General features: G+C 41.3%; 2 protein-coding genes, 1 long non-coding RNA gene and 1 pseudogene across 3 annotated transcripts; 1 reads left to right on the forward strand and 3 right to left on the reverse strand.

The window, feature by feature from the left end:
- Window positions 1-24,055: 24,055 nt before the first annotated feature.
- Window positions 24,056-67,800, reverse strand: LOC105007524. Its single transcript, XM_034291213.1, has 22 exons — window positions 67,736-67,800; window positions 47,227-47,757; window positions 45,787-45,865; window positions 45,226-45,495; window positions 42,120-42,389; window positions 41,751-42,020; window positions 41,247-41,516; window positions 40,878-41,147; window positions 40,325-40,594; window positions 39,956-40,225; window positions 39,452-39,721; window positions 39,083-39,352; window positions 38,531-38,800; window positions 38,162-38,431; window positions 37,658-37,927; window positions 37,289-37,558; window positions 36,737-37,006; window positions 36,368-36,637; window positions 35,903-36,133; window positions 35,428-35,634; window positions 32,975-33,244; window positions 24,056-31,555 (listed from the first exon to the last, which is right to left on the reverse strand). The coding sequence occupies exons 2-22, from the start codon at window positions 47,698-47,700 to the stop codon at window positions 26,853-26,855; spliced, it is 10,014 nt and encodes a 3,337-aa protein (XP_034147104.1). The 5' UTR covers window positions 47,701-47,757; window positions 67,736-67,800; the 3' UTR covers window positions 24,056-26,852.
- A 2,001-nt stretch (window positions 67,801-69,801) lies between these two features.
- LOC109615138 lies at window positions 69,802-70,657 on the reverse strand (annotated as a pseudogene).
- A 2,687-nt stretch (window positions 70,658-73,344) lies between these two features.
- Window positions 73,345-73,608, reverse strand: LOC109615139. Its single transcript, XR_003778083.1, has 3 exons — window positions 73,584-73,608; window positions 73,412-73,460; window positions 73,345-73,362 (listed from the first exon to the last, which is right to left on the reverse strand). It is a non-coding gene; the product is annotated as an uncharacterized LOC109615139 (long non-coding RNA).
- A 15,326-nt stretch (window positions 73,609-88,934) lies between these two features.
- On the forward strand, window positions 88,935-136,464 carry LOC105007519 (interferon-induced very large GTPase 1-like). The gene is made up of 11 exons (XM_034291212.1): window positions 88,935-89,065; window positions 90,310-90,374; window positions 91,675-91,767; window positions 91,861-91,950; window positions 92,164-92,461; window positions 92,587-92,635; window positions 92,759-93,025; window positions 93,117-93,383; window positions 93,671-93,940; window positions 130,770-131,039; window positions 131,447-136,464. Exons 3-11 carry the CDS (start codon window positions 91,688-91,690, stop codon window positions 134,788-134,790), a joined length of 4,935 nt encoding a protein of 1,644 aa, XP_034147103.1. The 5' UTR covers window positions 88,935-89,065; window positions 90,310-90,374; window positions 91,675-91,687; the 3' UTR covers window positions 134,791-136,464.
- Window positions 136,465-144,179: the final 7,715 nt, after the last annotated feature.

Consider the following 144,179-nt stretch of genomic DNA (forward strand, 5'->3'; position numbering starts at 1 on the left):
ATAAAAATAATTGTGTATAATTATAAAACAATAATATACATAACACTGTAAGAGTACTGTAAACTAGCACCAATATAGGTAATAGTATTGAATATTATAGATATGGCAAGTATGGCAGTAATATACATAACAGTGTAAACTAACCAATTTTAGAAAGAGTAAAAGTAGTTCTCATTACTAGGGATGCATTGATACCAATATGGGGTATCGGGCCAATACTGTGCTCATGTAGATTTTCCAAACCATACACCGATACCACATCGTGGCAACATTACGTGAAACTCGATGATTGTACTGCCTCTGGTGGCCAGCAGGAGGCATTAGAATACACTGTGGAACTCAGATTGGTAGAGTGGGGGAAGATGGAGATGTCCACAAGATGGAGATATTTTTAAATCAACGACAATGATGCACTTGAAGCAGAATGCTAAACTTTCAAGAGGAGGAAAGGAAAAACACTAATTTAAGACAAGCAATTTGATCTCAAGACACAATACAGCGTGTTCAAGAAGTATGCTAATGCTAGCAGCGCAAGACCGCAACAACAGCTAACTTTGCAACAAATACTGGAGAAGTAAAAAAAAATTTCCAGAGACAGCCTGTGGGCATAAAAAATAACAGACGCTCTTGCCTAGTTCATTGCACTTCATGACCAGCCATTGTTGTTTGTTGATAATCTGGGATTTTTTCCCCTCCTCGCACACCAGCCAAGCTATAACAGGTGCATTTGATGATGTTTCCCACCTGGGGCATTTAGAAAACTTCTGTCCAGGTAATGCTCAGGGACAACGCAACAAAATAGGCTGAAGGCCTGGATGATGCTGGATGATGCTCCCTAGCCTGCACTGTGCCGCTCGCATCATCCAGCTAGTTGTTCCTTAGGGCCTTATGGCACAGAGAAGTGGTTCTGATAAGGTGCAGGTCTGTAGCTGGAACAGGATGTTCTACAACAATACAACTTGCTGTTTTGGTGGCAGAATGATTCCCTACACTATTTTATTCTCCCTACACTATTCTATACTTCCTATACTACTCTATTCTTCCTACACTTTTCTATTCTCCCTACATTATTATATTCTCCCTACACTACTCTATTCTCCCTACACTATTCTATTCTTCCTACACTATTCTATTCCCCCTACACTATTCTATTCTCCAAACACTATTCTATTCTTCCTACACTATTCTATTCTCCCTACACTCTTATATTCTCCCTACACTACTCTATTCTCCCTGCACTATTCTATTCCTTCTACACTATTCTATTCTCCCTACACTATTCTATTCTTCCTACACTATTCTATTCTTCCTACACTATTATATTCTCCCTACACTATTATATTCTCCCTACACTACTCTATTCTCCCTACACTATTCTATTCTCCCTACACTATTTTATTCTCCCTACATTATTCTATTCTCCCTACACTATTATATGCTATGTGGTGGTCATTTTAGTACATAACTTATTGATTGATGAATCCTACAATGTATACTTCTAGTTAAGTATAGAGTTTAATGGCGAACTACTGAGTCCTTGTGTTTGGACAAGTAAGAGGAATGCTAGATGTGTAGATAGTGTCATTAATGTGGGAAAGGGGATCTGGTCTTTGTTTATTTGTTTGTGACACACATCTGAATGATATCAGTGGATCATTGGGTCCTGTAACCATTTGTTAACCTGTTTAAATGATCAGTGTATCTGTTCTTTGTCTTGAGGGTATGTGGCCCTTCTCAGTTGAAAAGGCTTTTTACCACGCCCCTTTAGCCCCTTGGGGGACAGAGGGGTAATTTGCCTACTTGGTTTAACACTTAGGAAGGGAACATGTATTGTTGACATAAGACAGCTGTGCTGAATCTGGCCACACCCATTTATTGTATAACTACTGATGATTCCAAAAGGTTTCTATTCGATGGAATTCCAATCAAAGCTCCCAACAATATTCTATTCTCCCTACAATATTCTATGTTCCCTACAATATTCTATATTCCCTACAATATTCTATGTTCCCTACAATATTCTATTCTCCCTACAATATTCTATGTTCCCTACAATATTCAAAGTTCCCTACAATATTCTATGCTCCCAACAATATTCTATGTTCCCTACAATATTCTATGTTCCCTACAATATTCTATGCTCCCTACAATATTCTATATTCCCTACAATATTCTATGTTCCCTAAAATATTCTATGCTCTATAGGCATATAATGAACATTTTCTGATTTCTAAAATTCAGCTCCTTTAACCTCCTAACACCTGAGCTTTGATAATGTATGCATTTTTTATTTCTCTTAGCTATTTGGGATTAGTAGGACCTAATAAGTATAATATCTAAGCATTGTCTTTGAACAGGAAGTACTTTTTGAAACATAATTATGATGACATTGGGTTTATTTTACTACAAAGTCACCAATGTGTAACGAATTAGAAAACTGTTCATTTCAACTGTTTTCATCAAAACAGAACATGTACAAATGTTCAAACAGTGTGAGTGAGTGTATGTGTGTGTTTGTGCACTCAGTGTGTGTGTATTTCAATGCCTTAATATGGTGACAAATAAGGGCACAACTGCTAATGACATATTCAGTCAAAGTGTTTTATTTAGACAGCTCTGGGAAAAAATGAAGAGACCACTGCACCTTTTTCTATCCTTTCCAAAAAAGTCGCAAAGGAAAGTGTTGAGTGAGGAAGAGTTCAAGTGTGAAGTGTTCAATTTGCAGTGGTCTCTTAATTTTAACCCTTCTGTTCCTCAATCAAAACCTTCCTTTTTGACACGGAAAGAAAAAGGTGCAGTGGTCTCTTAAATTGTTTCCGGAGCTGTATACTGTACATCATAGTGTATACTGCATTTGTCAGTAGCAGAGAGGTATTCACAGATCAAATAGTAATGCATGTTACATGCAGCAGCACAGCAGAATAAAGTACATGGTGCAGGAAGACTAAAACATAGTGTTCTTATATGTGAACACAAGGTCTCAGGAAGATAAGTACTGCCACATTGTACCATGTTGTGTGTCATGGTTAAATATTTCTGCTATTTCTGCTATCTCAATGCACTAAAACCTGAACTACAAAAATATATTAAGGTTATCACTGCAACTATATCAAAACATATTTCCCTCCTTCTTTTCCAGACTTTTCCTCTGCCACATTTCTGCTGCCAGACTTCAGAAAAGCCTGTCCATCCTTTGGTGGTGAATCAGGATTATAGGGATGGACATGACTATGGCTTCCCATATGGGGCAATACTAATAATACTAATATTAATTATAATACTAATCTGTTCTGTTTATATACTAATGAAGAGACCTGATGAGGCCTGGTGGCCAGGTGGGATTAAAGGGAAAGAGAGGCCTAAAGAGGAGGTGTTCCCCGATGGGGTTGAAGTGACAGAGGGCTGTAATGAGGAGGTGTTCCCGGATGTGGTTAAAGTGATAGAGTGGCCCAATAAGGAGGTGTCCCAGGATGGAGTTAAAGTGACAGAGGGCTCTAATGAGGAGGTGTTCCCGGATGGGGTTGAAGTGACAGAGGGCTCTAATGAGGAGGTGTTCCCGGATGGGGTTGAAGTGACAGAGGGCTCTAATGAGGAGGTGTTCCCAGATGGGGTTGAAGTGACAGAGAGCTCTAATGAGGAGGTGTTCCTGGATGGGGTTAAAGTGACAGAGGGCTCTAATGAGGAGGTGTTCCTGGATGGGGTTAAAGTGACAGAGGGCTCTAATGAGGAGGTGTTCCTGGATGGGGTTTCCTCTTTTGTGATGCTTTGCCAGGCCTTTACTGCAGCTGCAGTCTTCAGTTGTTGTTTGTTTGTGGGTCTTTCTGCCTTACATTTTTGTCTTCAGCAAGTGAAATGCATGCTCGATCTGGTTAAGATCAGGTTATTGACTCGGCCATTGCAGAATATTCCACTTCTTTGCCTTAAAAACTCCAGGGTTACTTTCGCAGTATGTTTTGGGTCATTGTCCATCTGTAAAGTGAAGTGCCATCCAGTCAATTTGGCTGAATTTGTCTGAATCTGAACAGACAGTATTTCCCTATAAACCTCAAAATTAATCTGGCTGCTTCTGTCTTGTGTCACATCATCAATAAACACTTGTGACCCAGTGCCATTGTGAGCCATGCATGACCATGCCATCACACTGCCTCCATCGTGTTTTACAGATGATGTGGCATGCTTCGGATCATGAGCCGTTCCAAGCCTTCTCCATACTTTTTTATTCCCATCATTCTGGTAAAGGTTGATTTTAGTTTCATCTGTCCAATGAATGATGTTCCAGAATTGGGTTTTTAAATGTTTTTTGGCAGAGTTTAATCTGGCCATTCTATTCTAGATGTTTATGAATGGTTTGCACCTTGTGGTGAACCTTCCGTATTTGTTTTCTCGTAGTCTTCTATTCATGGTAGACTTGGATAATGATATGCCTACCTCCTGGAGAGTGTTCTTCACTTGGCTGGATGTTGTAAAGGGGTTTTTCTTTACCATGGAAAGGATCCTATGATCATCCACCACTGTTGTCTTCTGTGGACATGTTGCAGAGCTCACCAGTGCATTCTTGTTTTCTCAGAATGTTCCAAAGTGTTGATTTGGCCACTCCTATTGTTCCTGCTATCTCTCTGATGGATATATAATTTTTTTGCAGCCTATGATGGCCTGTTTCACTTGCATGGAGAGCTCCTTTGACCACATGTTGTGGGTTCACAGCAACAGCTTCCAAATGTGAATGCCACACCTGGAGTAAATTCCAGACCTTTTACCTGCTTAATTAATGAAGAATTAACGAAGAAATAGCCCACACCTGTCCATTAAACATCTTTTGAGTCAATTGTCCAATTATTTTTGGTTCCTTGAAAAAGAGGTGGCTACATATTAAAGAGCTGTAATTCCTAAACCCTTCCTCCAATTTGGATGTGAATAAACTCAAGTTAAAGCTGAGAGACTGCACTTTAAGCCCATATTCATTATTTAACTGTAACTTGAATATATTTTGGCAAACTGCCAAAATAACAAAACTGTCCAATTTTTTCTGGACCTAACTGTACATGGCCATGGGCCAAAACGCACATTCTCAGATTGGTCCTTCTCCGACTTGTCCTGGCTTAAGCAATACTTTAACTTTTCGTTATACTTCATTTCATTAATCATCACTATAATTTGCTTAATTAAAGTAATTACATATTCCACAACAAAAAAATATTTTTTTGCATTTAACATTTTATTTACATTTTATTTTATTGGGAAGAAAGTGAAGACCTTAAACAAAGTGCCAGAGATGAACTGAAACAACATAAAGAGTCTACAAGCCAGGGTACCATGACACATTTAGCTTACTTCTTTTATAATAACATATACAGAATGTGTGTTTGCATGTGTGTGCACATTTATGTATTTATCATGTATTTTCTCTTAGTGGTTCCTCCTCCAGACCATCTGACTGTTGTCTCAGTGGACACCACATCAGCTACTGTCAACTGGAGACATCCACCAGAATTGGACCAAACCCATCATTATTCCCAGATCTCCTACCACTGTCATTTCCAGGCAGGTACTATTTTATTAATGATGACTATTGTTGGTTTGATAATAACTATTGCTTTTCTTTTTTATTAATAATGCTGATTATTGTTGTTGGTGTTGGAGCTGAATTTTGCCAGTTCAACATATGTTTCTCTGTATTTTCTCTTATTGTTTCCTTATGCAGCATATCCCAAAATGTTACCATGGTGTCTGAAAAGGGTCTTGAATATTCCTGTATCATAAATGCTGAAACCCACTGAAAATAAAGTTTTCCTATTACCTGACCAAGGTCCTCTAGGTCCAACTACAGTACACCCTGCAGGTCCAATCCCATCCTGATATGATGATGTCACAGCCATGGCTGGAAATCAGAATGTTCAAAGCCCCAAATCCAGAGCATTCTTTTTGTAGTGAGTATAAACTACACATTTGTCATTAAGAAATTGAAATCAGGAGCAGATTACTAAGTTATGTTTACTATAGGTCTGCTAAATTCTGTGACTTGCAAAGAGAAAGAATGTGTAATGATGTATGGTGTTGCGGGAGCAAGGAACCAGGTGCAGGCAGGGGTAGTCGGTGTTGACTCTGTAATTATACAAACAAAGGTAACACCGAGCACAAAAACAACGAAAGAAAAGGGCTGACTAAAGCGTTTGTATGTGACGGGAACTGAGGGTGCACGGAACGGTGGTGCTGCTGCTCACCGTACCGTGACAGAATGCATGAGATTCTTTAAGAAAAATAGTCTTCATTTCTTGGTAAAACTCACACTACAGCTTTTGACTGATTTTAAAGCAAAGCTACATTTAAAAACATTGGTTCATGACATAACTCGTAAGAGAATGTTCTCTAAACTTTTTGGATAGTATTTTGTTTGCTGGAACGCTAACTGAAGTTGTAAACCTGTGACCAGAAGCGTCGCTAGGATCACAATACATTCGGGGCTTAGCCCCCGCCCACCGCTCTGTCCGGGACAGAAAGTACCGGTTTTGAATGTACACGCTGATAATTTTGATGTACACGCTAGCGGCCAACACATCTACTTATAATGCGTGATTGGAATTATAGATTAATTATAAATGAATAGATGGACTAGTTTTATTTTTATTAATTTGAGATCTGGGGCTCTTCATAAAAGATCCAGGGCTATAGTCCCGGACGCCCAGGCCTAAGGACGCCACTGCCTGTGACAGTCACCTGAACAGCAGGTACCTAAAGGTCCTGTCACATCCAATCTAATGAGGGGAAAACATACCTTCGACACCAACGCCACCTCCTGGATACTAACAAAAAACACCACACACAAACATCCAGCAGAAACCTTTAAAACACAACTTCCTCAATTGACTGAAACCATAAGAGCCACAGGTTAGCCGAAACACAAGGTCGAACCAAAAGACTTGTGAGGAGACCGAAGCAACAATAGACAGGAAAAAATACAAGAAAGTACATGTTAATGAAAGCTGACATGTTTATCATAGGCCCATCCTGAATTGATTACCTAAGTTGTTGTTTACAGAGACCATGTGAAGAAGATGATGTAAGAGTTGTTAAAATTACTGTGAAAAGTACATAATTTGTAGACACATCTTTTATTTTTGCAAACTAGATGTATATTTCCCATCCAAGAAGTTGGATCAAGAATGTGAAATAAAGACCAAAACATTCTATTTGTGATACTTACATTTCCTTTAATTAGACACACAGTGACAGTGAAGTGGAAGTATAACAGGTAAGTTATTCTCTGTGGAAGTTGTAGATCATGGACCTTCATGTGCCAGTCACTGATAGGACGACGTCAAGGTGTCCAGGATCACCTCAAGATTATTTCCCCTCTGAGAAGTGGCCACACATGGAATACACAAACACTTCTGTTTAGCAAACTGAGGAATCTTTTCAGTACGTAATGCAAAAGTTAAGCAACACTGTGAGTGAAACTCAAAGCCTATGTTCTCATTGCTGTGTTTGACAATTGACAGCTGAATGATACATGCACACTGTTATTGGTTCATTAATTGCTGTGCAATTGTTAAGAGCATGGTCACAATATGAACATTTGTGATTGGTGTTGTAGGTCATAATTGGCACTCCTATCGATATTAGTCCGTGTGAATTATATCTTTTGAGCTGGCACACATTGAGAGGTCTGGAAACTGTCAACATCTCCCCTTTGTCAAGTGACTAATGAACATTATATCTGAGAATGCCAACATATACACTGTTGGGTTCCTACTGAGAACTGAAAAAGAACCCACTCCCTTTAACCAGGTATAACAATACTGACACGTATTGTCTTAAGATATTGAGTAACCTGACTGTTCACTGTTCATTCTGGACACTATTGTATCAATATGGTTTTTGTATGCAATTCAGTGGCTTGACTATATTTCAACAAAAGTGTGAAATGACACATTATTTTCCTACACTGAGAAATTATCTTGCTACTCCATATAGATCCCCCAATATATATAAATAAACTGTAAATTGTAGAATAATTGAATATGGTCAGATTTATATATTTTTGGGCTCCAATTGTTTATTTGTTTTATACTTTTATTCCAGAGTAAATTAAGACATTAAACTTTGTGAATTTCAAAGCCGTGTACATACTTTCAAAACATAGGTGTACCGTTGTGCTCATAAGTTGGATACTCTGGTAGAAATTTTATAAATGTGACTGATCCTGCAAAAACAACTGTCCTCTATTCAAGGAGAGTGATCATATGAAGCCATTTGTTATCACATAGTTGTTTGGCTCCTAACAGAAATCACCCAAATGGCCCTGATCAAAAGTTTACAATATTTGGCCTTATTTCAGACACACAAGGTGACACACACAGGTGATAATAGCAATTAAAGGTGAATTTCCCACACCTGTGGCTTTTTAAATTGCAATTAGTGTCCATGTATAAATAGTCAATGAGTTTGTTAGCTCTCATGTGGATGCACTGAGCAGGCTAGATACTGAGCCATGGGGAGCAGAAATAAACTGTCAAAAGACCTGTGTAACAAGGTAATGGAACTTTATAAAGATTGAAAAATATATAAAAAGATATCCAAAGCCTTGCAAATGCCAGTCAGTACTGTTCAATCACTTAAGAAGTGGAACATTTGGGGATCTCTTGATACCAAGCCAAGGTCAGGTGGACCAAGAAAGATTTCATCCAAAACTGCCAGAAGAATTGTTCGGGATACAGAGAAAAACCCACAGGTAACCTCAGGAGAAATACTGGCTACTCTGGAAATAGACGGTGTGGTTGTTTCAAGGAGCACAATATGATGATACTTGAACAAAAATGAGTGATGAGAACAAAATAGAGCTTTATGGCCACAACCATAAGCGCTATGTTTGGAGAGGGGTCAACAAGCCCTATGATGAACAGAATACTGTGAAGCATGGTGGTGGCTCACTGATGTTTTTTTTGGGGGGGGGGGTGAGCTCTAAAGGCACGGGGAATCTTGTGAAAATTGATAGCAAGATGAATGCATGTTATCAGAAAATACTGGCAAAGAATTTGCATTCTTCTGCACAGAAGCTGCACATGGGATGCTCTTGGACTTTTAGCACGACAATGACCCTAAGCACAAGGCCAAGTTGACCCTCCAGTGGTTACAGCAGAAAAAGACGAGTGGGCAGCTATACCACCTGCAAGACCTCAGGGCCTCATAGACAATTAAGACTGCATGCTGTCATTGATGCTAAAGGGGCCAATACACAGTATTAAGAACTAAGGGTATGCAGACTTTTGAACAGGGGTTATTTAATTTTTGCCCGGACCGTGTCAGGATCCCAGAGAGAAAGAACCCAAACGCAGACCGAACTCAGGACAAGGGCAGTTTATTCTAGCAGAGACACAGGGGAGTAGGCGTGAGGAAGGCATGGGTAGAAATGTGGCCTCTGTGACGGAGGTTCTGGATCCGGGGAAGGAGGTGCAGGTGCGTTTCCCGGTGGCGAGAGGGAAGGATGTGGCAGTTGTGTTGTTGGGGAGGTGACAGGGGGTGTTGTTGGGTAGGTGACAGGGGGTGTTTTTGGAAAGGTGACAGGGGGTGTTGTTGGGGAGGTGACAGGGAGTGTTGTTGGGGAGGTGACAGGGGGTGTTGTTGGGGAGGTGACAGGGGGTGTTTTTGGGGAGGTGACAGGGGGTGTTGTTGGGGAGGTGACAGGGGGTGTTGTTGGGGAGGTGACAGGGGGTGTTGTTGGGGAGGTGACAGGGGGTGTTGTTGGGGAGGTGACAGGGGGTGTTGTTGGGGTGGTGACAGGGGGTGTTGTTGGAGAGGTGACAGGGGGTGTTTTTGGGGAGGTGACAGGGGGTGTTGTTGGGGAGGTGACTCACGGAAAAAACACACACCTCACGGAGGAGGGGTCATGACAAAGCGGAGCAGGCCTAGAAGAGCAAATGTCTTTTACTGACTGAGTGAGTGCATTGACTGACTGACCCTTGTTAAATAGCATAGCGGTTAGTGACGTGGACAACGGAACAGCAGTCAAAACACATTATGCCTTTTAGGATTTGTTCAGGACAGACTTCACTGGCTGCAACATTCAGTTGCTACGTTATAGGAAGCCTGAAATAAAACAGTTCTGGTGGATATTAGGATTTGTTCAGGATAGACAAAAACTTGCTGGCTACACGATTCTCTCGTCTATTCACTTGACGAATGAGTCAGTTATCTTCACCTATATTGATGGTTATTGTATTTATGTCATTCACAAATGGCTAATAAACGGTCAGTGGCAAAAGCAATACAGTTCATAGATGCTATTTGCGGTGGAGGCAAACTTAATAAGAAACGTTAGTCAGTTTAACACAATGCTTAATGGTGTTTAGCGAAATATTACTGGCTTACAAGCTTTTAAAACGGCCAGTGGCAAAGGTCATACAGTTCATAGATGCTTTTGGTAGTGGAGGTAAACTTAATAGGAAACGTTACTCTGTTCACAATGCTTAAGGGTGTCTAGCAACATATTCACTTTCGAAGTACAGGTGCTGGTCATATAATTAGAATATCATCAAAAAGTTGATTTATTTCAGTAATTCCATTCAAAAAGTGAAACTTGGATATTATATTAATTCATAACACACATACTGATATATTTCAAATGTTTATTTCATTTAATTGTGATGATTAAAACTGACAACTAATGAAAATCCCAAATTCAGTATCTCCGAAAATTTGAATATTACTTAAGACCAATACAAAAAAAAGGATTTTTAGAAATGTTGGCCAACTGAAAAGTATGAACATGAAAAGTATGAGCTCCTTTTGCCTGAATTACTGCAGCAATGCGGCGTGGCATGGAGTCGATCAATCTGTGGCACTGCTCAGGTGTAATGAGAGCCCAGGTTGCTCTGATAGTGGCCTTCAGCTCTTCTGCATTGTTGGGTCTGGCGTATCGCATCTTCCTCTTCACAATACCCCATAGGTTTTCTATATGGTTTAGGTAAGGCGAGTTTGCTGGCCAATTAAGAACAGGGATACCATGGTCCTTATACCAGGTACTGGTAGATTTGGCACTGTGTGCAGGTGCCAAGTCCTGTTGGAAAATAAAATCTGCATCTCCAAAAAGTTGGTCAGCAGCAGGAAGCATGAAGTGCTCTAAAACTTCCTGGTAGACGGCTGCGTTGACCTTGGACCTCAGAAAACACTGTGGACCAACACCAGCAGATGACATGGCACCCCAAACCATCACTGACTGTGGAAACATTACACTGGACTTCAAGCAACATGGATTCTGTGCCTCTCCTCTCTTCATCCAGACTCTGGGACCTTGATTTCCAAAGGAAATGCAAAATGTACTTTCATCAGAGAACATAACTTTGGACCACTCAGCAGCAGTCCAGTCCTTTTTGTCTTTAGCTCAGGCGAGACGCTTCTGACGCTGTGTCTTGTTCAAGAGTGGCTTGACACAAGGAATGCGACAGCTGAAACCCATGTCTTGCATACGTCTGTGCATGGTGGTTCTTGAAGCACTGTCTCCAGCTGCAGTCCACTCTTTGTGAATCTCCCCCACATTTTTGAATGGGTTTTGTTTCACAATCCTCTCCAGGGTACGGTTATCCCTATTGCTTGTATACTTTTTTCTACCACATCTTTTCCTTCCCTTCGCCTCTCTATTAATGTGCTTGGACACTGAGCTCTGTGAAGAGCCAGCCTCTTTAGCAATGACGTTTTGTGTCTTGCCCTCCTTGTGCAAGGTGTCAATGGTCGTCTTTTGGACAGCTGTCAAGTAAGCAGTCTTCCCCATGATTGTGTAGCCTACAGAACTAGACTGAGAGACCATTTAAAGGCCTTTGCAAGTGTTTTGAGTTAATTAGCTGATTAGAGTGTGGGACCAGGTGTCTTCAGTGTTGAACCTTTTCACAATATTCAAATTTTCTGAGATACTGAATTTGGGGTTTTCATTAGTTGTCAGTTATAATCATCAAAATTAAACGAAATAAACACTTGAAATATATCTGTCTGTGTGGAATGAATTCATACATTATACAAGTTTCACTTTTTGAATGGAATTACTGAAATAAATCAACTTTTTGATGATATTCTAATTATATGACCAGCACCTGTATAGCTGCGTGGCAAAGTGATTAAAGACGCAGCCTCTCACGTGGGACATTCGCGTTTGATTCCAGTGAGGGCAACAACGATCATCTCTTTTAATTGCGGGCCGCTGAACTAGGCTTGCCTGGTTTCTTGCCATAGCGGAAATCCCGGGGGGGGCAGGGGGGCATGACCCCCCCCCCCATCCTGGGGAAAACTTTGATTTGTGCCCCCAATATACAAAGGTAAACATAACAACGTAATTTCAATAAAAGTAATAAGATGCAATGAAAGCACTTGTGCTTATTATAGACACTTAATAGCGCGTTTAAGTTTAAAAACATGGCAACACACCTGCCATTTTCTTCACAGTGGTTCGATCCATTGCTATCAATACTATCAAACCTTATGTCACTGTTTTTCTGTATTAATAGATTTTGCGACATTCCCTAAAGGGAATTGGGAAACAATGCAAGGATTGCACTTTCTATTTAGAACATCATTTTCTTCCTGTCTGATTGGGAATAATAATAATCTATACCAGACAGCAGGGTCGATTTGATGACAATTTGATGACATTGTAGGCAGACATGGGTTTTAAAAAAAGAAATAATTATTTTTCATGGAAATACAACACAACATCACATACAACATGTATATTATCAGGGGTGTAGAATTGGGGGGGGGAGGTCATGACCCCCCAATATTACAGACATGCCAGTGTGACTCCCCTGGAAAAGAATGAAAATGCTGGGATCCATTGACCCTGACCCCCAATCAACAATACAAACCTACACCATTTTATACTATTAATCTACTGTACTAAGCAGTGTTCAGTCATAGATAGGCAATGATATATGGAATTACGAGTTGCATTGAACACTGCTTAATCCTGAACATTACGGATAAATGTTTCAACATTACAGCCTCTGAAAAGAACACTGTAAAACAATTGAGTGAAAGAGAAAGGGATAAAAAAAATCACAAGGACCAAAAATAAATAACAAAGTATAGAAAAATAATAAAAAAATATAATACAGTGGGTTTTCTATTACAAAATGAAACGAGGATTTAGCAAGTGAAAGCCTTAAGTGAATATTTACACTGCAATTTTCAGAATTGTTTAAGAGTGTTCCAAGAACTGCCACCTTAACGTGGTGGAGGGGTTTGAGTACCCGAGTGACCCTAGGAGCTATGTTGTCTGGGGCTATATGCCCCTGGTAGGGTCTCCCAAGGCAAACAGGTCTTAGGCGACGGGTCAGACTAAGAGCGGTTCAAAACCCCCTTAATGAAGAATACAATTTTGAGTACCGTGACGTCGCCCGGTATGGCGCAGCCGGGGCCCCACCCTGGAGCCAGGCCCGGGGTTGGGGCTCGTATGCGAGCGCCTGGTGGCCGGGCCTTTCCCCATGGGGCCCGGCCGGGCTCAGCCCGAAGGAGCGACGTGGGGCCGCCTTCCCGTGGGCTCACCACCCACAGGAGGGACCATAAGGGGCCGGTGCGGAGAGGATCGGGCGGCAGTTGAAGGCGGGGGCCTCGACAACACGATCCCTGGACACGGAAACTAGCTCTAGGGACGTGGAATGTCACCTCGCTGGCGGGGAAGGAGCCTGAGATCGTGCGTGAGGTTGAGAGGTTCCGACAAGAGGTAGTGGGGATCACCTCTACGCACGGCTTGGGCTCTGGGACCACACTCCTTGAGAGAGGATGGACTCTTCACCACTCTGGAGTTGCCCATGGTGAAAGGCAGCGGGCTGGTGTGGGTTTGCTTATAGCCCCCCTGCTCTGTCGCCATGTGCTGGAGTTTACCCCGGTGACTGAGAGGGTCTCTCACTGTTGTTTGTGCCTACGGGCCGAACGGCAGTGCAGAGTACCCGACCTTCTTGGAGTCCCTGGGAGGGGTGCTGGAAAGTGCTCCAACTGGGGACTCTATTGTTCTACTGGGGGACTTCAACGCCCACGTGGGCAACGACAGTGACACCTGGAGGGGCGTGATTGGGAGGAACGGCCCCCCTGATCTGAACCCGAGTGGTGTTCAGTTATTGGACTTCTGTGCTAGTCACAGTTTGTCCATAACGAACACCATGTTCAAGCATAAGGGTGTCCATCAGTGCACGTGGCACCAGGACACCCTAGGCCGCAGGTCGATGATCGACTTTGTTGTCGTCTCATCTGACCTGCGGCCGTATGTCTTGGACACTCGGGTGAAGAGAGGGGCGGAGCTGTCAACTGATCACCACCTGGTGGTGAGTTGGATCCGATGGCAGGGGAGGAAGCTGGACAGACTCGGCAGGCCCAAGCGTACTGTAAGGATCTGCTGGGAACGTCTGGCCGAGTCTCCTGTCAGAGAGATCTTTAACTCCCACCTCCGGCAGAGCTTCGACTGGATCCCGAGGGAGGTTGGAGATATTGAGTCCGAGTGGACCATGTTCTCCACCGCCATTGTCGAAGCGGCCGCTTGGAGCTGTGGCCGTAAGGTCTCCGGTGCCTGTCGAGGCGGCAATCCCCGAACCCGGTGGTGGTCACCGGAAGTAAGGGATGCCGTCAAGCTGAAGAAGGAGTCCTACCAGGCCTGGTTGGCTTGTAGGACTCCTGAGGCAGCTGAAGGGTACCGACAGGCCAAGCGGGCTGCAGCCCGGGTGGTTGTGGAGGCAAAAACTCGGGCCTGGGAGGAGTTCGGTGAGGCCATGGAGAAGGACTATCGGCTGGCCTCGAAGAGATTCTGGCAAACCATCCGGCGCCTCAGGAGAGGGAAACAGTGCCCTACCAACGCTGTTTACAGTAGAGGTGGGCAGCTGTTGACCTCAACTGAGGATGTCGTCGGGCGGTGGAAGGAGTACTTCGAGGATCTCCTCAATCCCGCTGACACGTCTTCCATTGAGGAAGCAGAGGATGAGGGCTCAGAGGTGGACTCGTCCATCACCCGGGCTGAAGTCACAGAGGTGGTCAAGAAACTCCTCGGTGGCAAGGCACCGGGGGTGGATGAGATCCGCCCTGAGTACCTCAAGTCTCTGGATGTTGTGGGGCTGTCTTGGTTGACACGCCTGTGCAACATTGCGTGGCGGTCGGGGACAGTGCCTCTGGGATGGCAGACCGGGGTGGTGGTCCCTCTTTTTAAGAAGGGGGACCGGAGGGTGTGTTCCAACTATAGGGGGATCACACTTCTCAGCCTCCCCGGGAAAGTCTATGCCAGGGTTCTGGAGAGGAGAATACGGCCGATAGTAGAACCTCGGATTCAGGAGGAACAGTGTGGTTTTCGTCCGGGCCGTGGAACACTGGACCAGCTCTATACCCCCTACGGGGTGTTGGAGGGTTCATGGGAGTTTGCCCAACCAATCCACATGTGTTTTGTGGATTTGGAGAAGGCATTTGACTGTGTCCCTCGCAGCATCTTGTGGAGGGTGCTTGGGGAATATGGGGTCCTGGGTCCTTGCTAAGGGCTGTCAGGTCCCTGTACAACCGAAGCAGGAGCTTGGTCCGCATTGCCGGCAGTAAGTCAGACTTGTTCCCAGTGCATGTTGGACTCCGGCAGGGCTGCCCTTTGTCACCGGTTCTGTTCGTAATTTTTATGGACAGAATTTCTAGGCGCAGCCAGGGGCCGGAGGGTGTCAGGTTTGGGGACCACACGATTTCGTCTCTGCTCTTTGCAGATGATGTTGTCGTGTTGGCCCCTTCTAACCAGGACCTTCAGCATGCACTGGGACGGTTTGCAGCCGAGTGTGAAGCGGTGGGGATGAAAATCAGTACCTCCAAATCCGAGGCCATGGTCCTCTGTCAGAAAAGGGTGGCTTGCCCACTTCAGGTTGGTGGAGAGTGCCTGCCTCAAGTGGAGGAGTTTAAGTATCTAGGGGTCTTGTTCACGAGTGAGGGAAGGATGGAACGGGAGATTGACAGACGGATCGGTGCAGCTTCTGCAGTAATGCAGTCGATGTATCGGTCTGTCGTGGTGAAGAAAGAGCTGAGCCGCAAGGCGAAGCTCTCGATTTACCAGTCAATCTACGTTCCTACTCTCACCTATGGTCATGAGCTTTGGGTCATGACCGAAAGGACAAGATCCCGGATACAGGCGGCCGAAATGAGCTTTCTCCGCAGGGTGGCCGGGCGATCCCTTAGAGATAGGGTGAGAAGCTCGGTCACCCGGGAGGAGCTCAGAGTAGAGCCGCTGCTCCTCCACATCGAGAGGGGTCAGCTGAGGTGGCTTGGGCATCTTTTTCGGATGCCTCCGGAACGCCTTCCTGGGAAGGTGTTCCGGTCCCGTCCCACCGGGAGGAGACCCTGGGGAAGACCTAGGACACGCTGGAGGGACTATGTCTCCCGGCTGGCCTGGGAACGCCTCTGTGTCCCCCCGGAAGAGCTAGAGGAAGTGTCTGGGGAGAGGGAAGTCTGGGCATCCCTGCTTAGACTGCTGCCCCCGCGACCCGGCCCCGGATAAGCGGAAGAAGATGGAGATGGATGGGTTTAAGAGTGATGAGGTAAAAATAGCTTTTTTGTTTGTTAATTATGCCAATGACTTTGATAAAGATTGTAGTTAAGTAAATGTATATAACGTTTGGCCTAGATTTAGTCACTCAAGCTTTGTGGATGTGGTATTTACCCATCAGACAAAGAAGATAAAGAGTTTTATCAGTAAAGGTACAACCGGAACTACCAGAAAGACATAAAATCATCTACCTTGAGACATCTATTAATTTCTTATAGCAGGAAAAGGTGAGCAGAGCTACTTCATTCCATAGGTTGTAGGAGTAGTAACAATCGTAGAATAAATGTGTCAGTACGTTGTGTAATTATGTTCCTGCGACGTGTTGAGGAGGTAAGGAAGTTTACCAATTGTGTGGTTATGGGGTGGCCTTTTCCGTTGACATGTGCCCGTCCGCCTTGGTGGGCATGTCAGTCACTACAAAGGAACAGAAGGGTTAACATTAAGAAACCACTGCAAATTGAAAGCTTGTAAGAGCTATTTTTAGGTTAGAGTTGGGATAAGGTTAGGATAAGTTTACAGTTAGGTTAAGATTTTAGTTTAAGGTTTAGACATTCTGAACTGTTGCCTCAGGTGCAGCACAGGTTCAAATCCATCTCTGTCTTTCACCATTTACCTGGCCTACAGAAATATCTATATTTCAAATTAAATGCAATTGTTATTGAAGCTATCTCCAACCAGACCAATAGTCCAAGTAATGTAAAGCCAGTAAGAACTTGGCAATCTCTGATCGCTGGTTGGGGCGACCAAAGACGACCAAACCAGATATACCAAAATACTGCTCCCTTTCTTTTAAATCCTTTATTTTTCAGGAAAAGCTGGGTGATTTGTCGGACTACATGAACAAGTTGGATAAACTGTGTTTTCTAACTTTTACCTCAGACTACAGAACTGTCTAAAGTATTTAAAGCCAGGGTCACGACCCAAAGTGGGGTCGCAGGCGCATTCCATGTGCATCGTGGAAAGGTAAATTTTTTCAAACTCAAGTGAAACATTTCAAGCCTTTTTGGTTTCAATCTTGATGATTATGGCTTACAGCTATTGGAAATCAAAAATCCAGTATCTCAAAATATTAGAATAAAAAATTTACAATACAGAAATGTTTCGATATGAGAACAGCTTTTATGGAGTCATATTAAGCTCAAATGAATTGACTGTAAGAAAAGAAAAATGTAACTGAAATATTTCATATGAGGAAAATAAATTCATTTAAACGTGGTAAAAGTGTGGTGAAATCCAATCGTAAAATGTCTTTGTTCAAACAGGTTTCTTTCACGTTTGCTTCTTCTTGCGAATACAATTTATTCCCACCTTCGTTTCAGTCATATTTTCTCCCAAAAGTTTTGAGCCTCTATTGGCGTGGAGGCATTGCTTTATCTGGGCATGGAATTGTTGATATTACCTTTCCATGCAATGCTTTCCCAATGCAACCTGTGGAGAGAAGTTTAAGAATTGTATTAGCTAGGCTAAATGTGAGCATTTAAACAGAATAATAAACTGTTATTCCCAGGTGGCATTGATGTCACTGCTGCCATGGTCACAGACACAAATTTAAGGTTTAAAGGGTTCTGGTGACTGTCATGGTGCGGTGAGCAGCAGCGCCACCGTGCCATATATTCTCAAGTTCCCATATCTCACGAACACATCCCGGACTGTCACATGTTTCCAATCTTTCACACCAGGTCCCAATCTAGCTAATTTGTATGTGTATGAATGTATCCCCTCTGCTCCCCACATTGTGGCTCATTGTTCTTGTCGTGTTTGAAAAACTGTGTATTAAATTGATATTGATAGTAATTAATTAGTTAAACAAACCATCACACACACCTTGGACTGTGCACTGATAGGCCTGATGATCCATGAGTCTGCCATGTTTTTATGTACACCTGTCACCCAGGTCACACTTAACCTGGGTGGACATTATTTTGGGGTACATCAGGGCTATTCAAATCCTGTCCTGGAGTGCCAAAACACTGGTTTTTGGTTCTACCTGCTAGTTGATTGCCTTCACCTGGCGTCTCAGGTCTGATTCAGTCCCATATTATTAGTAGATTTAAAGCCAGAAGTGTTTCCGGCCCTCCAGGGGTACATAGTGCTGCTATAAGGAGAACACAATAAACTTCCATCAATATATGTGTCTGTGACACATATATCTGGAACGGGTTTGACACCTCTGGTCTAGACTATCTTCAGGATGGTGTTCTAATTTGTCTTTTATAATCATGGTATTGATGAGTATCAATACCATGATGAGTATGTGATGGTGGTCTATATTGTCTATTATAATCATGGTATTGATGTGTAGACTATCTATGTGAGGGTGGTCTATATTGTCTATTATAATCATGGTATTGATGTGTAGACTATCTATGTGATGGTGGTCTGTATTGTCTATTATAATCATGGTATTGATGTGTAGACTATCTATGTGATGGTGGTCTATATTGTCTGTTGTGATGGTAATTTCTAAAGTCCAAATAGTTCTATGAAAATGGTAGGTAAGACAGGAGAAATCAATTGCGCAATAAACAGTTTTAATATACTAGCAAGGAGAGAGTACGCAGGTTACAATGTAACAGTGAATAGTCTCTAACTCCATATAGCTCATTCAACCGTATATATCACATAGGAAAAAGGGGTGTGGTAAGATGCTGCCATCTGTCTCATGTCAACAAACACATTCCCTTTGTTCTATCACACAAGTCAAATGCTATCTTCCCCCACCTTATCCTTCCTGCCATAAGTAACTTATTCAATTCTAAGAGTTCCAACCGAACCCGAACAGACAATAGATGTCCTGATGAGTTATACAGATGAGGAGATAAAGAGTAACCATTTCATCAGCTGATACCAGTCAATGATACCCCCTTGGCAAATACCAGATCCCCCACATTCCTCTACCTATCTAAACAATGGGACTCAAGTCCTTTAATCAGTAAGAATGCATCAGGCTTCAGAAACTTCCCCAACACTGTTATTATCATGGTATTGATGTGTAGACTATCTATGTGATGGTGGTCTATTTTGTCTATTATAATCATGGTATTGATGTGTAGACTATCTATGTGATGGTGGTCTATTATAATCATGATATTGATGTGTAGACTATCTATGTGATGGTGGTCTATTCTGTCTATTAAAATCATGGTATTGATGTATAGACAATCTATGTGATGGTGGTCTACTATAATCATGATATTGATGTGTAGACTATCTATGTGATGGTGGTCTATTTTGTCTGTTAAAATCATGGTACTGATGTGTAGACTATCTATATGATGGTGGTCTATTATAATCATGATATTGATGTCTAGACTATCTATGTGATGGTGGTCTATTTTGTCTGTTATTATCATGGTACTGATGTGTAGACTATGTCAGGTCAGACACACGCTGTTGTGGAAAATTGTTCCCCTTTTTTCCCGCCAACAATCTCAAACAACTCAGGAGTTTGTGAATTTGGACTTTATTGACATCATAAAGCCGTGCTGATCTGCAGAAAGACACTTTTATATCGTATGGTTATACAATGATATTAGGTCCTCCCATTGTGATATTTTCTGGATGGATCCTTTTCAAATCTTCCATCAATGTTTCACAACCTTCTGGGACTCGCCCCCAAGCCACTATTCATCACTACATAACATATTCTCTGAAGTCAAGTGTTCTTTGATCTATGAGCTCACTCATTTTCCCAAGGCATTCAAGGACAAGCCACAGGTCATATTAATTAGACAATGAAGTGTACAGGTGACAGGTGTCATGTAGTAGGGTAATTAGTTAGATAAGGGAGTGTGAAGGACACCTGTCATGTGAAATGTTAAATAGTTAGATAAGGGAGTGTGAAGGTCATCTGTCATGTAATATGTTAAATAGTTAGATAAGGGAGTGTGAAGGTCATCTGTCATGTAATATGTTAGTTAATTAGATAAGGTAGTGTGAAGGTCATCTGTCATGTAATATGTTAATTAATTAGATAATTAGGTCTGAGTTTCATAATTAGACAGTGCTACTACCACAGTGTATCTCTAGGGGGCAGCAACATCCAGTGTTTGAAAAGTTGCTGCTATATTTACAATTGAGAGGATCATCATCCTTGAGAGAGAGAGGTGAAAATAGAGCCACAAGAACCTCCCGGTCCGGTTGGCTTTTGTAAATATGTATGTAAGTATGTATTTTGGACAAGATGATTTACTTCACTTACCAACACGCTGTAGTCTCTAGTCTTTGGACCCAGTCAGGATAGTCTAACAGAACCATTAATCCTCTAGACCCAGTCAGGATAGTCTAACAGAACCATTAAACCTCTAGACACAGTCTGGATAGTCTAACAGAACCATTAATCCTCTAGACCCAGTCAGGATAGTCTAACAGAACCATTAAACCTCTAGACCCAGTCAGGATAGTCTAACAGAACCATTAAACCTTTAGACCCAGTCAGGACAGTCTAACAGAACCATTAAACCTCTAGACCCAGTCAGGATAGTCTAACAGAACCATTAAACCTCTAGACCCAGTCAGGATAGTCTAACAGAACCATTAAACCTTTAGACCCAGTCAGGACAGTCTAACAGAACCATTAAACCTCTAGACCCAGTCAGGATAGTCTAACAGAACCATTAAACCTCTTGACCCAGTCAGAATAGTCTAACAGAACCATTAAACCTCTTGACCCAGTCAGAATAGTCTAATAGATGGTCTTTCTGACCTGTTACGTAACATAATAGCGTCTTCTCTTTCAATAATCTTTTACAAATGTTTTACTGGGGCTGTCTGTTTCTTATATGTCCACAAAAGCTGTGTTTTCAAATGGTGTCAGTGTCAAGACACTCTTTATCTCTGTCACGCTTGTTCATCTTCCTCACATGTTCTTCATCACGTGTTCTTCATCACCTGAACAACAGTAGAGTGTGATATTCTGATGACATGGTGATACAGGAGTGTTCATGTTTCTAGTTGACTAGTTAACAAACATTCCTCCGTTTTTCTACTGTTGTAGAGGCCCTGTTATTTCCTATGGTGGTCTACATCGTCAGAGCTCTGAACTGAGACAGAAATGAGCCACTCACAATAGTCCTAGTTTCTGCTCTATTTAGGAGTATTTTACAGAAACAAGCTACAGGCAGTTCCAGGGCATCTATGTCTAAGACGTTTCTCTCTGTTTTTGTCAGATTACAAGCATCTCACTCTCATCCTTCATTTACAGCAAAATAACAGCAAGTTTGAGACATTACAGTGTCAGATTGACATCTGGTTAAAGGGGAGTGCAGTCGAGCCCAGTGTGAATGAATCATTCTGCTTTCTATTCTCATAAACAACAATGATAACTTTTCTGTTAATAAATATCAATCCCACAAAATTGAACTTTCATCTACACGACATGAATAGAGCCCTCAGTTTGCTAAACAGAAGTGTGTCCACCTCCAAGAGTGGAAAGAACTTGAGGTGATCCTGGATGACACCCTGACGTTCTCTACCTGTGACTCACACCTGAAGGTCCATGATCTATAACCTCCACAGAGAATAACTTAACTATTATACTCCCACTTCACTGTCACTCTCTGTCTTATTACAGGAAATATAGTTCACACAAATATAATGTTCACTTCTTTATTTCATTTTTGATCCAACTCCTTGTCTGTGAAATTCACAGCTTGTAAACTTTCATGAACATGTTCTTTCCTTGTCTTTTGCACATTACTTTGGTGTACATGTCTTTTGTCTGACCTGTGTTATGAAACCGTGTTTCAGGTTCAAGATCACTAGTCAGAGGTTATAAGGCTCAATGAAACACTGGAAACTGCCAACTGGTCTTGAAGAACCCAATGAAACACTGGAGATAGCCAACTGGTCTTAAAGAACCCAATGAAACACTGGAAACAGCCAACTGGTCTTAAAGAACCCAAAGAAACACTGGAAACAGCCAACTGGTCTTAAAGAACCCAATGAAAAACTGGAGACAGCCAACTGGTCTTAAAGAACCCAATGAAAAACTGGAGACAGCCAACTGGTCTTAAAGAACCCAATGAAACACTGGAAACAGACAACTGGTCTTAAAGAGCCCAATGAAACACTGGAGACAGCCAACTGGTCTTAAAGAACCCAATGAAACACTGGAGACAGCCAACTGGTCTTAAAGAACCCAATGAAACACTGGAAACAGACAACTGGTCTTAAAGAGCCCAATGAAACACTGGAGACAGCCAACTGGTCTTAAAGAACCCAATGAAACACTGGAGACAGCCAACTGGTCTTAAAGAACCCAATGAAACACTGGAGACAGCCAACTGGTCTTAAAGAACCCAATGAAACACTGGAGACAGCCAACTGGTCTTAAAGAACCCAATGAAACACTGGAAACAGCCAACTGGTCTTAAAGAACCCAAAGAAACACTGGAGACAGCCAACTGGTCTTAAAGAACCCAATGAAAAACTGGAGACAGCCAACTGGTCTTAAAGAACCCAATGAAACACTGGAAACAGACAACTGGTCTTAAAGAGCACAATGAAACACTGGAGACAGCCATACCATACCATACCATACCATACCATCTTCTTCCGCTTATCCGGGGCCGGGTCGCGGGGGCAGCAGTCTAAGCAGGGATGCCCAGACTTCCCTCTCCCCAGACACTTCCTCTAGCTCTTCCGGGGGGACACCGAGGCGTTCCCAGGCCAGCCGGGAGACATAGTCCCTCCAGCGAGTCCTAGGTCTTCCCCGGGGTCTCCTCCCGGTGGGACGGGACCGGAACACCTTCCCAGGAAGGCGTTCCGGAGGCATCCGAAAAAGATGCCCAAGCCACCTCAGCTGACCCCTCTCGATGTGGAGGAGCAGCGGCTCTACTCTGAGCTCCTCCCGGGTGACCGAGCTTCTCACCCTATCTCTAAGGGATCGCCCGGCCACCCTGCGGAGAAAGCTCATTTCGGCCGCCTGTATCCGGGATCTTGTCCTTTCGGTCATGACCCAAAGCTCATGACCATAGGTGAGAGTAGGAACGTAGATTGACTGGTAAATCGAGAGCTTCGCCTTGCGGCTCAGCTCTTTCTTCACCACGACAGACCGATACATCGACTGCATTACTGCAGAAGCTGCACCGATCCGTCTGTCAATCTCCCGTTCCATCCTTCCCTCACTCGTGAACAAGACCCCTAGATACTTAAACTCCTCCACTTGAGGCAGGCACTCTCCACCAACCTGAAGTGGGCAAGCCACCCTTTTCCGACAGAGGACCATGGCCTCGGATTTGGAGGTACTGATTTTCATCCCCACCGCTTCACACTCGGCTGCAAACCGTCCCAGTGCATGCTGAAGGTCCTGGTTAGAAGGGGCTACACGACAACATCATCTGCAAAAAGCAGCCAACTGGTCTTAAAGAACCCAATGAAACACTGGAGACAGCCAACTGGTCTTAAAGAACCCAATGAAACACTGGAGACAGCCAACTGGTCTTAAAGAACCCAATGAAACACTGGAAACAGACAACTGGTCTTAAAGAGCCCAATGAAACACTGGAGACAGCCAACTGGTCTTAAACGTTTAATCGGGGAGCTCTGATACATTTGGAAAAACACATACATTTTATACCTGTCAGTAGACAACCCTTAATACTTCCTCGTCCCACCCTGTCCTATTTCTCTTCCTTCCTATTGGTTACACATGTGCTAAGACTGTTTTAATGTGACACCTGGGGTTGCCCTTTGACCTTTATCTTCTCTGCAACATACATGGAAAACAGGAAACACGTGAATGAAACAAGAACAATTATATGCAATATTTATCATCCTAAACCCCAACTCTATTATTCTAGACAGTTCATCAGACAGTTAATCTGGTCATTTCTGCTCTTAGTAAAGTTTTTGCTTAAAGCCTGCGAATAATTGTAAACAACATCAGCATTTAGTAAATGTCAGTTCTTACACAAACCTTTATCCATGAGTGACATTAATTAAGGTCCTCACAAAGGTTAATCAAAGATAATACATGTAAGCACAATTCTCTAGTTAATATTGATAAATACATACGATATTACAAATTTACCTAAACGTTGTGTTTGAAAGGTTTCTGTCTCCACCTGCAGGATATTTGTGTGTGGTGTTTTTCTGTAGTTTCCAGGAGGTGGCGATGGTTTCTTAGATATGTTTGTCCCTCACTAGTTTGGATGTTGTTAGGTTACAGGGATAATACGGACACATAAGATAAGAGCAAACTGTACTCTTTAAAAACACCATGCGACAATCCTTAGTCAACTAATATCTCACGTGATTGCACAAACTGTGCATACATAACAGATGTGACAGGACCTTTCAGTACCTGCAGTTTAGATGACTGCCACAGATTTCCAGTATCCCAGCAAACAAAATACTATCCAAACATTTGTTCTAGATTCTGCCACAGTTTTATCAAAATGACATTGACAACATTCAGCTTCTGAAGACCTTAAAGCCATTAGCTCAGTCATAGCAAGACCAGTTTTTTTTAAATAAAAATGTAAATGTTTTAACTGTAATACATTTTGATGACTTATTTTAGATAGCTAAGTTGGTTGTGAATGTGTGATGCACCAAACTTGCAGAGTAATTCTAGTAGAGGTCAATGGTTCTCTTAACCTCCATCTCAAGCCCAGCAATGGCTGTGAAATTGTAGTTTGAGGTTGTGATTGGACCTAGAGACCTACAGACTGTACTATAGTTGGACCTGCAGACTGTACTATAGTTGGACCTGCAATCTGTACTAGAGTTGGACCTACAGACTGTACTATAGTTGGACCTACGGGCTGTATTATAGTTGGACCTGCAGACTGTACTATAGTGGGACCTACAGACTGTACTATAGTTGGACTTGCAGACTGTACTATAGCTGAACCAAGAGACTGTACTATAGTTGGACCTACAGACTGTACTATAGTTGGACCAAAAGACTACTATAGTTGGACCTACAGACTGTAATATAGTTGGACCTGCAGACTGTACTATAGTTGGACCAAAAGACTACTATAGTTGGACCTACAGACTGTAATATAGTTGGACCTGCAGACTGTACTATAGTTGGACCTACATACTGTAATATAGTTGGACCTACAGACTGTACTATAGTTGGACCTGCAGACTGTACTATAGTTTGACCTAAAGACTGTACTGTAGTTGGACCTACAGACTGTACTGTAGTTGGACCTACAGACTGTACTATAGTTGGAACTGCAGACTGTACTATAGTTGAACCTACAGACTGTAATGTAGTTGGACCTGGAGGACTTTGTTAAGGGAATAGGGAAAATTACTTTTGTGAAGACATTTATTTTGGGTGAGTTTCAGCGTTTATGATACAGATAAGAAGGTTCAACACCCTTGTCAAACATCACATTACAATGTAGAAATGTAAAAAGGAAACAATAACACAATAAACTAATGGAAATGATTGGTCGAAAAGGGGAAATTATATTTTGTCATCACCAACAACAATCATCAGTATTAATCAGGATTCTAAATGAAAACAAAAAGAATCATAATTATCATCATTAGATTATTTTCATCATCATTAATACAAACATAAATAACAGTCATCAAATTTGCAATGAAGGTTATGACCAAATCCCTATTTGAAGTTTGGTTTAAAAAGCAATTTAATCATCAGTTAGAACCTAATAACTGATATAGGCACCATCACACCAACTCATTTAACACCTAAAACAAAGAAAAAATATATCAATGAAAAACTATTTGCCTGAATAACGGCATTATAGCTTCCATCAAAGAAATTAGTCCATGAAAGTTACATACAAATGAAACCAAATCTGAGTTAAAATATTCCATGCTGTCCACAAACCATTCAGTCCAACAGTCCACTAAACCAGGCAATCCACTAAAATAAACCATGCAGTCCCCCCTATATAATAATTGCTGAAGTCATTTACTGTGGGATAGATGGTAAAGTAAATTGGACTTTCAATATAATAAGTATATATTTGTTTTAATAATATCAGAGTGGCTCCTCATTAGTGGCCTCTGTAATGTATGTTGGTTAATCTGTTGTTGTTGGTGTTCATATTTCCATGTTTCACGGCTTAATTATTTTAATCACCTCTTTGCTGTAAAAATTACAATCACCCACAAATCTACACATAATGAATCCACTTTTGTAACTGACTATTGGTGATGCAGTTGTCAATTCCCTAATTGCATAAAATATTTACAGAACGGTTTGATTATTTTTAAACAGTTTTCTAGGCAACGTGCGCATACTTTCATTCTGTGATAAATCATGAATCTTGAACGGTCAATTGCATGTAGTTAACTAGTCTACTTCCCATAGCCTTGATGTACACTAATCTCTAATGTTGAATGACATTTTCAAGCTTTTCATTGCATCCTCAAGCGTTAAAGCCTTCCAATCAGTAGGAATAACTGCAGGATGTGCATTTGTCTCTTTAGCTATTCTCTCATTGAATGTTGCCATCACATATTTCCAGTAGTCTGAAGCCTCCACGCTGGAATCTCCAGTTATGATCCAGTCTGGGTAATATTTCTGGTAGTCTTTGTAGGGGTGAGGTTGGTCTTTAGTCAGGGTGTTGCTAAATGTTCCATTACTAATTACAGAGGAGGAACATATTCTAGTCACTAACACTTGTGTGTCTTTATTCCTCCAACCACTAACACCTTGTGGACGGTGAATGGAGGTGAAGTGTTTTGAATGTTCCTTTCCTCCTGCTTCACATGGTGCTTTACAGAAGGGACAAACCTCCCCACAACCAAACAGACTGGTGAACATCTTGTCCTGAGGCTTGAATGGGAGAGACCTGAGATGCTTTTCGATGTCCATCTCATGGTCATATTTGTCAGCCAGTGACTGCTTCATTTCTCCCACAAACACTGTGAGATTGTCAGCGAACTGTTCTGTATTTTTAGAGCAGTTCAGAGTCATGATGGAATCCAGAACATCCTTGGGAATGACAAGCTTGTCTCCAAGGTCAACACAAAGGTGCTGAATAAACATCTTGATATCATTAAAAATGTTAGTTGTATTTCTGACTTTTTCTATTGCATCAGTAATTAATTTGACTATGTCTTTAAGATGTTTATTCTTCAGTCTTTCTAGTCCATTCTCCTTTGACAGTTGATTGACAATGTGTTCAAATAGCCAATCCTTTACAAACTGTTCATACTTTCTAATGTACCCCTCATATTTCTCATATTCTCCATCAGTCAGCAGCTGTTTTAAAATGGAGAATTGGAAAGCCCCTCTTGTGTTATAATCCTCTGATCCTTTACCAGTCTTCATTTCATCCACCACATCAGGACCAATCATTTTGGTCACATAGTCCAGTACAGCTGGTTGTAAACACAGCTTGGTGAAATCCTCAGCTTTCTTTTGGCATTGGTCTCGCTCATGAAACAAGTCTATGAAGTCATTAAGATACTTGCTCTTAGACTTTTCAAGGCACTTCCTTGGATCATTGACTGTAATGAAATGATCATGCATGTTCTGGAACTCTCTGACTGCAATGCCACAGATGTGTAACTTCAGTGAAACCTCACATTCCTCACTAACTTTACGTTTATTGGGTTGTAACAAAGTATCATCAATGCTTTTAAGCAGTTCCTTAATGTAAGTATCATGGTAATCTGATTTGTTTCCCACAATCTGGGTTATCGATTTCTGACACTGTGCTATGATGACATCACATAAGTCCTGCAGTTTTTTCCTGTAATAGTGCGGATCCCTGTGTTTGGTTAAACCTTTAGCTTTATCACACCAATCCAGTGATTTCACCTCAAAGGGATTTTTCCCACAATTTGCCAGACTGTTTCCAACCAACATACTTTTGACATAGCTCCCTCTTGTGGATAGATTTCCACCTAACACAAGGAAGGCCTCTTGAGCAACATTTTTTATTGGGAGTCCTCTGAAGTTGATTTCAGATAGAGTTTCCTTCCACATAATTTCAAACTCTTCTCTGAGGTTCTGATCTGATAAATCAGATTTCTTCTGTCTGCAAATTAGCAGCAAATCCAGAACTTTTTTTTCTAATGTACTGGCATGGGAGCTCTTTATTTCCTCCACTTTGGTCATCCCCTCTTTGATTTCAACAGCTGCATGTAGAGTGTCCTTCAGTTTGTTTTCTGTCTCTCGTCTCAGTGTTTTTGCACTGGCCACAAAGTCCTCCCTGTATTTTTCAACCAGACTGACATGACCCTCTTGGTTTTCAAAGTACTTCGCTAAATTGTCTTGGATTTTCTTTTCCTCCAATGATAGCTTCTCGGATGCCTTGCTCAGCAAGTCCTCCAGTAAACTTTTTACTGAGTGCAATATTGTGTTTACACCTGTCATGCCAAAATTAGAAATGCTGGTTTCTGCATGCATTTTCCAGGAGTACATTTCTTTCTGAAAGGCCCATTCCCAACCATTGTACTCAGTACATAATCTAGTGTACGCATCTGCCACAAAACTGTTTCTGAAATGAAAGATGAAGTTCTCAAATTTTACAGACTCCCACAAGCTTTTTGTCCAGGTCATGAAATGTGTGATGTCATTTTTTTTGCATTTTCTAAAATCTTGCATCAAGCTCTTCTTGAAGTCATACACAGCCTCACTGTATCCAGCATTGACTGGAGCCATAGGAGGAGTTCCACGCCAGAGTCCTGGGATGTAGGTGCTGTTTGTGTCTGGATCATAATCCATCACATCAGTGAACTTGGTGATGTTCTCCTTCTTTTCCATTCTGGCTGCTGCCTGGGTCATTTCATTCAACTGTTTCAACAACTTCTTCCTGTCTCTCATGTTGTTGTCATAAGCAGAAATGTCTGACACATTCTGGTGAACAAAATGACAAATTGGCTTCTTACCCACTTCCTTCATCCTGATAAAAGCATGAACAACAATCTGGAGAACATCCTTCATCTCTGTTGAGTTCTCCATGGAGATGTTAATAATCGTGACATCACTGAGTCCTATGACCAGTGTGGCCAGTTCATTGTCATGCTCATAGCTGTCATCTAGCTGAGCTAACTCTGGTGATTTCAACCCCTCTGTGTCAATTACCATAATAAAGTCACATTTGAGCTCCTCTTTGAGATCTTTATTGATGTTTATCAATTGCATGAAGGCCCCTCTGGTACATCTTCCACTGCTGACAGCAAACTGGACCCCAAACATGGTGTTGAGGAGAGTGGACTTCCCAGTGCTTTGAACTCCTAAAACTGTGACAACACAGATCTTGCTGTTAGATTTCACAAGTATATGAAGCTGAGTTAGTACAGCTGATATCCAATTTAGTGGGATGTTTGATGCATCTCCATCCACAAGCTCAACAGGAAAACCATCCAAAAGCATCTGAGCGCACAATCTAGGTAGACGCTCCATCTGTTTTCTTTGAGGGTGGTCTTTAGGGAGAGAGCAGACAGATTCATATAACTGACCCACCTCACGTAGGAAGTGTTCTAGTCCCAGAGAACAATCAGATATTTGCCTATCCAATTCAAAAATCTCTTTTTGTTGCTTATCTAAATATGCCATTTCTTTTTTCTCAGATTCCTTTTCTTGAAGATTTTTATATTTCTCTCTCAAACCAGACAGGTTCTGTCTTGACAGATTGTCCAACTGTATCTGCATCCATTTCAGGAAATGGCATCGCTCCGGTCCTGAGCTAGACATTCCAATTAGGAAGTATGTAATTGAATCTGTCATTTCAATGCTTTGTTGCTTAGCTCTTAGTTCTTTATATTTTCTCCTCAGAGAGCATTTGTATTGTTCGATTTCTTGTTTTCCTGCTTTTTTCAATCTACACATCTCTTTCTCCAACTTTGAAAGCTCTGTCCAGATTTTCCCTTGTAAAGGTAGCTGTTCCCTCTTGAATTGTACTGTGTCTTTGATGTTGCTGGTGATTGCTTCTGCATTTTTCTTAGCATTCTGACACTCATCACACTTTTCATCAACAAGAATCCCCAACTGACAAGCTATTGTAGTCATCTCTTGCACTTTACATTTGTTGGGACTTTTTTCAGTGATGTCAAATATAGATGATTGAAGGGTTTTTACAAATTGTGCATCACTCTGCTTTTTCTTGACAATCACATTGTCTTTAGTGATATTGTAGTCTGTGATGAATTTTCTTAATGTATCTATTGAAAATAATTTTGCCTGAGAGTTTACAACCAAAAACATGTCTGCTTTTGTGTTTTTTCCCGCAAAAACCTTGACATCATCCTCTAAATCATCACTGAAAATGAATACTGCAGCTGATGTCTGACACAAAAAGGAAAACTGTATCTCAAAGGACCTGATGTCTCCTCTGAGATTGGCCACAGCCACAGGCTCTGTGAATATGTCAATGTTTCTGTTCCCACATGGAAAGTACCAGCTGATTTCAACTAGACCATCTGAGATTCTACGAGGAACATCACCACATTCCATATCACGATGAACAAAGGTGTCATGGTACTGTTCAGCATTACTTAGGAGTTTGTTCAAAATCTGAGACTTTGACAAGCTGCACTCTCCTAGCCTCACAAAAGACACCATAGGAACATCAGACACTACAATTCTCTCCTCTCTAAAGGACTTTGTGTTTGCTTGTGAAGAGGGTCTGAACTTCTTCACAATGTCCCTCAAGGCCCATAGCATCAAAGTGCTTTGCTTTGTATCACAATTAGGCAGCAGGAGAGGAACAGCAAACTGACACATGGACATTTTCTGGACCATCTCCTGCTGCAGGATACCGTATGAACACAGAAAGACAGCAGTAATCAAGTCCAATGGATGAACATTATCAGAGTCATTTTCCACATTATCAAAACTGTCTATTCCCCTGCAGGAAACATTTGTGTCAGTGGACATGCTATTGGAACTCCTAGCCTTTACATTTGCCATCATCAGTTTCTTCAGAAAGGATCCTGGAAGTGACTGAACGGTTGTAAGCGGTTCATCTGATGTAGTATTAGCATTGATCTCAAGGACCTTACTTAACATCAGTTTGTTTGGAAAATGATCTGAAAGTCCCGTCTTTGACAACAGCTCCTTGAGAAAAGATCCTGTAAAAAGAAAGCAAGATTAATATATAGGAAAGATATCCATCTACAGGGAAGATTTTGAGAAAAAAACTGCCAATATCATATTGATATCCTAGATGCATACGTGACTGGGCAGGAAACAGAGTAAACCGACTTGGCTTTTACTCTTGAGTTCTATGGAAAGCCTAAAAACTTTTATATCCTGGAACTGTCTATTCATAATTCAAAAGTAAATAGTACTTAAAGTAGTTACCAGTTACTAAAGAATCATTGTTACTCGTAATGTTTACAAGATCCTAGTAGGTCTTTTGTAGTTACTAATAGCTATTCTTATGAAACACACTTATTCTAAACAACTGCTAATGATTCAATACATTGTGCCACTGGTTAGGCAGTAATTAATGAAGCAGAGCCTAGCTGTGTCTCTTTAGAGATTGCATACATTTATAAATGTAAATCCAAGTAAATTAAAATGTAAATATAAATGTATTTTGATATGTTTAACATTTCTTTGGTTACTATAGGCTTCCATGTGTAATCTTTCCTAGTTTTGATATCTTCTAGAATAAAGAAACAGGTGCAGTTAATACAGGTAATGAGTGGAGAACAGGAGGGCTTCTTAACGAAAATCTAACAGATCTGTGAGAGCCGGAATTCTTACTGGTTGGTAGGTGATCAAATACTTATGTCATGCAATAAAATGCTAATTAATTATTTAAAAATCATAATGTGATTTTCTGGATTTTTGTTTTAGATGTGTACCTATGATAAAAATTACAGACCTCTACATGCTTTCTAAGTTGGAAAACCTGCAAAATCGGCAGTGTATCAAATACTTGTTCTCCCCACTATATATATAATTTATATTTATATAAATTCATTTTTAAAAAGTTGGTCACGTTAGCTGTGTTAGACGACATACTGTTTTAATAATGAATAAAAGTCCTTTTTTGTAGCTAGTAAGTTATCCTACATGGCAACACCAGACAGGAGCTAGTTAAAAGTGTGTCAAAGAAAGTTATTTTTATTATGATATTTGAGCAATATATTATGTGTCATTTAGCTATCTATAATGTCCCTGGGATTCATAATGCTGGTTGAATGAGCACCGATGTGGTAATAAGATGCATACAATTACTGCTTCATTGGGAGCTGTTTCACTTCGAGGCATGACCTGTTTTATTGAGGCCTAACAATACTTATGGCTAGTTCCGGGGAATCGAGGTTAAAATGTCTTGCAGTGTAGTTTTAAAACAAGTACAGAACCACCAGACTGTTAAAACCATATACAGTATACCAGAGTAAACTACAGATATCCTATGCCAGAAAGAGAGAATGAGATTCTAGAGAGATCAGTGTAAACTAAATATCTCATGAAAAAAAACCTAACTTAATAAACAATGACACCAGACATAATACCCTCGTTGTGTACTTCCTTACTTGTGGTAAAGTTTGTTGGCACCCATTCACTTAGTTGCTCATCTTCCATCACAGTCCAGACAGTGACAGAGTACTCAGTAACAGGTCTCAGATCAGAGAGAGTGATGCTGGTTGTAGATGTGGTAGTGGTGTGAGGTTCTGTCCCTGGACAGTGGTAAGAGATCTGGTAATGATGATGGGTTTGGTCCAATCCTGGTGGATGTCTCCAGTTGACAGTAGCTGATGTGGTGTCCACTGAGTCAACAGTCAGATGGTCTGGAGGAGGAACCGCTAAGAGAAAATACATGAATGTCTGTGTTACAGTAATATTAAAGGAGATCAAGAAGAATAGTAATAGAAAAGTATATAGGCCGCCTTTCAATTGTTTTTAATATCAGACAAAATGTCTTAAAACTTCACACATACATTTGGATAATAATATTGGTTGTTTAAAGTATCACATTTAGTGAATCCAGTGTCATTCATGTAGCAACCAACAGGCGTGAGCTTTAACTGGGTTGGGCGACAGGTCAGGATGTCAACGAAGAAAGCAGGGTGGAGTGATTGGGATGTACAGTAGGATGTTGGGTTTGAGCCTGAACATAAAGAGGAGAAGATCCCCTTGATGCTCCGTATCCAAAGAGGACACTGAATGTAAAGCCCAATGCAATCCAACATTTAATAGAAAGGTTGAAATAAAACTCAGAAACTGTTAAACTAATGCAATTATCTGTGTTAAAGCTGTTTAAATAAACACATATGTTGGCACAGCAATCTAAGCCACTCTTTATTAGCACCAAGGTAATCACAATAGTCTAGGTGTGAGCCTTCACTGTGATACATCTGACAAGTGGCTAGGAAGCTAACTAAATCCTTTACCCAGGGAGAACATTTATTATGTTAACGTTATTATTATAATACGACCTATTTAAAAAACTCACTCACAATGCAAACTTCAAGTTGTCTCTAATTTGCTCCCAACTTTTGGAGGTTGAACTGAATTACAGCAACACCATTTCAACTTTTCCACTTCCCCTTTCCCTTGTACTTAGCATGTAAGGTTACAGAGAATAAAACCCTCATTTATTCCATTCCGCAATCTCCTTACCGTCTACATTTACAGTTAGCAGAGGCGTTGCTCGGATCACAATACATTCGGGGCTGTGATGATAATTCCATCGATCGACACTCTTAAAGTAGTAAGAAACAGAGACAAAATTCTCTTGGCACAATTAACAGTATATTAATTATTTGCAAATAAGAGAGAAGTGTCAAACGCTTACAAACATAACCATCCGAGGAGTCTCTGCCGTAAGACATGAACAATCTGTATTTATTTCAAATGTTAGAAGGGGTGTGGTAAGTTGTTGCCCATCTGTCTTGTGTAACATTTACCCAAAGGGCGGCTGTCCCCCCACCTTTTCCTTCTCAACTCCTGAGGAGACACAATGTCTGGATAATTAACAGAGACACTAAAGGGTTATACAGATTTACGAGTAACCCTCTAATCCACCTGTGCCAGTCAAGGATGTCTCCTATTCAAACACCAGATCCCTCTTGGCATCTTTAACTAGTAACTCATTCATACATGTATAGGACGACCAAGAATACATCAGGTCAAGAATTTCCACAACAGGGCTTAAAACATTTATTTTTTTTGGGGTGAATTTGAGATCCGGGGCTATTCATAAAAGAGACGCCCAGGCCTAACGACACTACGGACGATTAGCTAAAGATGAAATGCGCTACTTTCTCTCTCAGCCCTGCACATCTGTAACACATGAACTTCAACGAGCCAGGGTGAGATGAGCTCAAATCTGAGAAACCCTCTCCAAGTTTTTACAGCAATTTGGCCGTCAACACTGCACTATCACTTCAGCATCTAGCAACAAACTAAATAAGGTGATTAACGTAGATATTACTTTTGCAGTAAGCCAACAAGCTGTATATTTTCACTAAGTTTTCTATCAAATCGCTTTAGGTTGGGGAACAGCAATGTAACGTAAGGAATATATTAGTTTAGGAGCATTAAGAGATGCTAAATTGCACCCTCTGTCATTTCTTCTAAATCTGTTCAGAGACAACTTGAGCTGCTGCATGTGAAAAACCAGCTCTCAGGAAACATTTCTCTGACTGTTGCTGTCTGCGTCTCATCTTCATTATGTATACTGCACAAGCCTTGTTTTATCCTAGTTATTTCTATAAGTAGTTATCAAAAAATATCTACTATTCACTGAGAATGCAGTGGTTGAGCATTGTTTAATTTAAAGAAATACATTAAATTGAGATCATTATAAAAAAACACAATTATCCCATTTGCTACATTTCCTACTTTTTCATACAAGTTGCTGCTGCGGAATATAGAAATGAATCTATATTATTCAGTATTCTGTAGTTTATAACTAAATTAAGTATCCATGTCACATTAAATCACTACACTGGAATACGTATGAAAAATAATGGAGATGTCTTACCAGTGCAGATGGTGATAGAGACATGTTCACTCTCTTGTCGATTGGTCGGCACAGTTGAAACACTGTCAGAAGGCAGGTCAGGGAGCCCTATTGAGGGCTCTGTTTTGGTGTCAGAGTGGAATATATTGAAGCGTTGAAGCACTTGCTTCAGAGGAGCCAGGGTCCATCTTGAAATTAATGATTTTGGCTTTTTGATTGCTGGGTTCTCTAAAATAAATGTTTAACAAAAATGAGTCTCAATTTATTTGAATTCAAGCACTTTTTGAGAGCATCCCTTTCAATTAATGGTAGGCTAACAACAGTTTAGGAAACACCGCAAATAGCTTTTAAATGAAAAGAAAAAGGTGTAGTGGTCTCTTAATTCTTTCCGGAGCTGTATGTACATAACAAAATGATCTGTCTAAAATGGCATGGAAACATTTTTATGTTTCTAAAGTTATTTGTACTTATGATAGAGATTTGCAATGTTTCTTACCATCTCCCATCACAGTGAAGACAGTGACAGAGTACCCAGTAGCAGGTCTCAGATCAGAGAGAGTGATGCTGGTTGTAGATGTGGTGGTGGTATGAGGTTCTGTCCCTGGACAGTGGTAGGAGATCTGGTAATGATGATGGGTTTGGTCCAATCCTGGTGGATGTCTCCAGTTGAGAGTAGCTGATGTGGTGTCCACTGAATCAATAGTCAGATGGACTGGAGGAGGAACCACTAAGAGAAAATACAATATTGTCAGTGCTACTGTAATAGCTTTGTTGATTGAAATCATTATAAAAGTATAGCAATATGTTATTTCTTCATTACGGTTCCCTTTATTAAACATAGGTTTTGGTAGAAGATCTGAAAACATGGGTATTAAAAACTATTCAAACCCCTGATAAAATGTTAAATAATAAAACTGGCAAATCATTTTGCAGGGCACTGTAAATCAGTGAGATGTCTTACCAGTGTAGATGGTTGTAGAGACAGGATCACTCTCTTGTCCACTGGTCAGAACAGTTGAGACACTGACAGTGTACTGAGTCCCTGGTTCCAGGTCAGAGAGAGTTCTGTAACAGTCATCAGTATCTTCTGTTGTGGGCTGTTTCCCCGGGCTACTGTAGGATATGAGGAAGTATTGAGGCGTTTGGTCCAGTCCAGAACCCTTGGTCCATCTTATGGTGAATGAGGTGGATTTCTGCTCCTCTATAGTAAAGTCACTTGGTGCTGGAACCTCTAAAACAAATTGTAAAGAAAATATGTTTTAGGAAACAATATGAGTGACCTGAATGGAAATGGCATAGAAATGTTTTTATGTCTCTAGTTAGTCCTTACTTGTGATCAAAGTCACTGGCACTGGTTGGCTTTGCACCCCATTTTCCATCACAGTGCAGACAGTGACAGAGTACTCAGTAGCAGGTCTCAGATCAGAGAGAGTGATGCTGGTTGTAGATGTGGTAGTGGTATGAGGTTCTGTCCCTGGACAGTGGTAGGAGATCTGGTAATGATGATGGGTTTGGTCCAATCCTGGCGGATGTTTCCAGTTGACAGTAGCTGATGTGGTGTCCACTGAGTCAACAGTCAGATGGTCTGGAGGAGGAACCGCTAAGAGAAAATACATGACTGTCAGTGTTACAGTAATACATGACAGGAGGATAAGTAGAATATTAGTAGAGAAGTAAAAAAAGGCCACTTGATTTTTTTGTTAAATATATTACATAATGTGTTATGTGTGCACTAAGGTTTGGTTTATCAAATTTTAGGTTTTGGTTGAAGTTCAGGAGTCATTTGATGAACAAAATATGCAGAAAGAAATACGATTAAACTATCCAAAATGGAGGGATTTTGGAGGGGATTGTACAGCAGTGTATATAAGGGATGTCTTACCAGTGTAGATGGTTGTAGAGACAGGATCACTCTCTTGTCCACTGGTCAGAACAGTTGAGACACTGACAGTGTACTGAGTCCCTGGTTCCAGGTCAGAGAGAGTTCTGTAACAGTCATCAGTATCTTCTGTTATGGGCTGTTTCCCCGGTCTACTGTAGGATATGAAGAAGTGTTGAGGGGTTTGGTCCAGTCCAGAACCCTTGGTCCATCTTGTGGTGAATGAGGTGTATTTCAGCTCCTCTATAGTAAAGTCACTTGGTGCTGGGACCTCTAAAACAAATTGTAAATAAAATATGTTTTAGGAAACAATACGAGTGACCTGCATGGAAATGGCATAGACATTTTTTTATGTCTCTAGTTAGTCCTTACTTGTGATCAAAGTCACTGGCACTGGTTGGCTTTGCACCCCATTTTCCATCACAGTGCAGACAGTGACAGAGTACTCAGTAGCAGGTCTCAGATCAGAGAGAGTGATGCTGGTTGTAGATGTGGTAGTGGTATGAGGTTCTGTCCCTGGACAGTGGTAGGAGATCTGGTAATGATGATGGGTTTGGTCCAATCCTGGTGGATGTCTCCAGTTGACAGTAGCTGATGTGGTGTCCACTGAATCAATAGTCAGATGGACTGGAGGAGGAACCACTAAGAGAAAATACAATATTGTCAGTGCTACTGTAATAGCTTTGTTGATTGAAATCATTATAAAAGTATAGCAATATGTTATTTCTTCATTACGGTTCCCTTTATTAAACATAGGTTTTGGTAGAAGATCTGAAAACATGGGTATTAAAAACTATTCAAACCCCTGATAAAATGTTAAATAATAAAACTGGCAAATAATTTTGCAGGGCACTGTAAATCAGTGAGATGTCTTACCAGTGTAGATGGTTGTAGAGACAGGATCACTCTCTTGTCCACTGGTCAGAACAGTTGAGACACTGACAGTGTACTGAGTCCCTGGTTCCAGGTCAGAGAGAGTTCTGTAACAGTCATCAGTATCTTCTGTTGTGGGCTGTTTCCCCGGGCTACTGTAGGATATGAGGAAGTATTGAGGCGTTTGGTCCAGTCCAGAACCCTTGGTCCATCTTATGGTGAATGAGGTGGATTTCTGCTCCTCTATAGTAAAGTCACTTGGTGCTGGGACCTCTAAAACAAATTGTAAATAAAATATGTTTTAGGAAACAATATGAGTGACCTGAATGGAAATGGCATAGAAATGTTTTTATGTCTCTAGTTAGTCCTTACTTGTGATCAAAGTCACTGGCACTGGTTGGCTTTGCACCCCATTTTCCATCACAGTGCAGACAGTGACAGAGTACTCAGTAGCAGGTCTCAGATCAGAGAGAGTGATGCTGGTTGTAGATGTGGTAGTGGTATGAGGTTCTGTCCCTGGACAGTGGTAGGAGATCTGGTAATGATGATGGGTTTGGTCCAATCCTGGCGGATGTTTCCAGTTGACAGTAGCTGATGTGGTGTCCACTGAGTCAACAGTCAGATGGTCTGGAGGAGGAACCGCTAAGAGAAAATACATGACTGTCAGTGTTACAGTAATACATGACAGGAGGATAAGTAGAATATTAGTAGAGAAGTAAAAAAAGGCCACTTGATTTTTTTGTTAAATATATTACATAATGTGTTATGTGTGCACTAAGGTTTGGTTTATCAAATTTTAGGTTTTGGTTGAAGTTCAGGAGTCATTTGATGAACAAAATATGCAGAAAGAAATACGATTAAACTATCCAAAATGGAGGGATTTTGGAGGGGATTGTACAGCAGTGTATATAAGGGATGTCTTACCAGTGTAGATGTTTGTAGAGACAGGATCACTCTCTTGTCCACTGGTCAGAACAGTTGAGACACTGACAGTGTACTGAGTCCCTGGTTCCAGGTCAGAGAGAGTTCTGTAACAGTCATCAGTATCTTCTGTTATGGGCTGTTTCCCCGGTCTACTGTAGGATATGAAGAAGTGTTGAGGGGTTTGGTCCAGTCCAGAACCCTTGGTCCATCTTGTGGTGAATGAGGTGTATTTCAGCTCCTCTATAGTAAAGTCACTTGGTGCTGGAACCTCTAAAACAAATTGTAAATAAAATATGTTTTAGGAAACAATACGAGTGACCTGCATGGAAATGGCATAGACATTTTTTTATGTCTCTAGTTAGTCCTTACTTGTGATCAAAGTCACTGGCACTGGTTGGCTTTGCACCCCATTTTCCATCACAGTGCAGACAGTGACAGAGTACTCAGTAGCAGGTCTCAGATCAGAGAGAGTGATGCTGGTTGTAGATGTGGTGGTGGTGTGAGGTTCTGTCCCTGGACAGTGGTAGGAGATCTGGTAATGATGATGGGTTTGGTCCAATCCTGGTGGATGTCTCCAGTTGACAGTAGCTGATGTGGTGTCCACTGAATCAATAGTCAGATGGACTGGAGGAGGAACCACTAAGAGAAAATACAATATTGTCAGTGCTACTGTAATAGCTTTGTTGATTGAAATCATTATAAAAGTATAGCAATATGTTATTTCTTCATTACGGTTCCCTTTATTAAACATAGGTTTTGGTAGAAGATCTGAAAACATGGGTATTAAAAACTATTCAAACCCCTGATAAAATGTTAAATAATAAAACTGGCAAATCATTTTGCAGGGCACTGTAAATCAGTGAGATGTCTTACCAGTGTAGATGGTTGTAGAGACAGGATCACTCTCTTGTCCACTGGTCAGAACAGTTGAGACACTGACAGTGTACTGAGTCCCTGGTTCCAGGTCAGAGAGAGTTCTGTAACAGTCATCAGTATCTTCTGTTGTGGGCTGTTTCCCCGGGCTACTGTAGGATATGAGGAAGTATTGAGGCGTTTGGTCCAGTCCAGAACCCTTGGTCCATCTTATGGTGAATGAGGTGGATTTCTGCTCCTCTATAGTAAAGTCACTTGGTGCTGGGACCTCTAAAACAAATTGTAAATAAAATATGTTTTAGGAAACAATATGAGTGACCTGAATGGAAATGGCATAGAAATGTTTTTATGTCTCTAGTTAGTCCTTACTTGTGATCAAAGTCACTGGCACTGGTTGGCTTTGCACCCCATTTTCCATCACAGTGCAGACAGTGACAGAGTACTCAGTAGCAGGTCTCAGATCAGAGAGAGTGATGCTGGTTGTAGATGTGGTAGTGGTATGAGGTTCTGTCCCTGGACAGTGGTAGGAGATCTGGTAATGATGATGGGTTTGGTCCAATCCTGGCGGATGTTTCCAGTTGACAGTAGCTGATGTGGTGTCCACTGAGTCAACAGTCAGATGGTCTGGAGGAGGAACCGCTAAGAGAAAATACATGACTGTCAGTGTTACAGTAATACATGACAGGAGGATAAGTAGAATATTAGTAGAGAAGTAAAAAAAGGCCACTTGATTTTTTTGTTAAATATATTACATAATGTGTTATGTGTGCACTAAGGTTTGGTTTATCAAATTTTAGGTTTTGGTTGAAGTTCAGGAGTCATTTGATGAACAAAATATGCAGAAAGAAATACGATTAAACTATCCAAAATGGAGGGATTTTGGATGGGGATTGTACAGCAGTGTATATAAGGGATGTCTTACCAGTGTAGATGGTTGTAGAGACAGGATCACTCTCTTGTCCACTGGTCAGAACAGTTGAGACACTGACAGTGTACTGAGTCCCTGGTTCCAGGTCAGAGAGAGTTCTGTAACAGTCATCAGTATCTTCTGTTATGGGCTGTTTCCCCGGTCTACTGTAGGATATGAAGAAGTGTTGAGGCGTTTGGTCCAGTCCAGAACCCTTGGTCCATCTTGTGGTGAATGAGGTGTATTTCAGCTCCTCTATAGTAAAGTCACTTGGTGCTGGAACCTCTAAAACAAATTGTAAATAAAATATGTTTTAGGAAACAATACGAGTGACCTGCATGGAAATGGCATAGAAATGTTTTTATGTCTCTAGTTAGTCCTTACTTGTGATCAAAGTCACTGGCACTGGTTGGCTTTGCACCCCATTTTCCATCACAGTGCAGACAGTGACAGAGTACTCAGTAGCAGGTCTCAGATCAGAGAGAGTGATGCTGGTTGTAGATGTGGTGGTGGTGTGAGGTTCTGTCCCTGGACAGTGGTAGGAGATCTGGTAATGATGATGGGTTTGGTCCAATCCTGGTGGATGTCTCCAGTTGACAGTAGCTGATGTGGTGTCCACTGAATCAATAGTCAGATGGACTGGAGGAGGAACCACTAAGAGAAAATACAATATTGTCAGTGCTACTGTAATAGCTTTGTTGATTGAAATCATTATAAAAGTATAGCAATATGTTATTTCTTCATTACGGTTCCCTTTATTAAACATAGGTTTTGGTAGAAGATCTGAAAACATGGGTATTAAAAACTATTCAAACCCCTGATAAAATGTTAAATAATAAAACTGGCAAATAATTTTGCAGGGCACTGTAAATCAGTGAGATGTCTTACCAGTGTAGATGGTTGTAGAGACAGGATCACTCTCTTGTCCACTGGTCAGAACAGTTGAGACACTGACAGTGTACTGAGTCCCTGGTTCCAGGTCAGAGAGAGTTCTGTAACAGTCATCAGTATCTTCTGTTATGGGCTGTTTCCCCGGGCTACTGTAGGATATGAGGAAGTGTTGAGGCGTTTGGTCCAGTCCAGAACCCTTGGTCCATCTTATGGTGAATGAGGTGGATTTCTGCTCCTCTATAGTAAAGTCACTTGGTGCTGGAACCTCTAAAACAAATTGTAAATAAAATATGTTTTAGGAAACAATATGAGTGACCTGAATGGAAATGGCATAGAAATGTTTTTATGTCTCTAGTTAGTCCTTACTTGTGATCAAAGTCACTGGCACTGGTTGGCTTTGCACCCCATTTTCCATCACAGTGCAGACAGTGACAGAGTACTCAGTAGCAGGTCTCAGATCAGAGAGAGTGATGCTGGTTGTAGATGTGGTAGTGGTATGAGGTTCTGTCCCTGGACAGTGGTAGGAGATCTGGTAATGATGATGGGTTTGGTCCAGTCCTGGTGGATGTCTCCAGTTGACAGTAGCTGATGTGGTGTCCACTGAGTCAACAGTCAGATGGTCTGGAGGAGGGAGCACTAAGAGAAAATACATGACTGTCAGTGCTACAGTAATACATAACAAGAGTATAGTAGTAGAAAAGTCTAGCTTGAGTTTAATATATGTTTAATTTGTAATGTAAGAAAACAAGTGTTTATACTATTTCCTTAAAATGACTAAATATTGCCCACAATAAATGTATGGGCATATAATATTGATTTTTAATTCCATTTGCCAAATAATTTAAAAAGGTTTATCTACCATGATTAACAGAAGCATATAATTCACTACATCAATTTGTACCAGCAGTTTGAAGGCTGCGCTGCTACCAACTACTGTTGGACCAAGATCAGTGTTTTCCTCTCTTTTCTCACTTGATGCTGCCATGTTGCTAATGTCATTGTCACTAGTAGACATATCAACACTATAGGGCTATTTAGGTTTCTTCAGTCCAGTGTCTGTGTTCTTTTGCCCATCTTAATCTTTTCTTTTTATTGGCCAGTCTGAGATGTGGCTTTTTCTTTGCTACTCTGCCTAGAAGGCCAGCATCCCAAAGTCGCCACTTCCCTGTTGAGACTGGTGTTTTTTGCGGGTACTATTTCATGAAGTTGCCAGTTGAGGACCTGTAAGGTGTCTGTTTCTCAGACTAGATGTATTTGTCCTCTTGCTCAGTTGTGCACTGGGGCCTCCCACTCCTCTTTCTATTCTGGTTAGAGCAAGTTTGCACTTCTCGCATGGAATAGCCTTCATTTTTCAGAATAAGAATAGACTGATGAGTTTCAGAAGAAATTACATGATGTAATATCATATGTGCCTCTGACAAAGTTTTTAGTAAAATTGTAATATTGTTAGACCTATAATGTTGATAGGTCTACTAGTGACAATGAGCAGCAACATGGCAGTGTCCCGTGAGAAAGGAGAGAAAAACACTGATGACCTTGGAAGCAGCGAGACCTTGAAATTGCAGGTACAAATTGATGTAGTGGATAATAAGCTTCCTTTAATCATGGTAGATGAAACTAGCTTAATTTACAACCTTGTTTCCAAAAATTTTGGGACTATGTGTACAATGTTAAGAAAAACAGAAACAATAATTTTTTCATATAAAAAAAAACCTGGGGGAACACCACACAACAAATTACAGTAGATTATTGATAAAAGGTCAGTAACATGATTGGATAAAGAGAGGATGAGACTTTCAGAAGATAGGGAAGGGTTCAATAAGTGCAACAATTTAAGAATAGCGTTTCTCAACGTAAAACTGCAAAGAGCTTGGGGATCTTATCATCTACGGTACATAGATGATCTTCTCTGCAATTTTCTTCACTCCGGTTACCCTTATAAATCAATAAATTAACTACAATTAGTGCTGAATTTTAACTTGAGCATAAAAAATTGGACACATTACTTCAGTATTAGTCTCTCTACACTGGCTGCCTGTTAAGGCTAGGGCTGATTTTAAGGTTTTATTTTTAGCCTGTAAAGCAATGCATGGACTTGCTCCTGCTAACCTCAATGAAATGATCCAGCCATACATACCTATACGTAACTTAAGTTCGCAAGATGCAGGCCTTCTACTGTAATTGTACCTAGAATTTCCACCGTCTCAGTCTCAAGGTTTTACACTGCTAGATTATTGTGCCGGGGGAGGAGGGTCAATTCTCCTTCTCCATTGTAAATCCTTGTAAATCCAATAAATCCGCTCTCTAAAATGTCTTTGTCTCCTGCTCCGTTTAAACTTAGGAGGACACGAGGTCTTGGCCCACACCTCCGGAGTACCAAGAGCTCGAAAGACTTGTTCTTGTCCCTGTCCCTGTCCTCCTGGTTGCTGATCAAGAAGATACCTGACAAGTCCAGCTGCCACTCCGCTGACCATTCCCTCCCCAGGTTGTCCCTGTCTTTGTCCTGGTCATGCTTCTGACCTGGATTAGGCTTTGTAGACTCTGGACAAAGCCCACATGCATTTACAAATTTACAAAAGCCAGAAGAGGACAGGTCACCCCTCTGAGCCTGGTTCCTCTCTAGGTTTCTAAATTTCAGCCCCTTATAGGGTTTTTTTCCTAGCCACTGTGCTTCAACACGGCTGGGTGTTTGTTACAAGCACTTTTTGACAACTACTAAATAAATTTGATTGATCGATTGATTGATACAAGGCCAAAAACCAAATTTTGATGGCCGTGATCTTGGGCCTTCAGGTGGCACTGCATTAAAAACAGACACAATTCTGTGGTTGACATAATTGCATGGGCTCAGATCTCACTGCATGGGAACCAGAAATGCTGCCACCTAGCCAGTCTCCAGACCTTAAACCCATAGAAAATCTGTGGAGGGAGCTGAAGGTTTGAGTTGCCAAACGTCAGCCTCGAAACCTTAATGACTTGGAGAAGATCTGCAAAGAGGAGTTGCACAAAATCCCTCCTGAGATGTGTGCAAACCTGGTGGCCAACTACATTAAACGACTGACCTCTGTGATTGCCAACAAGGGTTTTGCCACCAAGTACTAAGTCATGTTTTGCAGAGGGGTTGAATACTTATTTCACTCATTAAAATGCAAATCAATTTATAACATTTTTGATGTTGTTATTCTGTCTCTCACTGTTCAAATTAACCTACCATTAAAATTACAGACTGATCATTTCTTTATCAGTGGGTAAACGTACAAAATCAGCAGGGGATCAAATATTATTTTCCCTCACTGTACTCAATAATATATTTTAGAGCCTGACTGCTTGGCAGTTAATTATCTATTGTTCCAAAAGATATGTCATGTCTGGGAATATACTATACTCTCATGCTGAATCATCCATTATAATTATTTAATTTACATTAGACTTGTGACAACAGACCTAATACTTATTTAGGGTACATCCTTACTTGTGATGAGAGTTGTCAACACCAGTTTACTTGTTTTTCCATTGTGCCCCACAGTCCAGACAGTGACAGAGTACTCAGTAGCAGGTCTCAGATCAGAGAGAGTGATGCTGGTTGTAGATGTGGTAGTGGTATGAGGTTCTGTCCCTGGACAGCGATAGGAGATCTGGTAATGATGATGGGTTTGGTCCAATCCTGGTGGAGGTTTCCAGTTGACAGTAGCTGATGTGGTGTCCACTGAGTCAACAGTCAGATGGTCTGGAGGAGGAACCACTAAGAGAAAATACATGACCTTCAGTGCTCCAGTAATATATTACAGGAAAATAAGGAGGCTAGTAATAATATTGAAATTCATATACAGCTTAAAGACGTCCTCCAGTAATTTTGAACATTTTCCTGATGTAAAACAGTTTCCTAATCCCTTCAATTCCATGTTGAAATAATGTGTTACATAAAAATGTAAACAACATACTTTCTCTATTAGGTAAAGTGAAGAAGTAGTTTCTATAAAATCAAATGATAGTGAAAAAAAATATGTAGAATAGGTGGAATGTGTCATGATACCCCAGTTTGTAGTATGTTGTTCTCCTGAATAATCCTCTTCATCTGAATTCAGATATTCTCTGATGTTTTGTTGAATATCCTAATAAAACAGTCATAATATAAAGTCATAATATAAAACGTGAAAAAATGCAACCCAGTATTTCAGGAATTACGTAAATATGTAAATAACTTGTAAACCTTAATTACGTTCAGTATCAACATATCAGCAGTGCTTTTATGTTCAATATAAACAAATCCCAGTGCTGTTGGTCCTTTAATGACTCACAATTATGTTCAGTGTCAACATAGAAGTGCCATTTACCTACCATCGGAAACCGACCATCAAGGGCAGTTATGAACATATTAATAGTTATATAGAGGGGCTGTTTGCCAGGGCGTGGTCGGGGATGGTGGATGGGCATTTCCGCAACAGACTTTCAGTCCGATGATTGAGAGTTCGATTCCGGGGTGAGACAAGAAAGTTTTTGTTGTGGAGTTTGTTGTTTAGACAGGCAGTTTCTGTTTTTGTAACCTTACCCTTAACCTTGATCCTAACCCCAACCTCAGTACTGTGATGCCAAACCTCAACCCTAAGTTAACCTTAACCATTAACTGAAAAAGTTATTAATATTTTCAATTGATTTTGTTAAGGACCAACAAAATAAAAAATGTTAAGGAGCAACGTAATAGAGAGTCATTAAGGACCAATAGTACTGGGGTTATGATGATAGTGGACGTAATTGCATCAATTTATGAGAGGACTTTAGTTTGATTCTGACTGCCTGTTTAAAAAAGAAGGAGGCAATCTTAATCCTCAGGACTTTTGTCAACTCCCTGTAGGCAGGCCCTGGAATGGGTTTTGACTAGCTAAATTGATATTCTCATTTATAGCAACACCTTTGCAAATAATTACAGTAAAAAGAGAGGGGATCAATGAAGCAATTGGAAGCTGGGGTTGATTAGGGAGCCTTGTTGGTATGAGGGCAAGATTGGAAATCTAGGGTTAACACCCCTACTTCAACAATCAGTACCATAGGATGTTTTGTGGTCACAGAGAGTCAGGACACCCAAAAGGACTGCACCCTACACAGAATAATGTCCTCATGACTGCCCTGGGGCATTGTGATTTGATATTTAGACCAAAAGGTAGAGTGCCCCCTACTGGCCCTCCAAACCACTTCTAGCTGCATCTTGTCTCCATTCAGGTGACTGACCAGGACTGCCCCTGCTCAGCTTCAGGGGCCAGTCAGCTGTGGGATGCATACTGGGGACCCATGCTGCTGGCAAATATCTTATGAGGGAGGCTCTCACTGCCTGTAAAGGCATTGTTAAAATTCACATTCATATAGAGTTTTACGCTTAAAGGCATGTCCATGTACCTAGTTGTACCTAGTGATGGAATGAAATGAAACTTTAGCCAGCCATTTACTCATTAATTAATCATAATATGTAGTGTCTTACCTTAACAGATGTACTCTCAGTATTTTGAGTTGGTTTGGTGCCTTCTTCTCCAACTTCACCACTGTTCTTCTGCATTGGGAGTTGTATCTCTGGTATACCTTCAGGACTCTTAGTGCTGTGGAGAGGTGAATTGTCTCTTCCACTTCCTTTACCACATGTTGAACCTGGTAACCACCCCTCATCAGACCTCTCCATCTCTTTAACCCCACTTGGGGAACCCGCAACATCAGGCCTCTCCGTCACTGAGTGCCGCATCTCTGACATGCCTTCAGGACTGCTGGTGCTTTGGACAGGTAAAATGTCTTTTCCACAAGTTGTGCCTAGTGACTCCTCTTTAACCCAAGCTGGGGACCGATCATCAACATGCCTCTCTGTGGCTTTATCCTCATCTTGGGACCCCTTATCATCAAGACTGTCCATCCTTTTAAACTCGTCTGATGACCTCTCACCCCACCTGGAGGTGAATCCTGACATCAAAAGTTGGACTGGTTTCTTTGAAGTCAGGCCAGGGAGTGTTATGCTTGCAAATATCTGTAAAGAAAAAGTAAATAATACTCTTGATACCCCTGTATAGTACAGGTTTTACAACTGCATGAAGATGGCAGACATGTATGAAGGTGGCAGAAACAGAAAGGATGTCATTGATTTACAACCCTGTTTCCAAAAAAGTTGGGACGCTGTGTAAAATGGAAATAAAAAATGAATGCAGATGTTCCAATAATTTAAACCATATATTCATTAAAAAACAGTACAAAGACAACATATCAAATGTTAAAACTGAAAAATATTATAGTTCCTTGAAAAATATATGCCCACTTTGAATTTGATGCCAGCAACACATTTCAAAAAGGCTGGGGCAGGGGCAACAATAAACTGGAAGTGTTGTGTAATAAAAAAAAAAACTTGTAGAACATCTCACAACTAATTAAGTTAACTGGCAAAGAGGTCAGTAACATGATTGGGTATAAAAAGAGTGGATGTCTTTCAGAAGTAAAGATGGGGAGGGGTTCACCACTCTGTGAAAGACTGTGCAGGCAAATAGTGCAACAATTCCAGAGAAACGTTTCTCAATGTAAAATTGCAAAGAGTTTTGGCATCCCATCACCTACAGTAAAATATCATTAAAAGATTCAGAGAATCCAGAGAAATCTCTATATGCAAGGGACAAGGCCGAAAACCAATACTGGATGGCTGTGATCTCCGGGCCCTCAGACGGCACTGCATTAAAAACAGACACGATTCTGTAGTGGAAACCACTGTATGGGCTCAGGAATACTTCTAAAAACTTTTGTCTGTCAATACAGTTTGTCGCTGCATCCACAAATGCAAGTTAAAACTCTACCATGCAAAGAAGAAACCAGATATAAACAAGATCCAGAAATGCCAAACCACATTCTGCACGTATTACAACAGCAGGGCTCTGTAGTAAAAGAGTCTGAGTGCTAAACTGGTCCACCGGCAGTTCAGAATTGTCACCCATTGAAAACATTTGGTGCATTATGAATGAAAAATATGACAAAGGAGACCCCGAACTGTTGAGCAGCTAAAATCCAATACCAAGCAAGAATGGAGACTGAAGATGTTTGGCATGTCGGTAAAAACTCTCACTAACTTCTACAGGTGCACCATTAAAAGCATCCTCTCAGGCTGCATTACTGCCTGGTACCACAGCTGCTCCGCTGCAGACCGCAAGTCCCTCCAGAGGGTGGTGAAGCCTGCGGAGCGAGTCATCGGCTGCCATTTCCCTTCCGTGCAAGGCATCTACAATACACGATGCCAGAGGAAAGCATGGAACATCATCAAAGACTACAGCCACCCAGGCTATGGTCTGTTCACACTGCTGCCGTCTGGTAGATGCCATTAGAGCATCAGGACACAAACTTCCAAACTCAAAAACAGTTTTCACCCTCAGACCATGAGGCTCCTCAACCAGCAACTCTGATCCATGATCATACATACATGATCACACATGAACATTCCAGATACTCTGATGTTTTCTCAGGTACTTTCAAAGTACACTAGAATATGCTCTTTCATGTGCCACTCATAAGCATTCTACACTTATATGTATCTATACTATTCTATATTGCGCATTTTCCTTTTCCTACTCCTTCTAAATTGCTGCTAGTTTACATTATGTATATTATGTATGTATATTATTGACATACTAGCCATATCTATAATATTCAATAGTACTACCCATATTGCCGCTAGATTACAGGACTCCTTTTCAATTGCTGCTTATTTTACAGTGTTATGTATATCGCATTATCTTGTTATTTTAGTTTATTTTTGCTATATTTTGCTTTATATAATCTTCTTCATTCTTACTTCGTAGATGTCGGATGCCATGTCACAAGCATTTCATTGTGCAGGATGATGCTGTGTATTCGGTACATTTGACAAATAAACTTGAAACTTGAATGGGAAAACATTTCACTTTCAAAATTACAGCAATTGGTCTCAGTTGAGCTCCCAAACACTTACAGAGTATTGTTAAAAGAAGAGATGCAACACAGTAATAAACATGCCCCTGTCACAACTATTGCATCAAATTCAAAATGGGCATGCTTATATTTCTCCAAAAACAATAACATGTTTTAATGCACCAATACTAAATCTGCTGTTCGTGGGAGTGATTGGATTTGGTCACGTGATTATGTTCATCCTTATTGTCTTTCAATTGGTGTTAGTTGCACCATTTTGTTTTAGCAGAATCAGATGAATCAATTCATGTTGTTGTGGAAAATCTTTCCCTTTTTTTCCCACCAACATTTTCAAACAACTCAGGAGTCTGTGAATTCAAAAGTAGACTTTCTTGACGTCATAAAACCGTACTGATCTGCAGAGCAACCAATCCATGTTGGTCTGCAGAACAACCAACTTCAAAACCATAAACACACATTTATATACAGTATGGTTATACAATGACATTAGGTCCTCCCATTATGCTAATTTCTGGATGGATCCTTCTCGAATCTTCCATACATTTTTCACAACCCTCTGGGATTGGCTTCCCCAGCCACTACTCATCATGACTCAGCATATTCTCTGAAGTCAAAGGATTCCCTTATCTATGAGCTCACTCATCCTCCCAAGGCATTCAAGGAAAAGCAACAGGTCATTTGGACATCCACATTAAATAAACTGTTGTTCATTAATCACATCAGAACAGTAAGAAGAAAAACTGAGCACAGCTGTTGACTTTGACACACATAGAAATCCAAACTGTATACCTTATTCTTCATCAGTCTCTCTGAACAATTAAATGTGGAAAAACCAAAGACAATTGGACTGTTTGGGAAAATAATATGAGCCCTGGTTAAATGTTTTATTAACACCCAGTTGACATGCAAGAGATCACCTGAGACGTTCTGTCTACTCTTCATCAGGTTAAATTGAAATAACAAAATTGTATGAAAATATCCCAACAATGTAAGCAATTAAAGTATTTTGCGGTCATTTTTGCAAAAGTTGAATGCCCGGAAAATACAGAAAATCTGTAAATATCAAACTGTTTGTCCTTCAAACACATTGTATACAGTGAGGGAAGAACATATTTGATCCCCTGCTGATTTTGTACTTTGCCCACTGACAAAGAAATTTAAAGTCTAGAATTTTAATAATCGGTTTATTTGAACAGTGAGAGACAGAATAACAACAAAAAAATCCAGAAAAACACATGTCAAAAATTAAATGAATAAATTGATTTGCATTTTAATGAGTGAAATAAGTATTTGACATGAATTAGTACTTGGTGGCAAAACCCTTGTTGGCAATCACAGAGGAAAGACATTTCTTGTAGTTTCTTGTAGGCCACAAGGTTTGCATACATCTCAGGAGGGATTTTGTCCAACTCCTCTTTACAGATCTTCTGCAAGTCATTAAGGTTTCGAGGCTGACGTTTGGCAACTCGAACCTTCAGCTCCCTCCACAGATTTTCTATGGGATTAAGGTCTGGAGACTGGCTAGGCCACTCCAGGACCTTAATGTGCTTCTTCTTGAGCCACTCCTTTGATGCCTTGGCCGTGTGTTTTGGGTCATTGTCATGCTGGAATACCCATCCACGACCCATTTTCAATGCCCTGGCTGAGGGAAGGAGGTTCTCACCCAAGATTTGACGGTACATGGCCCTGTCCATCGTTCCTTTGATGGGGCGAAGTTGTCCTGTCCCCTTAGCAGAAACACACCCCTAAAGCATAATGTTTCCACCTCCATGTTTGACAGTGGGGATGGTGTTCTTGGGGTCATAAGCAGCATTCCTCCTCCTCCAAACACAGCAAGTTGAGTTGATGCCAATGCTCGATTTTGGTCTCAACTGACCACAACATTTTCACCCAGTTCACCTCTGAATCATTCAGATGTTCATTGGCAAACTTCAGACTGCCTGTATATGTGCTTTCTTGAGCAGGGGGACCTTGCGGGCGCTGCAGTATTTCAGTCCTTCACAGCGTAGTGTGTTACCAATTGTTTTCTTGGTGACTATGTTCCCAGCTGCCTTGAGATCATTGACAACATCCTCCCATGTAGTTCTGGGCTGATTCCTCACCGTTCTCATGATCATTACAACTCCAAGACCATACCGAAGGAGATTGACAGTTCTTTTGTGTTTCTTCCATTTGCGAATAATCGCACCAACTGTTGTCACCTTCTCACCAAGCTGCTTGGTGATGGTCTTGCAGCCCATTCCAGCCTTGTGTAGGTCTACAATCTTGTCCCTGACATCCTTGGACAGCTCTTTGGTCTTGACCATGGTGGAGAGTTTGGAATCTGATTGATTGATTGCTTCTGTGTACAGGTGTCTTTTATACAGGTAACAAACTGAGATTAGGAGCACTCCCTGTAAGAGTGCGCTCCTAATTTCAGCTCATTACCTGTATAAAAGACACATTGGAAGCAGAAATCTTTCTGATTGAGAGGGGATCAAATACTTATTTTACTCATTAAAATGCAAATCAATTCATAACATTTTTGACATGGGTTTTTCTGGATTATTTTGTTCTGTCTCTCGCTGTTCAAATAAACCTACCATTAAAATGATGGACTGATCATTTCTTTGAATCAAACGAAAAGGAAGAGCCAGGAGTACATTTGTTCTCACAATTACTCTCACACACACACACACACAGCCTTAGATATAGCCATATCTGTCCAGTCAACAGTGGTAGTTGTCTTGTAACATAAACAATCGCTACTACCAAATGGAGCTACAAATTCATAAGTAAGAATAAGGGGAGTCTCTGGATTACTTGGATGTGTTATAGTTTCGCTGAAATGGTGCGTGCACTAGTGATGGGATGCTTGAAGCAACGCTTCTGTACCCACCTCGAGATTTTCTAGCAAGACAGGTCGTAACAAAGCTTCAGTACCCGTTTCAGATAAAAGAAAACGCCCTGTAGACGTGGTCACTTTTGGTCTCCAGTTTGGAGACCAGTTTGAGTATATCACGAAGTTAAACGTGAAAGTGAAACACTTAATTTTCAAGAGTGGGCAAACATTGTTTGATGACTGAATAGACTCTGTGCACCAGCGTAGTGACGAACTTCCGCTTTGTCTAGAAGTCGGCATTGCAGTTTCCGGTTTACTTACTAATACTCAGTAGTAAACACCTAAGCTCACAACAAGATGAGTGATGCTGTTGTACGGGGAAAAAAAGAAATATATAATGTACGTGACTCATTTAAGTTTCAAGGTACTGTGGGTGGGTCTAAAGAGCACTTTTGTGTGCCACTTTGCTCAGCTTCAGGACATGCTGGAGTAGAGGCAATTATCTCAAAATTTATATTTTTCTATTTCGTCAAGTGGGGCATCATTTTAATCAAGAGAATGTCCTCTTTTTAATAAAATATGGCTTGTGCCATTCAATGACTTCAAACGCTAGACTAGAAATAGTTAGAAAAAGCAATTTTGTATATATTTCCACGTAAAGCAGGTTTAAGTGCAATTAATACCATATAGGACCAGATGTTTACTTCCTATGCCAGTTGTTATTTTTCAGTTTCGTTGTGAAATGAGGTTACAGTAGTAAAATAAAAGAGGAGACCTATTTTGGTGCTTTTTTGAGGCTATGGAATTTTAAGCTTAATTCAGGTTAGAAGAGACTGAACGAAGGTTTGTTTCAATTTACTTGCTATAGGGACGCGCTAGCGTTCCAGCTCAGCCAGCGTTCCAGCTCAGCCAGCGTTTTTTTGCCGTTTTTGAGGCTAGGGTGAATTTTTATGCGTTCTATTGTCCTGCCTAATACTACACTAAAAAGGAACACGTCGCTAACTAGCTTAGCCGATAGCATGCCGGCACACCACAGTAAACTACTAACCCTCGTATTTGTGCAGATAACTCGATACGTAGAGTTTGAATCCCTTGTTCCGCATGCTTGTTGGAGCAGGGGACCAGGCATCAACAATTCGATAGACATCACTAATGCTTAATTTAGGCAGGTCTTGGAGACATCTACTAAAACTGAAATTTTGGGCGCCTTAATTTTGTGATCGCCTTAAGTAAACCGGAAACTGATATGCCGACTTCTGGCTAAAGCGGAAGTTAGTCACTACGCTTCAGCACAGAGCCTATAGTGATATTGTTACTGGTGAGATTTTTGTAATGGACCCTTCTAGAAATTTTTTTTTGATCCTCGATAGAAATTAATAAGATATTGGCCTGTTACAAAAGCACTGTACTTCCCTCACTGACCAGTTACAAAAGCTGCCTGTTAAAAACACATGTAAAAGCATACACAAATGTCGTCTCTCTTCATTTCTTTATTCACTGATTAAATGTGCGCTTTTACATTCAGTGTTTACCTATTATTTTTTACTGATAAAAACAAACGTTTAGGAACACACACATTAGGTGTGAACAGGCTTTTGTATGAAAAAAACATTTTAAGCTATAGTTATATTAACTATATTGACTTTGCATTGTGAGAGATGCGACTGACATGACTCCTTGAAGTGGATGACTGAAGCTTCTGTTGAGCCAATGCAGCGTCATTGCGGTAATCATTATTTGACCTGATATTATTTCAACCAGCAGGTGTCCTCAGTGAGCGCTGTCTAGACGAGCCATCGAGAAATTAGCCTTTTGGCAAAGCTATGTGCTGGAAAGCCTCATCAATTCAACAAGGCCTCGTTTGGCCATCACTAGCATGTACACTGTCCTCTCGCTAGGGCTACAAAGAGGCACACTCATTCATTTCAAACGAGAGCCAGCGAATCAAGGCGACAGCCGGCGGAGCTACTCTCTGAGACAAAATCTCCCAGCGACAGTTGAGAGTTCAGATATGTTCAACTTTATGCTAATTTTCAGCGAGTGGGCAGTGACAGAGTTCGGTGACTACCAATGGCAGGGCAGTATGGAATATTAAACGTCAATACTCCGCGCAGTTATGTCAAAACATTTGTGGTCATATATTGAGGTTGCAAGTCTGATGCTCAAATCTGTAATTACGTTTTGCCAGCTTGGACATTTAAGTACATCCCAGCAAACAATATTACGTTGTCACGACGTAGCGAGTCGGTCCGTTTTCGTACCGGTTACGTAACTATCTGACGTTGCAGCAACAGGAAAGGTGAAGTTCCTATTTTGGTCATTTCGTCACCTGTACGTCGTGACAACGTTATGTAATTAAGGTTTCCTATTCGTCAGTTGCTGACCATTGGCAGGTTTGCAGTATTTGGTTATGCAATGCTTATCTTTGCACTAGCAAAATCTATTTGATCTAGGTACAGCTACTGTAGCTAGCCTACCTGTTACCTTCTACTCCTGGTCCTCTGCAGCATCAACCATATCATATTAACATGGTGGTTCTATTTTTAAAATAAGCCTGAGTTAACACAAGTTGGTTTTCTGCCTTATATTCCTACATTCCACAATGTTCCTGCTGATTTTTCCAAGTACATGTCAATATAATCTCCTGCTCTTTTTAAAGCACAACCCAGCAAACACGTTACGTAACCACGACCAACCGTGACGTAGTGGATTGGTCATGTCATGAGCTACACATTACTGTAAGTCAACCAATTAAGGTTAGAAATGCAAACTCAGTGCAAACTTTCAAGTGTCTACTAAAAAGTCATCTCTACAGCATGATTTATAATTAGGTGTAGCCTTGCCCGGGGGCGTGAAGGTGACCAGTAGGCTTGATACTGTCCACCCTTGCTGTCTTGCCAGGTGGGCTCTCGTCGCCACTGGGATGCCCTCCCTCCAATGCCTTTCGGGGGAAGAGTCACTGGCTTGTTGTTGACTCTCTGTTGCGCACTTGTGCAATTGGGCTGTATGCTGCTGGCAATACTCTGCCCTTATTCAGGGGGGTTGCGGTTGGTGGGTGTCCCTTTGGTTGATGCCTGTCAATGTGTGTGGATTGATTTCCTGCCTGTTGGGCCCTGTCCGGGGCCTCCCCCGGTAGGGCCACAGTGTCGCCGGACCCCCCCGTCTCAGTTCCAAGGTGTTACGCTGCTATATTATTGTGCTGGGGGATATGAGGAATGCACTTCAAACTTTTCTCAGTCTCCTCCAGTTTTATATTTTAGGAGGAGATGAGGTCCTGGTCCACACCTGCGGATTACCTGGTTTGGGGGGCCGTTGCTGTCCCTGTCCTTGTCCACCTGGTCATACTTTTGACCTAGTCTAAAATCAAATAGACTCTGGATTTAGCCCAGAGAAATGTATTAATTATTCCAATTGGACTCATAATATCTCACCCGGCACAGCCAGAAGAGGACTGGTCACCCCTCTGAGCCTGGGTCCTCTCTAGGTTTCTTCCTAAAATTCGACCTTCTTAAGGGAGTTTTTCCTAGCCACTGAAATTCAACACTACTGTTGTTTGCTCCTTGGGGTTTAAGGCCGGGGGTGTCAACTGCTGTTGTAAAAAGGGCTTTATAAATAAATTTGATTGATTGATTGAACTACGACTGTAGCTAGCTTAATTGATTGGTTGTTTTTTCCCCAGCCAGGCTGAGCTCAGTGCAGGAAGTGTTTCACTTGCTGGGACAGAAATAAATACTGAAGTCGAGTTTGAGTATTCAAGGTGTGACTAAGCACACGGTAATCATCATGTTTTTAAAGTATTTCCATTGTGTACTTTATGGCTGTAATATACACTAGGCTACCGAGTGGAACATTATTAATTTCCAGCGCAAGATCATTTTGACACAGAAAATCTGCTAAGCAGACTCGAGGAAGTACACAATTTTGTAGTCCTATTTTAACAAACGTTGAAATCCTTAATATGCATTCTCATTTCTCATTGCAGCTTTCCCTGACTGTAAGAAGAACCACAGAGCAAGCAACTGAAGTAAGTGATTGTAAACACAGATGATCAATATAATACTGCTGTAACTAGAGGCTTATGAGTACCTCATTATCAGTACCTCATTAAGTAAAATGAGGTGTGCCTGTGTTGGAATTTAACAGACACTGGAATGGAATGGCTGCTATACATGTAGAGATGCTTATTTAAGAAAAATTAGGAGTGGTCTCTTAATTTTTTCCAGAGCTCAATATTTTTTTTTTTTTTTTTTTACCGGTCTCAGTCTACATATCTTCCTTGAGACTGAGCAAAATATTAAGGGGACATTGTCTTTATGATGACAAAAGCTAAAGTTGCTCTGCAATATGTGATTTTATGAATCACATATTGGTACCACAATAACTAGAGAAAGTGAAATATTACTTGATTACACAAGCCAATTATATTAATAAGCTATCAATACATTTTGCGTACCCTAAAGCTGCATAAATAAAACACTAACAACGAATTGCATAAGCCTCTGGTTACAGCTGTATTATATTGATCATCTGTGTTTACAATCACTTCAGTTGCTTGCTCTGTGGTTCTTCTTACAGTCAGGGAAAGCTGCAATGAGAAATGAGAATGCATATTAAGGATTTCAATGTTTGTTAAAATATGACTACAAAATTGTGTACTTCCTCGAATCTGCTCAGTGTTGCCAACTTAGCGACTTTGTCGCTAGATTTAGCGACTTTCAGACCCCCTTAGCGACTTTTTTTCAAAAAAGTGACTAGCGACAAATCTAGCGTCTTTTTGTGGTGTTATTGGAGACTTGTTTTTACTCTTCTCAAGGAGCAGGGGGTGCCGCAGTGGGCCCCTTCCCCATCTGAAAGCACTCAGCCCCAGTCCTCGCACAGCAGTTCCTCCGAGCTGCAGTCAGAGCAGGAGATGTTAAGTCCTCCGCGTCCAGACTGAAAATGAATTGCGCATGCGGGAAGCCCCCGCTGGCTTTTCCCGCCCATAATGTAAAATGTAAATGTTCTTTGTCTAAAATAAATCACTGCACAAAAATAAATCACTGTCTGCATGATTCGACTCACACAGCCTCAGTCATTTTACTCACCTCACCTCGGCTAAAAAAGAAAAACAAATCCATTCATGATGCTAATGGAAATTATGCAAATTAGGCGATGACGTCATTTAGTGACTTTTAGGACAGCCAATAGCGACTTTCCTTACTGAGGAGTTGGCAGCACTGAATCTGCTTAGCAGATTTTCTGTGTCAAACTAATCTTGCGCTGGAAATTAATAATGTTTCAGTCGGTAGCCTATTGCACATTACAGCAATAAAGTACACAACGGAAATACTTTAAAAACATGATGATTACCGTGTGCTTAGTCACACCTTGAATACTCAAACTCAACTTCAGTATTTATTTCTGTCCCAGCAAGTGAAACACTTCTTGCACTGAGCTCAGCCTGGCTGGGGAAAAAACAACCAATCAATCAAGCTAGCTACAGTCGTATCTGACTGACAGTAATGTGTAGCTTGCTAACGCTAGTTAGCTCTACAGAGTTAATGTTATTCGATGATTGTGATTTTAGCTAATTTGTCAGATAGATAAAATAGATATCTGCTTTGTAAAGAAGTTAAATAAGCTTACCTGAGACTCCTTGAAATTATGACACAGTGCTCCAGAAATTATGTCGGCTTAACAAACTAAGCAGATGTTTGTTAAGTAGTCGTACAGTAGTGTTAACTAGTTGCAGTAGCTAGTTAGCCAGGTATGTTACTGTAACAGAAAACTTGCTCTACCTGCAGTTGCTAGCAAAGTATACAGTGTAGGCTACACAACTGTCACGTCCTGGCTGTGCCCCTAGCCATCTCTGCGCTGGGCTCGGGGCATAGCCAGGACAGGACAGGAGGTGGCCTTTAGCCACCTCTACTCCTTTTTTTGGTTTCCCCAATTGGAGGCAGGTGTTAGTCATTGCCTCCAATTGGGGACCCTATTTAAGTTTAGTTTGTAGGCCCCAAGGCGTGGTTCATTTTGGTTTTGTTTATCCTGTGTAAGGAATACCCACGTCACTGGTTGCTGCTTTTTGTTTTGTTGGAGTCCTGCATTCTTTATTTTGTATTAAATGGATTACCTTACCTACCTCTACTCTGCGCCTGTGTCCTCTTCATCCCACAACCGTGACAGAATGAACCACCAAAAAAGGAACCGCAGACGCACGAGGAAGACCCGCCATGGCCACAGGGACAACTCCCTGTGGTTGTGGGAGAAGCCAGAGACGCCGGAGGAGGAAGCTCGGCGTCTCTGCGCTTATTCCGGCTACGCCCCTCCGGTACACCCGTTGAGAGGGGAGTATGCCTGGAGAGGCGATTGGGGGGCTGACTCCCTCTCCCCGGACGACGAGGATGTGTATGGGAGAGTGGAGGAAGACCCCCCGGAGGCGCAAACCCGGAGGTCGCCCCAAGACTTTTTTGGGGGGGTGCTATGGGGCGTGGACCAGTGGGGTGATGTCAAGCCCCTCAGCCGGCAGGAGGAGGGGGTCGTCAAGGAGCTCCTACAGGAGATGCAGAGGACGGAGAGGACGGGCCGTAGGAGAGGAGGCCAGAGGAGGAAGCAGCAGCCCGTGCCTCCTACCAGCCACGGGTTGGATGGTACGAGTGGTCCCCTGTCCAGTCGGCGTGCCCCACTCCCTACTCCGCAGCCTACTACCACCCCGCGGCCTACCCCGCGGCCTACCCCGCGGCCTACCCCGCGGCGCCCTGCTTCCCCTGCTGCCCGGGAGCCGCAGCAAGCGCTGCCAGCGCCCCCCGCTGCCTGGGAGCCGCAGCCAGCGCCGCCAGCACCTCCCGCTGCCTGGGAGCCGCAGCCAGCGCCGCCAGCACCCCCTGCTGCTTGGGAGCCGCAGCCAGCGCCCCCCGCTGCTTGGGAGCCGCAGCCAGCGTCCGCCGCTGCCTGGGAGCCGCAGCCAGCGCCGCCAGCACCCCCCGCTGCCTGGGAGCCGCAGCCAGCGCCGCCAGCACCCCCTGCTGCTTGGGAGCCGCAGCCAGCGCCCCCCGTTGCTTGGGAGCCGCAGCCAGCGTCCCCCGCTGCCTGGGAGCCGCAGCCAGCGCTCCCCGCTGCCTGGGAGCCGCAGCCAGCGCCCCCTGCTGCTTGGGAGCCGCAGCCAGCGCCCCCCGCTGCTTGGGAGCCGCAGCCAGCGTCCCCCGCTGCCTGGGAGCCGCAGCCAGATCCGCCAGCGCCCCCTGCTGCCTGGGAGCCGCAGCCAGCGCCCCCCGCTGCCTGGGAGCCGCAGCCAGCGCCGCCAGCACTCCCCGCTGCCTGGGAGCCGCAGCCAGCGCCGCCAGCGCCCCCCGCTGCTTGGGAGCCGCAGCCAGCGCCGCCAGCACCCCCTGCTGCTTGGGAGCCGCAGCCAGCGCCCCCCGCTGCTTGGGAGCCGCAGCCAGCGTCCCCTGCTGCCTGGGAGCCGCAGCCAGCGCCCCCCGCTGCCTGGGAGCCGCAGCCAGCGCCTCCCGCTGCCCAGTGGCCGCAGCCGCCAGCTCCTCCCGCTGCCCAGTGGCCGCAGCCGCCAGCTCCTCCCGCTGCCCAGTGGCCTCAGCCGCCAGCTCCTCCCGCTGCCCAGTGGCCTCAGCCGCCAGCTCCACCCGCTGCCCAGTGGCCTCAGCCGCCAGCTCCACCCGCTGCCCAGTGGCCTCAGCCGCCAGCTCCTCCCGCTGCCCAGTGGCCTCAGTCGCCAGCTCCTCCCGCTGCCCAGTGGCCTCAGTCGCCAGCTCCACCCGCTGCCCAGTGGCCTCAGCCGCCAGCTCCACCCGCTGCCCAGTGGCCTCAGCCGCCAGCTCCTCCCGCTGCCCTGTTTTCGCCGCCGCCAGGACCCGCCGTGGACTGGCCGCCGCCCGGGCCCGCGGATGACTGGCCGCCGCCGCCCGGGCCCGCGGATGACTGGCCGCCGCCGCCCGGGACTGCGGATGACTGGCCGCCGCCGCCCGGGCCCGCGGATGACTGGCCGCCGCCGCCCGAGCCAGCGGATGACTGGCCGCCGCCGCCCGAGCCAGCGGATGACTGGCCGCCGCCGCCCGGGGCCGTGGATGACTGGCCGCCGCCGCCCGAGCCAGCGGTTGACTGGCCGCCCGAGGCCGCGGATGACTGGCCGCCGCCGCCCGAGCCCGCGGTTGACTGGCCGCCTTGTCCCGCAGCGCCTTCACCTGCCCAGGAGCCCCCGCATCGTCCCACGGCGCCCTCGCCTGTCCCGGCCTCAGCGGCGCCCTCGCCTGTCCCGGCCTCAGCGGCGCCCTCGCCTGTCCCGGCCTCAGCGGTGCCCTCGCCTGTCCCGGCTCTCCCTGTCCCTCCGCCGGCTCTCCCTGACCCTCCGCCGGCTTCCCCGTCTCCGGCTCCTTCGCCGGCTCTCCCACAGGGTTCTGACCCTCCGCCGGCTCCCCCGGCTCCTGCTCCTCCACCGGCTCCTATTCCCCCGCCGGCTACCCCGTCTCCTGCTCCTCCGCCGGCTCCTGCCCCCCTGCCGGCCGTCAACCCTCCGCCGGCTCCCCCGGCTCCTGCTCCTCCGCCGGCTGCCGACCTGCCGCCGGCTCCTATTCCTCCGCCGGCTCCCCCGTCTCCTATTCCTCTGCCGGCTCCTGTTCCTTCACCGGCTCCCCTGTCTCCTATTCCTCCGCCGGTTCCCCCGGCTCCTACTCCTCCGCCGGCTCTCCCGCCGGCTCCTGCTCCTCCGCCGGCTCCCCCGGCTCCTGCTCCTCCACCGGCTCCTATTCCCCCGCCGGCTCCCCCGTCTCCTATTCCTCTGCCTGCTCCTATTCCTCCGCCAGCTCCCCCGGCTCCTACTCCTCCGCCGGCTCTTCCGCCGGCTCCTACTCCTCCGCCGGCTCTTCCGCCGGCTCCGGACCCTCCGCCGGCTCTTCCGCCTGCTCCGGAACCATCGCCGGCCCTTCCGCCGGCTCCGGACCCTCCGCCGGCTCCCCCGGCTCTTGCTCCTCCACCGGCTCCTGCTCCTCCGCCGGCACTTACTCCTCCGCCGGCTCTTCCGCCGGCTCCTGACCCTCCACCGGTTTCCCCGTCTCCTACTCCTCCGCCGGCTCTTCCGCAGGCTCCTGACCCTCCGCCGGCTCCCCCGTCTCCTATTCCTCCGCCGGCTCCCCCGGCTCCTACTCCTCCGCCGGCTCCCCCGGCTCCTACTCCTCCGCCGGCTCTTCCGCCGGCTCCGGACCCTCCGCCGGCTTCCCCGGCTCCTGCTCCTCCGCCGGCTCCTACTCCTCCGCCGGCTCTTCCGCCGGCTCCTGACCCTCCGCCGGTTTCCCCATCTCCTGCTCCTCCGCCGGCTCTTCCGCCGGCACCGGACCCTCCGCCGCCTCCCCCGGCTCCTGCTCCTCCGCCGGCTCCTATTCCCCCGCCGGCTCCCCCGTCTCCTGCTCCTCCGCCGGCTCTTCCGCCGGCTCCTGACCCTCCGCCGGTTTCCCCGTCTCCTATTCCTCCACCGGCTCCCCCGGCTCCTGCTCCTCCGCCGGCTGTCGACCCTCTGCCGGCTCCCCCGGCTCCTGCTCCTCCGCCGGCTGTCGACCCGCCGCCGGCTCTCCTGCCGGCTCCGGTCCTTCCGCCGGCTCTCCCGTCTCCTGACCCTCTGCCTCCCTGGCCTGTCCCTGCAGCTCCGCCTCCCCGGCCTGTGCCGGCGGCTCCGGGCGCTGAGCCTCCGCCGGTCCGGGTGTGGTCGTCCCGGTCTTGCGGTCGGGAGCCCGCACCTTTGGGGGGGGGTACTGTCACGTCCTGGCTGTGCCCCTAGCCATCTCTGCGCTGGGCTCGGGGCATAGCCAGGACAGGACAGGAGGTGGCCTTTAGCCACCTCTACTCCTTTTTTTGGTTTCCCCAATTGGAGGCAGGTGTTAGTCATTGCCTCCAATTGGGGACCCTATTTAAGTTTAGTTTGTAGGCCCCAAGGCGTGGTTCATTTTGGTTTTGTTTATCCTGTGTAAGGAATACCCACGTCACTGGTTGCTGCTTTTTGTTTTGTTGGAGTCCTGCATTCTTTATTTTGTATTAAATGGATTACCTTACCTACCTCTACTCTGCGCCTGTGTCCTCTTCATCCCACAACCGTGACAACAACTAAATAAAAACATTTCTAAATTGGAGAATTGCTGGATTAGAAAAACCGAAAGTACCTGGCTGAAGTTTGAAAGGTTAACATAAATGATTACATAATTTCTAAATAGTAAAAAATTATAAATTCAAAAGAACTATGATAGCGGTTGAAACTTAAGCACTATAATAGCTTTTGGGCTAACCAGAGTAGAAGAGTTCTTGTGAAAACTCACAGACACGACTAAACCAGAATTATCTTGAACTGGAGTAAAAAACATAAATATAGTTTAACAAATCAGAAGTATATAGCCACCGCGATAATGTAATTGCTGAGGTAAACTTCTCTCGACTATTTTGGAGTTCATATACTACAGCGAAGACATGGCGGGACCCTCGAGCTTCGGCTCTTCCATGCCTGCATGTTTGCTGGGGTGCTTGCAAGCTTATCTTCGCAAGTTTGTACATTTAGTTTGTGCTTGCAAGCAATATTTGACAAGCTTGTAAAATGAAGTTTTAGCATTGTACAAACTTGCAATACTGTAACCAAACATTTGTATAAATTAAATTTGAACATCAAGCATATTTTATTTTCAGATGTATAATAAGAACCTTTATAGCGACTGTTTATACTCTAAGGCTAAAATGCACGCGCGGATCAGTCTTTGCGCGCTCTTGGAATTTTTACATGTTTACGATGTGGACAAGTTCTGTATTTCGAGGTTTGCAAGTGAAAATTAATTCCGCAAGCAAGAGAGGGGAGGGTTTTCTACTCTTGACCAATCAGTTACATTTGCATTTCCACAACCAATACCATTGGTCGGATAAGTCCATCAATCTAAAGGAAATATAATTCCAGAAGACGATTAGTTCTCCCCAATTGTGGAAAGTTTAATGCTGTACACTGCTCTTCTATGAGCTGTTACTTTCTGACTGAGTTACATAAATAAATGATTGAAAATACGTATTTATGTCATGTATTTTGCCTAATTATTTACATTGTTGTGTTTTATCTTAAAGTAGGCGTTTGCGATACTGCAAAATTTGGGTTCGATCCAGTAACAAGTAATACAGGGCAAGAATCACCTATATTAATACGAATGACGATACTTTTTATTATTGAAAGCGACTTATGTACTTTAATTTAGGGTAGAGAAGTGTTTCATGATTTATGAGGTGAATGCATCATCCATCCATCCATCATCTTCCGCTTATCTGGGGCCGGGTCGCTCCAGCGTTTCATAGGTCTTCCCCGGGGTCTCCTCCCGGTGGGACGGGACCGGAACACCTTCCCAGGAAGGCGTTCCGGAGGCATCCGAAACAGATGCCCAAGCCACCTCAGCTGACCCCTCTCGATGTGGAGGAGCAGCAGCTCTACTCTGAGCTCCTCCCGGGTGACCGAGCTTCTCACCCTATCTCTAAGGGAACGCCCGGCCACCCTGCGGAGAAAGCTCATTTCGGCCGCCTGTATTCGGGATCTTGTCCTTTCGGTCATAACCCAAAGCTCATGACCATAGGTAAGAGTAGGAACGTAGATTGACTGGTAAATCGAGAGCTTCGCCTTGCGGCTCAGCTCTTTCTTCACCACGACAGACCGATACATCGACTGCATTACTGCAGAAGCTGCACCGATCCGTCTGTCAATCTCCCGTTCCATCCTTCCCTCACTCATGAACAAGACCCCTAGATACTTAAACTCCTCCACTTGAGGAAGGCACTCTCCACCAACCTGAAGTGGGCAAGCCACCCTTTTCCAACTGAGGACCATGGCCTCGGATTTGGAGGTACTGATTCTCATCCCCACTGCTTCACACTCGGCTGCAAACTGTCCCAGTGCATGCTGAAGGTCCTGGTTAGAAGGGGCCAACACGACAACATCATCTGCAAAGAGCAGAGACGAAATTGTGTGGTCCCCAAACCTGACACCCTCCGGCCCCTGGCTGCGCCTAGAAAAAAAAAATTATGAACAGAACCGGCGACAAAGGGCAGCCCTGCCGGAGTCCAACATGCACTGGGAACAAGTCTGACTTACTGCCGGCAATGCGGACCAAGCTCCTGCATCGGTTGTACAGGGACCTGACAGCCCTTAGCAAAGGACCCAGGACCCCATATTCCCGAAGCACCCTCCACAAGATGCAGCGAGGGACACAGTCGAATGCCTTCTCCAAATCTACAAAACACATGTGGATTGGTTGGGCAAACTCCCATGAACCCTCCAACACCCCATAGAGGGTATAGAGCTGGTCTAGTGTTCCACGGCCCGGACGAAAACCACACTGTTCCTCCTGAATCCGAGGTTCTACTATCGGCCGTATTCTCCTCTCCAGAACCCTGGCATAGACTTTCCCGGGGAGGCTGAGAAGTGTGATCCCCCTATTGTTGGAACACACCCTCCGGTCCTCCTTCTTAAAAAGAGGGACCACCACCCTGGTCTGCCATCCCAGAGGCACTGTCCCCGACCGCCACGCGATGTTGCACAGGCGTGTCAACCAAGACAGCCCCACAACATCCAGAGACTTGAGGTACTCAGGGCGGATCTCATCCACCCCCGGTGCCTTGCCACCGAGGAGTTTCTTGACCACCTCTGTGACTTCAGCCCGGGTGATGGACGAGTCCACCTCTGAGCCCTCATCCTCTGCTTCCTCAATGGAAGACGTGACAGCGGGATTGAGGAGATCCTCGAAGTACTCCTTCCACCGCCCGAAGACATCCTCAGTTGAGGTCAACAGCTGCCCACCTCTACTGTAAACAGCGTTGGTAGGGCATTGTTTCCCTCTCCTGAGGTGCCGGATGGTTTGCCAGAATCTCTTCGAGGCCAGCCAATAGTCCTTCACCATGGCCTCACCGAACTCCTCCCAGGCCCGGGTTTTTGCCTCCACAACCACCCGGGCTGCAGCCCGCTTGGCCTGTCGGTACCGTCAGCTGCCTCAGGAGTCCCACAAGCCAACCAGGCCTGATAGGACTCCTTCTTCAGCTTGACGGCATCCCTTACTTCCGGTGTCCACCACCGGGTTCAGGGATTGCCGCCTCGACAGGCACCGGAGACCTTACGGCCACAGCTCAGAGCGGCCGCTTCGACAATGGCGGTGGAGAACATGGTCCACTCGGACTCAATATCTCCAGCCTCCCTCGGGATCCAGTCGAAGCTCTGCCGGAGGTGAGAGATAAAGATCTCTCTGACAGGAGACTCGGCCAGACATTCCCAGCAGACCCTTACAGTACGCTTGGGCCTGCCGAGTCTGTCCAGCTTCCTCCCCCACCATCGGATCCAACTCACCACCAGGTGGTGATCAGTTGACAGCTCCGCCCCTCTATTCACCCGAGTGTCCAAGACATGTGGCCGCAGGTCAGATGAAACGACAACAAAGTCGATCATCGACCTGCGGCCTAGGGTGTCCTGGTGCCACGTGCACTGATGGACACCCTTATGCATGAACATGGTGTTCGTTATGGACAAACTGTTACTAGCACAGAAGTCCAATAACTGAACATCACTCGGGTTCAGATCAGGGGGGCCGTTCCTCCCAATCACACCCCTCCAGGTGTCACTGTCGTTGCCCACGTGGGCGTTGAAGTCCCCCAGTAGAACGATAGAGTCCCCAGTCAGAGCACTTTCCTGAACCCCTCCCAGAGACTCCAAGAAGGTCGGATACTCTGCACTGCCATTCGGCCCATAGGCACAAACAACAGTGAGAGACCTATCCCCGACCCGTAGGCGCAGGGAAACGACCCTCTCGTTCACCGGGGTAAACTCCAACACATGGCGGCAGAGCTGGGGAGCTATAAACAAACCCACACTGTATCCGGGATCTTGTCCTTTCGGTCATGACCATAGGTGAGAGTACGAACGTAGATTTACTGAATGCATCATCAACAGGTTAAATCTGAATACATTTTTGTTAACTAAATTATATGCAATCATTGTCAGGTGAGTGGTAAAGTCATTTTGCTTCCAACTGTTAATTACTTAGTCACATGCATGTGCACAGTGCCAAAGCTACCAGTACCTGGTTTAAGGACCATGGTATCCCTGTTCTTAATTGGTCAGTTAACTCGCCTGACCTTAACCCTATAGAAAATCTATGGGGTATTGTGAAGAGGAAGATGTGATACGCCAGACCCAACAATGCAGAAGAGCTGAAGGCCACTGTCAGAGCAACATGGGCTCTCATAACACCTGAGCAGTACCACAGACTGATCGACTCCATGCCACGCCCCATTGCTGCAGTAATTCAGGCAAAAGGAGCCCCAACTACTGTACATGCTCATACTTTTCATGTTCATACTTCTCAGTTGGCCAACATTTCTAAAAATTCTTTTTTTGTATTGGTCTTATGTAATATTCAAATTTTCAGAGATACTGAATTTGGGATTTTCATTAGTTGTCAGTTTTAATCATCACAATTAAATGAAATAAACATTTGAAATATATCAGTCTGTGTGTAATGAATTTATACATTATACAAGTTTCACTTTTTGAATGGAATTACTGAAATAAATCAACTTTATGATGATATTCTAATTATAATGCCTTAAAAATTGAGAGATAATAAAAAACGTTCTATATGCCGAACAGTCTCTGGAACAAAGGTCTTGTTTTGGTTTTACTTTAGGACACCGACAAGGTATAAAGGTATGCAGTGTACGATTAGGGTAAATTAGGGTAAATAATATATTTGTTAATTCTTTTGATTATAATCTCAAATGATTTTGCAATATTTTGTGTGGAAAGTAGGGTCTAAAACTCCATATTTCATTTCCAAATTATCTTTAAAAAAATGAATCTTAAAACAATTGTATTTGTAAATTAATGCCTTACCTCGACCAGAGCATTTTAAAGATGCAGTTTACAATAACAATTTACAGGTTTTAGATAACTTTTGTGCTAAAGGTTAAGTGCATAAAAACGTTATTCCCTTATATTTTCCATTTGAAGCATGTAGCTAAATCACTTTGTATTTCTATTATATTGTAATAATCCAGAAATAAACGTTTTGCATTTTACTCTTCCCACAATTATGAATTCGTACAACATATTACAGGCTTTGTTTGAAATCAATACACAATCCAAAGGAGCAGAATCGTACATTTTGTTAGTGAAATTGGAAATATATTTAACTAACAAAAGATACTTGAACGCTAACAATATTGGTTAGATCTTGAAATAGTAACTCATGAAACTTACTTTTGCCTGCCTTTTGAATTCATGCCGTATCTCAACAAGTGGATATGTTGCTCTGTGTTCTTTCCTCTATATGAATCAGGCGATTCCTGTAAATTGTGTTTTCCGCCCCTTTCTAGTCAGATGATTTCTTGTAAAGGCAGGGGGACTTCACTTGTGAGTTTCGAATCTGTGCAGAATGGCTCGCGTGAGCAGCCAGTAACGGAAAAAGATTTGACGTTATACATACAGACAGTGACCTCGGATATTAGCGTTCTGCTAGCAGCAGGAAATTATGCCTGCAGTACTGACTCAGATTTCAGATTCTTTCTTCAAAATAATAGCCATAATTGAAATGCATGGCAATGTGCTGAATTTGTTTAAAAAAAAAATCTGACTCAATATAAACTGTCAAATCATGGGGGAAAATTGCCTAATTTGCATAGGCCAAATTCAGGTATAGCGTCTCACACATTTTATGCTTTAATGTTGTTGTTTAAATTATTTTATCTTAATCCTTTATTATTTGCTCATTGTATTTATTAGAAATCGTGTTAAAAAAATCTTTACACTTTACCTTCTTTAGAACGAATTATAGACTATGCAATATATTGACATTGGCGCTTTTATTCTGAAAAATACAATACGGTTATGACATCATCGTTAGTGCTGCTGGCAGAATACTACTAACTGGGATGCCCGTGTATACAGAGCATGACTTAAGACCTTTCTTTTGCAGACCAATGTAGAAGCAACTCTGATGACAAATGGTCCTATGCCATGCCTCAGCTCTGGCTTACAGAAGCAGTAGACGTAAACAACAATGGCAAATATTGATAACAGAATAGTGTCACTCAAATAGTGGCAAAATAAATTAAACCACACAACTACTCAAAATGTTTCAAGACCAAGGACAGTATATGCTGTCAGAGAGAAAAAAGTTGCCCTGTATTCGATGTCCAGCATGCAACAATAAAAAAATGCCCCACAACAAGAAATGTCATCATGTACCCAGTAATTCCAAAAGAGAACTTCATTACCTTTGTTTTTACCAAACAACCAGTGATCTAAAGTTGAAATTCCTATGAAACGTGTTTAGATCTATAATATTTAATGTCCTGATAACATGGCATTTAACTTCTGGGTTTGGTGCTCTAGTGTTGTCCAGAAAATTAAGATTCTGTCTTGCGACATCCAATTAAACTTGTCTAGAACATTATTATTGTGAATTGAGAACCTAGTAACCACATTCTGTTTGAGAATGCTGTAAAATGTACTTCTTTCTGACTACCTAGCAATGTAATCAGAATGTTTGTTCCCAAGCATTCATTGGCATATTTTCTTATTGCTGGTTCAAGGCAGGACTTGGTAAACTCCTGCATTTCACTCAGATTGGTCTCTCTTATGATAGAGATCCTTAAAATCGTTTTTTGTCTATTTTTGTCTTTTTTTCTTTACAGAAAATGTTTCCTGTGCTGTTCCAGGTGGGTGATTTTATTTATCATCTCATAGCCAACCCACCTTTCTATATTCTGTCTCAATTGAATGTTAATGTCATTGTCAACATCCAGTCTCTCAAGCACTTTGACTATACTGTTAACGGTCATTGACCAATTTCCAACTGCTAATCTTTCATTTTGTTTCTGTTTCCACTGCATCTCTCAAATAACTTTCCCACCTCCTGCAGCACAGTTTTAGACTGGTTTTCTAGTAGGGCAACTCTTTTGGCCATATCCTTCTTGACATCTACCACTGTCTTAAGTTTGTCCATTGCTAAGGTCTCTGTATCTCTCCTCAGGATTTTGGCACTACCAATGAAGCTCCTCATACCTTTCAACAAGGTTAATGTGATTGTCCTTGTTTTTAAAATAATCCTCCAATTTTTGTTTAATTTCACTTTCTTCCTTTTCCAACTCACAAATACCTTCCTTTTTCAGCTGGTTTATCAGGATTTGAAGGGTTGACATTTCCCCAGAACTGTGGGATACTGTGCCAAGGTTTGACAGTTTTGTTTCAGCTGCTTTCACCCAGATGTACATATGCTCCCTAGAAGTCCAATCCCATTTCTTAAATTCTACACGCAGCTTATTCTAGACATCAGCTTCAAGACAGTTATGAAAGCTGAAGTTCTCATACTTGACTGCATTCCACAAGCTTAGCGTCAATTCCAGGAAATCCATCACTGTATAGGCCTGACATTTTGCCTTCTGGAACTTGTGGATAATTTTCTTCTTCAGCTAATTCACTGCCTCACTGTACCCTGCATTGACTGCTGCCATGGGTGGATTGCCGTACAACAAGCCAGGCAGGTACCAGCTGTCCTCCTCAGGTTCATACTCCATGATGTCTGAGAATCTATTGTTGTTCTCCTTTCTCTCCATTCTGGCAGCCACCTTTGTCAACTAATTTAATTGTTCCAGCAGAAGCTTTCTGTCTGTGGAATTTTTGTCATGAGCAGCCAGATCTGCCACATTCTGATGTACAAAAAGACACAAGGGCTTCTTTCTTACTTCCAACAATCTGTAGGGTGTCCTTCATTTCTATGGCATTTTCCATGGCGATGTTGATGATTGTGATGTCACTTAATCCAACGACCATTGTGGCCAATTCATTGTCATGCTCATAACCGCCAGACAATTGAGCAAGCTCTGGGGCTTTGAGCCCCTCTGTGTCTATAACCATGATGAAGTCACAACCAAGCTGTTCTGTCAGATCCTCTTTCACTCTAAGTTGCAAGAAGGCTCCTCTAGTGCATCTCTCACTGCTGACAGCAAATTGAACCCCAAACATGGTGTTGAGTAGTATTGATTTTCCAGAGCTTTGAACCCCTAACACAGTAATCACTCTGATTCTGTTTTTGGGTTTGGTCAAATTGTCAAGTTCTTGCAACACATGTGTTATCCACTTTATTGGTATGTTGGATGCATCACCATCCATCAGCTCCATTGGAAAGCTCTCCGATATTAACTGAGCACAGATTTTTGTCAGTTCTTGGAGATCTTGGCAATTGGATTTAATTTCAAGGTGGGATTCATAGAGTTGTCCCATTTCTCCATCAGCTCTTTGGGAACAGAAAGTGTTCTGTTCCCAAAGAGCTGCTGGGGATCTTTTTTTAAAAACATGTAAGGACTTCCAAAATCATGTTTCAAATCTGAATAAGGGCTTTTTAGGCCAATGTTAGAAACATCTCCACAAAAACCATGCAAAATATGTCTGTTACCATCAGTTAGTATGTCTAATCCAGAGCTATCAGAGGAATAACCTGTGTAAATGTAACAAACTGCTGATGACGGATAATGCAAGTTCTTGTGCTGATGTTTAGACATCAATGTAGGGTATTATCTCACAAAAGGACTGACGAGTTTATCCAAGCGCTGGAGCGCGAGGCTTGAGATACCGGGGTGGTTCACTAAACAGTTATGGGAACTGAAATTCATCAAGGATGAATATTAAATGCATGTACAGACATACATTTCCCCCTGGAGACAGCCGGTTAAGACATCAATGCAAAGATTATCTCACAAAGGGACTGACGGGTTCATCCTAGCGCTGGAGTGGGAGTGTTGGTGTTGTGGTGTTGAAGTACATGCATTCCCCCAGGAGACAGGTGAGTTAGAGAATTGTAACAATCTGACTGTTTTTAACTCTATTGCTTTTTTATATTTTTCTTTTCATTGTAAAGCACATTGAATTGTGTCTATGTATTGTGCCTAACTTACTTTATCAATAAACTTGCTTGCTTGCTACTGAATTTGGCATATAGTTGCAGTAGGAGCATATTATAAAAATAATTTATAAAATGAAATAAACATTTCAGAGCAATGATGCCTGAATTATTATCCTTACTGTAATCGCTTCGAGGGAAGGAGAACCAGGAGAACGAGGCGATGCGTATTAGCTGTGTTCAATCAAAGAGACAGCGGCGAAGCTTAACAGTACTCTTACATAAAGAGAGACAATAACACACAAAGACAGGGGAAGCAGAGGGAACATATACAGGTGCTGGTCATAAAATTAGAATATCATCATAAAGTTGATTTATTTCGGTAATTCCATTCAGAAAGTGAAACTTGTATATTATATTCATTCATTACACACAGACTGATATATTTCAAATGTTATTTCTTTTAATTGTGATGCTTATAACTGACAACTAAAGAAAATCCCAAATTCATATCTCAGAAAATTTGAATATTACTTAAGACAAATACAAAAAAAAGATTTTTAGAAATGTTGGCCAACTGGAAAGTATGAACATGAAAAGTATGAGCATGTACAGCACTCAATACTTAGTTGGGGCTCCTTTTGCCTGAATTACTGCAGCAATGCGGTGTGGCATGGAGTCGATCAGTCTGTGGAACTGCTCAGGTGTTATGAGAGCCCAGGTTTCTCTGATAGTGGCCTTCAGCTCTTCTGCATTGTTGGGTCTGGCGTATCGCATCTTCCTCTTCACAATACCCCATAGATTTTCTATAGGGTTAAGGTCAGGCGAGTTTGCTGGCCAATTAAGAACAGTGATACCATGGTCCTTAAACCAGGTACTGGTAGCTTTGGCACTGTGTCCAGGTGTATATTTACAATATTATGAGGCTTACACTTTAAGTGGCATAACATTTACAATACAGACAATTAAACTGTTAATCGCAATTATTTGTTCGAGATTTAATCATCAACAAAAATGTCATAATCGTGACAGCCCTACTTACAGCTGTGGTATATGTAAACAATAAGTGGGGTGTGGTATTTGGCCAATAAACCATGGCTAAAAGCTGTTCTTATGCACAATGAATCATGCCTAAGAGCAACTCTTAGCGTTGGTTTATTGACTATATACCACACCCCCTCCTGCCTTATTGCTGACATATACCACACCCCCTCCTGCCTTATTGCTGACATATACCACACCCCCTCCTGCCTTATTGCTGACATATACCACACCCCCTCCTGCCTTATTGTTGACATATACCACACCCCTTCCTGCCTTATTGTTGACATACACCACACCCCCACCTGCCTTATTGCTTAAACATATCATGGTTACTGGTATGGAGATAATGCTTAAATAAACTCAAACTCTATTACCTGTGCATATGGTAAAAGAAACAGGTGCACTCTCTTCCCCATTGTTCAGGACAGTTACAACATCAACAGTGTACTGTGTGCCAGGTTGCAGGTTTGAGAAGGTCCGGTAACAGTCCTCTGTATTCACTGCATGGGGGTCGGTTCCTGGGCTGCTGTAGGATATGAGGAAACGCTGTGGGACTTTATCCATTCCTTCACCCTTGGTCCAGTGGAGAGTGAAGGAGGTGTATTCCACATTATCAACCTTTAAGTCTCTGGGTGGGACCACTGAAACATAAAGATATGTTGTAAAAATCAAAGTACTGAAGATACAAAGTATGCCAGTAAAACATGACTATATCCAAACTCTGTACCTGTGGTTAAAGATGCAGAAATACATCTGCTTAGTCGACCATCATCTCCCTCTGTGGCCACGGTGAACAGGTACTTCTCACCAGGTTTCAGACTGGTGATTTCAAGATGACCTCCTTTCACTCTTGAGGAGATTTTCTCCCAACCACATTCCCAGGTCACTCTGAACCTCTGTGGTCCTTCAAAATGGACCTGGATTGTCTCAGGAGGACCCACCTCTGGTTAAAAGTAATATTCATATTTAACTCTCCTACAAAATACACCTACCGTAGTCTGAGGTCAGCGTTTGGTGTTTGTTTCCTTCAAAAGTCTTACTCTGAAAACAAAGCAAGACACAATTAATCAGAGAAAAAAAGGAGGTGGATTTTGACACATAGTCCCTTCCTAATCAAGCAGATTTTTCACAACATTAAAAGAAAAGAAGACCCCTGGTAACTACCTGTCTTTCTGATTTCTTCATCTGATCATGGTATATATCATGTAGTCTGTGCTTTGTGGCTGAACAGAGACTACAGATAAACATCTGGTCTGTCCTGCAGAACACCTCCAGAGGTCAGTGATGCTCCTGACAGAGTATTATTTCATGATGACAGACATACTGAAGCTAACATCTGTTGCAAAGGTCATTCTCACTCTTTGAATTCAATAGGGGTCTCATTTGAGTTGTCACTTTTTATTGATAAAACACCAGAGGAAATAGACTCTGCCATCTCTGGATGGACCCTGCAAAAATCACAAGATAAAAATTGGCGCATTCACAAAATCATCATATGCTATGCTGACACTTCAAGATAGAACATAAATGTTTAATCTCACCCTTCATTGAAAGTAGCAGAGATTTGTCTCTCCTCATTGATGTGTAACCAGAGGATACAGACACTGCCATTTCAGAGAAGACCCTGCAAATAATACACAAATTACAAAAATGTAGTAAATAATCAAATAAAATGCAGTGTTCAGTCCATTCCACAAAGCTGCACACAAGAGCGTTAGTCAATCACCTTGGTCAAAATATGTGGAGTAAAACCAATAGAAAATAAGGCCCAATGCAATAAATGTTTACTTCCAGATAAAAAAATGTAGGAGTAACAATTAGATAATCCCCTCTAGTCCACTGTGAATTGTGAATCTGCCCAAGAAGAACAGCTGCCCACTTGTGAATCTGCCCAAATACAGCATTCATAGCATATCATGCACTGCTCGTAGTTTTGAATAAGCAAGTCACAAAACTTGTGTTATTCTCTAACTCTTTATAAACAAGTAATTTCTCGCGGGCAGTCTACGTAAACATAAATGGTAATGTCAATCAGTTATGAAACAATGGTTTACATTAGATAATGATTAGGAAACCACGCTCACAAAATAATATAATGATAACATTGTCTCCTTCAATAGTTTCAATAGTTTATTGACAAAAGTGCGACAACTTAAAAAAAAAATTGTACATATTCTGGTAAGCAGAATGTGTTATCAGGTGTAATTTCACTACAATTTGATTGTTTAAAGTGTTATATTGGGAATTGTTTACTAACAAGCTGTTGTTTAAAGATTGAATTTACCTTTTAAATTTCTAAATACACAGGATCATGCATGTTCGTCCCGCAGCCCAATAGTCATTTTTTTTATTTTGGTCTACTAAGCCCTAAGGTATGGGCATCCCTAAATTAAATGAAGATCAGACTATATATTAGGGGTAATTTATGCCGGTATGCAGGTAATTCAAAAGGGTTCACAAAACTTTCTCACAACTGTAACTTTTAATCAGGTGTGAATTGTGTGGCAATAAACAAACATCCATTTCCATTGTAGGTCTTTTAGATCTCCTGTTCTCTCCAGTAGTCCTCTGGACCCACTGCTGGGTGGACATGGACAATGTGAACTGAAAATTATTTATTTGACTTTTATTTATTACAGTCGGGCCGCTGCATAAAATGCAAATAAAACAGAATGCGGGGCTTCCGGTTTGAGCATGTAGCGAGCAGACGTGTTAGAAATGGCTCCCGAATTACTTTTTTTTTTTCTATAAAATTTTTTCGGCATAAAGTCTGCCACACCTTGAGATTATTACGTGTACATCAAGACTTAATTTTGCACAACTAAATGAGACCAAAGAAACGTGACCGAGAGCAAAAAACGACTGAGATGGACATAGATGCCACAAGCGAAGATAACATGGCTAACGTTAACGTTACACAAGCTAGCCCTAGCTCGGAGTTACCTACTGATCTTGCTAAGTTACACACGGTGCTTCTGTCCGACCTCGCACAGCAAATGGACTCCCTCCTGAAAAAAGCACTCGGCGAGGCACTGGCACCAATTTTGGCATCCCTAGAACTGGTAAAATTGTCTCTTGACTTCCACGAAGAATGTATCCATGACATGGAAGAAGGGCTAAACAGCCACAGCGACAGGATCGAGGCTATCGAAACAACAAGTGGAGGATTTGGAAATCTGCTGGTTGTCGGTATCCCGGAGCATATGGAGGGGCCGGACACAGTCAAGTTCATGACTGAATTTTTCGAGGAAGTCTTGGGCAAAGATTTCTTTCCGCACCCCCTCGTTATCTCCCGCGCGCACCGAGTGGGACCCAAGCCTACCGCTGACTCCGGCGCTAGCTCCAAACGGCCAAGGATATTCCTTGTTCTCTTCCACGCCTTCCAAAACAAACACAGCATAATAACGAGGAAATGAGAGCAGCTGTTCTTCAGGGGCCATAAGGTATTTTTCCATGAGGATGTCAGCGCGGAACTCGGCAAGAAACAAGCTGCCTTTAAAGCAGTGAAATCCCTCCTGTACAAGAAGAACGTCAGGTTTGTTCTTATCTAGCCCGCCCGGCTCCACGTCCTACACGACGGACAGAAGCTGTTCTTCGAGACTCCGGCCAGAGAGTTTTACAATCTTCATTGGGGACAGGGAGAGAAAAATACCGGTATGCTGGAGCACAGACTATCTGAAATTAAGCCTAGCTTTCCGCTTACACACTTTGATTTTGGGATTATTTGTTTGCTTGACTAATATATAAGTTTATAGGAAAATAACAAGATTTTAATTTTATTCTTTCAAGTAAACTTCAAGCCTACACGGTAATACTTGCGTTAATGTGGTTTTCGTATTTTTATAGTACAATAGCAACGCAGTTGCCTCTGTGATTCAAATATACAACAGCTATTTTTTATTTATTTTTATCCTATGTATTTTTTTCTATTCTTATCAGGGTTGTTTTAGTTAGTGTGGCTTTCACACATTACTTTGCATATGGCCATTTCACAAACTGGTCAATTTTAGTAAGATAAATAAGTAACAATATCTGTCACAAAGAGCTGGATACATTTTATTTTATTTAGGCCAGCCATTTTGATTTATTTTACATACATTTATCAGTTCAATTGTGCTCCGTGTAATTGCCCTGCGAGTACTGGTGATCCAGATGCAAATCAGGGATATTTCATACTTTAAATTGAATTTTTTGACTTAGTTTAGTCTCTGTTTTCTGGTGAGCCAAATAGATAATCGTATATATAGGTAGAACACAAATTACTTACTGAGAGAGGAGCCACCCTCAGTTTAGGATAGGAGTTATAGACAATGCTGGATGTCTTGGAAGTTTTTCATTTGGGAATTCTTGCGGTTTTCTTCGTTTGGGGAAGAAAATCTAGGTTTGGGGTGTTCAGGTTTTTTTTTTTTTTTTTATTCCAACTTAAGTTTAATGAGAACTAGGGAATATACATTTAAGATGTCTCCTATGATAAATAACGCAGGTGGTACAAGCCCAGTAGGGGGAGCTGCAGTTAGGTTTCTGTCCTGGAATGTTGATGGGTTGAATGATCCTGTGAAACGTTCTAGGATTGTTACTCATCTTAAACAATTGAAAACTGATGTTTTGCTTTTGCAGGAGACACATTTACGGTTAGAAGATCACACCAGACTCTGTAAAGCATGGGTTAATCATATCTTCCATTCCAAATGTAATAATAGATCACGAGGGGTGGCAATTTTGATTAATAAACGAATTCAATTCTCACTAAATGCAATAATTGCAGACCCCAACGGTCAATATGTCATAGTCTCGGGCCTCCTATTTCAAAAACCCATTCTTTTGGTAAATGTGTATGCTCCTAACTGGGACGATACTGAATTTGCCAGTAAGCTTCTGTCATCTCTCCCTAATTTAGATACACATAGATTGATCCTTGCAGGGGATCTTAATTGTACAATTGACCCATTGCTTGATAAATCTAGCCCTAAACCAAAGGAAATCAATAATACTTTTGCTACATTTTACTCTACACTTTACACGTCTGAATTCCCATCAGATGTTACGAATATAATAATAATTTAGAAAAGGACCTACTATTGAGCCTGGAGACAGGGAAGAGTTAGACCGACCTCTTACACCGTTAGAGATCACTGCAGCCATCAGAGACATGCAAACTGGGAAATCTCCAGGACCTGACGGTTACCCCCCCCGAATTTTTAAAGAAATGTAAAAATAAACTTGCACATATTATGCTAGAAGTATTTAACGAATCATTGGGAAACGGGTCCTTGCCCCCAACCCTCAAGCAAGCTAAGATTACACTACTTCTCAAAAAGGACAAGGACCCTACCAACTGTGGCTCTTACTGTCCTATTTCCCTCCTAAATGTTGATATACAAATTTTAGCCAAGGTGGTGGCACATCGTTTAGAATCCGTTCTCCCTAAAGTATTCTCTGAGGATCAGACTGGTTTTATAAAGGGTCGTCACTCTTTTTCTAATATTCGCCGGCTTGCTAACGTGATCTACCCGGTCCCTCTTCGACTGCAGAAGCTGTAATCTCTCTGGAAGCGGAGAAGGCCTTTGACTGGGTGGAGTGGAAATACTTGTTTTCCGTTTTGGAAAGGCTTGGGTTCGGTGACACGTTTCTGGCATGGATTCGTCTGCTTTATTCGACCTCACAAGCATGTATTCAAACTAATCAATCTCATTCCAAATGTTCTCCCCTGTCACGTGAGACACGTCAAGGAAGTCCTTTATCCCCGCTCCTATTTGCAGTGGCAATTGAGCCTCTTTCGCTTGCATTGAAGTCGTCGTTGGTGTTACGGGTGGTTAAACGTGGGACTGAGGAACATCGCATCTCTCTGTGGAGTTAATCTCTGACCATGAACTAGATATTATTGGTTTATGTGAAACGTGGCTAAAGCCTAATGAATTCATTGCCTGATTATACTAGTGATCATATCCCTCATGCATCTCTGAAAAGGAGGGGGTGTTGCTGATATTTATGACAGTAAATATACATTTTACTCTCAAACATATCACTGAGTTTCCAGAATTCTTGTCTAACCTTGTAGTCATGGCAGATAGTATTCAAATTTTTGGCGATTTCAATATTCATATGGAAAAGTCCAATGATCCTCTTCAAAAATCCTTTGAAGCCATAATTGACTCAATGGGTTTCATCCAACATGTCTCAGGTCCAACACATTGCCACAATCACACCTTAGATTTAGTCCTGTCACGAGAAATAGATATTGTAGATCTAATAATTTCCCCCCAAAATCCTGGATTATCTGATCACTGTAATTACATTTACCGTTAAAACAAGAAATCCACTTGCTCCGCAAACAATGAGTTTCAAAAGCTGTACTATAAATTCTCGGACTACAAATAAATTCCTTGAAATTCTTACAAGTTCGATCATTAACGACAGAGTAAATAAATCTGTAAAAAATCAAATCGAGGATCTAAACTCAATACTTCGAAATACATTAGACACAGTTGCACCACTAACAACAAAAGAAATACGCAACAAGAAACTTGCTCCCTGGTACACAGACAATACTAGAGCACTTAAGCAAGCCTCCAGAAAATTGGAGCGAAAGTGGGGCTCCACCAAGTTGGAAGTATTTAGACTAGCCTGGATAGACAGTACACTACAATACCGAAAATCACTCCCGTCTGCTCGATCAGCTTATTTCTCCAACCTGAGGTGAACAAGAACAATCCAAAATGTCTTTTTGATTCAGTTGCAAATTTAACAAAAAAGCAAAGCTTAGCAAGTGAAGTGGGTCTTCACTTTAGTGTGAATGAATACATGAACTACTTTGATCAAAGATCATCACCATTAGAAAACAAATAACTGGCTCCTCAAATAGTTATGGTTCTCAAAATCTCAGTTGTCCAAAAAATGTCCTGAACCTCCCTGACCAGGTGTCAATGGGGACACTTGAATTTTTATGATACCGTTTCGCTCGACACATTTACAAAATGTGTTTACTAAACCCACAAACTCTCAGCTAGACCCAATTCCAACAAAATTACTTAAAGAGCTATTTCCTGTGCTAGGTCAGCCAATGCTGAAAATACTAAATTGCTCCCTTTCCTCCGGATGTGTACCAAACTCATTAAAAATAGCGGAAATTATGCCTCTTCTAAACAAACAACAGTGAGAGACCTATCCCCGACCCGTAGGCGCAGGGAAACGACCCTCTCGTTCACCGGGGTAAACTCCAACACATGGCGGCAGAGCTGGGGAGCTATAAGCAAACCCACACCAGCCCGCCGCCTCTCACCATGGGCAACTCCAGAGTGGTGAAGAGTCCATCCTCTCTCAAGGAGTGTGGTTCCAGAGCCCAAGCCGTGCGTAGAGGTGATCCCGACTACCTCTAGTCGGAACCTCTCAACCTCACGCACCATCTCAGGCTCCTTCCCCGCCAGCGAGGTGACATTCCACGTCCCTAGAGCTAGTTTCCGTGTCCGGGGATCGGGTTGTCTAGGCCCCCGCCTTCGACTGCCGCCCGATCCTCTCTGCACCGGCCCCTTATGGTCCCTCCTGTGGGTGGTGAGCCCACGGGAGGGCGGCCCCATGTCGCTCGTTCGGGCTGGGCCCGGCCGGGCCCCATGGGGAAAGGCCCGGCCACCAGGCGCTTGCGAACGAGCCCCAACCCCGGGCCTGGCTCCAGGGTGGGGCCCCGGCTGCGCCATGCCGGGCGACGTCACAGAACACATGATTTTTTTCTTCATTAAGGGGTTTTTGAACCGCTCTTAGTCTGACCCGTCGCCTAGGACCTGTTTGCCTTGCGAGACCCTACCAGGGGCATATAGCCCCAGACAACATAGCTCCTAGGGTCACTCGGGTACTCAAACCCCTCCACCACGTTAAGGTGGCAGTTCAAGGAGAACTCTTCTATAAGAGCATTTTGAAAATCATAGGCTGCACTCTCCATATAAATTCAACCTGGTCTTTATCTGGTCTCTCTCAGTTGTCGTGGTATTCAGGCTATTCTGTAGTTGATCGCTCTCTTTAATCTTTGAGTTGAGACTGTTCTTTAATTTGTCCCTTTCAGTAGTAATTACGTTAAGACTATTTTGCAGCTGGTCCCTCTCTTTAGTCCTTGTTGTTAGACTCTGTTGCCACTGATTTTTCTCTATGGTTCGGGTATTGAGATTCTTCTGCAGCTGATCTCTTTCAGCTGTCATGGTACTGAGACTACTCTGTAGCTGGTCTTTCTCCTTAGTCTTTGTGTTCAGGCTGTGCTGCAGCTGGTCTCTTTCAGTGGTCCTTGAGTTGAGACTTTTCATTAATTGATCCCTTTCAGCAGTCAGACTATTTTGCAGCTGGACTTTCTCTTTAATTCTTATGGTGAGACTATTAGCGGGTTCATCTCCCTCTGATGAGTAAAGATGAGCAATTATTCTATCTGTGAAGGAGAAGAGCTCTTCAAAGATGTGTAATAGAAAGTTTTCAAGATGTTTCTAATATTGTGAGTTCATCTCAGCAATTACAAATGATTTCATTCTTTGTAGAACTACGGAGGATTGCTAGTTGTTGATTGATCGCTTGAAAGATTACTACTTTTGGGTATTGCTGTTTAAGCACAAATCTTATAAACTGTCTCTATGTTCAGCATCACAGCTGTATGGTCCAAAGTATACAGTACATAAGAGACTGTATTTAACATTATCACCCAGATAAAATTTGAAAAGTGTTTCAGTCAAATTATTGTGAACTTACAGTAGAAGCCCAGGCCTATTATCCCAGCCAGTAAGAGAACACAAAGCAGGCCGAGACACACAGCAGCAACTCCAAAAGGTCTCTTCCACCACTGACAATGTTCTTAAACACACAATACTATGATATGAGATTTTTGAGCTCTCTTAATAAAAAGAATTTCAGTTGTGTAAGAAAATTTTGTGTGTGTGTGTTTGCGATGGTTAATTTTTGTGTTTTGTTTGTGGGTCTATACTTGGATTGATACCTGAAAATGCAACACCATCACTTTTTCTGGGCTTGTTGGCATCAAAATCCATGGTCTCCATTGTTCAATAAAGCAGTTTTTATTCCACCTGTATTTGCATAGATTACATTTGTTAAATGTGTGAAAAAAGGCAACATTTTCCATGTACATTTCAGCTCTTCTATAGATTTGTATCCGTATCTTAGGTTACTTTTATGTTAAATAATTTAGGTAAACCAGTACAGTGTTATACATAATAATACAGTATATCCCCAGTTCATACCGAAATCACTAATAAATAAAGGATATTCAGACAATGCATAAATTAAAGAAGGATATTTTGTTAGTTGTATTGGGTGAAAAATATATAATACATACCAAGTTGAAAACGCAACAATTTAAGTATTTTATTTCAATGTCTTGTTAAGAATGTAACAAAATACACTGAGCATGAAACCAACTATGTCCTCATGTGTTTTATAGTCTGAGAGACCCAATATCTTTTGTCAAGGGAAGGGCATATCCTCAGTGCTTACATGGACAAACAATTATGAACTGGACAGTCCCCTGGACAGTAGCTTCAGATAAAAGGGATCGTGTGGCTGAATTGGGCTCATCACCAAAATAGAAAGAATAGGCTAACTCAAGTTTACAGTCAGGATTTAGTCAAACTGAAATATATAGTTACAGAAGGCTGTACAGAAGGTTAACACCTCCCACTGTCTCTCATGCAAACAAGATACAGGGGTCACATCTGTACTGTTTGTTAATATGAATCATTTACTCAAAACTCAAAAACCTGGAGAGAAATGCCATTTTATTTTAGTTCTTAGTGATGATTCTGAAAGTTTAATTCCTGTTTCTGATCTGATCTGTTACCTAGTAACCGGTTGTTGAAATCTTACAAGGTTCTAGAATCTTCAGCTGAATCATTTTCAGTCCATGACTGATGTAGTTATTAATATCACAATGGTTTTCTGGATACATTGTTAAATGTCTCCTCTTCCACTGTAATGCATTTGGAGAGACAGCGTCCAGGTTGTCATTTCTTTCCTTTTTTCATCACTAGCTAGCCTATTTTGGGGTTATTAGCATGCCTATTTTAGGGTCACTAGCTAGTCTGTAATGTAGAGGCCTTGTATGGGCTGTGTCAGGGCTGAGGCAAAAATGAGGAGCAGGAGACGTGGAGTCGTTTAGAAACACTGTTTAGTTTTGTATAAATGCGGAAGCACTGACTTGTGCTCACAAACGGTGAGACAATAACACACAAAGACAGGTGAAGCAGAGGGAACATACATACTGGGGGGAATGATTAGAATGAGGACCAGGTGCGCTAAACCAGACAACAGGTGAAATTAATAAATGAGATGGGTGGTGGTGTTAGAAGACCGGTGACGTCGACCGCACATCAAATTGTTTACAAAAAACTGTACAGTGTTGTCAGTCCCCTTCTCTTTCTCCTCATTTTGTTGTATTATAGACTCAGTTTATAAATCATTCAATCATTGTTTTGCCATGAAGGCACACTTATTATCCAATCAGGATAAATCGAAAACAAGCTTTTAGTCTTGGACAATTTTTTATCTTTTACAATTTATTGAATTTCTAGGCGCAGCCAGGGGCCGGGGGGTGTCAGGTTTGGGGACCACACAATTTCATCTCTGCTCTTTGCGGATGATGTTGTCGTGTTGGCCCCTTCTAACCAGGACCTTCAGCATGCACTGGGACGGTTTGCAGCCGAGTGTGAAGCGGTGGGGATGAGAATCAGCACCTCCAAATCCGAGGCCATGGTCCTCAGTCGGAAAAGGGTGGCTTGCCCACTTCAGGTTGGTGGAGAGTGCCTGCCTCAAGTGGAGGAGTTTAAGTATCTAGGGGTCTTGTTTACGAGTGAGGGAAGGATGGAACGGGAGATTGACAGACGGATCGGTGCAGCTTCTGCAGTAATGCAGTCGATGTATCGGTCTGTCGTGGTGAAGAAAGAGCTGAGCCGCAAGGCGAAGCTCTCGATTTACCAGTCAATCTACGTTCCTACTCTCACCTATGGTCATGAGCTTTGGGTCATGACCGAAAGGACAAGATCCAGGATACAGGCGGCCGAAATGAGCTTTCTCCGCAGGGTGGCTGGGCGATCCCTTAGAGATAGGGTGAGAAGCTCGGTCACCCGGGAGGAGCTCAGAGTAGAGCCGCTGCTCCTCCACATCGAGAGGGGTCAGCTGAGGTGGCTTGGGCATCTGTTTCGGATGCCTCCGGAACGCCTTCCTGGGAAGGTGTTCCGGTCCCGTCCCACCGGGAAGAGACCCCGGGGAAGACCTAGGACACGCTGGAGGGACTATGTCTCCCGGCTGGCCTGGGAACGCCTCGGTGTCCCCCCGGAAGAGCTGGAGGAAGTGTCTGGGGAGAGGGAGGTCTGGGCATCCCTGCTTAGACTGCTGCACCCGCGACCCGGCCCCGGATAAGCAGAAGAAGATGGATGGATGGATGGATGGAATTTATTGAAGATATTAAAATGAATTTGTTAATGTACATATTTATTTTTTAGTGTTGGTTATATTGTGATCTGTAGGTCTCCCCACAGATGTGCAACAAAGTTCAAGTCTGTGCTTTTGCTGGGCGACTCTAGTGCATTCACAGACTGGTCCTGAAGCCACTCCAGCGTTGCCTTGTCAGATGGCTTCAAGTTGTTGTCGAAATATAAATCTTCATTCCAGTCTGAGGTTCTGTTTAGGTTTTTCAATGACCTTTGTATTATGCTCTGTCCATCCTTCCTTTAATCCTGACCAGTCTCCCAGTCTCTGTCCATCCTTCCCTTAATCCTGACCAGTCTCCCTGTCTCTGCCACGGAGAATCATCCCCATAACATGATGCTTCCACCATAGTAGTTTTGTCCGTGGCTTGGTTTCATCTGTGTACATGAAAATGGGCTTTTTCAACTAAAAGTTATAATATTTTAGTTGAAAAATCAGTTAAAATTTCCTTGATTAAAGTGGTATTTTTTGTGGAATGCTGGTGTATATCTTTTTGAATAAGAGAACACATGTATGTATGATAAGCTTTGTGATCACACTTCATTTTTAGACATTTTTGTTTAAAACAAACATGAGAAGCAGTACAGCCCCATAAGATAGGGCTCTCAGTAGTTGAAGTTCAAAAGGTTTATTTGTCATTTGCAATCAAAAGTTATGGCAATGAAATGCTTGGTATTCTTACTCCCAACAGTGCAGTTAAAAGTAAAAAAAGAGAAAAAAAAAGTTGTTATTATAACTACCAGTCTTTCTCACAGACCCTGTGTGTATCAACACACGTCCCACCTGTCCAACTCTTCGAAATATCTGATGATGTCTTTGAGATCCTGTTACGGAAATGTTGAACTAAGGTACATTTGAGAAATGTCTGTCTTTCTATTGGCTGGTATGTAAATCTTTACTTTGATTGTGACACACATGTCTGTATAATATCAGAGGATTATTAGGTATTTGGGCCATGTCCTCCTGCCTAGGCAAAGAAGGGTGTCAGTCCTTTCTGTTCCTTAAAAATGTAGGAGAGGGGGATCTGGTATTTGTCCTAGGGGGGCATCCTCTGACCGGCACCAGTAGGTTGTAGGCTTAATCATCTGCCGACCTGTAGGTTGTCTAGATGCTTTAAGTTTCCCTCAAGGGTCGAGAACGAAAGGCAAAGCAGGGTCAGGTTGCCTGAGAATGAGTGCAAAACTGAGTAGGTTCTTGAGCGTGTCAAAAGCGGAGAGTGCCGGTCCACTGTTGGACACACCCTATTTCACTGGTTACCGTGGTGAGGTGCGGCAGTGGTGCTTAAGTTGCAGGTGAATCTGCGGCAGTTGGAAAAACCAATGAAGGGCTGCAGCTCCTTGACTGTGGTGGGTCTTGGTCAGTTGTGCACAGTGGTGACCTTACCCTCAGTCATGCTGACCCCTCCTGGGGTCAACACGACAAGGAAGGTCACAGTGGTAATTTGAAAGGCATTTTTTCCACCTTAACGAATAGGTTATGTTCATGCAGCCTTGGTAGGACCTTTAGTACATGCTGTACATCTTCAGCCTGGGATAGGGAGTAAATGCGGTTGTCCGTCAAAGTATACTATGAGGAATTGATTGATCATGTCTTGTTGGTGGGACCGTGGGGCATAACTAGGTACAAGTACAGACTCTAGTCCTTTGGGGGCCCTAAGCAAAATTTTATTTGGGGTCCCCTCTCCCCTATAAGTCGAGGGCTCTCTAGTAGTCGGGGGCTTATGTCGCTTATGCCTGGAGCCGGCCCTGCTAGGTACTCATAATGACATCTTGCAGTGATGAAAGCTCTTCCACTCGTCACCACTGCAGGTACGGACCAGATTATAAGCACTGCAGAGATCCAGTTTAGTGTATTTGGTTCCAGTGCATGTTCTTGTGCTGCGGGAATCAGAGGAAGAGACGCAACAGAACCTTACAAAAGACAAAACACCAAAAGTCCTCCTTTAATATTATAGGCCAAGGTGGAAAATAAAATTTAATGACTGATCAAAACTCTAAACTTTGTGTCATATACCCTGTGGAGGAATAATGTAGTATAAACATATTAATATTAGTGAATACATGTAAAATTTTAGAAGACTGCTTTTGATACATGTACTATTGGGAGAAAACAGAAACTGAAAAGTGTTTGTATAATGTGTTGCAGAGTTGAGGTTAGACAAGGGTCAATTGTTAGAGAAGCAAGAATGCAAGATAAGCAAAATGGGATGTCCAGGGACAGACTGGTCACACACACAACACTCACGAATAGGAGATAAGTGAAGTAATCAACTGGGTGCATGAATGGAAAATGACTAGAACAGAATGAGGAGGGGTAGCAGAATGGGTCAGCAAAGGATTACTGAACAGGATTGTGGGAAAGGGAAAAACATTAGTTAGATACTGTAGACTTGCAGTTAAGGTACCTAAGGTATGTATACTATAGGTCTGCTAAATAATGTGACTTGCAAAGAGAAAGAATGCATGAGATTCTTTAAGAAAAATAGTCCTAATTTCTTGGTAAAACTCAAACTACAGCTGTTGGCTGATTTTAAGTGTGACAGTCACCTGAACAGCAGGTACCTAAAGGTCCAGACACATCCAATCTAATGAGGGGAAAACGTACCTCAGAAACCAACGCCACATCCTTGAAACTAACAAAAAACACCACACACAAACATCCAGCAGGTGGCGCCAGAAACATTTCAAACTTTCAACTTCTTCAACTGACTGGAAACCATAAGAGCCACAGGTTAGCCAAAACACAAGGTCAAACCAAAAGACGTGTGAGAAGACCGAAGCAACAATAGACAGGAAAAAATACAAGAAAGTACATGTTAATGAAAGCTGACATGTTTATCATAGGCCCATCCTGAATTGATTACCTAAGTTGTTGTTTACAGAGACCATGTGAAGATGACGATATAAGAGTTGTTAAAATTACTGTGAAGAGAACATATTTTGTAGACACACCTTTTATTTTTAGCGTATTGCAAACTAGATGTATATTTCCCATCCAAGGAGTTGGATCAAGAATGTGAAATAAAGACGAAAACATTCAATTTGTGGTACCTACATTTCCTTTAATTAGACACACAGTGACTGTGAAGTGGAAGTATAACAGGTAAGTTATTCTCTGTGGAGGTTGTAGATCATGGACCTTCAGGTGCCAGTCACTGATAGGATGATGTCAAGGTGTCGTCCAGGATCACCCCAAGATTCTTTCCCCTCTGAGAAGTGGCCACACATGGGATACACAAACACTTCTGTTTAACAAACTGAGGAATCTTTTCAGTACGTATTGCAAAAGTTAAGCAACACTGTGAGTGAAATTCAAAGCCAATGTTCTCATTGCTGTCTTTGACAATTGCCAGCTGAATGATACATGCACACTGTGATTGGTTCATTAATCGCTATGCAATTGTTAAGAGCATGGTCACAATATGAACATTTGTGATTGGTGGTGTAGGTCTTAATTGGCACTCCTATCGATATTAGTCTGTGTGAATTGTATCTTTTGAGCTGGCACACATTGAGAGGTCTGGAAACTGACAAATTCTCCCCTTTGTCAAGTGACTAATAAACATTATATCTGAGAAAGCCAACATATTCACTGTTGGGTTCCTACTGAGAACTGAAAAAGAACCCACTCCCAGGTATAACAATACTGACACTTATTGCCTTAAGATATTGAGTAACCTGACTGTTCACTGTTTATTCTGAACACTATTGTATCAATATGGTTTTTGTATGTAATACAGTGGCTTGACTATGTTTCAACAAAAGTGTGAAATGATAAATTATTGTCCTACAATGAGAAATGATCTTGCTACTCTATATAAATCCCCCAATATATATATATATAAATAAACTGTAAATTGTAGAATAATTGAATATGGTCATATTTATATATTTTTGGGCTCCAGTTGTTTATTTGTTCTATACTTTTATTCCAGAGTAAATTAGGACATTAATTTGTGCATTTTAAAGCTTTGTACGTACTTAAAAAGTATGTGTTCTAAAACGTTTGACCAGAGTCTCCTCAGAAAGAACAGCCTACCTTGTCCTTTCTCATAGAGGGCCTCTGTGTTACTGGACCAATATTAATATTACCTTCTGTGTTTGAACATTGCCCTCCCGATCTAGGATATTTAGAACATCATTTTTTCCCTGTCCGATAGGGAATAATAATAATCTATACCAGACAGCTACAGGGAAAAATGGTTGACCAATTTGATGACAATTTGATGATATTGTAAGCAAACATCGGTTATAACATGTTTTATTATTATTATTTTTCGTGGTAATACAACACATAACATCACATACAACATGTATATTATCAGGGGTGTAGAATTAGAGAGGGTTAGGGGGGGTCATGACCCCCCAATATTACAGACAGGTCAGTGTGACTCCCCTGGAAAAGATTGAAAATGACCCCCAATCAACAATACAAACCTACACCATTGTATACTATTAATCTACCTTACTAAGCAGTGTTCAACACAACTCATAATTCCATATATCATAGCCTATAATGGGTCATGAACATTACGGATAAATGATTCAACATTACAGCAGCTGAAAAGGACACTGTAAAAACAATTATGAGAAAGGGACAAAAGAATCACAAGGACAAAAAGATAAATAACAAAGAATATAAAACTAATTTTAAAAAAATCATATAGAGGGTTTTCTATTACAAAATGAAAATGATGATTAGCCAAGTGAAAGCCTGAAGTAAATATTTACACTAGAATTTATTTAAGAGTGATGAGGTAGAAATTGCTTTTTTGTTTGTTAATTTTGACAATGACTTTGATAAAGATTAAGTTCTAATTAAAATAAAATGAAGTTTGGCTTTCCCTTGAGACATTTATTAATTTGCTATTTCATTCCAAAGGCTATAGGAGTAGTAACAATCCTAGAATACATGTGAATTGGACTCCTGGGCCCGAACCATAAACTTACTTAAATAAGAATTGCACGGATAATATTTATGCAGGCGGACATGGGTTACTAAAAACAAAGTTACTTGCTTCCTCATTGGTTTTATATAATACGAACCAGGAAGTATAGGCTGTAGGTGATACTTGTGTTCGATATATTGCGGAAGACTTCGGCTGTCAAGTTTAAACAAACATACTTGTTTTACTTTACCTGAGAATGTAACTGTCTAAACAGAAACGTGAGTGCGCAGTAAGTGTTTATAAACTAAGAATGGATTTAGCATGGCTCTTATGTAAAATGTAGTAAAATGAAACCGAAACACAGGGCGGATATGGTTTTTGGTTTTTACACAGGTTGGATAAGAAATTGATAGAGATATTGGGAAATATATGAAAAATTTACCGGCGAGTATACTTGAAACACGTTTTTGGAATTTAGTAAATTAATAGATGGTCGTACTGTGCAACAGGTAGGCAAGATAAATAATCGTGAATTCTTTATGGGCTAACATAGGGACCGTGGTAAAGATAGTTTTACGATCGATATTTGACAGATATTCAGACATTCAAAGCTCAATAGTTTGCTGAACACATTAAAACATAATGTGCAGTTTAGAATCTCAATAGCTCCCTGATCACATGACCTAGATGCTTCAAAGCACTGTTTTAATCTTCAGAAGGAAGGCTCATATTGCATAGCCTTGGTGTTCACAGACAATATATTAATATCTATATTATCCATATTTGAGCTTTTGAGCTTTGAATGTCTGAATATCTGTCAAATATCGAACATAAAACTATCTTTACGGTACCATAGGGGGAATAGACGTCCCCGTTTAACGGGGACAGACCCCGTTTTTGCTGAGATGTCCCCGGCTGGAGTTGTCCCCGAAAATGTCCCCGTTTTAACTGCGTTAAAGAGACCACAAAGTGAAATCATATTTTACGTGTGGCAAAAAAGACCGGGCAGCAGATCCTACTGCGGTTGACGTCGCAATCGCGCTGAGCTTGTTTTTGGCCAACAGAGGGCGCTGCTCGCTATAGTAACTTCATTCACTTTTCTACTAATTACTTGCTCACGCTCCTTTTAGAGGAAACTGCTGTAGGATACTCAGCCAGAAGCAAGCATGGTTCAAGTGAATCCACAACATCACCACAAACGTCTTTTCAAGACAGGTTTCAATCGTTTTAAATACAATGTCACAATTTATTATTATTAAATAGATAGATGATCTGCTCTATAAGGTTTAAAAAAGGGAATTCTAGCTAACGTTAGCTATGTAGATGTTAGCTAGCTACTGTCTAGGTTAAAAATAATTCACATATAACACATGCAGTTGAAGGGGCTATTTTGAAAATATGATCATATTAAATGAATGCACAATTAATTATGAAAATATTTATTTGTAGATTACAATTTGAATGATTTGACATAATAAGAACATGTATTTAGAAATCTTCATGGATACATTAGCATTATATTTTCTGTTACAGAGTGGAGAGGAAAGAAAGGAGGAAGACTATATAGGAAGAAGATTGAAGGAGATTGAGGAGGAAAGGTAAAGATATGATTACAGAGCATCCCAATGTATTATTACAAACAATGTTTTTGAGATAAAATACAAAAATGAGGCAAGCAATGGGAATCTGTTAACCAAAGTAATTTATCTAATTGTGTGCTATTCCCTGCTGCCAAAATCCCTGCAGCAGTGTGTGCAAACCTGGTCAAGAACTACAGGAAACGTATGATCTCTGTAATTGCAAACAATGGTTTCTGTACCAAATATTAAGTTCTGCTTTTCTGATTAATCAAATACTTATGTCACGCAATAAAATGCACCATTGGTAATCAGATTCATGATTACCAATGGTGACAAAGTAACTCCGGCCATCTAGATAAGATCTGAACCAATCAAGGTTCTATCTATAACTGTTTTATGATCTATAGTGTCAAATGCAGCACTGAGATCTTATAGGACCCAAATTGTTATTTTATCAGAATCAGTATTCAGCCGTATACATTTATATTTCTTTATTTCCTCCCAATTCACACAAAAGTGTAGTGAACCCTTTTGAATTACCCACATACCTGCATAAATTACTCCTAAAATATAGTCTGATCTTCATTTAATTTAGGGATGCCCAAACCTTAGGGCTTAGTAGAACAAAAAATAAAAACCGACTATTGGGCTGCAGGCCGAACATACATGATGCAGTGTATTTAGAAATGTAAAAGGGAAATTAAATCTTTAAACAACAGCTTGTTAGAAAACAATTCTCAATATAACACTTTAAACAATCAAATTGTAGTGAAATGACACCTGATAACACATTCTGTTTACCAAGATTTGTAAGAATAAATAAAAAAAAATAAGTTTCCTAATCTTTATCCCATGACTGATTGACGTTACCATTTATATTTACATAGTCTGCCCACGAGAGATTACTATTTTATAAAGGGTTAGAGAATTACACAAGTTTTGTGACTTATGTCTTTCCTGGAAATGCTTACTTGGTGCATGATATGCTATGAATGCTGTATTTGGGCAGATTCACAAGATTGACACAGTAAAATAAATGGAAGTTTGCAACTGAATAACATAATGGTTCTGACATCACAGCAGCTTACCCATGAGACAGTGGACTAGAGGATATTACCTAATTGTTTCTCCTAAATGATTTAATCTAGAAGTAAACATTTATTGCATTGGGCCTTAATTTCTGTTGGTTTTACTCCACATATTTTGACCAGGGTGAATGACTAACGCTCTTGTTTGCAGCTTTGTGGGTGAAAAAGACTGAACACTGCATTTTATTAGATTTTTTACTACATTTGTGTAATTTATGTATCATTTGCAGGGTCTTCTCGGAGATGGCAGAGTCTGTATCCTCTGGTTACTCATCAATAAGGAGAGACAACTCTCAAAATTACCCTACTACTTTAAATGAAGTGTGAGATTAAACATTTATGTTCTATCATGAAGTGTCAGTATAGAATATAATGATTTTGTGAATGCGGCAATTTTTATCTTGCGCTATTTACAGGGTTCATCCAGAGATAGCAGAGTCTATTTCCTCTGGTGTTTTATCAATGAAAAGTGACAACTCAATGGAGCAACCTATTGAATTCAAAGGGTGAGAATGACCTTTTCACCAGATGTTAGCTTCAGTATACGTCTGTCATCATGAAATAATATTACTCACCTCATGACAAGATATAAACACACATCATAAGGACCCAGTTATCAATTGTTCTGCTGTGTTATGCATTTAGGCTATTGTTTGAGTTGATATGATCCTTTTGATCAATGTAATACATTAAAAATGTTTTTCACTACTCACAATCAGACTAGGAGAGGTGCTCTGTGATATCTGCTCTGCGGTCCAAGCTGTGAAGTTCTGTCAAACCTGTTCTGTATCCTACTGTGAGACCCACATCAGATGGCACTACACAGTACCTAAACTCCAGAGACATATACTGGTGGAGGTGTCTGATGACCTGGAGGAGAAACTCTGTCAGGAGCATCACAGACCTCTGGAGGTGTTCTGCAGGACGGAACAGATGTTTATCTGTAGTCTCTGTTCAGGCACAAAGCACAGAGGACATGATACAATCCACGGTCAGATGAAGACATCAGAAAGACAGGTAGTTACCAGGGGTCTTCTCTTCATTGAATGATGTGAAAATGGTCCTTGATTAGGAGGGGTCCATGTGTCAACATCCACCTCCTATTCTTCTCTGATTAATTGGGTCTTGCTTTTTATTTTCAGAGTAAGACTTTTGAAGGAAACAAACACCAAATTCTGAACTCAGACTACGGTAGGTATATTTTGTAGGAGAGTTAAATAAGGATTATTTTGCATATGAATAATAGTAACAGTCTGCGTATGTCATTTAAGAGTTTGTAGTCGTTTTGTTTCTCCCCCTTTGTCTTTTAACCAGAGGTGGGTCCTCCTGAGAACATCCAGGTCCAGTTGCTGACATCTGACTCTGTGTCTCTGAGCTGGAGTTCTCCTCAGTGGGTTGAAGGACCACAGAAGTTCAGAGTGACCTGGGAATGTGGTTGGGAGAAAATCTCCTCAAGAGTGAAAGGAGGTCATCATCTTGAAATCACCAGTCTGAAACCTGGTGAGAAGTACCTGTTCACCGTGGCCACAGAGGGAGATGATGGTCGACTAAGCAGATGTATTTCTGCATCTTCAACCACAGGTAAAGAGTTTGGATATAGTCATGTTTTACTGGCATACTTAGTGTTTTCAGTACTTAGATTTTTACAACATATATTTTATTTATGTTTCAGTGGTCCCACCCAGAGATGTAAAGGTTGATAATGTGGAATACACCTCCTTCAGTCTCCACTGGACCAAGGGTGAAGGAATGGAGACAATCCCACAGCGTTTCCTCATATCCTACAGCAGCCCAGGAACCGACCCCCATGCAGTGAATACAGAGGGGTGTTACTGGACCTTCTCAAACCTGCAACCTGGCACAGAGTACACTGTTGATGTTGTAACTATCCTGACCAATGGGGAAGATAGTGAACCTGTTTCTATTACCATATGCACAGGTAATAGAGTTTGTTTATTTTAGCGTTATCTCCTTACCAGTAACTATATGATATAAGACATGAGGGGTGTGGTATATGACCAATATAGTAGACATCCTGTGATGTCTTGTTACTATTATAACCCTTTACCAACACCAGTAGAACTGTATTGCTTTATCCTACAGCTGGTAGATGTCAGCAGCTGCTCAACATTTCAGGGTCTCCTTTGTCATATTTTTCGTTTCATTTTCCTCTAAATGTCATTCATATTTTTTCCTAAAACATATTTTCTTTACAATTTGTTTTAGAGGTCCCAGCACCAAGTGACTTGAGTATAAAGGAGCTGAAATCCACCTCATTCACCATAAGATGGACCAAGGGTTCTGGACTGGACCAAACGCCTCAACACTTCCTCATATCCTACAGTAGACCAGGGAAAAAGCCCACAACAGAATATACTGATGACTGTTACAGAACTCTCTCTGACCTGGAACCAGGGACTCAGTACACTGTCAGTGTCTCAACTGTTCTCACCAGTGGACAGGAGAGTGATCCTGTCTCTACAAACATCTACACTGGTAAGACATACACTGGTATACAGTGCCTTGCCAAATGATGTCCTTTCGCAATCCTTAGGGGTAGAATTACAGTGGGGAGAACAATTATTTGATACACTGCTGATTTTGCAGGTTTTCCCCACTTATAAAGCATGTAGAAGTCATGCTTTTTTATCATAGGTACTCTTCAACTGTGAGTGACAGAATCTAAAACAAAAATCCAGAAGATCACATTGTATGATTTTTAAGTAATTAATTAGCATTTTAGTGCATGACATAAGTATTATATACATCAGAAAAGCAAAAACTTAATATTTAGTACAGAAACCTTTGTTTGCAATTACAGAGATCATACGTTTCCCGTAGTTCTTGACCAGGTTTGCACACACTGCAGCAGGGATTTTGGCCCACTCGTCCATATAGGCCTTTCTGTAGATCCTTCAGGTTTTGGGGCTGTCGCTGGACAATACGGACTTTCAGCTCCCTCCAAAGATTTTCTATTGGAACCTTGAGGTGCTTTTTACGGAGCTACTCCTTAGTTGCCCTGGCTGTGTGTTTCGGGTCGTTGTCATGCTGGAAGACCCAACCACGACCCATCACTGAAAACACCTCTTTTGATGTGAACAAACCTTTCCATACATTTTTACATATTGTACATGCACTTAATAGGCGACCTTATTAGAAATAGAAACAATGACACCAAAAGATTTGCTTAATTTTTCTAATAAACAATATTAGACATACTCATGTTCTGACCATTTTTAAAAATGAAATAACTGTGGTAAAATAATGTCAGACATGATATAAAACACTGTCAATTATGACATAAACATATGACTTTAAACAGTGACATGTGCTTCAGGATGACACATGCTCTAAATGAAATCATGTCACAACATTTGCAAAAAACACAGTGGTAAAACGCAATGTGATACCATACCCATGGTAAATGTTCTCTTATAAACCAGGTGGTTTGAATCCTGATTGCTGATTGGCTGATAGCCTTGGTATATAAGACTGTATACCATGACTGTAGCATCACATCATTTTTTCAATTCTCTAATTGTGTTGATAACCAGATCATAAGAGCAATACAGTACTTTTGGTATTTGTTATTTATGGCTAAAATACCTAAGCGCTGTGTCTAGGCACTACATTATGGATCATGCCTAAGCATAGCTCTGTGATGAATGTGTGGTGAAGCCTCAATTGTAGTGTTCATATAGGCAATGTAAAGCATTTAAAAGTTATTTAAAGTGGGGCATAAAGGTTGGTAAATTGAAAGAGATGCTCTCAAATAGTGCTTCAACTCAAATAAATTGAGACTATTTTTTCTTACCAATTTATTTTAGAGAACCCTGCATTAAAAGTGTGGAAGTCATTCATAGCAGGATGGTTCCAAGCTCCTGTGAGGCAAATGCTTAATAAATTACACTCTGACACTAAAACAGAGCCCTCAATAGGGCTCCCTGACCTGCCTTCTGACAGTGTTTCAACTGTGCCGACCAATCGACAAGAGAGTGAACATGTCTTTATCACCATCTGCACTGTTAAGACATCTCCATTATTTTTCATATGTATACCAGTGTAGTGATTTAATGTGACATGGATTCTTAATGTAGTTATTAAGTATGGAATACTGAATAATATAGATTAATTTCTATATTCCGCAGCAGCAAATTGTATGAAGAAAGTAGGGAACCTAGCAAATGGGTTTGTTGTGTTTTTTTAATAATTATCTCAATTTAATGTATTTCTTTGAATTAAACAATGCTCAACCACTGCATTCTCAGAGAACGGTAGATATTTTTTGATAACTAGTTATAGAAACTACTTGGATAAAACAAGGCTGTTCCTGAGAGCTGGTTTTCCACAGGCAGCAGCACAAGCTGTCTGTGAACAGATTTAGAAGAAATGACAGAGGGTGCAATTTAGCATCTCTAAATGCTCCTAAACTAATATATTCTTTGGACAAAAAGCAGTGTTTTGTTGCTGTCTTCTTCCCTCATTCAATACCAACATGGCCCACCTGGAGTCTAAAGTTAAATCCAGAAATGGTTTCTTGTTTTTTCACAATTAGGAATTCTTCAATTGTAAAAATAACCCTCCTGCCAATCCTCGAACATCTGTCCCCTTTAACACTCATCACTTTACACCCTGGTTAACTGAACCTCCCTTTATACTTGACGCCAGAGTAATTGGTACTAACTTATTCATAAGCCACTTTTAGGTAAATTACCCCTTTTCCTTTGCTTACTTCTTAATGGAGTCTATAGGCATGGCACATCTTGGCGTGGCAATATTTGCCTACTCTTCTTTGCAAAAGTGCTTCAAATCTGTCAGATTACGAGGACATTTCCTGTGCACACCCCTCAGTTCACCCCACAGATGTTCAATTGGATTCAATGTGGATTTGGATGTGTGCTTTGGGTCATTGTCATGCTGAAAGGTGAACTTCCGCTTCATCTTCAGCTCTCTAATGGACGCCTGAAGGATTTGTGCCAAAATTGCCTGGTATTTGGAACTGCTCATAATTCCCTCCACCCTGACTAAAGCCCCAGTTACAGCTGAAGAAAAACGGCAAAAGATATTAGCAAAAAATAGCAATAATGTGAGGGGTGTAATCACTTTTGTGAGATACTGTACCTGTGAATAGTAAAACCAGAGAAACTGCTCATTATGCAGTGGTCTCTTAATTTTTTCCAGAGCTGTATATACATATATATATATTCAGTACTAGTCAAAAGTTTGGACACACCTACCCATTAAAGTTTTCTTTATTCGTGAAGATATCAAAACTAGGAAAGATTCCATATGGAATCATATACCAAAGAAATGGTAATTATTGAATTACTGCCCAACCAGTGGCAAAATGTATTGAATCATTATCAGTTGTTTACAATAAGTGTTAGTCATAAGAATAGCTATTAGTAACTACAAAAGATCTACTAGGATCTTGTAAACATTATGAGTAACAATGATTCTTTAGTAACTGCTAGCTACTTTAAGTACTATTTACTTTGAAATGATAACTAGTAAGTTCAGGGATATGAAGGTCTTTTGACTTTCCATAGAAGTCAAGTCAGTTTACTCTTGTCCAGTCACTAGAGTATTAGTATGGTATTGGCGGAGGGGGTTCTCAACATCTTCCCTGTAGCTGGATATCTTTCCTATGTACTTATCTTGCTTTCTTTTTACAGGATCTTTTCTCAAGGAGCTGTTGTCAAAGACGGGACTGTCAGAACATTTTCCAAACAAACTGATGTTGAGTAAGGTCCTTGAGATCAATGCTAATACTACATCAGATGAACCACTTACAACCGTTCAGTCACTTCCAGGATCCTTTCTGAAGAAACTGATGATGGCAAATGTAAAGGCTAGGAGTTCCAATAGCATGTCCACTGACACAAATGTTTCCTGCAGGGGAATAGACAGTTTTGAGAACATGGAAAATGACTCTGATAATGTTAATCCATTGGACTTGATTACTGCTGTCATTCTGTGTTCTGATGGTTTCCTGCAGCAGGAGATGGTCCAGAAAATGTCCATGTGTCAGTTTGCTGTTCCCCTCCTGCTGCCTAATTGTGATACAAAGCAAAGCACTTTGATGCTATGGGCCTTGAGGGACATTGTGAAAAGGTTTAAACCCTCTTCACAAGCAACCACAAAGTCATTTAAAGAGGAGAGTATTGTAATCTCTGATGTTCCTATGGTGTCTTTTGTTAGGCTAGGAGAGTGCAGCTTGTCAAAGTCTAAGATTTTGAACAAACTACTAAGTAATGCTGAACAGTACCATGACACCTTTGTTCATCGTGATATGGAATATGGTGATGTTCCTCGTAGAATCTCAGATGGTCTAGTTGAAATCAGCTGGTATTTTCCATGTGGGAACAGAAACATAGACATATACACAGAGCCTGTAGCTGTGGCCAATCTCAGAGGAGACATCAGGTCCTTTGAAAAACAGTTTTCCTTTTTGTGTCAAACATCAGCTGCAGTATTCATTTTCAGTGATGATTTAGAGGATGATGTCAAGGTTTTGGCGGGAAAGAACACAAAAGCAGACATGTTTGTGGTTGTAAACACTCAGGCAAAAATATTTTCAATTGATACATTAAGAAAATTCATCACAGACTACAATATCATTGAAGACAATGTGATTGTCAAGAAAAAGCAGAGTGAAGCACAATTTGTAAAAACCCTGCAATCATCTATTTTTGACATCACTGAAAAAAGTCCCAACAAATTTAAAGTGCAAGAGATGACTACAATAGCTTGTCAGTTGGGGATTCTGGTTGATGAAGACTGTTTTGAGTGTCAGAATGCTAAGAAAAATGCAGAAGCAATCACCAGCAACATCAAAGACACAGTAAAATTCAAGAGGGAACAGCTACCTTTACAAGGGCAAATCTGGACAGAGCTTTCAAAGTTGGAGAAAGAGATGTGTAGATTGAAAAAAGCAGGAAAACTAGATATCGAACTATACAAATACTCTCTGAGGAGAAAATATAAAGAACTAAGAGCTAAGCAACAAAGCATTGCAATGACAGGTGCAATGAAAAACTTCCTAAATGGAATGTCTAGCTCAGGAATGGAGCGATGCCATTTCCTCAAATGGATGCAGATACAGTTGGACGAACTTTCAAGACAGAACCTGTCTAGTTTGAGAGAGAAATATAAAATGCTTCAAGAAAAGGAATCTGAAAAAAAAGAAATGGCAGATTTAGATAAGCAACAAAAATTAGAATTGGATAGGCAAATATCTGTTTGTTCTCTGGGTCTAGAACACTTCCTTCGTGAGGTGGGTCAGTTATATGAATCTGTCTGCTCTCTCCCTAAAGACCACCCTCAAAGAAAAAAGATGGAGCGTCTACCTAGATTGTGCGCTCAGATGCTTTTGGATGGTTTTCCTGTTGAGCTTGTGGACGGAGATGCATCAAACATCCCACTAAATTGGATATCAGCGATACTTACTCAGCTTCATACACTTGTGGAATCTAACAGCAAGGTCTGTGTTGTCACAGTCTTAGGAGTTCAAAGGACTGGGAAGTCCACTCTCCTCAACACCATGTTTGGGGTCCAGTTTGCTGTCAGCAGTGGAAGATGTACCAGAGGGGCCTTCATGCAACTAGTTAAAGTAAATGAAGATCTCAAGGAGGAGTTAAAATGTGACTTTATTATGGTCATTGACACAGAGGGGTTGAAATCACCTGAGTTATCTCAGCTAGATGACAGCTATGAGCATGACAATGAACTGGCCACACTGGTCATAGGACTCAGTGATGTCACGATTATTAACATCTCCATGGAGAACTCAACAGAGATGAAGGATGTTCTCCAGATAGTTGTTCATGCTTTTATCAGGATGAAGGAAGTGGGTAAGAAGCCAATTTGTCATTTTGTGCACCAAAATGTGTCAGACATTTCTGCTTATGGCAACAACATGAGAGACAGAAAGATGTTGTTGAAACAGTTGGATGAAATTACTTTGGCAGCAGCCAGAATGGAGAAGAAGAACGTCACCAAGTTCACTGATGTGATGGATTATGATCCAGACAGAAACAGCAGCTACGTCCCAGGACTCTGGCATGGAACTCCTCCTATGGCTCCAGTCAATGTGGGCTACAGTGAGGCTGTATATGACTTAAAGAAGAGATTGATGCAAGATTTTCGAAAATGCCAGAAAAATGACATCACACATTTCATGACCTGGACCAAAAGCTTGTGGGAGTCTGTAAAATTTTAGAACTTCATCTTTCATTTCAGAAACAGTTTTGTGGCAGATGCGTACACTAGATTATGTACTGAGTACAATGGTTGGGAATGGGCCTTACAGAAAGAAATGTACTCCTGGAAAATGAATGCAGAAGCCAGCATTTCCAAGTTTGGCATGACAAGTGTAAACACAATATTGCACTCAGTAAAAAGTTGACTGGAGGCATGGCATCCGAGAAGCTATCATTGGAGGAAAAGAAAATCCAAGACAATTTAGCGAAGTACTTTGAAAATCAAGAGGGTCATGTCAGTCTGGTGGAAAAATACAGGGAGGACTTTGTGGCCAGTGCAAAAACCCTGAGACAAGAGACAAATAACAAACTGAAGGACACTCTACATGCAGCTGTTGAAATCAAAGAGGGGATGGCTAAAGTGGATGAAATAAAGAGCTCCCATGCCACTACATTAGAAAACAAAGTTCTGGCTTTGCTGCAAATTTGCAGACAGAAGAAATCTGATTCATCAGATCAGAAGAGTTTGAAATTATGTGGAAGGAAACTCTGTCTGAAATCAACTTCAGATGACTCCCAAGAATTTTTTTTGCTCAAGATGCCTTCCTCGTGTTTGGTAGAAATCTATCCACAAGAGGGAGCTATGTCAAAAGTATGTTGTTTGGAAACAGTCTGGCAAATTGTGTGGAAAATCGCAAGGTGAAATCAGTGGATTGGTGGGATAAAGCTAAAGGTTTAGCCAAACACAGGGATCACCACCATTACAAGAAAAAACTGCATCACTTATGTGATGCCATCATAGCACAGTGTCAGGAATCGATAACCCAGAGAGTGGGAAACAAATCAGATTACCATGATACTTACATTAAGGAACTTCCTGAACGTGTTGATGATACTTTGTTACAACACAATAAACAAAGTTAGTGAGGAATTTGAGGTTTCACTGAAGTTACACATCTGTGGCATTGCAGTCAGAGAGTTCCAGAAGATGCATGATGATTTCATTACAGTCAAAGATCCACGGAAGTGTATGGAAAAGTCTAAGAGCAAGTACCTTAATGACTTCATAGACTTGTTTCATGAGCGAGATCAATGCCAAAAGAAAGCTGAGGATTTCACCAAGCTGTGTTTACAACCAGCTGTACTGGACTATGTGACCAAAATGATTGGTCCTGATGTGGTGGATGAAATGAGGACTGGTAAAGGATCAGAAGATTATAGCACAAGAAGGGCTTTCCAATTCTCCATTTTGAAACAGCTCTTGACTGATGGAAAATATGAGAAATATAAGGGGTACATTAGAAATTATGAACAGTTTGTAAAGGATTGGCTATTTGAACACGTTGTCAATCAACTGTCAAAGGAGATTGGACTGGAAAGACTGAAGAATAAACATCTTACAGAGATAGTCAAATTAATTACTAATGCAATAGAAAAATACAACTAACACTCTTAATGATATCAAGATGTTTATTCAGTACCTATGTGTTGCCCTTGGAGACAAGCTTGTCCTTCCCAAGGATGTTATAGATTCTATCATGACTCTGAACTGCTCTAAAAAGACAGAACATTTTGCTGAGAATCTCAGAGTTTGTGGGAGAAATGAAGCAGTCAGTGGCTGACAAATATCACCATGAGACAGACATCAAAAAGCATCTCAGGTCTCTACCATTCAAGCCTCAGGACAAGATGTTCACCAGTCTGTTTGGTTGTGGGGAGGTTTGTTGCTTCTGCAGTGCACCATGTGAAGCAGGAGGAAAGGAGCATTCAAAACACTTCACCTCCATTCATCGTCCTCAAGGTGTTAGTGGTTGGAGAAATAAAATCACACATGTTTTATGGACCAACATATGTTCCACTGATGTGATTAGTAATTCCACATTTGAGAACACGTTGACTGGAAACAAACCTCACCCCTACAAAGACTACTAGAAATATTACCCAGACTGGATCATAACTGGAGATTCCAGCATGGAGGCTTCAGACTACTGGAAATATGTGATGTCAACATTCAATGAGAGAATTGCTAAAGAGACAAATGCACTTCCTGCAGATATTCCTACTGATTGGAAGGCTTTAACACTGGAGGATGCAATGAAAAGCTTGAAAATGTCATTCAACCTTAGAGATTAGTGTACATCAAGGCTGTGGGAACTAGACTCTAGTTAACTACATGCAATTGACCATTCAAGATTCATGATTTATCACAGATTGAAAATATGCGCAAGTCACCTAGAAAACTGTTTAAAAATAATCAAACAGTTCTGTAAATATTTTATGCAATTAGGGAATTGACAACTGCATAACTGATGATGATAATAATGTAATGATGATTATTATGATTGTTTTTATTTTCATTTAGAATCCTGATTAATACTGATGATTGTTGTTGGTGATGACAAAATATTATTTCACCTTTTCGAGCAATCATTTCCATTCTTTTATTGTGTTATTGTTAGGATATAGAATACATGTATGTGATTGGAAGACAGGCAGATACTGTAGGGGAAGTGCTGGAGGATAATGGACTGTGTAATGATTGGTTATGACCACTGACCGCCTCCTATGTGCCCTGGCATAAAAGACTGTTTTAACTTTATAATTATTGGAGAACATGTGAGAAATATGGAAGATCAACATCTTGGACTCATGCTGAATAAAGAATCTCCCCTGACTACCGGTTGCATTTATTTTGTTCATGGATAAAAAATTGACAGAATCTTACACTAGTCAACTAGAAACATGAACACTACTGTATTTAAACGTGAGAAAATACCATGCTCTACTGTTGTTCAGGTGGAGAACTACGTGATGAAGAACACATAACAAAGATGGACAAGTGTGAGAGAGAAGTGTTTTTACATTGAGACCATATAAAAACACAGCTCCTGTGGACACATAAGAAACAAACGGCTCCAATAAAATATTTGTAAAAAGAAAGAGAAGAAGGTGATATGTTACGTAACAGGTCAGAAAGACCATATGGGTCTGGAGACTTAATGGTTCTGTTAGACTATCCTGACTGGGTCTAGAGGTTTAATGGTTCTGTTAGACTATCCTGACTGGGTCTAGAGGTTTAATGGTTCTGTTAGACTATCCAGACTGGGTCTAGAGGTGTAATGGTTCTGTTAGACTATCCTGACTGGGTCTAGAGGTTTAATGGTTCTGTTAGACTATCTTGACTGGGTCTAGAGGTTTAATGGTTCTGTTAGACTATCCTGACTGGGTCTAGAAGTTTAATGGTTCTGTTAGACTATCCTGACTGGGTCTAGAGGTTTAATGGTTCTATTAGACTATCCTGACTGGTTCTAGAGTTGTGATGTTTCCAAACCATTAGGCTTGGAGCAATTGGTAAGTAGCCCGTCTAACTTCAGTCACCAGAACACTTTAAACTTTCTATCGTTTTCTGTAACCATGGCAGCAGTGACATCGATGCAACCTGGGAATAACAGTTTATTATTCTGTTTAAATGCTCACATTTAGCCTAGCTTATACAATCTTAATCTTAAACTTCTCTCCACAGGTTGCCCTGGGAAAGCATTGCATGGAAAGGTTAACATCGATAATTCAATGCCCAGATAAAGCAATGTCTGCACGCCAATAGAGGCTCAAAACTTGGTTTTGAGAAATCATGACCCAAATGAAGGTGGGAAGAAATTGTATTCACAAGAAGAATCAAACGTGAAAAAAACTTGTTTGAACAAAGACATTTTAAGATCGGATGTGAAAATCCCGTTAATGATTATAGCATACACTTTTACCACGTTTGAATGAATTTTTTTCATATGATTGAATAACATTTATTCATAATATGAAATATTTCAGTTACATATTTCTTTTCTTACAGTCAATACATTTGAGCTCAATATGGCTTCATATAATAGCTCTTCTTGAAACATTTCTGTATTATACATTTTTTATTCTAATATTTTGAGATACTGGATTTTTGATTTCCAAGAGCTATAAGCAATAATCATCAAGATTGAAACAAAAAAGGCTTGAAATGTTTCACTTTATTTGTAATGAATCTAGAAATTGAATTGAAAAAATGTACCTGTCCACAATGCGCTTCTATACAGGTGCTGGTCATATAAGTAGAATATAATCAAAAAGTTGATTTATGTCAGTAATTCCATTCAAAAAGTGGCGTGGCATGGAGTCGATCAATCTGTGGCACTGCTCAGGTGTTATGAGAGCCCAGGTTGCTCTGATAGTGGCCTTCAGCCCTTCTGCATTGTTGGTTCTGGCGTATCGCATCTTCCTCTTCACAATACCCCATAGATTTTCTATAGGGTTAAGGTCAGGCGAGTTTGCTGGCCAATTAAGAACAGGGATACCATGGTCCTTAAACCAGGTACTGGAAGCTTTGGCACTGTGTGCAGGTGCCAAGTTCTGTTGGAAAATGAAATCTGCATCTCCATAGAGTTGGTCAGCAGCAGGAAGCATGCAGTGCTCTAAAAGTTCCTGGTAGACGGCTGCGTTGACCTTGGACCTCAGAAAACACAGTGGACCAACACCAGCAAATGACATGGCACCCCAAACCATCACTGACTGTGGAAACTTTACACTGGACTTCAAAGCAATGTGGATTCTATGCCTCTCCTCTCTTCCTCCAGACTCTGGGACCTTGATTTCCAAAGGAAATGCAAAATGTACTTTCATCAGAGAACATAACTTTGGACCACTCAGCAACAGTCCAGTCCTTTTTGTCTTTAGCCCAGGCGAGACACTTCTGACGCTGTGTCTTGTTTAAGAATGGCTTGACACAAGGAATGCGACAGCTGAAACCCATGTCTTGCATACGTCTGTGCGTGGTGGTTCTTGAAGCACTGACTCCAGCTGCTGTCCACTCCTTGTGAATTTCCCCCACATTTTTGAATGGGTTTTGTTTCACAATCCTCTCCAGGGTGCGGTTATCCCTATTGCTTGTACACTTTTTTCTACCACATCTTTACCTTCCCTTCGCCTCTCTAATTAATGTGCTTGGACACAGAGCTCTGTGAACAGCCAGCCTCTTTAGCAATTACCTTTAGTGTCTTGCCCTCCTTGTGCAAGGTGTCAATGGTCATCTTTTGGACAGCTGTCAAGTCAGCAGTCTTTCCCATGACTGTGTTGCCTACAGAACTAGACTGAGAGATCATTTAAAAGCCTTTGCAGGTGTTTTGAGTTAATTAGCTGATTAGAGTGTGGCACCAGGTGTCTTCAATATTGAACCTTTTCACAATATTCAAATTTTCTGAGATACTGAATTTGGGGTTTTCATTAGTTGTCAGTTATAATCATCAAATTAAAAGAAATAAACACTTGAAATAAATCACTCTGTGTGGAATTAATGAATACATTATACAAGTTTCACTTTTTGAATGGAATTACTGAAATAAATCAACTTTTTGATGATATTCTAATTATATGACCAGCACCTGTATATTTACTGCAATGCCCCTGCGACCCCACTTTGGGTCGTGACCCTGGCTTTTAATACTTCTGCTGTAGACAGTTCTGTAATCCGAGGTAAAATTTAGAAAACACAGTTTATCCAACTTGTTCATGTAGTCTGACAAATGACCCAGCTTTTCCTGAAAAATAAAGGTTTTACGACCCAACCAGCGATCGGAGTTTGCCAAATTCTTTCTGGCTTTACATTACTTGGACTATTGGTCTGGTTGGAGATAGCTTCAATAACAATTGCATTTAATTTGAAATATAGATATTTCAGTAGGTAAGTGGTGAAAGACAGAGATGGATTTGAACTTGTGCTGCAATAGTTTAGGCCCACCAGAGGCAGCGTATCAGAATGTCTAAACCTTAAACAAATCTTAACCTAACTTTAACCTTATCCTAACCTTATCCTTACTGTAACCAAATAATTGCTCTTACCTTACAGAAGCTTTCAATTTGCAGTGGTCTTTTAATTTTAACCTTTCTGTTCCTCACTCAAAACCTTCCTTTTCAACTTTTTTGGAAAGGAAAGAAAAAGTTGCAGTGTTTTTTTCCCGGGGCTGTATATACAGGCCTACACAGTGCCGTGCACAGTTCCAAGGGGCATGTGCTGAATCTTGGCGGGGTTGTCGGCTCTCTCAGCGTGTTGAAGTGTTGGACCACAATGGACCTACAGCAAATAGTTAATAGCTCTCTGCAATCAGGCATTTTCCCAACGTCTCTAATGATCTTGCAATGGCAGATGCAAATACTAGCAAAATCATAGACACAGTGGAATTCAAAGACAAACAGTTACCATTTCAAGGTTCAATCTGGAAAAAACTTTCCCAGTTGGAGAAAGAAAGATGTAGGCTGAGAAATGTAGGTTATCAAGAAATTGAACACTATAAATCCTCTCTAAAGGAACAGGAAAAAAAGCTGAGAGAGAAGCAAAATAGATTGGACATGTCAGATGCAATGGCGAAATTAATTTCAGGACTGTCAAGTTCAGGAGCTCAGAGATCCTATTTCCTCAAATGGATGTGGATCAATTTGGTTGATCAATCTAGACAGAACCTCTCTGATTTGCGGGAACGATATAAAGAGCTTTGTCAGAATTCTCCTGAAAAAACTGACAAAATTGCACTTTTGGATAAGCAAATATCTGATAGTTCCTTGGGACTAGAACACTTCCTTCGTGAGTTGGGCCAGTTATATGAATCTGCCTGCTCCCTCTCTGAAGACAGACCTTAACGACAACAGATGGAGAAACTGCCTCGATTATGTGCTCAGATGCTGTAGGATGGTTTCCCTGTTGAGCTTGTGGATGGAGATGCATCCAATAAACCTGTGAAATGGATCTCAGCTGTACTGACTCAGCTTCATAGTCTTGTCAAATCCAAAAGCAAGATCCGTGTTGTCACTGTTTTAGGGGTCCAAAGTACTGGGAAGTCCACTCTCCTAAACACCATGTTTGGGGTCCAGTTTGCTGTCAGCAGTGGAAGATGTACCAGGGGGGCCTTCATGCTTCTGATAAAAGTCAATGAAGATCTCAAGGAGGAGTTAAAATGTGACTTCATCATGGTCATTGACACAGAGGTTGACACAGGGTTGAAATCACCAGAGTTAGCTCAACTAGATGATAGTCATGAGCATGACAAGGAACTGGCCACACTGGTTATAGGACTCAGTGATGTCATGATTATCAATATCGCCATGGAGAACTCAACAGAGATGAATGACATTCTACAGCATGCTTTTATCAGAATAAAGAATTTGTAAAAAAAGCCAAAATGTAATTTTGTTCACCAGAATGTGTCAGACATTTCTGCTCATGACAACAACATGAGAGACAGGATGAAGTTGTTGGAACAGTTGGATGGAATGACCCAGGCAGCAGCCAGAATGGAGAAGAAGGAGAACATCACCAAGTTCACTGATGTGATGGATTATAATCCAGACACCAGTAGCAGCTACATCCCAGGACTCTGGCATGGAACTCCTCCTATGGCTCCTGTCAATGTGGGCTACAGTGAGGCTGTGTATGAGTTCCAAGAAGACTGTCATGCAAGATTTTATAAAATGCTGGAGAAATTATGACTTAACACATTTCCTGAAGTGGACAGAAAGCTTGTGGGAGTCTGTGAAAATTGAGAAATTCCTATTTAGTTTCAGAAACAGCTTGGTGGCAGATGCATACAAGTTATGTACTGAATAAAATAGTTGGGAATGGTCATTCCAGAAGGAGATGTACGAATGGATGGTAAATGCTGAAGCAATAATTTACAATCATGGTATGCTAGATCAAAGTACCCAGAAACCCATAATAGAAGTACTTAATGAATTGATGACAGAAGTATCTGAAAAGATTTATTTACAAGAAAAGAGAATCCTAGAATATCTAGCAAACTACTTTAATATGCAGGATGGCCATGTCAATCTTGTGGAAAAATACAGGGAAGGCTTTGTGTCAAGTGCTAAAACTCTAAAACGAGAGACTGACAACACAATTAGAAACTCTTTGAATGCAGCTGTTGAAATCAAAGAGGGAATGGCCAAACTGGTCAACATCAAGAGCGCACAAGCAAGTACAATGGAGAAGAAGGTGCTGGCTTTGCTGCAATCCTGTAGACAGAAACAAACTGTTTTACACAATCAGGACCTCGAAAAGGTGTTTGAAAGCATGTGGATGAACACCATGTGTGAGATAAGTTTCAGAGGAATTGAAAGACTGTGGCTCATGGTGCCTTCAGGATTTTATCCAGTAATTTGTGTATGAGGGGAGGTGTTGGCAATAAAACATTGGTTGTAAACAATCTAAAAGATGGTTTATTTAAGAATATTACTGGGGCTTGGAGTCACCGCAATATCAACTTTGACAGGAAACAACAGCAAGAGCTGTGCGACAACATCATAAAACAGTGTCAGGACTCCATAACCAAGAGGGTGGAAAGCAAAACAGATCACCATGACAATTATATCAAGGAACTGCTTGAAAGCATTGATGATACTTTGTTACAACACAATAAACGTAAAGTTAGTGAGGAATGTGAGGTTTCACTGAAGTTACACATCTGTGGCATTGCAGTCAGAGAGTTCCAGAAGATGCATGATGATTTCATTACAGTCAATGATCCAAGGAAGTGTCTGGAGCAAGTACCTTAATGACTTCATAGACTTGTTTCATGAGCGAGATCAATGCCAAAAGAAAGCTGAGGATTGGTCCTGATGTGGTGGATAAAATGAAGACTGGTAAAGGGTCAGAGAATTATACCACACGGACGTCTTTTCAATTCTACATTTTGAAACAGCTCCTTGAAAATGGAAAATATGATGAACACAAAAAGTACATAAATCCTTATGAAAGTTTTGTGAAGATCTGGCTGTTTGACCAAATTGTTGAAACACTCTCCATGGACAACAATCTGGAGAAATTGGAGAAGAAACATCTTACATATATAGTTGAGGAAATTACTGTTTCAATCGATAACGTCACCAAAACTCCTGACCTTGACAATGATGTCCAGAAATTCAGTCAAAACTTATGCAGTGTCCTTGGAAAGAAGCTGGTCTTCAAGGATGCTTTGGATTCTATCTTGTTTCTTGAAAATTATAAGAATACAAAACAGTTTGCTGAATACACTAGCACCAACAAGTCACTAGCACCAACATATGACCAGAGGACTGAAATAAAGAGAAACCAGATCAAAAAGAGACTCAGATCTCTGCCATTCAATCTACAGGACAATATGTTTACTAATCTCTTTGGCTGTGGCGAGCAATGTCCTTTCTGTGGTGTTCCTTGTGAAGCAAGGGGGTGGAGCATGACAAACACCATTCCAAAATTCATCGTCCACAAGGCATCACTGGGATAAAGTTTGTTTCTTTAAATATTTTGACAACTGACATATGCTCCTCTTCTGTGATAAGCAATGCAGTGTTCATTAATAAACAAACAGGACCTAATGGTCACCCTTACAAAGACTATCAGAAATATTACCCTGACTGGGTCATAGCTGGAGACTCCAGCATGGAAGCTTCAGATTACTGGAAGTATGTGATGAAAGGGTTTAATGACAGTATTGCTGAAGACGCAGGTGCAGTTCCTGCTGATGTACCAAAGGATTGGAAAGCATTAACAAAGTAGGATGCAATGAAGAGCCTGAAAATGTCATTCAACTTTAGTGATTAGTGCACATTAAGGCTATGAAACTAGGTTCTAGTTACAAGTCACCTAAAAACTTTTAAAATATCAGTCAGTTCATTAAATATTTAATGCAATTAGGATAAATGCATCACCAAAATGTTATAACAAAAGAAAATGTGTTCATTATAGCACAGTGGGGCCAGGATAGACATTATGGGTCATTGCAATGTGGACAGTAGAGGTCATTAAAATAATTTAACCATGAAACATGTAATGCAGGGTAAAATTATCAATAAGACAACCTATTTAAAATACAACCATACTATTGGTCCAACTATAGTACAGTCTGTAGGTCCAAATACAGTACAGTCTGCAGGTCCAACTATAGTACAGTATGTAGGTCCAACTATAGTATAATCTGTAGGTTCAACTATAGTACAGTCTGCAGGTCCAACTATAGTACAGTCTGTAGTTCCAACTATTGTAGAGTCTGTAGGTCCAACTAAAGTACAGTCTGTAGGTTCAACTATAGTACAGTCTGTAGTTCCAACTATTGTAGAGTCTGTAGGTCCAACTAAAGTACAGTCTGTAGGTTCAACTATAGTACAGTCTGTTGGTCCAACTATTGTAGAGTCTGTAGGTCCAACTAAAGTACAGTCTCTAGGTTCAACTATAGTACAGTCTGTAGGTCCAACTATTGTAGAGTCTGTAGGTACAACTAAAGTACAGTCTATAGGTTCAACTATAGTACAGTCTGCAGGTTCAACTATTGTAGAGTCTGTAGGTACAACTATAGTACAGTCTGATCGCACCCTGAAATGACAATTTCACAGCCATTGCTGGATTTGACTCCAGAAACGATGGACTGTTCAATGATCCAATTCCTGAGCATTCTTTCTGTAGCAAGTATTCTATAAAATATATGTACCTCATGGATTGATGGTGTTTTATATATAGATCATATCATGGAACCAATGCTGTGGTATTGGTAGGTCAAAGTACTACATTTGACCATGCTGGGCTAGTGCACTAAATAGGATTAATACAGTAAAACTTGTCATATTCTACATGGGCCTGGTTTAATGGCCCATTAAACTATAGGATTAAAACATGTGAGCGAGAGAGCAGTGTGGAGAGAACACTGTGTAGAGAGAGGTGTGGAGAGAACCCTGTGTAGAGAGAGGTGTGGAGAGAACACTGTGTAGAGAGAGGTGTGGAGAGAACACTGTGTAGAGAGTGGTGTGGAGAGAACACTGTGTAGAGAGCGGTGTGGAGAGAACACTGTGTAGAGAGAGGTGTGGAGAGAACACTGTGTAGAGTGAGGTGTGGAGAGAACACTGTGTAGAGAGTGGTGTGGAGAGAACACTGTGTAGAGAGAGGTGTGGAGAGAACACTGTAGAGAGAGGTGTGGAGAGAACACTGTGTAGAGAGAGGTGTGGAGAGAACACTGTAGAGAGAGGTGTGGAGAGAACACTGTGTAGAGAGAGGTGTGGAGAGAACACTGTGTAGAGAGAGGTGTGGAGAGAACACTGTAGAGAGGTGTGGAGAGAACACTGTAGAGAGAGGTGTGGAGAGAAGACTGTGTAGAGAGAGGTGTGGAGAGAACACTGTGTAGAGAGAGGTGTGGAGAGAACACTGTAGAGAGGTGTGGAGAGAACACTGTAGAGAGAGGTGTGGAGAGAAGACTGTGTAGAGAGAGGTGGAGAGGACACTGTGTAGAGAGAGGTGTGGAGAGAACACTGTGTAGAGAGAGGTGTGGAGAGAACACTGTGTAGAGAGAGGTGTGGAGATGGAGGTTAAGAAAACCATTGACCTACAAGAATTACACTGCATGTTTGGTGCTTTACACACAACCAACATAGACATCTAAATGAAGACAGAAAAATGTATTACACTTAAAACATTTACGTTTATACGAAAAGCCTTGGTCTTGCTTTGATTGAGCTGTCTGTAAGACAGTGACTTTTAAGGGCTTCAGAGGCTGAATGTTGATAATATAATTTCCATTTGACTGAGAAAGAATATAAAACGCAAAGTTGGCTATGTACAGGAGATAGTAAATATATTAACCTGTCTGGTGGAACATGGAAAGGAACACTTCTCAGTGAAAATAAAAAAACATTTGGTTTGAAATTTTTTTTGAAAGTGTGAAAATTTACTGACGGACGTTGTACAGCAAATGGAAAAAGATCATTAAGCAAAGCTACACATTTGTCATTAAGAAAGTGAAATCAAGAGCAGATTACTAAGGCATGTATACCATAGATCAATAGCATAACTTGCAAAGAAATGAAGAACAAATACCTGACACTTTCTTTAAGAAAAACAACCCTCTTCATTTCCTGGAGAAACTCAAGCCACTGCTCTTGGCTGACTTAAAGGATCTCTACCATGAGAGAAAACAATGTGTGAGGAATGCAGAGGAGTTTAGCACCTCTTGCCTGGAATATTCTACAAAAATCTTACCAAACATACCCAGAACTTGACTGACATGTTCTCAAGGGATGTTCCGGGTACATTCAGCTAAAAATATTTGTTCATGATAATGAGACTCATAAGAGAATGTTCTCTAATCATTTTGGATGGATTTTTGTTTGCGGGGACCCTGGAAACCTTTAACAGTGGTCTCCACACTTGCAAAGCAAATGCAACTGCGTCGCTATGGCAGTGGGTTCGATCCCTGGGCATGCTACTGCCGATTGTAGTCGTGGGGTCTGGTAGAGTGGTGCATATTGGGCTGGTGTCGTCCAGGGGGAGGGGGGAAGTAATCATCGACATTTCTTTGTGTCTCCTTATTCTACTAAGGTCTCTGCCTCTGACCTGGCCATCCGTAAGGTAATATAAGCAAGTGTTTACTCAGACATGTTGCCTCACATTAACTTCTTTGTTAAGAGAGGGGATTTAAAGAAGCGGACCGGCTGATTAGACCGGTTTTGGAGGAGGCCTGTGGCGATCAACAAACAAGATGTCTCACATTGCTTGTTCGACCAGTAACTGCTTTTAGAGGAATATTATTTTCTAACTATAAGTCCCATGATTTCAGAGGAAACATTTCTGCTATAATGATGGTCTAGGATTGGTCCCAATGATCTGCATAACCCACCTGGTATCACGAACCTATGTAGACTATTTTACAAATATCCATGGCACCTTATTTCATATGATATGTGACGCTACGTTAGGTTACATTACAATGTGCCACCAAAACGTATGATACATCACGAAACTGTTGAAACGTAACAAATCTTACAAACGCTTTTACAACATATGAAATGTTACAAGCGCTATTAAAACGTACAATAACATACGAACGGCAGACAAACGTATGATATTTACGAACACTATGAAAGGGGTTAAGGTTATGGTTTGGGTCAGGATTACAAAGAAAATCACTTCAAACATATTTATGTTGTGACAACACCACTCGTCAGGTTGGGTGACAGGTTCCTCACTGGAGCAGTGGGTAGCGCACCTGTCTACAATGCAGAAGTTCGCTTGTTTGAATCACAGATTCTGATATAAAGTTATTTTACTGCACATAATATATCTTACAAAATCTCCTGACTAAAATGTACGTAAAATAGTCTACGTCATCCGTCTGAGACCAGGTTGGCATAACAGGTATTATTAATGAAATATGCTTTGGTAAAATATGAGCAGACCATTTCATGACTGTTCACAATAATATAGATAACCCAGTGATTTAATTTCTAAAACATGAGGTACTGTTGAAGTCTAACACTTCCCCGAGTTGGTTTGTTGGAAAGGAGAATAAAACACCAGGAGTCAGGTCAATTACCGTACCGCATATTCCGTTTATGACAAAAGCTTTTGGAGACAAGGTGTCGCCGCACAATGTCTGAAGATCAACAGTCAACAGATCATTTTATACTTCCACTACGCCCAAAAGATAGAGTCGTTAATTTCACAAAGCAAGTGTGCTATTGGTCCAGTTCCAGTTCTATTCCTTATAAGGATAAATGCAAGTATCCCCTTGCCCCCTTGTGGTTTCTGTCTTGTCTGTCAGACTATGTGTGTGTGTGTCTCTAACCTGTGTCCTGTTTCTCAAAAGACAGACATACTAAATCTTTCTCTCCCCGGCAACTGCTTGAACAGGGTTTCCTATTCTCCTGCTTGCACCATCAGTTTCAGCTCATATTACAAACAATTAATATTTTGTTTCATTGGTTACAACAGCTTACAACAGTTCACTAACTTATACAATCAATACATCTACATTGGTTACAACAGCTTACAACAGTTCACTAACTTATACAATCAATACATCTACAGTACCCTTTTGTGAATGTTTCCTCATTTTACATGACTACAGACAGAATAGTCCTTGTAATACCGCAGATAGTGTCAAAACGTTTGTTTGACACAAAATGCAGACTGAAATAAATCAGCGGGGTTGAGTTTTTGACACTTTTTGAAAAGGTTGTGTGTTTCAGTTTTTTTTAAAAGGACATGGGCAAGAAGGTTTATGTCTCATCTGAGAGCCCTTCCGTAGGAGTGGGATAGACAAGATACCAGAGGTTGAAGAACAGCTTGGGACCATGGCAGACCAGGCATGATGATTAGAGCCATTTCTCCAAATCTAAACAACAATGTAAGGGAACAAAAAAAGCAGGTAAGCCTAGTTCAGCTGGCCTGCAATATAAAGATAGTTGATGCTCACGCTGGATTAGAAACTGGATCGCCCATGTAAGAGACTGTATCTTTAACCGTTACACCACGGAGCTGTACATCTACTGAGAGCATTTCTACATTAGATCATTTACATCACACTGAGATTCAGTATGCCGCTAGACAGTGGCGTCGTTAGGCCTGGGCGCCTGGGCTATAGCCCTGAATCTTTTATGAATAGCCCCTTTTCTAAAATATATCACAAAACAATCAATAGCCCCTGATCTATTAATCTATAATTCTGATCGCACATTATGACAATGTGGACATGTACTGTAGGCAGCGATCCTGTACATCGGAATTTTCCGTATGCACTTTCAAAACCCTGTACTTTTTGTCCGGGAACGGGGCTTGAGGGTGGGCTAAGCCCTGAATGTATTGTGACCCTAGCGACGCCTCTGTCGCTAGACACCATTAAGCATTGTGTTAAACTGAATAACATTTCTTATTAAGTTTACCTCCACCACAAATAGCATCTATGAACTGTATGACTTTTGCCGCTGGCCATTTTAAAAGCTTATTAACCAGTAATATTTAGCTAGGCACCATTACGTATTGTGTTAAACTGACTACCGGGGTAAATTTGGTTCTATGTTTGATCGTCAATACCACCTCCAAAAAAAATCATACAAAACGACAGTTGAATATGTACAACTGGATTAGGGTAGAGAGCAAGGTACACCCTTTGATTTTATCGAAAATCTAATTTTCATTTAGCTGAGCCCAAAATGTCACAAAACGCTGTCGAATGTCTGTTCTGTACTGTAGGGACCGTCTTGAATGTGCAATACGGCTGATTCAATGTGACTAAAAATATATATCTTATTTTGTGTCAACCTAATAACAGCTGCCCATGTAAAGGAAAATCATAGGTACGGACACTTTTTGTGTTATTAAATAACACTCTCATTTTCTACATATATTTTGGTTGTTAGACCTTATATATTCCATTTTATAATAGATTCTAATAGAGGTGACATATACACCTACAACCACTTGTATGTTGATCACTGACCTTTAGATTTGCCCTTTTACATTTCCGTGATTATATCAGAATTGATTGTTCTATACAATAATTTCTAATAGCTCAATATACACATGAGCTAGAGACCTACAAGCAAGTGCGGTCTGTACCTTTACCTGTCTTCTGAAAGGTATTCCTCTTTTATCAATATTCATTATCTGTATTTCATTTTATAAATGCATGCATTATTACAACTCTATTACCTACTTCACATGAACTATTTTAATAGCTTCCAATCCAGATGACATGCACCTCTAAATCCACTTGCATTTTGTTCACTGAGCTTCCATGTAAAGGGTACGCCCTTTAGATTTGCCATTTCAGATTTAGGTAAATTTACAGAAATGTATCTTTCGAAACCACTCTTTTTTTAATAGCTCACTATCCATATGAATTAAAGATCTACAAACAAGTGTGCTGTGTTCCGTTACCTCTCTTCTGAAAGGTACACCTCTTCTTTTTCCCAAATTAATTATGTGTATTATTTTTTATTACCTGCATTGTTACAACTCAATTACCTGATTCACATGAACTATTTTTAATAGCTTCCAATCCAGATTATATGGACCTCTAAAACCACTTGCGTTTTGTTCACTGACCTTCCTTGTCAAGAGTACGCCCCTTCGTTTCACCATTTTCAATTTTGGTTAATTTACAGGACTTTATCTTTCGAAACCACACTTTTTTAATAGCCCCTTAGTGTTGCCATTTTCAATTTCAGTGATTTAATCAGAATTTATCCTTCTATACAATCCATATGAGCTAAAAATCTATACATTTTTGAATTGTTTTCATTTTTAAATTTTTTTGTGTGTAAATTGTTTTCATTCTTTAGAGCGGAGGTGTCAAACCGGTTCCACGGAGGCCCGACTGTCTGAAGGTTTTCACTCTCAGTACTTGATTGATTAATTAGGTCACTCATTTGTTAGTTTCTACCCTCATCTGGTTGTTTAGATCTGAACTGGGAACCAATTTATAACTGAAACCAGACATTTATTTATTTGCCTAGTTGCCATTGATCACAGTGCGTCTTACTCTGTGGACCTACTTGCAATGATTATTTTGCTCCAGCGGTTATTGCAATATATTGATGGAATTAATAATACACAATTATGTTAACATTCCTCACCTACAAATTATTTTCCTGTTGCAGCTTTTGTTTATATTTCATTGTCACATTTGACTTGAGGTTTTTAATAGCTCACTATCCAACTTAGTTTTTAGATACCACAAACTCTTGCAATTTTGTCCTCTCATCTTTTGATGTGAAATAGAACAAGACCAAACATGGACGTAAAGAACAGCATTACTGTTAAGTCAATCACTTATTGTTATTGTAAAAATGGTCACAGTTCAACATTTTAAATGTAGTTGTTTTATGTAAACATTGCACAAATATTGGAATAACAATTTTAAGCTGTAACTTTGAGAGTAGAGGGGGAAAAAACAGACCACACTTGTTAGTAGACCTCTAGCTCATATGGGTAGTGAGCGTTTAAACTATAGACTTTAAGAAAGATACATTTCTGCAAAATCATTGAGACTGAAAATGGAAAATCTAAGGGGCGAACCCTTTACAAGGAAGGTCAGTGAACAAAATGCTAGAGGCCTAACCAAGTGAGGGTAGAAACTAACAAATTACTGACCTAATTAATCAATCAAGTACTGAGAGTGAAAACCTGCTGACAATCGGCCCTCCGTGTAATCGGTTTGACACCTCCGCACTAAAGAAGGAAAGAATTTACACACAAAAAAAATAAAAACAATTAAAAAAATGTAAACATTGCACGAAGTTTGGTAGAAAAATAAAAACATTTACCTGTGAGAGTAGAGGGAAAATTGCACACCATACTTGTTTATAGATCTCTAGCTCATATGGATAGTGAGCTATTAAAAAAAGATTGTATAGAAGGATACATTCTGATAAAATCATTGAATTTGAAAATGGCAACACTAAGGGGCTATAAAAAAGAGTGGTTTCGAAAGATAAAGTCCTGTAAATTAACCATATAAAATCAAGATAATGAATTTGGAAAAAAGAAGCAGTGTACCTTTCAGAAGAGAGGTAAAGGGACACAACACAATTGTTTTTGGATCTTTAACTCATATGGACAGTGAGCTATTAAAAAAAGAGTGGTTTCGAAAGATAAATTCCTATAAATTCACCGAAATTTTAAATGGCAAATCTTTGGGGCATACTCTTGACAAGGAAGGTCAGTGAACAAAATGCAAGATGTTTTAGAAGTCCATGTCATCTGGAATAGAAGCTATTAAATATAGTTCATGTGAATTAGGTAATAGAGTTGTAATAACAAAATTGTAGTTAGTAAATTATATACAGAGAATTAATAGGAAAGTTAAAGGAACACACCACATGTGTTTCTAGATTTGTAGCTCATATGGATAGTGAGCTATTAAAAATAGCATTAGACAAGGACAAAAGCAAAAAAAATATATGAAATTGAAATGTGGAAGAAAAAATTGAAGTAGGCACACCAAAGAAAATGTTGAAATTTAAGAAGGTCCCTTTAAGACGGTCCCTTAGCTTTATCCGCGTAATATCCCTACATTGAAAGTAATGTAAAATAGTTTTTTGAAAACGCAACGAAACAGAGAAACCAAAGGGTGTACTTTGCTCTCTTCCTTCACCTGATTCTATATATATCGCTATCGTCTTTGTCGGATGTTTTTGGGGAGCGCTATTAACAAACAAACTCTGAATATCGAACATAAAACCAAATTTACCCCAGTAAACTAAAGTTTCTGTCTATCCTAAACTTTTGCCACTGGCCGTTTTAACTGCTAATTAGCCATTCGTGAATTACATGGATACATTATCTATAAATATAGGTGACGATAACTGACTTTTTCGTCAAGCGAAAAGACGAGATAATCGTGTAACCAGCTAGGTGTTTGTCTATCCTGAACATATCCTAATATCCACCAGAACTGTTTTATTTGAGGCTTCCTATAACTTAGCTACTAAAAGTTGTAGCCAGTGACATTTTTCTCAGTCTTGAACATATTATGTGTTTTGACTGTGACGGGAGTCAAAAGCGGGATCTGTTGTCTGCATACCTAACCACTACGTTATTTAACAAGGGGTTGCCAGCCAGACAGTCAGCCAGGCAGTTAGTGACATTTGTTATTCTAGGCCCGCTCCGCTTATGCGGTCCGGCAAAAAGGAGTTCAGGATAGTTACACAAGCAAAGAATACACCATCCCTGCATGGCTGGAAATATTAGAGGCCTTTTCCCCAAAACATATGGAGAAAAAAATGATTTTAGGACAAAGTATTTGTCTCTCCTCAGGTTAGGCATCAGGTATACATCAACAAGAGTGTGGCTAATCACCCCCTGACTGGGCTTGTGATTAGTATAATGCTGTGTGTAGTCTTATTCAAGTGTGGGATGAGTGAACATTATTGATGGGAGACCAAAAGGACTGGGAGGACTGGAGGGGGGTGGCAATGGTGCAGATGGTGGTTTTATCAGAGCTTAAAAGTCCAGACAAAATACTAAATAAAGGGGTTAGAGATTATGCAAGAAATGTCGTATGGTTATTTGTATGTTTCTGTCCACTCTATCTGTGTGTTTGTGTGTGAAAAATATCAAGAGTTAGCACTAGGTTTGGCCATAGTACTGCTAGCTTGGCTTAACCAGAAATTCTGTGAACTTTAACAAGATTCCATTGCAGTTGGTTCTACTCAGAGCCTTCTATTATCATGGTCCAGGATACACCTTCCTGATTCAAATGGCACCATACTTTCTTTAAAACTTATTGGATATTGGAATGTTTGACACATTTTTTCCTGTCTGGCTAAGCATTCACAGTGTAAAAATCACTGTTAATGTCAGGTCAACTGATGTGGTTAGCTAATAATGTTCATCCAGGGTTAGCAACAAACTGATATGTCACTTTTACTGGTTTGACAATGAACTTGTTTCCTGCTTGTAGCAGGTGCTTTTACAGGAATATTGTTTTTTATCTGTACTGGTTTCAAAATGAACTTGTTTCCTGCTCGTAGCAGGAAACATGATTTAATTGACAACATTTGTGCTGGAATGGTGTTCTTGGATTTGTTCCAAGGAGCTGCACCACAGGTATTTTAAAAGAAAAATGCTGAATATTGTAAAAATCTAAACATACCAGTTCACAACCTTTTACAATGATACTTATAACCCTGTGATTAAATTTGTACCCATTTGTAAATGAATTTCATGCAATGTTACATTATTTTGCAAGACTAGAGACAGAATAAGCATCATACAGATACATTACTGATTTGAAAATTACCTTTTTTTACTGCTTTGTAGCAGGTGCTTCTACTAGTATATTGTTCTCTAACACATAATTCATTGGAATCATTTCTGCTGTACTGGTGTCCTTGGATTAGTTCCATAGAGCTTCCATTGAGCTGCATTGTTGTTTGATACTTTTTAATAACATAGGGTTTCAGAGGTTTTCTGTAATTACCAGAACTCTGAAAAACAACTCTAAAATAAGTGTCACTGAAATTACCAACAACCTCCAGAATGCTGAGGTGAAAGCTTCACAATGCAACAAGACAATGACCCAGAACACAACGCGATCGCAACCTAGGAGTTCATGAGGGGGAAAGGAAGGAACGTTTTTGAATGTCCAAGTGAATCTCCTGATTTAAATCTGACTGAACATGCATTTCACTTACTGAAGAAGGGAGTTAAGCCAGAAACACTGCCTTTGTCCTCATGCCTTTTCACACCACTGAGGTGTGTTCTCAATTTAGAAGTTATGCTACATTTTACTGGAACGCAAATAGACTGAAATATCATCTGGTTTCCATGCAATACTGCTTGCTATTATGCCAACGTTCAGGCATGAACATGGCTTTTACCCAATGGCGTAGCGTGGAGACGCTGGGCCGGGATGCAAGGTGTCTTTACAGGCCACCGCTTAAGAAGTGGTATATACGCATGTGAAGCCGATCCTGCCGCAGAATAACCTACCAGCTGAAATCTGACGCTGATGACAGCATACAACATTATTTTCTGATCGAGGCCAGGCATGGGCCCCCCACCCAGCATTTAAACATTTTGGTTGGCTTGGTCAAGGAGAAATGGCAAAAAGTGTAAAAAGAAAACAACATCACATTGCTTCTCTTTGTAAAGCTGCCTCTATTTGTTTTATCTAAATTAATTAAAATGTTTTGTGCCAAAGGATACCTCACCATACCTTACTCTGACTGACTAACAAAACAAAGAAATGTGAGTAAATGTGGATATTTTATTGGTTTGTATACAGGGTCCAACTGAGATTTTGCTTCTGAATTTGACCTAACACCTAAAAACTTTAAGTACGGTGAACTGATTTAAAATAAATATCCTGACTAACTGGAAAGAGACAGGAGGAGTTAAGCAACTTCCAAGATCAAGTCAACCCATTACATTCCATCTAATCTCTATAAAACCTCCACTGAGTGCACGCTTGTACACATACTGCTCAAGAAATCCAAATAAACCAGAAGGCAAAAGTAAGTTTCAAGCGACTATTTTACAATCTATCAAATTTAGTTTCCACTTTTCCATGTCATGTTGTTCCTTAGGACTGTATTTCATAAAAAGCTTTCTGTAATAAGTTCTATGAGTAATACCACGTGTTTATGGAAATTGTTACGAGAGAAAATAATGACATTTGAATTTCTTGCTCATTCAATTATTGTAGACAAAATATGCAATATGATATTGACATTAGTTCAATTCCTCAAATGAAATTAATCACAAAAGGAATTTTAAAAATAGAGATGAAAATCTTTATCTTTAAACCTGTATTTTGTATTAACATAATGTATTTAAATGTGAAAAATGTCTTGATGACACACTGATGTTTGATCTTGTTGGTTGTACTCAGTTTCAGATTGAAATACATGATGTTCATACATAAAACAGGTTTAAAGATAAAGATTTTCATCTCTATTTTTAAAATTCCTTTTACTATCACTGCTCATAGATGTGCTTAGATTCAGGTTGGGCAAGAATGGTCTAATTCTAGGCAAAAAACTTTCAGTTTTTTTTTTTAAGGCAAATGGATTTGGGATAGGGTATTTTAATGGAACAAGCATTAACACAAACATTTAGATGAAAATAGTCAATTGTGTGATTTGTCAGTTCCTGCACTTATTTTATCCCAAATCAACTGCTGGTCATGTCAATGTCTGTTATTTGTTTCTATGTTCCTGCAGTACATATTTCAACTTCAGACACTTTTCTCTTCCAACTATTATGAAGGAAAGCAGTTTGCTTTCTTCTCTATTATTAAAAATCCTTTTACTATCACTGTGCTCATAGATGTGCTTAGATTAAAAATAGGCTGTTATGTTGATCTGTTTTGTTTTTTGTACTATGAGATTTGAAACATAATATCAAAAACACTAAAACAAATTATGACTGTATTTATTTGCTAATTTTTTTTTAATGATTATTATAATGTTTTTGTTAGTTGCAAAAGTAATTTCTAGATCATATAATGATTACAGATAAGTCTGTTTATATTGTCCATGAATTAAATCTGAATAATATCTTAGTGTAATAAAATGGTTATATCAGCAGCAGAGAGTTGTGAGAATGATTTACAAGAAATCCCCTGACTGATAATAAAAGGGATCCCGAGGCGTTCCCAGGCCAGTGTCGAAATATTATCTCTCCACCTAGTTCTGGTCCTACCCCGAGGTCTCCTCCCAGCTGGATGTGCCTGGAACACCTCCCTAGGGAGACGTCGTGGGGGCATCCTTACCAGATGCCCGAACCACCTTAAATGGCTCCTTTCGACGCATAGGAGCAGCGGCTCTACTCCGAGTTCCTCACGGATTGCTGAGGTTCTCACCCTATCCCTAAGGGAGAAGCTAGCCACCCTTCTGAGAAAAGCCATTTCAGCCGCTTGTACTCGCAATCTTGTTCTTTCGGTCACCATAGGTGAGGGTAGGAAGGATAATTGACCGGTATATCGAGAGCTTTGCCTTCTGGCTCAGCTCTCTTTTTGTCACAACGGTGCTGTAAAGCGAATGCAATAACATTGTCCTCTCACTCGCGAACAAGATACCCCGAGATACTTGAAATCCTTTACTTGGGGTAACGCCTCATTCCCTACCCGGAGGAGGCACTCCATCGGTTTCCTGCTGAGAACCTTGGCCTCAGATTTAAAGGTGCCAATCCTCATCCCAACCGCTTCGCACTCGGCTGCGAACCAGTCCAGTGAGTGCTGAAGGTCACAGACTGATGATGCTATCAGGACCATATCATCCGCAAAAAGCAGCGATGAGATCCCCAGCCCACCAAACTGCAACCCCCCCCCCCTCCCGACTACGCCTCAATATCCTGTCCATAAAAGTTGCAAACAGGATTGGTGACAAAGCACAGCCCTGGCGGAGGCCAACCCCCACCTTGAACGAGTCCGACTTACTACCGAGAACCTGAACACAGCTTTGACTATGGATGTACAGGGATTGCATAGCCCTCAAAAGGCACCTCCTCACCCCATACTTCCGCAGCACCTCCCACAGTATCTCTCGGGTGACCCGGTCATACGCGTTCTCCAAATCCACAAAACACATGTAGACTGGATGGGCATATTCCCAGGCCCCCTCCAGGATCCTTGCAAGAGTAAAGAGCTGGTCGGCTGTTTCGCGACCAGGACGGAATCCGCATTGTTCCTCTTCAATCTGAGGTTCAACTATCTGCCGAACTCTCCTTTCCAGTACCTTTGAGTAGACTTTCCCAGGGGGCTGAGAAGTGTGATACCCCTGTAATTGGCACACACCCTCTGGTCTCCCGTTTTGAACAGGGGAACCACCACCCCGGTCCGCCACTCCTTAGGCACTTTCCCCCAACTCTCAATGTTGAAGAGACGTGTCATCCAAGACATCTCCGCCACACCCAAAGCTTTCAACATTTCTGGACGGATTTTGTCAATCCCGGAGCTTTGCGACTGTGGAGGTGATTGACTACCTCAGTGACTTCTGCCATGGAGATTGACGATGCTTCCCCATCAGCCTCTAGCTCTGCCTCCACTATAGAGGGCGTGTTAGTGGGATTTAGGAGTTCCTCAAAGTGTTCCTTCCATCGCCCAATTACCTCCTCAGTTGAGGTCAACAGTGTCCCATCCTTACTGTACACAGCTTGGATAGTTCCCCGTTTACCCCTCCTGAGGTGGCGGACGGTATTCCAGAAACACCTTGGTGCCGACCAAATGTCCTTCTCCATGGCTTCCCCAAACACTTCCCACACCCGCTGTTTTGCCTCTTTCACAGCAGAGGTCGCAGCCCTTCGGGTCTGTCGGTACACTGCAACCGTCTCCGGAGTCCTCCGGGATAACATATCCCGGAAGGCCTCCTTCTTCAGTCGGACGGCTTCCCTGACCACCGGTGTCCACCAGGGTGTTCCAGGGTTACCGCCCCTTGATGCACCTAAGACTTTTAGACCACAGCTCCGTGCCGCAGCTTCAGCAATGGAGGCTTTGAACATCGACCACTCAGGTTCAATGCCCTCAACCTCCACAGGGATGCCCGAGAAGCTCCGCTGGAGGTGTGAGTTGAAGATCTTTCGGACGGGGGCCTCCTCCAGACGTTCCCAGTTCACCCGCACTACCAGTTTGGGTTTTCCCGGTCTGTCCAGAGTCTTCCCCCACCCCTTGACCCAACTCACCACAAGATGGTGGTCGGTTGACAGCTCCGCCCCTCTCTCTACCCGAGTTTCCAAAACCTGCGGTCTCAGATCCGATGACACAATCACAAAATCAATCATCGACCGTTGGCCTAGGGTGCTCTGGTACCACGTACACTTATGAGCATCCTTATGTTCGAACATGGTGTTCCTTATAGATAATCCATGACTAGCACAGAACTCTAACAACAAATGACCACTCGAGTTCAGATCAGGGAGGCCGTTCATCCCTATCACGCCTCTCCAGGTGTCGCCATCATTGCCCACGTGTGCATTGAAGTCCCCCAGCAGAATTATGGAGTCCCCTACTGGAGCCCCATACAGGACTCCATTCAGGGTCTCCACGAAGGCCAAATACTCCAAACTGCTGTTCGGGGCATATGCACAAACAACAGTCAGAGATTCCCCCCCCCCCCACAACCCGTAGGCGTAGGGAGGCGACCCTCTCATCCACTGGGGTAAACTCCAACATAGCGGCACTCAGCCGGGGGCTTGTGAGTATCCCAACCCCCGCCCGGCGCCTCACTCCCTGGGCAACTCCAGAGAAGAATAAAGTCCATCCCCTATCCATGAGTACGGTTCCAGAACCGAGACTGTGAGTGGATGTAAGCCCCACCAGATCTAACTGATAGCGCTCCACCTCCCTCACAAGTTCCGGCTCCTTCCCCCACAGAGAGGTGACGTTCCACGTCTCCAGAGCCAGCCCCTGCTGCCCGGGTCTGGTCCGTCGAGGCCCCTGGCCTTCACTGCCACCCATATGACAGCGCACCCGACCCCATCGGTTCCTCCCATGAGTGGTGGACCCATAGGATGGTGAACCAACATTTGAAACTAATGAAAACAATTAATTATACTATGTAAAAAATATAGGTTCCCCAAATAAAATTGGTTCTTCAACCTAGAGATGAAACAGAATTTAATGAAATAGGGATAGGCATTTTTGTATAAATTATATGTAATGACACCAAACGGCCATGTAGATAGCAGCAGAGGATCAATCGCGCAGTTGGTATTTTCTGGTCCTAAATTTTTTTCCAAAAACAAAGGGACATCCCCATAGTATGTTGACAGAAGAACATTTTTTTATCATTTTTATAATACAAACAAAGTATACGGTGCTATAGATAATAAATAAACAAAAATAACGATGTACTAACTTCTAATCTGGATGAGTCGTTGGAGGGTCTTTGTGTGTTGCCTGGTAGAAAGTGTTCCTGGACAGAATAACCTTCCTCTGCCACTTGATTATGTTCAAATATGTTCTAAAACGTTTTGGATGAAAACAAAGAGCTATCTTGCATGAACGGAACGAAAACTACGTTGGCAATTATTGATCAGTGATCAGTGGTCGGCGCCATCTTGTTTTTTGTTACCATGGGACTGACCTGTATGACATTCCATCATTCTTACGTTGCAGAGGTCATTTCCAGGCAATATAAGCATGGTACATTTGTGATTCGGGTGACAAATAATCAAAGGAAGACTCCAACGCGTAATGGTGACCGGTTTGGTCCAGATCTACCAGGCTGTATTGGCCACTGGATGTACCACGATGTACCACTCTTTTCCTTAGAATGCCTAGATCTAAGCTAAAGTCAGTTGTAAGATTCTAGTGATTACTTTTCTGGATATGTGTGGAAATGAAGGGTGCGCGCGCTCAGTCACCATTGGGCACTTGTTGGCATTTGACCTTTTCCTATCACACAGACTGTGTTAACCCTAGAAACAAAAACGTACTGTAGTTCTCTTCCTTAGAATGCCTAGATCTAAGCTAAGGTCAGCCGTATGGTTCTAGTGATTACTTTTCTGGATATTCATAGAAATGTAGCCTACATTTTGAGTTTCGGCTGGCGACCATTTTGTGGACTATACTTTAGGCTGTTTATCCCCATAGGAGTACAAACTACGTACAGATCGCTTTGTTGGAGTTGTCTGGATATTAGATAAGTATGATAACAGTTATTACAGTTCATCTTGTGATATTTATAGATGTGTACACCTATGTGGTCAGTTAGTTTGTGGACAGTTGGTTACACTCTACTATTTCTCTCACGCAGGTTGTAAACCCCATAGAACACAATCTATGTACTAATCGCTTCGATAGAATACCTAGATATGAGCAAAAGTCAGCCGGATTATTCCAGTAATAAAATTTTATGGAAATGTGCACTCAGGCCGTTTTTGTGCGTCTCTCCCCTCGTCTCTCAGGCGGTGATTCCCATAGGAACACAAACAGAACGCTTCACAAATATGTCTAGATATAATCCCCCCAAAAAACTATGATTTTATTGATTATATTATTCATGCTAATGTTCAAAATCCGCATATCTGCGGATTGGGACCGTGGAGGGTTTTTAAGGACACAGATCAAAAGCACTTCATTCACCTGTAGAACTGCAGCTTGAATGACTCAACTCAACAAGCAGGCCAAATAAGTCTCTAGAATTAATATTTATGATTAAGCTATGATTAAGTGGGTTGTTGGTAGAATTTATTCTAGGTGAAACTAGGTGAATTACAGGGACAACTGTACCATTCTACACTCAAAGTGCACTTGCACTAGTAACATTCACTATTTAAAAATATAAAAAATCTAACTTGCTGTTTAGGTGACACAATGCTTCCCTACAATATTCTAAGCTCCTTTTACAATTACAGTAGGCCTATATGCCCCCTACTAGGACTGCGCAATTAATCAGAATCATAATAATGATAATAACATTTGTATTGAGGAATTTTATGGACTTCATTAAATAAATATATACACCATAGAATATTTATATATAAAGGGATATATAGCATTTAAATAATATGTTTAAATGATGGGTGAAAGTGATGTATTAATGACAGATCACCAGGACTGCAACAATGAAATAAATATATTGTGGAATATGAAATTGTAAAATAAATTGTTAAATGCAGAAATACACCATTAAATATGTTACTTGTTTTTTCATAAAAAATGTATCATGTAAATGTTATATTTTCCTTTATTATTATTTCATGGTGTATATATTTATTTAATTAAGTCCCTAAAATTCCTCCATAGGTTTGGGCTTTTTCTTTAATGATTTCGCTGAAACAAGATAATTTTTACTGGTGTGCTATCCTTGCTATAATCCTGATTGTATAAAATTTATTAGGACTTGATTTTTTAATAATAATAATTAAAAATAATAATTTAGATTATTATTAAAAAGGTTAGAGCATGGCAAGTTCCACCCTTTATTAAAAAGGTTAGAGCAATGACATGATCGTACCAATCGTGTTTTACAAAACATACAATGGGGAGAACAATTATTTGATACACTGCCGATTTTGCAGGTTTTTCTGATGTATCAAATACTGTCATGCAATAAAATGCAAATCATTTACTTAAAAATCATACAATGTGATTTTTCTGGATTTTTGTTTTAGATTCCGTCACTCACAGTTGAAGAGTACCTATGATAAAAATTACAGATTTCTAAATTTTTTGTAAGTGGGAAAACCTGCAAAATCGGCGGTTTATCAAATACTTGTTCTCCCCACTGTACAAGTGCTCTTACAAAACATCTTCCCTGTCAGGGTTGTGGAGTCAGGTCACAGGCGCAGAGACGGGGTCGAAGAAATCCATACCTTTAATGTGGTAAAAAAGAAACAAAACAAAGTAGCAATCGAACAACACATGGCATAGCCACAAACAAACGATACTCCACACCAGGTGTGGACAAGAACTGAACTTAAATAGAATCCCCAACTGGAGGTAACGATGAACACTTGGCTCCAACTGGGGAGAACAAAAAACAACCCAACCCTACAGCCATCTCTTTCTGTGGAGCTGGGGACCACCACTCTGAAAGCGGTGGCGGCAGCAGCTTATAGTTCCACCCCTCCAGTGGTGGCAACAGGAGTCCCAGGTCGAGCCACTCCGCTGGGCATCTCTTTCTGTCAGGTCCTGACTATGGATGATTGGATGACTATTGTAGGCTATTCTTAAAATATCCCAATTCGGTGATTGCCCTATAACTAACGAAAGTAATAGCCAAAACACTCCAAAGTGATAGCACGCTTGGGTCAGGCAGACGCCTCTTTCAGCTGTGTAGGCACTCTGAACAGCAAATTCTAACCACTCAGAAACATCGAAGTTGCAGCTTTGGTTGTTGCAACGTGGTCTCAGAGGAATACGTAGACTATTTTACTTAAATCCATGACATCAAATACCGTATGATATGTTACGTTAACTTATGTTACATTACAATGCACTACCAAAATGTTTAATACATTACAAATTGGCTAAAATGTGTTCATAACACATTCATTAAACATTCGTAACATTTGTTATGAATGTTATTAAAACATTTCATATGTTATGAACCCCACACAAACGTATCATAGTAGGGCTTGCTGTTAGTGAGAGGAAGATGATCGATTAAGAAAATAAACCCAGGGGATAATGTGATGGAGACTAGCTATCAAAGAAGTCTCTTGACAAAACCAAAAACACATTACAAACCCAGCTCAGACTAGCCAAACAATCAAAAAGACCAGACAAATCTGTTTTATGAAGAGGGGTGCAAGATCCTATTTTTTGGCCTTATTAGTAATGTTTATTTACTCTAAATCTTTATAGTCATACCAATAAATGGTGAATTGATCAAAAACAGGTTCTTAATTGTCTATAGCAAAAGTGGAAAAATAGCCTATAGAACACAGAAGAAAATGGCCTAACAAAACTATCCCTTTACACTTTCAAAAAAACTTTGCCTGCAGGCTATAAACATTCACAAAATCTAATTAAAATGCAAGTCAGGAACAATTGCATTAATTAAAAAATCACTGACATATTTAACAGTAAAAAGCAAAGGCTGCAAAACAATAATTAGAATACCCTATAGGCTATTTTATAAAATATATAGACCTAAGGCATTGGCTATACAAAGTGGAAAAAATTGCTGATAGAACACTAAAGAGAATGTCCTGACAAAATTATCCTGAGTTGCTTTTTATGCTGTAGCCTACTCATTTTTAACTGAATTGAATTGGTAAACATCCCCAGATCCAGTGGATCGTCTGTATTTATTTGGTTCAGAAAAATACTTTGATCAATACATTACTTAGAACATTTTCCTCAATATTGTTATTTTGAATGAGCAGAGTCAGGGGTCCTGTTGCACCATACACACCCCTTCCCTTCTGCCGTCCTTGTCAACAATCCCTTCTTTTGCAAGTGTAGCTCCACATGGGAAGAGCTCACCGAGACAAAGAAATAACAGAGCCAATCACATATTATTTAGGAGTGCCAACCACACAAAGAAGTGCTCTATTCTATCCTCCCTACACTATTCTATTCTCCCTACACTATTCTATTCTCCCTACACTATTCTATTCTCCCTACACTATTCTATTCTCCCAACACTATTCTATTCTCCCTACACTATTCTATTCTCCCTACACTTTTCTATCCTCCCTACACTTTTTTTGTTTTCACACTTGAACAGAAATGTAGTAAATGGTGTAGAACTCTATCAACCAGGATATGACTTATCACTTCTCTTTGTTACACTAATGGAGGAGACAGAGGGTGCAGCTTTTTTATTACTACAGACATACTGTATAATGAACATTTTCTGACATTAAAATGCTGAAACTGTACATACAGGATACATCTCCTTTGTACCATCTTGTGTATCATTGTTAAACAATTCAGCTTGTAGTGCAAAAAGAATCCCACCCTTTCTTTTTCTGTTATCTTCTTGCACTAAAACCTGAACTATTAAAAGATATTAAGGTTATCACTGCAACTAAATTACCAAAACATTTTCCTCCTTCTTTTTCAGACTTTTCTGCTGCCACATTTCCGTTACCAGACTTCAGAAAAGCCTGTCCATCTTTTGGTGGTGAATCAGGACTATAGGGATGGACATGACTATGGATCAGTGCCCGGATGGGGCACCACTAATAATACTAATATTAATTATAATACTCATCTGTTCTGTTTATATACTAATGAAGAGACCTGATGAGGACTGGTGGCTAGGTAGGATTAAAGTGAAGGAGAGGCCCAATGAGGAGGTGTCCTCGGATGGTAAAGGAAATCCATCTGTGCACAGCACTTTATCTCCTGAGATTATAACAGAGATGCAGCCTAAAATGAAGCAGTACATACCTGGTGAATGTGGGGGAAAAAACACACCAGCTGAAGATTTGGAGCGTGTGGCTGTCATGGTAAGACACTGTATTATGCTCAACTTGTAGGCAAAGGTTCCCGTTCAGTTGGTAACCCATTATGAGACCTTACTATGGGTATGTGTTTTCATGCACACACTGAACCAGAATTCAAACCTCACACCTTTCTCTGCTTGGGTCATCTCTCAGATTTCCATGGTCAGGATAGGGATAGCGCTCTATACTCAGAGAAAAATGTGTCTTTCTACAGGGTTGAAAGCTGACGTTAATGTCTCTGTCTAAACGTACCTCCAGCTTTGTCCCAGTCAGGTGGTACAGGTGAGAAGGGAAGTTCTGGGGGACACCCAGGTTACCTGTGACATAGTCAGGGATTCCCTACTGATATGTCATGGATATTTGGCCTATGCAACAGCAGCATAATAAAAAAAGCACTCAATGTCTACCAGACTCTTTTCAAGGCTATAGCTTCCTGGTCATTCCATTCAGGGTTCAGAATTTAATTTCAAGGCAGCAAAATGTGACGACTAGCGAATGTGTTGACTTTCCTTTGGCTCTGTAGAACTACTGTATATTATGTCTTAAACCAAGGTCGTGCACAGACATTTCAGTAGGCAAGGCCCAAAACTGAAATGAAACACCCTCACAAGACATGTCCTTCCCAGACTTGTCCTGGCTTAAGCAATAATAAACGTTTTGTTATATTTCATCATCAATCCTCACTATAATATGCTTCACCTAATAAATTACGTATTTAACAATAAAGATAAATGCTACTTTTCGTAAATGGATGCAACATTTTATTTGTATTTTATTTTATTAGGAGGAAATTAAAGACATTCATCAAAGTGCCAGAGATGAGTTGAAACCTTACGGAGAGGCTATAAACCAAGGTACAATTACACATTTCACTAATTGATTTTACAATAATATATACAGAGTGTGTGTATGTGCTATTATATATGTATCATGCATTTTCTCTTAGCTGTTCCTCCTCCAGACCATCTGACTGTTGACTCAGTGGGCACCACATCAGCTACTGTCAACTGGAAACATCCACCAGGATTGGACCAAACCCATCATCATTACCAGATCTCCTACCACTGTCCAGGGACAGAACCTCACACCACTACCACATCTACAACCTTCATCTCTCTCTCTGATCTGAGACCTGCTACTGAGTACTCTGTCACTGTCTGCACTGTGATGGACAATGGAAAGAAAAGTCAACTTGGGTCAACAACCCTCAATACAAGTATGGACTTCCAAGCATGTTACTATTTTATTAATATAATTTCTTAGATGGAAATATGTTGTATATTATTTATTTTAAAGGGTTTTAGAACGAGGTGACTTGACTGATTCAAACCAAAACTATTCAAACCAAGTACACACAATGTTTTATAATGGTTTAGAGAGTCCAGGATATCTTGATATTTCATGTTTCATGTTGTGTTAACAAAATGTATTCAAGCTTTTTTTTTCATTCAGGAAAGGTTTTTCCTCTTAGATTGTGTCCACAGTCATTTACACATGTCAAAAATGACTCTGACAAAATAAATGTTAAACCAGACATTTTAGCAAAATTATATTTAATTTTGGTTTGCTAAAGTGAAGAAAAGTGTTTCTAATCATAGCATTATTTTTTATTTATATTAACAGAATATCGTCTCAAGGAGCTGTTGTCAAAGGCTGGACTACAAGGTCATTATGAAGAAAACAAACTGACTTTAAGTTCTGTCCTGGAGATCAAGGCAGATACTACATCAGATGAGACACCAAACACTCTGCAGTCACTTCCAGGGGCTTTCCTGAAGAAGTTAATGATGGCAAATGTAAATGCCAGGAGTGTCAAATGTATGAGCACTGATCAGGAGGTTCCTTATTATGGAATAGACAACTTAGACACCGACCCTGATATCAGCAATGTAATGAATCCACTAGATCTCATTACTGCTGTCTTTCTGTGTTCAGATGGTTTCCTGCAGCAGGAGATTGTCCAGAAAATGTCCATGTGTCAGTTTGCTGTTCCTCTCTTGCTGCCAAACTGTGATACAGAACAAAGCACCTTGATGCTCTGGGCCTTGAGGGACATAGTGAAGAAGTATAGACCCTCTTCACAAACCGACTCAAAGGCTTTTGTGGAGAAGAGAATTGTAGTCTCTGATATTCCTATGGTGTCCTTTGTGAGGCTAGGAGAGAGTAGCTTTTCTAAGTCTCAGATCTTAAACAAGTTGCTTAGTAACCCTCAACAGTACCATGACACCTTTGTTCATCGTGATATGGAATGTGGTGATGTTCCTCGTAGAATCTCAGATGGCCTAGCAGAAATCAGCTGGTACTTTCCATGTGGGAACAGAAACATAGACACATTCACAGAGCCTGTGGCTGTGGCCAATCTCAGAGGAGACATCAGGTCCTTTGAAAAGCAGTTCTCTTTTCTGTGTCAAACATCAGCTGCAGTTTACATTTTCAGTGATCATTTAGAGGATGATTTCTTCACAGTCTTGAAAAGAAGCAAAACGCATGCAGAGATATTCCTTGTAGTCAACTCTCAAGAAAGAACATTCAAAGTGGAAACTTTGAAAAACATTCTCACAAAATCTGGTATCCATGAAAGAAATGTGATTGTTAAGAAGAAGCAGAATGATGCAGAATTTGTCAAAGCCCTGCAGTCATCTGTTGGTGACATCTTAAGGAAACATCCAAACATATTGAACATTGAAAACATGTCTAAAGAAGCACATCAGATAGGAATTCTGATTGATGAAGACTGTGAAGAGTGTCAGAGAGCCAGCAAGATGGCAGAAGCAATCACTAGCAAAATCACAGACACCATGGAATTCAAAGACAAACAGCTACCATTTCAAGGTTCAATCTGGAATAAACTTTCCCAGTTGGAGAAAGAAAGATGTAGGCTAAGAAAAATAGGTGATCAAAAATCTGGAGACTATATATCCTCTCTAAAGGAACAGGAAAAAAAGCTGAGAGAGAAGCAAAATAGATTGGACATGTCAGATGCAATGGCACAATTCATTTCAGGAATGTCAATTTCAGGAGCTCAGAGATCCTATTTCCTCAAATGGATGAGGATCAATTTGGATGATCAGTCTAGACAGAACCTCTCTGATTTGCGGGAACGATATAAAGATCTTTGTCAAAATTCTCCTGAAAAAACTGACAAAATTAAACTTTTGGATAAGCAAATATCTGATAGTTCCTTGGGACTAGAACACTTCCTTCGTGAGTTGGGCCAGTTATATGAATCTGCCCGCTCCCTCCCTGAAGACAGACCAGAACGACAACAGATGGAGCAACTGCCTGGATTGTGTGCTCAGATGCTGTTGGATGGTTTCCCTGTTGAGCTTGTGGATGGAGATGCATCCAATATACCTCTGAAATGGATCTCAGCTGTACTAACTCAGCTTCATAGTCTTGTTGACTCCAAAAGCAAGATCCGTGTTGTCACAGTTTTAGGGGTCCAAAGCACTGGGAAGTCCACTCTCCTCAACACCATGTTTGGGGTCCAGTTTGCAGTCAGCAGTGGAAGATGTACCAGAGGGGCCTTCATGCTATTACTAAAAGTCAATAAAGATCTGAAGGAGGAGTTAAAATGTGACTTCATCATGGTCATTGACACAGAGGGCTTGAAATCACCAGAGTTAGCTCAACTAGATGACAGCTATGAACATGACAATGAATTGGCCACTCTAGTTATAGGACTCAGTGATGTCACGATTATTAATATCGCCATGGAGAACTCAACAGAGATGAAAGACATTCTACAGATTGTGGTTCATGCCTTCATCAGAATGAAGGAAGTCGGGAAGAAGCCAATTTGTCATTTTGTTCACCAGAATGTGTCAGACATGTCTGCCCATGACAACAACATGAGAGACAGGAAGAAACTGTTGGAACAGTTGGATGAAATGACCAAGGCAGCAGCCAGAATGGAGAAGAATGAAAGTTACACCAGGTTCACTGATGTGATGGATTATGATCCAGACACCAGCAGCAGCTACATCCCAGGACTCTGGCATGGAACTCCTCCTATGGCTCCAGTCAACGCTGGATACAGTGAGGCTGTGTATGACTTCAAAAAGAGCGTCATGCAAGATTTTATAAAATGCCGGAGTAATGACGACTTAACACATTTCCTGAAGTGGACAGAAAGCTTGTGGGAGTCTGTGAAATTTGAGAAATTCATATTTAGTTTCAGAAACAGCTTGGTGGCAGATGCATACTCCAAGTTATGTACTGAATACAATAGTTGGGAATGGTCATTCCAGAAGAAGATGTACGAATGGATGGTAAATGCTGAAACAATCATTTCCAATCATGGTATGCTAGATCAAAGTACCCAGAAGCCCATAAGAGAAGTACTTAATGAATTGATGACAGAAGTATCTGAAAAGATTGATTTACAAGAAAAGAGAATCCTAGAAAATCTAGCAAACTACTTTAATATGCAGGATGGCCATGTCAATCTTGTGGAAAAATACAGGGAAGGCTTTGTGTCAAGTGCTAAAACTCTAAAACGAGAGACTGACAACACAATTAGAAACTCTTTGAATGCAGCTGTTGAAATCAAAGAGGGAATGGCCAAACTGGTCAACATCAAGAGCGCACAAGCAAGTACAATGGAGAAGAAGGTGCTGGCTTTGCTGCAATCCTGTAGACAGAAAAAAACTGTTTTACACAATCAGGACCTCGAAAAGGTGTTTGAAAGCATGTGGATGAACACCATGTCTGAGATAAGTTTCAGAGGAATTGAAAAACAAGATGTGGCTCATGGTGCCTTCAGGATTTTATCCAGTAATTTATCTATGAGGGGAGGTGTTGGCAATAAAACATTGGTTGTAAACAATCTAAAAGATTGTGGGGAAACCTCCTTTATTGTGAAACCTGATGGTTTCTTAAAGAAGATTACTGGGGCTTGGAGTCACCGCGATATCAACTTTTACAGGAAACAACAGCAAGAGCTGTGCGACAACATCATAAAATAGTGTCAGGACTCCATAACCAAGAGGGTGGAAAGCAAAACAGATCACCATGACAATTATATCAAGGAACTGCTTGAAAGCATTGATGATACTTTGTTACAACACAATAAACGTAAAGTTAGTGAGGAATGTGAGGTTTCACTGAAGTTACACATCTGTGGCATTGCAGTCAGAGAGTTCCAGAAGATGCATGATGATTTCATTACAGTCAATGATCCAAGGAAGTGTCTGGAAAAGTCTAAGAGCAAGTACCTTAATAACTTCATAGACTTGTTTCATGAGCGAGATCAATGCCAAAAGAAAGCTGAGGATTTCACCAAGCTGTGTTTACAACCAGCTGTTCTGGACTATGTGACCAAAAGGATTGGTCCTGATGTGGTGGATAAAATGAAGACTGGTAAAGGGTCAGAGAATTACAGTACACGGACGTCTTTTCAATTCTACATTTTGAAACAGCTCCTTGAAAATGGAAAATATGACGAATACAAAATGTACATAAATCATTATGAAAGTTTTGTGAAGATCTGGCTGTTTAACCAAATTGTTGAAACACTCTCCATTGACAACAGTCTGGAGAAATTGGAGAAGAAACATCTTACATATATAGTTGAGGAAATTACTGTTTCAATCGATAATGTCACCAAAACTCCTGGCCTTGACAATGATGTCAAGAAGTTCATTCAAAACTTATGCGGTGTCCTTGGAAAGAAGCTGGTCCTCAAGGATGCTTTGGATTCTATCTTGTTTCTTGAAAATTATAAGAACACAAAAGAGTTTGCTGAATACCTCATATATTGTGTGAAAGAATTGGAGAAGTCCCTAGCACCAACATATGACCAAAGGACTGAAATAAAGGGAAACCAGATCAAAAAGAGACTCAGATCTCTGCCATTCAATCCACAGGACAATATGTTTACTAATCTCATTGGCTGTGGCGAGCAATGTCCTTTCTGTGGTGTTCCTTGTGAAGCAGGGGGGGTGGAGCATGACAAACACCATTCCAAAATTCATCGTCCAGAAGGCATCACTGGGTGTATGTTTGTGTCTTCAAATATTTTAACTACTGACATATGCTCCTCTTCTGTGATAAGCAATGCAGTGTTCATTCATGAGAAAACAGGACCTAATGGTCACCCTTACAAAGACTATCAGAAATATTACCCTGACTGGGTCATAGCTGGAGACTCCAGCATGGAAGCTTCAGATTACTGGAAGTACGTGATGAAAGAGTTTAATGACAGTATTGCTGAAGACGCAGGTGCAGTTCCTGCTGATATACCAAAGGATTGGAAAGAATTAAAAAATGAGGATGCAATGAAGAGCCTGAAAATGTCATTCAACTTTAGTGATTAGTGCACATTAAGGCTATAAAACTAGGGTCTAGTTAACAGCATGCATTATCATTGTCCATGGATGTATCACAGAATAAAAATCGTATGCACAAGTCAGTTCATTAAATATTTAATGCAATTAGGATAAATGCATCACCAAAATGTTATAACAAAAGAAAATGTGTTCATTATAGCACAGTGGGGCCAGGATGGACATTATGGGTCATTGCAATGTGAACAGTAGAGGTCATTAAAATAATTTAACCATGAAACATGTAATGCAGGGTAAAATGATCAATAAGCCAACATATTTATAATACAACCATACTATTGGTCTTTCAAATTAGTAAAAAATGTCGGTATAAAAACATATTTTCAGCTTTTTTGCTGCAATGTCCTTTCCGCAGTTCACCAGAAATATGACCCTGACTGGACCATGAATGGAGATTCAAGCATGAAAGTATAAAATTAAATTATCCAATGCAATAATGTATTTTTAATCCCACCCTACAGTTGGCCAAATATAACAAATACTGTATGCCTAGATAAGTTCAGTATTTAATACAATTGTAAGTAGAACAGTTACACAACATAAAACAAAATCAGATGCATTTATAAATTGTCATCTTAACCATTTAAAGATGTGTAATAAAATTGCTGCAGTGTTTGTGAAGGAATACTCAAATATTGTGAAGGAATATTCAAATCAAAAAGTACATTTAAAAAATCATACAAATGGTAAGAAAACACCACCACCACTCTCAGCAAGTCAAACTATCAACATGTTAAAGATGACAAAAGTAATTACTTGTCTTTTTATTGTATATATTGGCTTATTTTCATCTACAGCAAACACATACAGTAGTTTCCAAACATGTTGTGACATTGTGGGAGTTGCTCAAATTGAAAATGTATGAACAATAAAAGCTAATATTTAAAAAAACAAATTGTGTTTAAAAATATTTGGTGTTATTACAATGATTTGGCCACAAGTGGTTTGAAATGCCCGTAGTTAAAGTGCCAATGTGCAGATTGTAGGAGGGAAAGAGGCAGGAAATGGAGTCAGTGTCATGCAATCAAACTGAAGAGTTTGTCCTAAGAGGATTCTCTAAAGTACAAAAGAGCTGGGCGTTGGAAAATACACCGGACCAGAACTGGGCACAGGTACTGGACGTGGCGTTCCACATGGAACAGAAACGCAATGACAATGGCACTACTCTACAAAGAGATGGGGGAACAGAAGGCTACATATAGACATGGTAATCATCTCTCTGCCCTTCTTCTCCATACGGTCTTTCCCTTTCCCAGGCTCCTGAGTCGCTGGGGCCGAGCAGCAGTGAGGGCAGTATGGCCGGGGATCGCCCTCTCCCCCCTCCATTTCTACCACATTCAGCACCTTGCATTAGTCCCCTCTGTTTCTGCCACATTCAGCACCTTGCATTAGTCCCCTCTGTTTCTGCCACATTCAGCACCTTGCATTAGTCCCCTCTGTTTCTGCCACATTCAGCACCTTGTAATAGTCCCCTCCGTTTCTGCCACATTCAGCACCTTGCATTAGTCCCCTCTGTTTCTGCCACATTCAGCACCTTGTAATAGTCCCCTCCGTTTCTGCCACATTCAGCATCTTGTAATAGTCCCCTCCGTTTCTGCCACATTCAGCATCTTCTAATAGTCCCCTCCGTTTCTGCCACATTCAGCACCTTGGAATAGTCCCCTCCATATCTGCCACATTCAGCACCTTGGAATAGTCCCCTCCGTTTCTGCCACATTCAGCATCTTGGAATAGTCCCCTCCATATCTGCCACATTCAGCACCTTGGAATAGTCCCCTCCGTTTCTGCCACATTCAGCATCTTGGAATAGTCCCCTCCGTTTCTGCCACATTCAGCACCTTGTAATAGTCCCCTCCGTTTCTGCCACATTCAGCACCTTGTAATAGTCCCCTCCGTTTCTGCCACATTCAGCACCTTGTAATAGTCCCCTCCGTTTCTGCCACATTCAGCACCTTGTAATAGTCCCCTCCGTTTCTGCCACATTCAGCACCTTCTAATAGTCCTACTGTATAGCTTTCTGCCTTAACTCTTCCAACTCTTTCCCCTCCCTGTTCTCCAGAAACCTTTATATACCAGCGTCTTAGGGGAGGCGCATTGCTAAACCATCGCGTCCTGGTCGGGGGGGTATAAAGACACTCCCAGACAGCAGGGTGGGGAAGAGTTGGATGAGCTGGGCAGGGGTGGGGCCAGCCATTGACCACCCCTGGAAGGTTCTGGAACTGTCTGGAACTGTCTTGGTGTGACTGATGCAGTGGGCGGGGAACATTTGCATCACAAGGTGCATGTGTGGAAAGTCCGTATTGTCCATGCAAGATCTCACATCGTGGGGCATTAATGATCATGAGGTAGGTGAGGGATCGGCCCAGAACTGCACGGCAGGACCTGGTCAATGACCTGAAGAGAGCTGGGACCACAGCCTTAAAGAAAACCATTAGTAACACAATACGCTGTAATGGATTAAAATCCTGCAGCGCATGCAAGGTCCCCCTGCTCAAGCCAGAGCATGTCCATGCCCATCTGAAGTTTGCCAATGACCATCTGGATGATCCAGAGGAGGAATGGGAGATGGTCATGTGGTCTGATGAGACAAAAATAGAGCTTCTTGGTCTAAACACCACTAGCCGTATTTTGAGGAACAAGAAGGATGAGTACAACCCCAAGAACACCATCCCAACCGTGAAGCATGGAGGAAACATCATTCTTTGGGGATGCTTTCCTGCAAAGGGGACAGGACGACTGCACCGCATTGAGGGGAGGATGGATGGTTCCATGTATCGCGAGATCTTGGCCAACAACCTCCTTCCCTCAGTAAGAGCATTGAAGATGGGTCGTGGCTGGGTCTTCCAGTATGACAACAACCCGAACACAGAGCCAGGGCAACTAAGGAGTGGCTCCGCATCTCAAGGTCCTGGAGTGGCCTAGCCAGTCTCCAGACCTGAACCCAATAGAAAATCTTTGGAGGGAGCTGAAAGTCCATATTGCCCAGCGACAGCCCCAAAACCTGAAGGATCTGGAGAAGGTCTGTATGGAGGAGTGGACCAAAATCCCTGCTGCAGTGTGTCCAAACCTGGTCAAGAACTATAGGAATTGCAAACAAAAATTCTGTACCAAATATGAAGTTCTGCTTTTCTGATGTATCAAACACTTATGTCATGCAATAAAATCTCAAATTAATTACTTAAAAATGATCAAATGTGATTTTCACAGTTGAACAGTACATATAATAAAAATTACAGACTTCTACATGCTTTGTAAGTAGGAAAACCGAGTGACAGCTAGCTCAATTTGCGGCATCGGCAGCTCGCAGTGGCATTTCCGGTGGCATTTCCGGTGGCAGGTTGAGATGCCACAGCATCTTCCCCGTTAGCAGTGGCATTTCCGGTGGCAGGTTGAGTTAGCAGTGGCATTTATAGTGGCAGGTTGAGTTAGCAGTGGCATTTGTAGTGGAATGTTGAGTTAGCAGTGGCATTTTTAGTGGCATGTTGAGTTAGCAGTGGCATTTTTAGTGGCATGTTGAGATGCCATGGCATCTTCCCCGTTAGCAGTGGCATTTATAGTGGCAGGTTGAGTTAGCAGTGGCATTTGTAGTGGCATGTTGAGTTAGCAGTGGCATTTGTAGTGGCAGGTTGAGTTAGCAGTGGCATTTTTAGTGGCATGTTGAGATGCCATAGCTTCTTCCCCGTTAGCAGTGGCATTTATAGTGGCAGGTTGAGTTGGCAGTGGCATTTGTAGTGGCATGTTGAGATGCCATGGCATCTTCCCCGTTAACAGTGGCATTTTTAGTGGCAGGTTGAGATGCCGGTGGCAGGTTGAGATGCCAACGATTTTTCCTGAGATGCCACGGCATCTTTCGCCGTTTATATGGTATTTCCGGTGGCAGCCTGAGATGCCACAAATTTACTAGACCGATTATGGGGTAGAACGGTGGCAAACAAGGGCTGTGTCCGAAATCACCCACTGCTCAACATACACAACCAAACCAGTAGCCTGTCGTAATGTAGAGGAAAGAGCATATCCGACTGCAACTGCTGGTGTTTGTAGCATTTTCTAGTGAGATACCTTATAGTTGATAATTGTTAACATTTGCCAATATTACACTTGGTAGAATTTCCATGACCCTATTTCTTCATTTTTTTCAACGTTTCTTTGATTATTTATATTTTATTTGTATTACAGTCTGTAATGTTGCAGTGCTAAGGAAAGAAATTGGTGGTAGCCTATGTTTATTTTTTTATTTAAAATGCAATGACAAAATACTTTACTCACTCAAATAAAAGACTGCAGTTTAAAGCATGATTACATTAATGGAACAATGTTTTGGCTATAGGCTTACACTTGGCAAAGCACCTGCCAATGTTTGTGGCAATTGCCACTGGCCCCCTGTGGCAGCTGTCCCTTTCTGATTGTAAATTAAACAAGATTTTGTAACAGATGAACTATCCAAAATTATTGACTTAAAACCCTCAACATTTATAGCTTACTATACTAGGTGATATTTATACGTATCTGTGCATCACAGGACTCTAATTTAAAACCATGTGCAAAGGTCTTGGTTTGAATTATTAGGCTGTATTTAGGAACAAAACTCTGTAATATAACACAATATAAAAATATTTTAACAATCACTGTTCCTCAAATCTTGTAAACAGTCTGTAATTGTTTTTATCAACACATTGTTCCCAGAAGTTGTCATAGTCCTTTTTTCTTTCAAAAACGAATGTAAAAAGTTCTGCTGGAGAATCCTCATCAAATTCCCCATCCCAGGTGTCCATCTCCTGGATGGCTTCTTTTCTTTCTTCTCTGTCCATCGAAAGGACAGCAGGGAGTTTCAGTCCTCCATTGAATGTTGCCTTATCGCACCAGTCAGCTGCAGCCAGGCTATGTAGGATAAGAAGGTTTTCCTGCAGTAAAAAAATTCTGTTATTGATAATTTATGTTTTTCCCAAGTGAAGACTTCAGACTTATAGAGCATTTACAGTACATCTGAATGAAACATTAAAATAAATTGTACCAACAAATGCTGTATTTATTAACACTGTGGGTTCCATCTAAAACCCTCCAAACTAAATGTCAGTACATATTCATAATTGTACATGTAAATAAAAAAAAGAATAAATGGTAATGCAACTAATCTGTATCCAGAGCATCTTCAATACACATCAAACAAAACAAAAAAGCTTCCTGTCACAGTAAGCAATGCTGTATTGTATGGTCAAGCAAACAACAACACTTGTCCCTCTGACTGCAACATATACACACTTATTAATATATTACAGATTGCCAATTTTGACAAGATAACTGTCCTGAGTTAAATACATTTTTGTGGGAAATGGTTTTGGGTAGGAGTTGACAAATGGTTTTACCTTTCTTGCAGCTCTGGGGAAAAAGGAAATAATCTGTAAATGTGATTTATGTAAAACATCACCTGCTAATATGCCACAGCAAGCATAATGCATTAAGTGATGTTTCATATCGAATTGCACACCAACTTCGGAAAGAACATCCTGTAGCCTACCCTTTCTTTTTCTTTGAAGGTGTGGTGGTTAGAAGCACAGATTCTGCTTGGTAACGACACATGTTGCTGTTGCCTTGCAACCACTGAATCAACACCTACAAGAAATACAATTATTTTTAATAATAAGCATGTCAGAAATTATCAGCTTCAAACCCATTAAAGTATTTAGTCTTGTATACTGTACATTTATGTACTCACTAAAATTAACAGTCATACTCAAGTACTTCAGTTTAGATTTTAACAACTATTAGCAGAAAGTCATGATTCTATTTTTCTTGTTGTGGTGTGTATTCTGGAAATTATGTTCTCCAAATTATCCAAATTGAGTGACACTTGTTGTATGGCATAACTTACTCAGTAATTAGTTTTCCTGTAAATGTAGTTGTATTATTTGTAAGAATTACATATCCTCATTATTTTACCTCTGGCAAAATGACCTCTGTTATGAATAGCTGCTTCTCAGCTACAGTTCCAGGTACTGTCAGTAATTTTTCCAGTCTCTGGATAATCTCGTCTGTCTGTGGTAATAAGTAAGTAAAAAGCATGAAAACAATTTGACAGGGGATATTAAGAAGGGTTAACAAAGAAAATTGTAAAATGTTGCACAGTCAAGGCAACATTTTAATTATTCATTACTCCCGTTCCCCCTCCTCTGCCTGAAAAGTAATGTCAATCCTTCCCTTTATAACCAGCATTCATCTGACAAAAAAGGTTTCCTTCCCAAAAATGAAAGGATATTAGTTTCAAAATCAAAATAGTTAATGTGCTCGGTTACTATAGCTTTCTTCGTCATGTTGTCCTTATATAAGGTTCTTATAAATTTGGTCTTTCAAATACAAATAGTTAATATGCTAAACATTTTCATTGTGACATGGAATATATCTCTAAAGATCCGTGACTTCAATGTATTTTCCAGTCACATACTATTGTGATTGCGATTGAAGACCCAGAGTTGTGTCCACAAATAAGACCAAAAGAGAACAGTCTACATACCTTCAGGTCATTGAATAAAGTCACATGTTTGCTGTAATGATTTCTGAGGAGAGGATCAAATCCTTTGTGTTTCCACAGATACATTTTGTTAGACAGAACATGCCCACTTAGCAAGTTTTTCTCCAGATCCTATAATAGTATAATATAAAAGTATTTTTAGAAGTTGATTCAGTTTTTACCAGCCTTGTAAAAGTTGTGAATGCCACCTCATACTAAAAACCTTGTACATTGTAACCTTGTTTTTACCGTGATCTCTTTATCTGTCATAAGGTCTTCTGCTTTAACAGCCTCCAGGATGTTGTCTCTGTTTAAGACAAAAGCATTGCAGAAATTGACTCAGTGTTTTTACATCTTTTCATTTCGAAACATTGAACTTAGATTAAATGTTACACTGGATTCAATGGACATGTAACTAGCAAACTGAGTGAGTGAGTAAAGTATTTTGTCATTGCATTTTAAATAAAAAAATAAACATAGGCTACCACCAATTTCTTTCCTTAGCACTGCAACATAACAGACTGTAATACAAATAAAATATTATAAATAATCAAAGAAACGTTGAAAAAAATGAAGAAATAGGGTCATGGAAATTCTACCAAGTGTAATATTGGCAAATGTTAACAATTATCAACTATAAGGTATCTCACTAGCAAATGCTACAAACACCAGCAGTTGAAGTCGGATATGCTCTTTCCTCTATTGAGCAGTAGGTGATTTCGGACCCAGCCCTCGGACACAGCCCATCTCAGGCTGCCACCCGAAAAAATCCCATATGAACGGCGAAAGATGCCGTGGCATCTCAGGAAAAATCGTTGGCATCTAATCCTGCCACCGGCATCTCAACCTGCCACTAAAAATGTCACTGTTAACTCAACCTGCCACTAAAAATGCCACTGCTAACTCAACATGCCACTAAAAATGCCACTGCTAACTCAACATGCCACTAAAAATGCCCCTGCTAACTCAACATGCCACTAAAAATGCCACTGCTAACTCAACATGCCACTAAAAATGCCCCTGCTAACTCAACATGCCACTAAAAATGCCACTGCTAATGGGGAAGATGCCGTGGCATCTCAACATGCCACCGGAAATGCCACTGCGAGCTGCCGATGCCGCAAATTGAGCTAGCCCCTGCTGGGAAAACCTGCAAAATCAGCAGTGTATCAAATACTTCTTCTCCCCTCCGCCCCTCATTTTGTTTTTGTCAATGTTACATGTTACGTGTATTATTTCTGTGTGGACATTACCACTCGGATTCTACGAATGCATAAATGTGATGGTGCTAACGAGGGCGGAAAATGTAAGCAAAAATTAAGGAAAACAAAAACAAGGAATAACAATTCAAGTTTCTCTTTACTTTTTTGATGAGGCAAAATAACTACACCTCAAACAGTCTGCAGGTACAACTATAGTACAGTCTGCAGGTCCAACTATAGTACAGTCTGTAGGTCCAGCTATAGTACAGTCTGTAGGTCCAACTATAGTACAGTCTGCAGGT

This window comes from Esox lucius, chromosome 25 (assembly GCF_011004845.1).
Source record: "Esox lucius isolate fEsoLuc1 chromosome 25, fEsoLuc1.pri, whole genome shotgun sequence".
Taxonomy (NCBI): domain Eukaryota; kingdom Metazoa; phylum Chordata; class Actinopteri; order Esociformes; family Esocidae; genus Esox; species Esox lucius.

What these genes read in the sequence shown, in the direction of transcription:
- LOC105007524 (XM_034291213.1), bottom strand. Translation starts at nt 47,700, where the DNA reads ATGTCAGGATTCACCTCCAGGTGGGGTGAGAGGTCATCAGACGAGTTT. An exon ending in CTCTACAACCATCTACACTG is followed by an intron (nt 37,007 to 37,288) that starts GTAAGACATCCC and finishes ATTTTCTCTTAG; the next exon opens with CGGTTCCTCCTCCAGACCAT. An exon ending in CTCTATCACCATCTGCACTG is followed by an intron (nt 33,245 to 35,427) that starts GTAAGACATCTC and finishes ATTTTCTCTTAG; the next exon opens with CGGTTCCTCCTCCAGACCAT.
- LOC105007519 (XM_034291212.1), top strand. Translation starts at nt 91,688, where the DNA reads ATGGCAGAGTCTGTATCCTCTGGTTACTCATCAATAAGGAGAGACAAC. An exon ending in TTCTGCATCTTCAACCACAG is followed by an intron (nt 93,026 to 93,116) that starts GTAAAGAGTTTG and finishes TTTATGTTTCAG; the next exon opens with TGGTCCCACCCAGAGATGTA. An exon ending in GTCAACAACCCTCAATACAA is followed by an intron (nt 131,040 to 131,446) that starts GTATGGACTTCC and finishes TTATATTAACAG; the next exon opens with AATATCGTCTCAAGGAGCTG.